Genomic DNA, 126806 nt, shown 5'->3' with positions numbered 1-126806 from the left:
AACTCTGGATAGTCATATTTTGGGGGGTTTAATAAATTTGTCCATATTTCTAGAAATGAGAGCTGCTCCATCCAAAGTGGGATGGATGCCGTCTCTCCTAACAAGACCAGGTTTCCTCCAGAAGGTTTGCCAATTATCTATGAAGCCCACATCGTTTCTGGGACACCACTCAGACAGCCAGCAATTTAAGGAGAACATGCGGCTAAACATGTCACTCCTGGTCTGATTGGGGAGGGGACCAGAGAAAACTACAGAGTCCGACATTGTTTTGGCAAAGTTGATTAAAAATTAAAATTATTAATACTAGCTTTTCAACCAGCACAATTTTAATTGGAAACAGATTTATTTAGACTTTAAGACACCAGGATGTGCAAGCTCAGGTAATTTACTGTTATTCATTCATGTTTTGTTTGTTTGTTTTGGCAATGGTTTTTATGACTTGCGTGCAGCTTCGATTGAATAACAGAACATATGATATCTGGTACAAATGATCAAGGTTTGCCTTTGCACTCAGGAAGCCGCTGTGGGATCAGTCGACTCTTCTTCAAACCAAGTTAACTGATTCAAAGAAATGGCAGAAAACACAAGAAACACCAGTGGAACTGTGAGCACTGCATACAAGATTTCTGAGGATATGGCGTAAAATAAATGTGCTCATGCAATTTTTATCTTTTCTTTTAGATGACTCCTCAACAATATGACTATCCCAATAAAAGCGCAACAGACCGTGAAAAAAAGAAATTCAGAGAGGAAGAAAGAGCGCGCAGACCTGAACAGCTGTTTGTAAATCAAAGAAAATCGAGAGATGATAAATACCAGTTTTATACTAAAGATCCAGAAAAATGGAGAAACTGGATAAAAGAGGAGTTTGGTGATGAAACTGAAAAAATAATCACTTACAAATATGACACAGACAAAAGCACCATAATGTTACACAGCAATGGAGAATGTGTGATACATGTTTCAAATGAGAAAAGGGGTGAATTTCTCACATGGTTCGGAGAAAAAGTCAAAATTAACGTAAAGCAAGAAGATCAAAAAACAGAAGACCTAAATGAAAAAATGAAAGAGTTGACATTAAAAAAGTAACAACGAAAATACTACAACCTTGCTCATTGGTTGTCATGTGATTGTTGGGGTTTTCTCTGTGTTATTGCAAGGTCTTCACCTTACAATATAAATTGTCCTGAAGCAACTGTTGTTGTGATTTGCCTCTAAAAAGCACCACCCTTCCACAGCTCACATATAATGAAATATTATGTCATCAAACCTTATCTGTAGAGTGTAAATCAGAACTGCTGTTTGTTGTCAAGCATGCTTGCAGTTTTGTGTGTGTGTGTGTGTGGGGGGGGGGGGGGGGTTTCTTTGAATTGACAAGATAATATGTGTAAACATTTGATTTACTGTGCTTGGAAATTTTTACTTTTTGTTTGCTTCACTGCACCTGTTCAAAATAAATTTGGAAATTAAAACGTTTAAAAAAAAACATTTCCTTCTTTTCCTTATTTTCAGTCATACTTGTTATAAGTAATCTGCGAGGGTTAAAAGTGCAGGTTTCAGAGTGTTTTAGATACTCCAGATGGATTTTTCTGTCTGGATACAGAGAAGCTCCAACATCCTTCTCTCGAAATTTTTTGTATATGAGGGATACATGTTGACTTAATGGAAAAGGAGCTTCCATATAATGAAATTTCAAAACAACCAATAAAATTAAATTATAATGACAGCAGTTTAGAGGCTGGACTAAGAGCAGTGGCTTTTTGACTGGTTGTCTTCTGTCAATGGAAAATTGTACTTAGTAGTCAGTATAAGCTTTTAATGATATAAGTTTACATGTGATAGAATACTGCATGATGACCTTTTTATGACTTAGACTGTTGTCCACTACAAGACTTGTTTCTGTTTTATAAATTCTTTCCCACAGCGATAATAGCTGAACAAGCAGTTTCACTCCTACCAGGAAGAGGAGAGCTGGACACTTTTATCTGCGCTCCCTAACAAGAAGAGGGGCCGCGTCCTTCAGAATCACACACACACATACACCTGCATACACACATACATACGCACTAACATTCCTCTGTCTATGAATAGACGTATTCACTGTTGTATTATTTTTGTATCTGAATAAAGACAAGTGCAAGAACAGAGCGTGCACATCACAGGGCCCCCACTCTTGTGTGAGCGCTCTGTGACCGCCCTTGCAAGTAAAAACTACAGTGTGTTTCTACCTTTCAGACTCTCAGCTGAAGAAATGTCTTTTAGAATAAATTTCTTGACATCTTCTAATTTCTTAAACCAAACAAAGACACAATACTATTCAAATAATATATTTTTTTAATTTTAGGATACGGTGTTCTGGGAATCCATCCTACCCGTTGTTTCTGCGCATGCGCACGACACAAAATTAAGTGACAAATCATCCTACCTTTGTTAATAAGAGCTAGAAACATACTCTGATGGGTAAAATTAAGTGCCAAACCGTCCTGGCTTTATGAATATGAGCTACAAGCGTACTCTGATGGGTAAAGTTAAGTGGCAAACCGTCATACCTACTTACATTTGTGCTGGAATTACTCTGTGACAGCAGAAATGTGCATACTTATGGTAGGACGTTTTGCCAAAGTAGGATGGTTTGTTGGGGAGAAGCTTTATATAAGATGAAACAACAGGAAAGGCTGAAAGTTACAACTAAACTGTTTTCTGTAAAAGCTTAGAGTTTAGTAAAGTTTTTATTTATTCTCAGCATGAACTGAAACAACCTGAAACATTTTCTGACACAAAAAACAGTTAAAGTTCAATTTATTTTGTACCAATAACAAGTGAAACTTACAATGAATTCTATTGGGTGGTGACGTCAAAGAATCATGAGCGGGACTCTAGAGCCTGAATTTGCCTGTGCAAGAAAAAAACACCACATAAGCATGTATCAGTTGCATAAAATTTCATATAAACAATGATTTTGTTTTATGCTTTACTTTTAGATGTCTGGTCATTGTTTTGACTACCCAAAAGCAACAACAGATGTGGAAAGGAAATGACTCAAACTGAAGCTATGAATGAAAATCCAAACGTTTTTGTTTTGGAGACAGCTGCAGAGCTGCTATAGAAAAGTTCACCCCAAATCCAAACCTACACAAATGGCCAACAAACTCAAACTTGGCAGCAACTTCATAAGGCCAACAAATAAAGTAAATCTCATCATCAAATTTAATACAAAAAGCAAACTAAATCATAATAGAGTTTTTTTGAGCTGGACATTTTATTAGATGAGAGCAATGACTTTGTAATTTTTTAATTTCGTTTGTAACTTATACTGACTGTGTGTGTCAAACTGTAATAACAAACAACAGCCCGGAGACTCTGGAGAAACTCTGAAACTGCTTTACTGGCATCACCATGTACCCCTGTGTGGGTAACACATTCCTGCCTTTTTCTGTCACTTTTTGAGATATTTAAAAGATCTGAAAAGAAGACGGACATTGTACTCTGGGTGTACAGAAGACATTTGGAAGGATTTGCATCTGAGCTGCCACGCCTTAGGAGAGCAGCGGAGACAATTATCTTAACTTACTGTTGTTCAAGGATTAAAGGGTAAAACAAAACTTGTCTCCAGACGTTTTCATTCATGCATTCATTCATCATGTGATATAAACCTAATCAATGTTATAAATAAGACTAGATAGAATAGAATAGAATAGAATAGAATAGAATAGAATAGAAAGTACTTAAACATGATCTGATAGAAAAAGGAAGTGCAGTAGAGCACTGTTCAGGCATGTTGTGTAATACAGGAAAGCACTGAATGTTCCAATAGGACGGAAAGTGTGAGTGTCTGTGTGTGTTGTGTTTGTGTGTGTCAAACTGTCCTAACAAAAACAGCCCAAAAACTGAAGAGACTCCAGAGTCTCTGGAAAAACTATACAAGAGACTGATTGACCCCTGTGTGGGTCTGTCACTTTTTGAGATATTTAAAAGATCTGAAAAGAAGACGGACATTGTACACTCAGAGCACAGAAGACATTTGGAAGGATTTACATCTGTGCTGCCACAGCGGAGACAATTGTCTTTACTTATTATAAAAGCTTTTGATTACTTCATCGAAGGTAAATTTATATCACCACATCACATCTATAAGTGCTGAATTTATTAAATAGTTTATCAGCATAAAAATAATAATTGTTTTATGTTTTTTAGATGACAGCTCGTCGTTTCGACTAACCTAAAGGAATGGACGATGAGGAAAAGAAAATATTCAAACGTGAAACTCTGATGGGAAAAACGCAGAGATTCTCTATGAAGACACATATCAAACTGGTATAAGATGTAACCTCATTTTCTTCACCCACTCTGGAACACACTACAGGGCTGCAATAGAAGAAGCATTGAAGGATATTCAAATGGACAACAAACTCAAACTTGAACTCTCTGTGTCCATATTTCCCAGTGGAAAGATTTAGATTCAAGGTACAGAAGAAAACCTTGATGCATTTGAGAAAATGTTTAACAAAATGAAACAACATGTAGACACAAGAAAAGAAGAACAGATGATGAAAACATTACAGCAAATGAAAGTTGAAGAATCTGATTCTGAAACAGAAGAACGAGACAAACAGAAACAGTCTAAATGAAATGTGATACAACAAGAAAAAAACAGGAAACAGCAGAAACAATATGGACATTTGAACTATTAGTAAGTGAATATTAAAGTTTTTGCTCCTTGTGTTTAAAAATTATTAGATATTTAAGTCTGACTTGCAATATTTTTATAATCTTTATTCTCTTTTAAATCCTGCCGTTTGTTAGATATATTATTATATATGTATTGTTTTACAATGATGTCAAGGAAAAGTAAGTGTATTGCATAACATATTATTAATATGAAAATGTCTTTCAGTCTGTAGATTTGAAGAATTTTAGTTTTGTAGTCACTGAGCAGGTGGGAGTTTAACTCAGTTTTCCCCATAGATGAATGAGATTTAGTCTTGTCACAAAATGAGCATTCGGGTACATGTCCTACAGATCGGTTAGGTTAAGATAAAATATTATTTTATATTATATTGATTTTGCTTTGCCTTTGCTAATTTATAGAAATAAAATACAGTGCATACAAAAGTCTAACCATTGGACATTCCCTTTGTTTAACAGGAGTGTTTGAAGGAGTGGCTCTACCGTTACTCAGGAAACAAAAGAGCAATTTTAGACTTACAGGAACTCAGAGTCTGAACCGACTACTGCGGGAGCTGTGTAAGGAAAATACACCTTTTCACCTAGAAGTTGAGTACATCTTGATTTAGAACAGAACAAGAAACATTGAAGGTACATGTATATCACCACATCACATCTACAGTTTATCAGTGGAACATGAAATTATGTAAAAATAATAATTGCTTTATGTTTTATAGATGCCTGTTCGTCGTTTTCATAGTGAACCTCTGGAAAACCCAGAGGTTCTCTATGAAGACAGAAAACAAAATGGTGTAAGATGTAACCTCATTTTCTTCACCAACTCTGGAGCACACTACAAGGCTGCAATAGAAGAAGCTTACCCTCAATCCAACGCTATTCGAATGGAAAAAAACAAGAAATTCAAACTTGAGCTCTTTGATGGAGGCACTGTGTCTATATTTGACAGTGGAATCATTGTGATTCAAGGTACAGAAGAAATCCTTGATGCATTTGAGAACAGGTTTGACACAATTAAACAAAACGTAAACAGCAGAAGATAAGAACAGGTGTGGAAAACATTGGAGCAATTGAAAGTCAAAGAACCTGATTCTGAAACAGAAGATTAGGACAAACAGAAACAGTCTAAATAAAATGTGATACAAATAAGAAAAAGCAGGAAACAGCAGAAACAATACGGACATTAATAAGTGAATATTAAAGTTTTTGTTTCTTGTGTTTAAAAATTAGTAGATATTTTAGCCTGATTTTCAATACCTGTATAATCTTTATTCTCTTCTAAATTCTGCTGTTCATTTGATGTATCATTGTTTTTTATATCATATTTCATATTACAAATATGAATCTCTTTCAGTCTGTAGGTTTGAAGAATTATAGTTTTGTACCCACTGAGGTCCGTCTCATATCTGAAGGTCAGTTTTCCACAGAGATGAATGAGATTTAATCTTCAGCCACTCAAATTAAGATAATGTCACAGCATCAGCGTTCAGGTACATGTCCTGCAGATCAGTTAGGTTAAGATAAAACATGGGATATTATTTTAAATTTTATTGATTTTGCTTTGCCTTTGCTAAGTTATATAAATAAAATATCATGCATACAAAAATCGAACCTGTGGCCATTCCCTTTGTTTAAAACTTTTAAATAAGTATTACATCTGTTAATGGCTCTTACCAGTTCTTCTAGCTACTTACTGGTTGAGCCAAATGACACTGCTCAAACATGAATCTAAAGGCCTATATACAGTGGCTTGCAAAAGCATTCGGCCCCCTTGAACCTTTCCACATTTTGTCACATTACAACCACAAACATGAATCAATTTTATTGGAATTCCACGTGAAAGACCAACACAAAGTGGTGTACACGTGAGAAGTGGAACAAAAATCATACATGATTCCAAACATTTTTTTACAAATAAATAACTGAAAAGTGGGGTGTGTGTAATTATTCAGCCCCCTGAGTCAATACTTTGTAGAACCACCTTTTGCTGCAATTGCAGCTGCCAGTCTTTTAGGGTATGTCTCTACCAGCTTTGCACATCTAGAGACTGAAATCCTTGCCCGTTCTTCTTTGCAAAACAGCTCCACAACTGCCCTGTGATGGCCTCAGAAGTTAACTACAGAAGTTAGACAAAGCAGATTTCAGGTTTCTAAGTTTCAGTAATAAGTTGCAGGTTCCTTACTGGCCTGACTGGTTTTTCCTCTTCATCAGTTTAGTGTTGTTGCTCTACCACATGACAAACAGTAAAATCTCACATGCAAATGTACACGTTCACAAAAACTAAAAAGAAATACCTTCATTGGGCACACCCATGAACCACTCACAAACACTACATGCCATAATGGCACTGATCCATACTTTGAAGAAATGAGTGACAGCTGGAAGAAATAAGATCTTGGGTGTGTGAAGGCAGTTAGAGCTCTGCATTCTACTTGAACAATAACACAGTGTGGAAGGAAGACATATGGAAGTTACCTGTTAAGTAGTTAGAGTGGACTGCATGAACAGATGTGTAGAATGACTCTTAATGTGTTGTCAGGGTGGGGCTCCTGCTCTGGAATAATTGAGGCATGTACATCTTTTAGAGATAAAATTTTGTTTACATTAAAACTTTCACATTTTGCACATGTGGCCTATAGCGCAAGGATGTGATATTTGAAAATTCCATTAACTCTGCAAAATATATAATTACACAGTTTTTATTACAAATTCTACTACTCATGGTAATAGCATTTAATGACTATTAACCATTATACATGAAAATTCTTAATAAATGACACTAGAATAAGCACTAAACTGATTAAGAACTTAAATTTCACCCTAATTTTCCCGTCTGTCCTTCTCACGTCTCCAGTGGTTGTACATGTTGTCCAGGTTGATGGCCTCGTCTGCTTGCAGCTTTGACTTCATGCACATCAGCTGGTCCAAATGGTCCACTTCAAGACAATTTCTGGATGCTGTTTTGGTACGATTCATTAAACTAAAGCCTCTTCCACAATCTGCACTGGATGCTTGAAATGTAGCACAAATATCCACAAGCTGTGGGATGTGTTTTAGCTCCTCATATTTTACTGTTGCAGCAAATATATCTGAGAATGTACTGATTGACTCGTGTTTAAGTTTTGCCTCATTATGTACTTGAATTCAGCATATTCACTGTTAATGACCTCCACAGAATGTGAGTGATGGAAAATGGCCTCATACTTCTTTGCCAGCATGGCAATGTCTGCTGTTCCATACTCAAGCTGACGTCTGAGCTTAATGCCTCAATGTCAAATGCAGACCACTCCTTTAGTTTATCCTCTGGAAAACGAGCATCCAAGTGATCACACAGTTTACGAATAAAACGTGTAATCTCACCGGTATTTCTGCCATCAGCTTATCGCCTTATTGACACGGTCACTCCACATTAGGGATGCACCGATACCACTTTTTTGGAAACGAGTACGAGTACTTGCATTTCAGTACTCGCCGATACCGATACCGAGTACTTAATAAAAACATGATTTAAATTTACAGGTAACAGCTTTAGTCCTATAATTTAACAAAAATTTAAACAGTGACAGTGCAACTCAAGTATTTTTTTCAGTTTATTGTAAACTCTGCCGCTTTGGACAACACAAGGGGCATTAATAAACATCTTTGCTATTTAGTGCACAATATTTGAATAAACTAACAAAATCCACTGACATAGAACTGTGGCAGTCAGTGCAACTGAGGTAGTTATTAACATCAAGTCTAAGATGACTCACTTAATGGAGAGAAAAAGTGAATGGCAGGGTGTTTTTTTTTTTTAAGAAAAGTAGCTTTTCTGCATTATCAGCAGTCAGACTGTTTCTGTTTTCATCTATAATGTGTGACACTGAGCTAAAAAGCCTTTCACTTTCCACACTGCTACATGGGGCTGAGAGGTATTTTGTTGACACCCCAGTACTTCAGAGGACTGTCTTCACGAGGCTGAAGACAGAAGAAGGCTGAAGACATTTCAAACGTTAACATTTATCAGATGTCCATATCACAGCAAGCTGCTGCTTTTAAAATTCCAACATGTGTCTTTTGTTTTCACTGGAAGTGGTTGGCATTTTTTTAGTTGACAAAAAGAAAATCAACATTGTTTTAATTTCCAGCAAAATATAATCTTTTCAGTGAGTTTTTGTTTGGTGGGTAACAGCAGAGCTGTAAAGGTACAACTACCAACAGAGACCAGGTTCACAGATTGCATGTAATAGTTCTTTAAGATTTTGTAATTCCAGGAGTCATAACAGGTTAGAATAAGTTGAAGTAACTGTACAGGAAATAGTTTATATAGTGTTCAAATTAGATATTTACACATCGTATAAACTAGTCCTTTCTAGTCAAAGTCATCATGTACAAAGCAAATGAGTTTAGACTTCATCCCATCATAGACTAATAAAGCAGAATGAATATCAAATCAATGTTTAACACATACTGTTATAAAACAAAGGTTATTAAATTCATTGTAGGTCATAGAGCCTTTTTGGATTTGGTTACACAGTCTAAGTAAGATGAACTCTCCTGTGTTTACATTCCTGACACAGACACTCTCTACTTTTAAGATTAGGCTTCAAACTTTCCTTTTGAGTAAAGCTTATAGGTTGTGCTCAGTCAGTTATACTGTAATGGGCTCAGGGAACTTCCCATGATGCACTCAGCATTTCTTCTCCATTCCTTTTCCCTCTTGATGATCAGCCACTACTGCAAGTCACTGACATTTGTCTTCTGTCTCATACAGGTTGTTGTCTTGTCAGGCTTTTTGTCCTTTGCTCTCTCTCTTTCCTCTTTTTTTCTCTCTCCTCCCACCAATCACAGCAGATAGTCTGTTTTGCTAAAGGACTCTTCCTGTTAGTTTTCCTCCCACTATCACCAAGTCCTGTTCATGAAAGATCATCTGATCCTTGGGGCTCAGGAAAAAAAGGAAAAGGAGCCACAGGGAAGACAGACAGACAGAGGCTTAGCCTCGGTTTTCAATAATAAACATGATGCACGGCTGCTATCCTCTCCAACCTATTCCAGTTTTGAAGTTCAGCTATTGGAACTGACGGGCTCTCGGACCACTTTGTGTGTCGTGGTCTATCGTCCGCCTAAATATCATAAGATGTTTATCTCTGAATTTGCTGATTTTTTGGGATCCGTTCTTTTTAAATATGATTCTGTTATTGTTTCTGGAGATTTTAACATTCATGTCTGCTGTATGAATGACCAATTGGCTAAAGACTTTCTTGTGCTGACTGATTCTTTTAATCTTATTCAGTGGGTGAATGAGCCTACCCATGTTCAAGGCCACACCCTTGATTTGGTTTTTTCATTCAATGTGGACATTTGCATTAAGGAAATCAGGAATACTGGTCTCTCTGATCATTCCCCGGTCATCTTCGATGTAGACCTGGGTGATACTGGACAATACCTAAACTCTCCTCTTTATCATACGCGCACTATTAATGCCAATACTGTGGTCAACTTTACTACGTCTTTTGTTAACTCCCCATTTAGTATGCTGGATTGTTCTTCCCCACACACACTTGAGAACTCTACTAATACTCTTTTTACCACCTGTTCCTCGATTCTTAACATTGTTGCACCCATCAAAATGAAACGCCCTAGAACTTTCTCACAATGCTGGTTAAATGATTCTGTTCGTGCCCTACGACGTATATGTCGGCGTGATGAGAGGAAGTGGAGGAGTGATAGACTTCAGTCTTCTTATGATATTTTACGTATTAGCCGCTCGAAGTTCCAAACTGCTGCCAGAACGGCTAAAGCGGCTTTTCTCTCTAAAATTATTACCACTAATGGTGATAATCCACAAATTCTATTTAAAATTTTTAACTCTGTGGTGAACCCCCGTCCCTCTATGCCACTGCTGTCTTCCCCGGGTCTTTGTGGAAAATTCTCAAACTATTTTTTAGATAAAGTTTTATCCCTTAGATCTACTCTTCCTCTGGTGACTGATTGTATGTCTACTCCTGATTGTTCGGCCACTTTTTATCAATTTGAACCCGTTTCTCTCTCCACTCTGAAGCGTCTAATTGATAAACTGAACAATACTAACTGTGTACATGATGCTCTCCCATCCCGTATTGTTAAGGATTGTTTCAGTGTAATTGAACCCTGTTTATTGTCCATATTGAACTTCTCCTTGCTTTCTGGCTATGTACCTTCAGCTCTCAAGCATGCCATAATCCAACCTGTTCTAAAAAAAAGGAACCTTGAGCTTAGTGATTTTGCCAATTTTAGGCCAATTTCTAAGCTTCCCTTTCTGGCTAAAATACTTGAGAAGGTGGTTCTGCTCCAACTGCAGACCTACCTTGATGAGAATAATATAAATGATAAATTTCAATCGGCCTTCAAACAACATCACAGCACAGAATCAGCATTGCTTCGTGTTTTCAATGATCTCCTACTAATGGCTGACAATGGACGCCCCTCAGTCTTAGTGCTTTTGGATCTATCATCGGCATTTGACATGGTTGACCATAATATCTTATTAGCGAGACTTGAGCACACTGTAGGCATCAAGGGCGCTGCCCTGGATTGGTTTAAATCCTATCTCTCCAATCGGCTCTCTACGGTACATCTGGCTACATCCTCTTCCTCGGCTGTACCTGTTTGCTGTGGTGTCCCCCAGGGATCTGTGCTGGGCCCTACCCTTTTCTCATTATACTTGCTTCCTTTAGGTGCCATCTTTGAGAAATACCATATTGCTTATCACTATTATGCAGATGATATCCAGCTCTATTTTGAGCTAAACGACGATCTTGCTCTGTCTCTGAATAGCCTCCGAGAATGCATGTCTGAGGCCAAGAAGTCGTTGTTGTCGAATTCTCTTATCCTTAATGAGAAGAAAACCGAGATTATGATTTTTGGTAGTAATGCCCTTCGTGCCAAACTCCGGGATGCCTTTGGTTTTCTTAGTTGTCCTCTCTCTCTGATACTGTCAGGATGTACATAACAACTGGACCCCAGAGGGTTAAACTTTTTTTAAAGTAACGCAATAGTTACTTTTCAAGTAATTAATTACTTTTAGAATCCTGTAACTCAGTTACTAACTCAGTTACTTTTTTGAAGAAGTAACTAGTAACTATAATTAATTACTTTTTCAAACTAACTTGCCCAACACTGGTCATGGTCCAGGTGAAGTCCAGTGTTTTTTCCATGCCCACCCTGTGTTCATCTCATATCAGTCCTGGGGCAGAGCCCTCATCATGCCACCTGCTCAGTTCACCTATTCTTGATCCCCAAGCAATCAGGAGACATATTTTAGGTAAGCATCATCTTCTCTCCTTTGTCATTTCATCAGCTAACCTCACGTTGATAACAGTTCTCCTTGTTTCATGCTCATTAAAATCTCGTGTTTACTTGATCTACTCTGTGCTTCTAGTTGCTCCTGGACTCTGGTCTCCACGGCAATGTCCCCGTTTATCACGCACACTTCACTGCTCATGGTTGCATCATTCATCACTTCAACCTACTCACTCACCACTCTAGGAGCTCAGCTGGGCGTTCACCTCCCCCAGAGCAGTTTACACTCCACACACCAAGACCAGTCTAGCGTCCCCTGCATCATCTCTAACCTCCTTCCTCCCACAGTTTTGTCTAGATCACCTTTACGCCAGGAATCCCGCCTTTGTGTTGCCATTAATTCCTGTGTTTAAGCAAATAAATTTAGTTGAAATCTCATCACTTTCCCCTGTGCTTGAATCGGCTTTTGGGTCGTAGTTCTTACATTAGCCTCCAGGCTCCCGTGACACTGAGTGTTCAGAAACATCATCACACATATTATCTAATGGTTTTTCTTTATTTTCACGACTATTTACATTGTTTATTCTCACTGAAAGCATCAAAATACGAGTGAACACACTGAATTATGTAGTAAACATAAAAAGTGTGAAATAATTCAAAACATGTTTTATATTTTAGATTGTTCGAAATTGCCACCCTTGTTTTGCACACTCGTGGAATTCTCTCGATGAATTTAATGAGGTATTCACCTGAAATGGTTTTCCAACAGTCTTGATGGAGTTCCCAGAGATGCAGAGCACTTGTTGGTCCTTTTGCCTTCACCTTGTTTTCCCATCTCATCCCAAACCATCTAGACTGGGTTTAGGTTAGGTGATTGTGGAGGCCAGGCTATCTGGCGCAGCACTCCATCACTTTCCTTCTTGGTCAAATAGCCCTTGCACAGCCTGCAGGTGTGTTTGGGGTCATTGTCCTGTTGAAAAATAAATGATGGTCCAACTAAATGCAAACTGGATGGCATGTTGCTGCAAGATGCTGTGGTAGCCATGCTTGTTCAGTGTGTCTTCCAACACACCATAACACCTCCTCCTCCATGCTTCACAGTGTGAACTAGGCATGTAGAGACCATTTGTTCATCATTTCTGCATTGCACAAAGACACAGCAGGTGGAACCAAAGACCTCAAATTTGGACTTATCAGACCAAAGATTTCCACTGATCTAATGTCCATTCATTGTGTTTCTTGGTCTCACCTGCTTTTTACTTGTCCTTAGTAATGGTTTCTTAGCAGTTATTTGACCATAAAAGGCAATTCCCACAGTTCAAAGTTTTTGAAATTTTCCAGACTAACTGACCTTCAGTTTTTAAAGTAATAATGGACTCTGGTTCTTGTCATATGAATTTTAAGTTATCAGCTGTGTACCAACCTGACTTCTACACAACACAACTAATGGTCCCAATCCCATTAAGAAGGCAAGAAATTCCACAACTGAACCCTGACAAGGCACATCTGTGAAGTGAAAACCATTTCAGGAGACTACACGAAGCACACTGAGAGAAGGCCAAATGGCGACTTTGAGGGATCTCAAAGTGGGTTTGCTACATAATTCCATACATCGTGCTTCATATATTTGATGGCTTCAGTATGAATCCACAATGTAGAAAGTAGTAATAAATAAAAAGACATTAGATGAGAAGGTCCAAACTTTTGACTGGTAGTGTAGTCAAAAGTTACCATTCATTTAATTATTATTAACCCAACAGGGTGGCTGTGGAGCAAGTTGTCATGTAACTGAGAGGTTGGTGGTTCAATCCCTGGCCAAGATACTGAAGGCTTAGTTCCTCCCAACAGATCCGATGGAATGTCTATGAATTATTAAAAACGATTTTAAAAAAATCGACTGTTCGTGAATAAGGCTTGTACTATAAAGCACCATGAGCGTTCAAACATAGAAAGTGCTATATAAGTATTAGTCTACTTACCAACTCTTTAAAAACAATTCCAAAGAAAAAATAATTTAATAGGAAATTTTTAAATAACTTTCCTCAAGCCTGTTTTTTTCCCAGTAATACTGCTGATACCTCCTTCAGGTCTTATTAACAACTTTTATAAAGTTGCAGGAAAAACACCAGATGTTACAGGATGAGCTCACCAGAAAATAAACACTGATAACACATTTCTGTATCTGAACATTTTTATGATTTCCAAAAAAAAAAAAAAAAAAAAAAAATGAGTACAGTAAAAATAAAAATTTCCTCCAAAAATGCTGCAGTACTGAAACTGGACGGTTAAACTGAAGAATACTCAGGCAGGGATTGGCCGATCACAGTGACACCTCGGCCCATCCCTGCTCTTCTCTCTTGGCCAGTGGAAGAGTCGGGAAGAAGCTGCATTTACGATGAAACAACAGGAAAGGGAGGAAAATAAAGGGGAACGGGAACATGAAAACACAACTATGAAGAACACTGAATCTCTGTTGTGAATTCTAAAACTTGGCAAAACCATCACTAACTTTTTACACCTTAAGAGTGACAAGACATACTCAAGGGTAATAAAATTACTTTTTTCTCTTATTCACATGAAGTTAAATCTAAATCTGTTTGAGTTAACATTAGATTGAAGTGGCCGTGTCCCTTTTAGAGCAGACCTCCTCCTAAAAATAAGGCATCTGTAGTGCTATCAACTGAAACAACTGCAACAGGAGGGTCACACATGCATTCAGCGATCACAAACACAGAGCTAAGAACATGGCTGCCATACAGCTGAATTATAAACACTTGTATGACGGCTGGGGGATTCTCTGTCTGTAACCTCAGGCAAAAAACAAGAACAGGACAATATTTAAAAAGAGTTGCAGAGATATAATGGCAGCACAAAGATCATGAAATAACTGTGTGAAAGGAGCCAAGGAGCAGCGGTAAACAGTGATATGTTCTGAAGGCTGTTTTAGAGGTGGAGAAAGGCAGGAGAGGGGATTCAACAGCAGAAGGGTGGAGGAAGGGAGACTAGTGTGGACCATTGGTCAGCCATTTATGTGAAGGTGAGCCCAGCCTCGTTGTACACCTTGAAGACCTTCTCGATGGCGTTCACATAGGCAGCCGTCCGCAGGTCCAGACCGAGGTTGTACTTGCTCGCTGTTCGCATGATTTGCTACAAAAGAAGATGATGACACAGGTTTTACATGCTACACCACCAAGTTCAACATTTCAATGGATGCAGTTTCCTGGTTTAACCTGGTCAGTCAGACATTTAACGTTTAAATAGTGAAAAGTAAAAGGACGTCTTTCAGGACAATATAAAAACTTTAACTATCCTCTTCTTTTCTCAGTCCCTTCCCATCTCCTCCATCAAGAGACTGCATCTCTTGTTTAGGGGTCTAAATGGGTCCACATCAGGGTTGAAACCGGGTTAGATTTATCTCAAAGGTTAACATTTATCAGATGTCCACATCATAGCAAGCTGCTGTTCTGTTTTTATGTTTTGTTTGCTTTTTCAAAAACAGCCAATACCTTTTGATTAGCCTTGTCTCATGCTTTCTTTCTTTATGGTAGATTTTTGTTCTGTTTTCACTGTTTTTTTTTCACTGTTTTCACTGAGATTTGAATTTGAATGCTAATCAATAAAATCAAAATCAAATCAATCAAATCAAATCAGGAACTGGCTGGCATATATTTGGTTGAGAAAAACTAAATCTACTGTGTTTACACATCCAGCAAAGGAGTGTTCAAAGTCTTTTCAGTGAGTTTATACTAGATGGGTAACAGCAGTTCCAACAGTTTAGCCTTGACAGTAACAGTTGAAAAAGTTGAACTAATAACAGAGACCAGGTCGATAGACTGCATGTAATAGTTCCTTAAGATTCTGTCACTGCAGGAGTCAGAACAGGCTAGAGTAAGTTGAAGGAAATATAGAAAAGAGTTTATACAGTGTTCAAACTAGTACCTTCATAGAAAGGACTACAAAGAAAATGAGTTTAGACTTTATCCCATCAAAGTCTAATAAAACAGAACGAATATCAAATCAACGTTTAGCACATACTGTTATAAAATTTTGTTCCTGGAGGATCATCTGAACGTCAGCACTTTCCTTCCTAATATTGTTACCTCACAGTATAAAGTTCTCTGAGATGACTGTAAAATAAATAAAAGTGTCATCTCACTGGTTATGAAACATGGACTGGAGCACCATAACCACATTTACACCTGCCTCTCCATCACTTTGTTTAGTGCATGCTTTCCGTCTCACATACCCACAGCCCATTTAAAAAAAATAAGGAGAAAACTCAGAGCCACAACGAGAACAAAACATCCACACAGACAGAAAGCTCCTCGTTTGAACCCCCAACATTTCTTCTGTGAATCGACACACAAACTGCTGCACCACCACCCCATCCTGGAGCTCCATTTCAGAAAGCAGGAAATGTGAGAGCTGTGGTTTAAGCACTGATGTCCAATTGACCATAAAACAAGCAAACCATAATTATGTTGTGTGTGTTGTTAAACAGGACTTAATGACACCTAACAGGATGCGCCTGCTTACAAGTGGAAGCATTGTGCCTGATATTTTGTCTACCTGAACCAGTTTTTCAAGGTGCAATTACAGTGATAAGAAGAAATAAAAAATGTTTGAGAACCACACCTCTGACCTTTCCTGCATGATCACTTACCCGAGCAGATCTCTCCATAGTGTAGGCCAATCCAGAGTGAACAATGTCCTTCTCTGAGGCACCCTGTAAAGGACGATTATGTGTTAACCCCACATCAGGCTGAGCGGGACACAATAGTAAAATAGTTCTTGGATTATTAATCAGTTGACAAAGAATAAACATTAGCTGGCCTGATCGCATTTATTGATTAGAATCAGTTTCATATGGAAGGAAATTCATCACACTGGTACGTGTGGTACTTTTACAACATTTAAACAAGAAATGCATGTGTATGACAGCAGCTGTTACTTACAGCAACTCTGGCCTGGAAGTCAGCAGTAGGTACGATGGGAATGGGTCCTCCCTGCTTGCCAAACTTCCTCTCTAAACTTTCCTGAACAGACACTAAAGGAGAAAACAGTAAAACAAAAATACAAATTAATCACAAATACTACAAATAGCAGTGATAACATGTCTGATTCATTGAGCGTATCATATAATTGGCTGTATGAGAGTGCCAATCAGAAAGTACATGAAGAAAGCAAAAGAGCGACACCAGAAGATAGGTGACCACAGAGTCAGTTGATTTTAAAAAAGGTAAGAAATTTAAGCATTTCTTCTCTAAATTCTTGCTGGCTACACGGTTTCACTCATTTTCTGTTTCTTTTGTTCTTTTTTTTTTTGTTGCCCAACAGCAGCAAAAGATACTGCTTGTTTTAAAGAAGCTTATCTATGAGAGCCGTCAGAACGTTGTTACTCAGAATGTTGTAAGTTGTTACTGTTGGGGGAAAGCAGCCTACCCTGGAACCACAAGAAATCAAATCGAGGACAAACTACATCTTAACCACGATGTAAAGGTGTTGTGTTTGTATTTCCTAGCGGAAAGATTTTGATTCAAGATTTTAAAAAAAATTTATTTTTTTTTAAAAAGGGTACACAGGATGATTGTAAAGCATTTGAAGAAATTTTTCAGTCTATAAAACCTATTTACTACTCCAGAGAGGAATAAAAACTATAGAGATCTAATTCTGATCTGAATAAAATGTTTTGGGTCACACGTACGCACACACACAAAGAACTTGTACGAGTGATTTATTGCGTTTGTTTGTGTTTTATCATTATTTTTCATACCGATTTGCAGCATGTCTCTAACGAATAAAAGCTGTCAGACAATATAAATACAATCTGCGTCCAGACAAAAGCATGAACTGCAGGTTTGTACTCACTGAGGAGGTGGTAGTTTGAGTCCCTCTCATATTTGAAGGTTAGTCTTCCATAGCTGACATGGTTGAGATTCTTGAGCCACTCGAAATAAGATACCGTCACACCGCCAGCATTCAAGTACATGTCCTGCAAGTAGAAACAGTCTTCACTTCTCTGTATGGATAAGTGCACAGATGAAAAGGTCCTCTGTGTGGAAAATATGACTTTTAAAAATCTGATTATATATGTTAAAGGAGAAATTATTTAACAAGCACATATCGAAATTGTATTTTAAAGCAAGAACTAGAAACAACACTTAGTAATACATTCCATCATATTTCTAGTTAGAATTTATATTTACAAATGCATGTTTTCAGTCCCAGTCTATTTGAACATGAGGAAAATATTTTAATTTACAAAGAGTTTAACCCTCAGCAAATGAATGTGTTTTATCGAAACGTACGAGTGTGCTTTGATTAACCGTATTTGATGGATAGTAGTTTGTTTCTTGTGATCTGAGCTCAGAAGGATGGGACTTCGTGTCTTATTAACCAAGTCCTAACCAATTCAAATCTTAGACAAAAACATAATTACAAGAATATGTTTAAATAATAAAATAATATGCTATACTAATCTAGATCTAGCTTTTTGTATAAATTTGAAGATTTCATTTGCTGTGCTTTGCCCCTTTTTTCTGGAAAAATTTTTTTGAGGATGTAAACTGCTGAATGAGCAGAGCAGATTGTTTTTCCTGTTTATTTTTGCTTTTAGACTGTTTATTTCGTGTTACTGTTAAAAAAATAAATAAATGAAATGAAAAGATCAGCATGAAAATAAAATGAAATCGATGCTTTTATTCTGTGAACAAAACCTTGTTTAACCTGTCATGCTTAAATCTGTTCTACAGTTCAGCTTAATTAAGTCTGAATGTGTATGAATGTGCAATGTGTGCACATGTATTGTCATTCAGGGAATCAAAACACACAAAAAATAATTCACTTTAAACAAACCATAAAACTAGCTTGTATTTCCCTGTGTGTTTGGTGGTGTGTGTGCTTACAGGAATAACCATGACGTTGTTTTCCAGGAAGATTTTATCAGCACCTGGGGTGGTGGGACCATTGGCACCCTCAGCAATGATCTGACAAAAATAAACAAATATACTTAACCACTACCTGAACTGCTCAACCTTAATAATTTTAATCAAACTGACAGTTTAAAATCACAGCAGCTTTTGTAATCAGACAAAGAGTTTACCTTGGCCTTGATCTTCGGAGCATTGTTACGTGTGAGCTGCTTTTCTCCAGCTGCAGGAATCAGGATGTGGCAGTCCGCTTCCAAAATGTTCCCCTCATAGGGTTTGGCTCCTGGGAAACCCACGATGGTGCCATGTTGCTGTAGAGATGGATGTTTCAGTGGAGAATGAATAAGTACAATTTAAAAAATAAAATTAATTAATTAATTAATTAAGAAACGACAGAAATGAGGGGAAGACAGCAGTGCTGATACCAGTTTATAATCCTCCAGCTGTTTGGGGTCGATACCATCTGGGTTGTAGATGGCTCCATCAATCTCTCCAATGCCCACACACTTGGCCCCAAACCTGTGCAGGTACCTCATTGAGTGGAGACCCACATTACCAAAGCCCTGTGAAAGTCACAGCACATAGTTACAAATAATTATTCCCCTTCCCAATCAACAAACAAAATGATGTTCATTTTTATAAGCTACATACTCTGCTGCCACCATGTGGCCAGATGAGGTTAAGAAGAAAAAAAAAATCATCAAATCATTATTTCATTTGACTATAAATGGGTGACAGCAGTACAGTATATATGAGATTTGAAATTTCTCTATGCATTCATCTGCACACACTACAAAACAGAACAAACATGTGAATATATATTACTAAAACCAGATGCAGCAAGGAAAAGAAAGATAATTAAACACTAATAACCAAGATTCTGTATATCCAACTCCAGAAATTGGGATGTAGAAAGAAGATGACATTGTGTATATAAGTTATAGATAAACCCCAAAGCAAGAGTCTCATAGTTTTAAAGCAACAATAAAGTTAATATCGCTAATATCGTTGCTGATATCGCCTTTTGGCCACTAACAGAGCTGTTGGATAAAGACAAGAACAGAGACAACTTTACAAATGATTTAAAAAAGAAAAAAAGAAGAAAAAAAAAAGAAAGAAAAAGCGAGTAAATATATACCCCTGCTTTCATCTTAATACCACATTAAAGATCTGCTCTGTCCTTTCTCACTAATAAATCTCTAAGAAAAATGTAATCTCAGCGCAGCACAGAGTAATCCCCAAACACAGACACGGATTAGCTTTTTGAACATCCACATCATGAATCAGCTGTCGTCACAGCTTCTTCACCTCCTCACCCTATCATCCCTCACTTTAAACCCACTCAGCAGTAATCATCAGCCTTCAAAATCTTTGTTTCTTTACAGTCACTGAATCTGAACTATCTGCCACTTTACAAATCTCAGTGAAGCCAGGACATTAAACTTCAAACATAATCTCAAGCAAATACAAGAAGATCCTTTAAAAAAATAAAATAAAAAATCTGAAATCTGCAAGTCTTGCAGCTAACTTCACGGAGATGGTTAACTAAATGAAATGGATGTAAACACACAGAGCTATTGATCGAGAGTATCAGACTGCACTGCTGTCATGAAGAGGGGAAATTACAGAAAGTATTCCAAGAAAACAGCAGACACCACTGCCGAGGGCTTTCCTGCTTAGTTTGCGTCAGTGACACGTGAGGAGCTGCCATGTGACTACTGGAAATGAAACTGCTAAGCAAAATGCTGCTCTTTGACTTTTTATCTCTGCAGGCACACTTCTGCTTTCACATGGTTACAGTTAAAATCAGCACAGCTTTAAAGAAAAGACAAGTTCCTTTTAATCAACACTGCAAATGATTCCAATACTGCATTTCATTGATGAGTTTTCATGCCTGATTCTAAAACATATTAGTTTAAACTCAAACTGTTTTTCACAAAACCAGCTGGAACTTGAGCAGCAGAGCAGCCCAGTTTCTTTAACTGGTTACTCTCGATGAATCATCCTTTTCCATAAACAAAGAAGGGAAAACTTGAGCTCGCTGCTGCCTGTGCGGTATGAGGAGATCAGGCAAAAACAGATGGCATGGCTCTGATTGAGGCACAGCTTTAAAACCCCTCATCACGACTTCAAATGAAAACTTAAGTCCTGTGACTATCAGGGAGAAAACAGCCGCACAAGAGTCTGCATCACTGAAGTCATTCTTCTTTGTTTCTCTTATCAAAGTGTACATGCGTCTGTGTACCTGGATAACAAAGGTCTTGTCCTGGAAGCCAGGAGTGAGGCCCAGCATGCTCATGTAAGAAGCCTCATTAATGAAGTTCTCAATGCCATGGAAAACTCCACGACCAGTGGCTGAGATACGCCCGTGGATTCCTCCTTGACTGATAGGTTTTCCTGTCACACATGCATGTGCGTTGATGTCCTGTAAGGAGAAAAAAAAGAAAAAAGAAATCAGACCACAGCTTAAAACACTACTATATACACAGCATCTTTGCACACAGATTATTGAAACCTCAGTTGGGCAGTGTTGGACGAGAAACCGACAAACACAAAAACTTCCAGCATTATAACGAATAATGTAAACCAAAGAAACCAAGATTTTTTTAATGAATCAGGTATCTGGTATGTGCCACATACAACCTTATTTAATCAGTAGGTAGGCTAGACCATTACAAGAATTTGCAATAATTTCTGCTTAACCAAAAACACCTTGTAGTATTTAAAAAAAAAAAAAACTAACAATATTTTAAATGTTTATGATTCAAAACACTTGCCTAGATTCAACTATATAATTCCACAAATTTAGACAAACTCTTTAAAGCTGGCACCACCAAAAATGAGCAACCATGCATGAGTAATTTTTTCACTGCAAAGTTCAGACAAAGCCATCCAGTAGGCCAAATATTTTGCCAAGCCAGAGCCAGTCTCCAGTGACCATGTCATAAAATGTCATGTGTGGCCCAGGTACCATGACACGTACTACACGTACTACCCAAGCTCCTCTTCCCTCAGATACCCAGAGTAGGAATTTGTGACCTACTCCATGGGGGTATCTGGAGCAGAGGTCACATGACTGTGTGAGGCGACCAGAGAGAAGAGTGGAACAGGACCAACACAGTTTTTAAATCATTGATATTCACACATGAATGAGCCAGAAGTGGTGACTGCTGGATATTGACCTTAACTGGAACATAGCACCCATCTCATGAATGTGAGCCAAAAAAAATGACTACAACACAACCAGCAGGCCAATTTGATAACGCTGGCATTACAACCTTTGTAGGGAATCTCCCAGTGTGAACTGGATCTATTTGTTTATAAACTAAACACTGATTACATTTAATTATCAGCATTCATTCTTGCACATCCTTTCTTAATTTATGAACATGCATAGCGTGCATCTGTATTATGTACCTGGCTATATTGTTTCATGTTTTTTGCACTTCTCTCAGATCCTGATCTCAATGACACAAACTGTTTTAAGAGTTTAATAATAACAAGAACAACAACAACAATAATTTAAAGTAGAAATATGTCTGTTACATGGTTTAAATCCTTAAGGTCTCAGTGTTTCTGGAACACCACTGTGTTCATCAATGTTGCTTGTCTCTTACCAACCAAGTATTAATAGGAAAAAATAAATGTCAAGAATAGACTGAGATATTACTTTTGTGTTTGCTTTTTGGATGTCTGAGGTTGTCCTTGAAAGGCATGGATACAAGAGTGTGCACCTAGGAGTGTTCCTGTGGTCAAAATGGCCTGCCATGTTGTGGTTAGTTGTAGATGCTTGCTGTGTGCCACAGTTGTGAGCTTTTTGTTTATTTGTTTGTTTGTCGATTTAAAAATGAAAATAAATCTTATTTAAAAAAAAAAAAAATAGACTGAGATGTGTACTATTAAGCAAGATTAATGGGATAGCAAGAAATGTCGGTTTTCTGTGTCATAAAAGTGTTTTGTTTGGTTTTTTTTAACTTGGCAAATCCCTATGGTGACTCATGTGCAGCACATAACCTGGTCTGCAGCAGGCTGTGCTCAAACTTTCGACTGAAAGCACCATGTTTTTTTTCGAATTCTTTTATTTAAAACAATTTTTCCAGTGCAATAATTGTTGGAGGAATACATTGTATATGTGCGAGTTGTATCTCACTGCTGCCAAGTCTCTCTTCCACAGCTGAAATATTTTAGCTATTCTTGACACAGATTAGAAAAATCGATCAGGCCATCACCAAGAATGCCTTCTCAATTATCAAAGTTCGTTCTACTTACTTGTAATAAGTGGCATTCATGAAAAGGCATATAATGCGTGAAATGCTCCTTTTCATGTGAGCATGCACAAAAGTGAGAAGCCCAGCTTATGTCATTAACTAATAACAGCAGTTATTAACTTGTCTGTCATCTGTGGGGGGATTTTCGATCCAGCTAATGCGCAGAGAGCCTGACTGTGTTGAACCTCCTTGGCAGTACAGCCCTCAGGATTATGCAATCAACACTGTTAATAATTTGAAAGGGATTATATTTTTTAACTTTGAAACAATAAGGTGTTGTAAGCAGAGAGAGGGTAAAAGATATGAGTAATATTATGGTCTTTTCTTGCTGCTAATAAGTAAAATATCAGTCAACAGAGTTCTCTGACAATTATAGTTTTTAGATCAAACCAGTTGTAAACAACACATGATTGCATGTGAAACAATAAACATGGGTAAACATTTTCCATGTTTAATCAAATAAGCCTTGTTTGACAGACTGAGATAGCACAATGATTAGCTGATAACACGAACAGAGGCCTCAGTCTGAAAAGACCCTTTTAAGACATGAGGAATGCTTCTGTGGTCAGCTGGAAAGGGCGAGGCAGGAAACCACTGTTCATGGTTTATGTATGACTCACTCCTTGTTTTTTTAACTTAGCCCATTTTAAAATTTGTGCCAAAACTGCAGCCAAGTCAGACAGACTGGCTATGCCGTCTACAAAATAATATATCCATTAAGTCTGAGAACTTACAGTATGTGCAATAGTGTTCGCATACGTGTCGGCAATCCAGGACATTTCCCTCTCGCCTGTGCTCATGTCAGGAGCAGGGACATCGATGCCAGGTCCTGTTGAGCAAAGATGGGAAGGAAAGGAAAGGGAGAGAGAGAGAGGGGAAGAGAGTTTAAAAAAGAAAAAAGAAAAAGAGTATAATATCACAAACTCTGAGCACCAGGCTTCACGTCCTTGTGTGACATAACCATGTGCCTCAAAGGGCCTCAAGATGTGAAAACAGCAGCAAGCATGCAGACAGAAAGTAACTGAATCTGTCCACTGACAGATAGACAGACAAGTGCTGCAGGCAGATGGTGGGTACCTTTTTACCTCCCGCTCCACAAGCAGCAACTATTGTTGACTACAGACAGCGTCATATCCCTCAGTAGTAAAGTAAACACATTATGAACATTTTAAATGCATCCAGGTAAGGGTGAATAAACAGGTGGTATAAGGGCCCATTAACCCATGGAACCAGTGAACAAGTTTTCTGTGACTTTGCTCAACATACTAAACACATCTATGCCAGCTTCCTGGAGAAAGTAAATGAAATTACCATTTTATTCTCTGTGAGGTTGAGTTAAAAAATAAATTATTCTGCCAAATGACCAAGTAGTGACAAATATGCATACTTGTTCCCTTGTTTTGATCTTTTTTTTAAAAAAATAATAATAATCTTAGGTTCTTTAATGTGATCTTAAAAGGCTGATTTTGTCAAAAAGTTGTCCATCAGCTAAACTGGAACGACCTGTGCCAAACAAGAACAATTATGTACCCTCAAGCAACTAACCCAGTATTCTTTCCCCATATACTGCAATTAAGCAGAACATTTTATGTCAATTTGTACTTCCAAACTAAATTAGTTACTTTGCAGATTCTGATTAATAATACATAACCAAAGTTATGATTTACTATTAAAGTATACCTGGCAATATACCCAGCAGTATGTGAAGTTTATGAGCCCAAAAATTAGCCTCAACTTTGCCACCTACTGCCAAGCTTAGTATTTAAAGTATAAATCTAGAAGAAAAAAAAAATCAATAAGACGGATTTCGAAATATATTAGTTTTACTTTTGTGACTTTTGATACTTTAGCACCCAAGTTTCAATTTTTAAAATGCCAACTTTTACTCTGTAGGTTATCCCTATGTACTTTAACTTAAGAAAAATATCAGTGCACCTGCATCTTGTCCTGACTATATACTGTAAATATGCATTAGCTAATTTTTTTATGATTTTTTGGCTTCTCCACCTTTATAAATATCAGAACCAAGTTTCCTTAACCATTATTAGTTGTCTGCCCTTTTACTTGACACAGACACACTCTGAAGGACCCCAACCTGAATAAACACCATTAGAAGACTGGAAATGTTTACCTTCATGAGTGCAAGTATTTACCTCTCACTTCTAAAGCCCATTAAACAGTTAAAACAACCAACCACACACTAGAAACTCACCAATGAAGCCCTTCTTGGCCAGCTCAATCGTGAATCTCCTGGTAATCTTCTCCAGCTCATTGTCCTGCAACAAAGTGTGGTTACATTACTTCCAGAAAACTAAACAGTTGATATAAACAAATTCCTATCAGATGTTAAGAAAGATGCGCAAGGCATCTGTGAGGCTTTGTCAGGGTTTTCTCTTCAGTTGACTATAAGCTTAGATGAACAGTTGATGACCTTTAAATAAATGACAGTGCCCTATAATTAAGCAATCAAAGACAACAACAAAAAAAGAAAAAAGAAAAAGGCTTGTCTCCTTTACCACCTCAAGTTTATTGAGTGATTGATCTCTTATATTGTTGTTGTTACGAGGGTTTTATTAATTATGTGAGAATAGGCTTGCAATCAGAAGGCTTACAGAGTAATTCTTAGTATTGATCTTGACTCCAGCTTTGGCTCCCCCAAATGGCACATCTGGAAGATAATAATACAGCTTTATAACCACAAGAAAATGCATACATTACTTTACAAATACACATGAAGACATACAAGATAGAAGCAGGAAAAAAAGAAAACTATTTTTTGGCATTTCCACATAAGTACCAACCTCCTGTACAGTATTAATATGTGTACAGAGTTCAGGGATGACCTTCTGTAGACTTTGTGGAAGGCCAAGACTTTAATGCTTACCAACAACAGCACATTTGTAGGTCATCAGAGAGGCCAGGGCTTTCACTTCGTCCACAGACACATCTGTACTGTAGCGGATACCTGAGGGAAACACACACAGAGGGAACAATTTGTAACAGGGCCTGTAAAGAAAAGCTGAAAATAAAGATCTCAATGGTTTTCCATGCAGAAAATGTAACCTTCCCCCATATTTTCCATGTTTTTATTAGCTCATTAATCAGTTCAAGTGTGTTATATATTGATAGAAGATTGTATATTCAGTCTGTAACCTGGATAAGTCCTTGACTTCAGTCAAACAATCACCTTTCCTTACAAAGGTTTTTCACTGAACTGCCCTTCAAGTATCTGTCTCCCAGCCATAATAATAAATTCTCTGAATTCTCTAAATACTAATGGAAGGCACTTCAGCATTTCCTTGATTATTTTCTTTAGCAGAGGATACATTGGACCTTTTTTTCCCCAAAGAAAGGGAGATCATGCCATCTTCACAGTAAAGCACCAAAAAAAAAACCAAACAAACAAAACAAACAAAAAGTCCCAACACATAATTAATACATTAGTTAAGATTGAATTTGCCATTGCATGGCATGACTTGCTGTTTTGAAGCTTCAGTGGTAGGCTATTAAAGGCAGGGATGAAATTACTTTGCTGCAATAAAATATATTTCTTATCAAGCTGTTGCCATATGTGAAGACTGTAAAACAGCTAACAAGTAAGATTATGAGCTACATTAAAATGACAAGTGAATTTAGGGGTTACCATTTTCCATTAGTTATATTGCCAGCTTTTATAACCATCTTTAATTAAGAGACTTCACAAAATTAGAAGTGGACTGGATCACATCTCAAGCATGAAGTGATAATGAGTGGACATGGACAGTATGGGCAACTAATCTCAACGCGATACCCATTTTATTTCACTTTATAGGGCATCCATTCCCCGTCTAAAACCACAGCCTCGGTGGGCATGAAGTCATATTGCTCACTGGTATTTTATTTTACTTTTTTTTTTTTTTAACATGACCTCCATGAAACAACACGATAACAACAAGTTGGTGAAGGTATTTATAATGCACTTTTTATATTCCATTATCAGAACATTGCACTTTCACCACAGCAGCATCAGACCAATAACATCCACTGTCATATCATGAAGCAGCCAGAGTATTCTTGGTCTTAAAGTGTCTCCCCTGTCTGTAGAGGTTAGCAACAGCAAAAGAAAATGAATAACAGAAGGACTGTGAAAAACCAGACTAATAATGACTACAGAAGACCACATGAATGGGGTCAAAGATCGCCAAGTGTGTACGGCAGTCAGGGCAACATTAAAGGGTGGGTGGAGACCAAATGAACCAATCGTAGCCCCCCATTGTGACCCCAGCCCTTCAGCTGGAGTCATACCTTCCTGTTTTCTGGCGTTTACTAGCATCACCGCAGCAACATGTGCAGCATTACATGAGATCATATAGCATGTCACGCTACCCCCATCTCATTGGCACAGTGTGTGTGCGCACACGAGTTAGATGGCAATACCAAAAATAGTGCAGGGTCCAGGGTTAGCTTACACACACAAACCCAAGGACGAAGCGCACAAAGAGGAGACAGCAGCATGTTTTGTGTGTGCATATCTAGCTATGCTTGTTCAACTGAATACTGAAAACTACAGCACAAGTAAAAGCCCCTCCTACTATGGAATCATCTTACACAGAGGCCCTCCAGCACAGACAAACACCACCAAAGCAGTTTTAGCCAGAGTCAAAAGGGAACTCACTAGCATTTTAAGATTTCTCTTAACCAGGTTTGTTCATTTTTGCTTAACAGATGTTCTAAAATGTCAGGAAAATGCATACATTTCTGCCAAAGGCATCATATTCTCATTTTCTTTAGAGTGCATTTGTTACATACATAACAAATCCCACCAAATAATCATTAGGAAGCAGGAAACATCCTCGACTTCACTGGATTACGGAATTTTATCCGTACATACTAGTATTTTCATTACTGCAGTTAGAGCTTCTGCTTTCTTTTCTGTTCTGGCAATACTGCATTAAACTATAGTGAATGGAAAAAGGAGGTACTAAAAACATTTAAAAACAAAGCTCTGTGTTTCAGAGCATTGCCCCTGCTCTTATTTTCCATTCATCCAAAGATCAGCTGAATTCCCACAGCCAGCAAAGGACAATTGTATGTTTACTGATCAAATTAAAAAAAGGAAAAAAGGAGGGGAAAAAAAGCCTGACTACCAAACCATCCCCCATCCAACCATCTTTTCCCCACCCAACCAACAGAGACCCACAGCAACAAGTACCAAAACAGACTGTAAACACATTCCTCTAAAATGGGTGGGCAGATTTTTGAGTTTTCTCTCAAAGTTAAACTTCCTTCAGCACTCAAACTAATGGCTCTCTCTTGTCCAAACAAAAGTGCCAATTATCTAACATTAGATTTTTTTTAAATGTTATTTTTAGACTGCAAAATTCTTTGCCATAAATATATTTAAATAGTACTATAACCTGTACATTGGAATTCTTTTTTTAAAACCAGGTTGTTTTCTGTCTCAAACTGGGGAGAAACTGCACGTGTTTACATCATTAGTTCCCATACAGTGGAGATAAAGAGTTGGCGTTTCTTGATTTAATAAATGCATTTCCATGTTACTTTATTTGTTGACTGTAACTACTATTGAAAACTACTATTCATGGTGTTAAAAGCTCGGCTAATTATTTTTCAATTTTTCCTCAAGAAATATTAACAGACTTGAAATGATAAGGGACACACTTATTAACTTTCAGTCCTTCAAAAATCAGAACACTGAATAGACCCATTTAAAGGAATTTGGACAGCTGTAAGCAGATATTTTTATCAAGGTGTAATTCACAAGTCTTTTAGTGTTTGAAGTGTAAATTTGTCAGAGAAAGCCTCTGATTAGGAACGGAGGACTGTGACACCGTTTTGTGTTGTTAAATGTGCATTTTAATGAAACTGGTTCTACTTAATGTCTACAAGTTTTTATGCAGTATCAGATGTCCTCTGTATCTCCATTTTTTTCACAGTGTTGCACAGTTCACATGTGACATGAAATAACCTACAAATGTATTACACTTCTGCACAAAAAAGGAGAACAATGGTAATCACTATGCAGACTATACAAAATCTCAGTAGCCTTCTTCAGTTTTGCATGCACATTCACACAGACAACACTTCTTGCATTCACATATCCAGTTAAAGGCAGTGTGGTCCAGCCTGGCAGCTGTCAATCTATGTGGCTCTCAAAAGGGGGAAGATGAGCACAACATGCACACTCAGACAGCCTTTGCACTTTGTAGTTTGATCTGAATACAGCAAAAGCTTCATACACTACATCAATGATTAAGCCATTGAAAGATAACAACTTCAAACCATATTCAGACCATTATCCATGGGACTGTCATGAAGGACCAATGCTTCAAGCTATTTCAAATCTGTAACAACTGCATATGACGGCTAAACCAATATAAGATCATAAACTGGGCCTGATAAGAAATACGTTTAAATGATGTACTTTATTCTACTCATTTCATTTTTACTGGCTCAAAATGATAATTTCTGGACATTAGAAATTTAAATATGTATTTTATACTGAAGTTAATTAAACCCCACTTAAAAAACAGACAGGTGGGTTTCCCTTGTTAAAAACCCAGAACCAACCCAGTGGTAGGCCTTTAATAGCGTACCACTAAAAAGTGGGGAGACGCCCAGGCCCCTTTTTTGATATGCTGGGTGTAGAAATCACTCTTCTTCTCTTGAAAGTGAAACTAGGTGGTTGTTGCTTTGTGGTCATCAAAGTGCCAAATATGCATTTTAAAAACTCAGCAGCAATGCCACTTCCCAAACTCAGTTACTCCAAATTCCACAACTTTTGCTGTGAGCAACTTCATGTATCAACTGTTCTTTTTCTGTATACATCTGCCAACCAAAAGAAAAATGCAGCTAACCAAGTTACAGCTCAGCTGTAGGGGGCTGTTGCCATTAAACGTTTATAAGCTGTCACTACCATGTACCTCTTGTCAGTGGTACATGGAGACTTTCTTATATGCCTGAAAGGTGTAGTTGAATAGAAATAAATTGTTCCTACATAAAACTGCTCACAATAAGATCTGTATATTTTATTTTGATTAGTCATGTCATTATATTTGGGAAGAGATATTGCTGTTTTCATTTATTTTTTCTTTTAAATGGGACAGTTTGGTCGACAGGCAAATGCCATTTATTTCCACTCTTCGATTTTATGATACCTACAAAACTGGGTAACACACCAAATAAAGAAAAACCAAAAAAAATAAATAAATACATCTGATTTTGTGTCAGTTACACATTTTTATTACTACTATTGCGACTACACAAAACGTAATGAATAAGATTTAAATTTACTATATTACTAAATATCAAAGGGTGTAACTGTGTAATTTGAGTAGTTAAACAAGTAGTCGCAAGTAGCAAATAGTTAAACAGATTGGTTTCTTGTGTAGTGCAAACTACAATCAGCTAATTTGTAGGTGTTAATTATCTGGTTGGTTCTGTGGCTGCAAAAGTGCCTTACTGCAACAGTATATAATGAGAGATTAACGATATCTCACATGGATGAATAAAGTTTGTCTTACACAAAATTAAATACAAGTTGGCCTTGTCCACAAAAGACTAGAGATAGATCAATAGATGAATAAATATACTTTACACACATTCACGTGTACACCTTTGTGGTGAACTGTGCCCTGTTACTGTTACTGTAACCATAAGCTATTAGTCCAGCATGATCATGGCTTTAGATTTTCAGGAATAATGCTACTGTGAAGGGCAGTTCATGCAAGACTGTTCTGATTTGTCTTTGGATCGGGGAGATACTCGTGATGCTGGACAAGCTTATTGATTTTGAACGTCCCTATATTGCTTCTGAGTGCTGGTTACTGCCTGGACAGGCAGTAGTGCTATAAATTCATAAATGGGTTATATTACCGTTAAGTGGTTTGTCGGGTGGGTGGTGGTGGGTGAAACATATTTCATGTGGGTGCCACACTGACTCATCTAGGCAGATAGTTTACCAACCTTTTTTTTTAACTAATTCTTTTGTACAGGGCTCAGTGGCAACATGCAATGACCATGTCTTGAACAGAAATAGGTCTCCCCTACGATGGGGCTGTGTTCACTAGACTAAGCAGCTGCTGTGGAAAGGTTTCACAGTGTCATTACCAGGCTAGTGTCTCTCCACACCACTGAAACTTGCCCTTTGTCTGGTCAGCAAATGAAATGCATGTCTTCTTTCTTCAGAGAATTCCTCTTCTCTATAACACCCTCCCCCATCTGTCACACTGACAAATAGGATGCCTAGAAACACAGCCACCCCCTCCTAAATTTTAATGCCTCATCTTTTCTTATGTACATTGAAACCTTCTGTTCACAGTTTACCCAGGGTGAGTCGCAGCAGTAGCCGATTGAGGCTTCTGGTTTTGAACCTTGAACTATATACTCAAGAGCAAATGCAATAGCATACCATGTTTTTGCAGTAGTTTTAGGTGGATCTTAATGTAGACTTTGTCCTGTTTTCCTGTGTTTTGTGCTGCACATGGGGAGATGTCAGCATAAAATTATGTATGACACCTGATGCCAGTAGGTCTGTTTTCTCCATAACATTTAGAGTGAGACTGTGCTTTAACTCTTGATCAAACCACAGGCTGACAAACTTAGTATGCATGCATAACTACCTTAAAAATTGAAGTTTTTTAAGACTGGACAAAGTATGGGTAACTGCTAGTTTGCAAGCTAACCAACTAGAGCAGATACAGGTGAGGAGGAAGGTCACTGTTGTTGTGACACATAATAAACAAACATAGGAAACATGATGCTAATTTAGCAGTAAAACGTCTAAGGTTCAATTACTGGAGTAATTCGTGTTTTTAGTTTATTTTATGCTTTTTCAAAGCAAGCTAGCATTGCTGCTAAATAGTGGTAAAAAGCTGGCTAAAGCTAGCTGTCAAACGGGTTGGTGGAGGTGGTTTGGCTCAGTTCTTACCCCCTTTGCACGGTGTCCTGTGCTGGCTGTGTTGGGCGCGGTAGCCCTCCACCACCTCCCACTCTCCGTTATCCCTCTTGATGGGGAAAGACACGCTCAGGACGTGATTACAGGGCTTGATGATGCGCAGGATGCCCCGCACACGGTTCCGCTTCTGCTCTGGGCTCTCCCTAGTCTTCAGATCCTCCACCAGCTTGTCCTCTACGATAGCGGCCCCGCGGTCGAAGAAGCCCTCGACCATCCTGAAGAAGTTAGGGTCGTCGGGCTGGTTTGCTGCGTCGGCATAGCGACGGACCCTCATCAGGGAAGAGGACGCCGGGAGAGCGGAATCCACGCACCCCGAGGCCAGGGCACTACCCGCAGAGCGGCTCAGCAGCTCCCCGAAATACCGATACATGACTGAAACTAGCTAACCGTGTGAACAAACTAAAGAAAAGGAAACTAAACAACAACAAGGACAATGGGGGTGACGACAGGAAAAGGGGTTAGAATGAGAGACACAAAAGCTCTTCACCGTGTCCCGTCCTCTGGCCGAGTGGGAAATGGCATGTCGTGTCAGTTTGCTTTAAAAGGCAGCGCGAGCCGACCACACCAACTGAGGCTCTCCCAGACGCACGCGGAAGAGGAGGGCCTACATGGGTACGCGCAATTGCCAAACCGTTAAGAGTGCGCGCTCCCGGGTTTGAACCGTTGTTTTATATTTCCAGTGAAAAGAAAAGGTCCGGGCACAAATAACCGGCACGAGCCTCCTCTTTCTCTCTTGAGTAATCAGGCATATAGATCGGTGCAAAATTATATCTAATATAAAACATAAACTGGTTTTCATCAGGATAATGCCATATTCAGTGCTGTCAGAAACTATTCTGCCGCTGCTTAATTTCTTTCTTGAAGTTAAAGACAGTGTTTATGATTCAGCAATAAGAAAGAGAGTGGGGAGAGTTAGCATCCATGGGAGAATTCCAATGAGAAAGCCACCATTGACCAAAATAAACACAATCTGTCAAATGCCAGACGAGGGATTCTTGGCATTCTGATGATCCCCAGAACGATAGGGAAAATGTTCTGTCGAATGTCGAGAAAAAAGTTAAACTTTTTTGGAAGGTTTCAAGGGCAGCATTTCATGAAAGAACATATAGGCTGTCAACCATGGTGGTGGTAGTGTAATGGGGTGGGGCTGCTTTGCTGCTTTATGAGCTGGAAAACTTGCTGTTAATGGAACCATGAATTCTGCCCTTTCCTAGAAGGAGAACGGCCAGTCTGAAGCTCAAGTGCATTTGGGTTGTAACTGGTTATCTCAAACACTTTATTGCAGTTCTTGCTGCTGAGGTTGGCACAACCAGTTATTAGGTGTACAGGGTAATTAGTTTTTCCACATAGAGCCAGCTAGGTTTGGGTGGCTTTTTTGCTTCACAAATGAAATCATCCTATAAAAACAGCGTTTGTATTTACACTGTTTATCTTTGTCTTTTTTTTAATGATGTAAAACATGTAAGTGTGACAAATATGCAAAAACCTGAGAAATCAGGAAGACCTACCAACACCTACACACTTTTGCTCCTCTTCTCTTCCTCTTTTTTAAAATTTCCATCTATCTAAGGATCTCAACATTTCCTCCTCCTTTTCCTAGTTCAATAACACTGTATTCTTCTCAGTTATCATCAAACCTTCTTGTGTGACATTTCAAGTGCTCTAGAGCCTCCAAGCAGCTGTTTAGTTTGCTTATGCCTCAGGTCGGTGCTGGATAAACCATAGAAAGAAAACCAAATGTTGTATAAAACTACAGCAGCTGAGCGTGTGTTTTAAGGAGCGGCACTGACTCTTCCATCCTGGTTTCTTCTGATTGGTAAAAGGCATCTACTTCTGCCTGGGAATCTCAGCAGCCTTATGTATTACTCAGGGGATGTATTTAACATGGTAAGAGACCACAAAGAGTGAGCAGTAAGACTGGAAATCAGTTCTAAAGTGATGTCTTGATACCGATTATTATGTGTATATTATTATGTTATTAAATGAATTGGAGTATTATTATAGAATGACTAGTACAGATATTTTAAAATGTTTACATGTATTTAATTATGTTTTTGTTTTTTTTGCTATCACAGTTCTCCCAGATTTTTCTGCTGCGGCTGATTTAGAAGAGATACAACTAAACTGCACCAGTCTGCAACTGTTTATCTTACACAAAGATCAGTGCTGGGGTTATAGTATTTGTGTAACGGCAACAAATCTTTTCCAAAAATCACTGATAACAGCAAGTTTGTCCACAGCCTGTCCTGCATGCATTTCAACATATTTCTGAACCTGGTTATAGGACTTTCAGCCATGGTTACCTTCAAAATGTTACAATGTAGTGATTATAAGTGCAAAATTACAATTGAATCAAATCTTATATATTGAAAAAAAAACCCAAAACAATTTGTAACAAACCCTGAAAGGTTGTAGAAGACGTAGACTGACAGCACTGTTAGAATCAAAAAATATTACAACAGTATATGAATATGTCATAAATGACCCCACCACTCCACTTTAAGGTTAAGAAGAACGCAGAATTAAATATTTCTGTCAGGAACGATTCAGATACGAAGACTGCAGAGATTTAAAGATCTGAAATGCCATATTGCAACTCCATTAGTTTCTGTAATAAATTCATGTTAGGCTGGAGGAAGCTGTAATATTTGAAGCCCATTTAGGTAACAAGTAAACAAGTTTATTTCTTGTTTATGGTTCAAATTATGAATGAGTCTTTGTTGTTTGTTTGTTTTTCTTCCCTTCTAAGTAAAACCTCAAGACATTAATCTTGACAGCAAGCTTGCAGCTACACGACGAGCACCAGCCTGGTCATTCATTAGCTTTTGTTCAGGGGCCACAGTGATATAGTTTTGTACTTTGTGGTTTGATCAAAGGATCTCTCTGCCTCGTCTGCTGTCATCAGCAGTTCCCTGATCTGCTGGGCGAGCGACACGCAGCCATGAGAGAAGCGAGAGGGTGAGTCAGACGCGAGATATTCAAAAGGCCCATTGTGCCTGAATCAGTCATTAACCTCAGTCACAGGCATCAATAATTAATGAGGGAAGTGATCTGGTCATTTCCAGTTTGTGACAGTTAGCACAAATAATTATTGTCAGATTCAGTTGAATAATGTGAAAAAGAAACTAAAGCCAATTTATCACTTCTGTTTGTTTTCATATTTAGCATGCTTTCATTTCAGAGTAAGAAATAATACAAAACAGAGTGAAAGTCTAGCTCACTAGGTTTAACAGGTGGCCAGTATGTCATAATGCCATATTGCCTTTGCAATATGGCATTATGACATAGCCTTTGTTTAAATCAAAAACATAAACATGTTTAAATAGCCTGGTTAAAATTTCCCCCCTTTTTCTCTCTCACCAGCTTTCCTGTCTTCTCACCGCTGTTGTCTCACAACAAAGGCTGTAAGCCCAAGAAATATATAAAGAAAGAACATAAAGCAAAGCTAAGGTTTATAGATATGGCCTAATTCGTGCCACCAGACATTAAATGCGATGCATCCACACCTTGCCCTCCCTTGACAAAGCTATAATAGGACTCCTGGTTCATGTTGTCCTCTTGCTCGACTGGAAGTCAGCATAAGCCCATGTTTAGTGGCACTAAATTGCTGGAGGACCACCAGAAATTTAGTTATTAATCTTGACCAAAGAGGTAGAGCAACATTGCAAACTGAGACATTCAGGTGAGATTCACCAGCGTGCTGAGAATAAAAGCTTAAAATTTGCAGTTTTGACAGCAAATGATTGGTTTTTGACAGTTTCAACACTGGATTTCAAGAGCTGATACAGGAAAAAAACTAAACTAAAACCTAATAATATAGCACCTGTAGACCTAGCAGTTTTGTTGATACGCCGTCGTCCCTACAAATGTCATTCTACAAGCAAAACGCCCACCTTTTATTTGTGATCTGTCTATGCATGAATGCTGTTCCTGCAAGTTTATCTGTGCAGCTGTTTGTGGTTAAAGTCATAATTTTGGGAACTCGTGGTTTGCACATGTGTGAATGACATTAGGTCGCAAATTCATCACGAATCCCTCCGGGATCCCCAGGTACATGTTTGTCTCCTCCGAGGACTTGAATTTTCCTCTTAATCCCATCCCCCACATAAAATGCTCCAATCTTCTCCATTTTCCACTATTTATTCATATTTTACCATGTGCTTAGTCCTTAAATGTGTAAGTTAATGTAATGCACTGAGATTTATACTGCTTATCTAATCTTATGACCACTCAGAGCGCTTTAGACGTGTCAAATTTTAACCATTCAGCACTCTGTTACATACTTACATCCATGGCCAAGTTAGAATCACAAGCATGTCTCTGGTCTGTGAGAGGATGTATTCAAAAGCATTCAGAGGAAACCCATGCAGGCAAAGGGACAACATGCAAACTCCACTCTAAACAGATACATGTAATAATTTTCCAAAATTACTCTTCTGTTCTTTTCTAATACAAATTTTGAGTGGGTTGAAAATTTATGGACCTATGAACAAAAGGAGTACAAAGGATCTGTTGTATTTTTAAATAGTACTTAATTTGTGTGTGTCTGTGGAGGTGAGGCTGTCCTGGTGTCCTGGTGTCCTCCACAGAGTTTGACGTCACTACCAGGTTGCTCAAGTTGTCTCTTGAGTCAGCAGAAGGGCAGGGGGGTATCACAGGAACAACCTGCTGATCTTCCGATCAGCGAAGCTTTTTCTGGTATTTTATGCATAAAACATAAAAAACAGTCAGACCCAATGGAGTGCGATTTAGAGATATATCTGCTGTAAATCTCTGTCTCACTTCACAGCAGTAGCCATTATATCAACATAAATTTATAAAAATGCTAATGCTCCACACTTTTACTCGTTAAACATGACACTCGATTCACTCCCATTGATAAAGCACAACCAAGATAGCGTGACGACCTTTCCTAACATGCTGACATAATTACACGCATACACACAAACATATGTGTGTGTAAATGATCCGCTACTCTACAAAGAACCAGTGCTGAGCTTGTCTGAACGACCTGTGCTTACACATGTGGACTCTGCACATAAGATAAGATTAGATTCACTTTCTGCGTGCATGTGCAAATGTATTCAATCCCATTCAGGTACAGAAAAAAATGAAAAAAGAAGATAAAGATTTTCCACATCATCAAATTTAAAGATACAAAATGCAAATCAGCAAGTCACATGATAGTAAATTCAAACCAAGCATCTGATTGGGAAGAAATGGGATTTAAGTGAGTTAGAACACGACATGATTGTTGGGTGTCAAACAGGTTGGTTTGAGTAATTCATCAGCATCTTTATTTATAAAGCACTTTAAAACCACCACAGATGATGCAAAGTGCTGTACCTTGGAACTAAATAATAAAAATACATAATGTGAATCTGGCTCAGGCCATTTGCTGTCTTCCCTTTACCCTCTAAAACAGGATAAAAAAAAATCCAGGCACATTCTCACCATCATACGGGGCACGTCTCAAATTAGCTTATTTATCGCCTCTAGCACCTTGTAACATTTTGAGCATACTTGCTCTTCTTCAGACAGTAAAACACATCTTAAATCACCTGTGACAGGTCACATGACTGTGACCAACATGAACAATAAGAAACACATCTTAGATCTTACACAAACAGATGATAACTGAAGTAATACATGTTGCCGCATCATAAGCCTGAAAAATCAGACATATAAATTCTCAGGCAATATCTGTTGATTAGACAGATTGCAAACCTACTCACCATTTAACCACAGTGTGACATATACATAGTTCTTCTCTCCCAACTTTCCTGTCCATGCACAACTGTCATGTAACACAGTAACAAATCTTTGAAAAAATGACAAGCTGTTATTTTGTTTGTTTGTTTTGTAACAAGAGCTTTTACTCCACATACTGAATGAAGTAGCAAATTCCAACTTGCAGACAGTTTCTTCCATTAAGCACACAGTTGTCATCACCGCATAAGACTGCGTTGTGAGATTTAAGATACAAGTTTCTTCATTTTCTAACCAACTAAGCAAAACATATAAATGCAAAATGTAAGGAAGTCGTGGTTATTTCTTTGGCAGTGAATCCTGTTCTTTGGCTGACACGTAAAACCGAAATCAGTCCGAGAACTTTGAACAGACCACCAGAGGTCACTTTCATTCATATCTGTTTTCACGCACTTTTCCATCTAGATATGTTTTTATAATTCCACAATAAAATAATTACTAACAGTTACATGAAACTGTAGGTCTTCATTTCATTAGGATATTAGTGCAAAGTTCTTTCTCATCACTATAGCAATGCTTTCCAGTTTATCTTTAAGATCCTTCCCTCTGCCTGTTTTCCTCCCTCCAGTGACACAGATTGATTTATCGTGGCTTGTTCAAAGGGTATTCGCTGTAATGTCATTGGCTGAGGGCCTGACAACACCCACCCAACCATAGGGGTGTGTCGGGGGAGGAGAAGAGGGTAGGAAAAGGTAATGGGGGCTTGACGTAAACAGGGCTAGACCCAGAGGACTCATGTGTTGCTCTCCCAGGAAGCACATATGAGTTTAAACCTGGTCTTCCTGCCTTCCTGCGTGAGAACGTTGTGAAACTAGAATGTAAAATGGGATCTGACGAAACTGGACTCTGCCTCCTCCACCTCTTATCTCCACTCTGTGTGGCTGAACACTTGGTGAAACCGCAGTGAACAGGGCTCTGAAGCAATGTGCAAGGCAGCAACGGTCATCTGGGTCACCTTGACAACCAATATGGTTACAGTACACCTAATAAATCTGATGAACTATAGCATGTTGAAAAAGATTACAAAATATTATTTCCCCATGTTTTCTTTGATTATGGTGTTATGTCATGATGTTGTGATTGCTGCGTATGTTATGATATCCTTCATTAAAGAATCAATATTTATAAATATGGACTTATATTGGTTATTAATGTTACTGATCTTCAATTCCCTTTAATTTGTTTTTAAGTTGGCCTATTTCACTTTTCATTGGTTTCTGTATACATGCTTTTAAAAAAGGTGGATGGCCAAAACCTAATTAATAATAACAATAATAATAGTAAGATTTACAATTAACGTCTGTGAGTCTAAGGCTCAGGATTCAGACAACTCTGAGGGCTCTTGGATTTTTATGATGTCACTGAGAGCAGATATTCTTAATATGGTCATTTCAAGCACTGTAAGCACAGGGGGGTCCGCCCACCTGCTATTCAGACCTGTTTGTTCTCAGTCAGAAGAGAACAAAAACAACTTGTTTCAGGAAGTTGATAACCTGAGGGTCTTTACACATAATAGCATATGAAGAAACACTTTTTGCATTGCAAACAGGTAGTTATGTTCCATGCAAAATGTACTCAATGGATTCAAAGATTTTCTGGAGTGGGATTAATTTGTGATTTATTAGTCTAATAAGCTAAAGAAAACGTCAGATATCTTTCGTATTACTGTATATTTGAAAGGTCTTTGTAAAGACATGTATAGTAGCCCTGGGAGGTCGAACGCAATGCAACTTAATCACTTGGAAAAATGCACAACAGAAGTGATTTAAGGGAAACAATAATGTGGCAGAAAAGCTGCGGAAGTGTCAAAAACTAAAACGTGAAGGATTTCGCTGTGACATGCTTAAAAGACCTCTCAGGGCCACTGTAGTTATGATAAGAAATGTACAATTTAGCAAAATAATCCTCTCAGATTCTCTTCAAGAATCCAGAAAAGCTCTACCTCTGGTGACTCTTTCATTACTTGGTGTTCATCTGAACAACAGACTGGACTGGACTCATAACTCAGACGCCCTCTACAGGAAAGGGCAGAGCAGGCTGTACCTGCTGTGGAGACTCAGGTCGTTTGGGGTGGAGGGCCCACTCCTGAAGACCTTCTATGACTCTGTGGTGGCTTCTGCTATCTTTTATGGTGTGGTCTGCTGGGGCGGCAGCATCTCTGCTGGGGACAGGAAGAGACTGAACAGGGTGATCCGAAGGGCCAGCTCTGATCTAGGATGCCCTCTGGACCCAGTGGAGGTGGTGAGTGACAGGAGAACGGCGGCTAAGCTGTCATCCCTGTTGGACAACATCTCCCACCCCATGCAGCAGACTGTGACAGCACTGAGCAGCTCCTTCAGTGGGAGACTGCGGCACCCACGGTGTGGGACGGAGAGATTTCGCAGGTCTTTCCTCCCCACTGCTGTCAGACTCCACAACAAAGACTTTAACTGAACAAACACACACATCCACACATGTGCAATAACACTAAGTGCAATAATCTTTTCTGGCATCGTTGTATTTTTACTCAGTTGTATATAGCATTCGTATTCTATTTTTATCTTATTGTATATTTTTATTCTATTTTATTCTACTGTATATAGTATATTATTTTATTCTATTCTGTACAGTTGTGTACTGTATTTATTCTTATTGTATTCTAATTTTTGCGTCATAACTTTTGCACTGTCCACTTCCTGCTGTGACAAAACAAATTTCCCACGTGTGGGACTAATAAAGGTTATCTTATCTTATTAAATCTATCCATAAGTTTCGGATAGTAAAAAGGTAAATACACATTAAAAGTAATATGAATGTTTTTTTATTGTGCTTTTTATGAGCACGTAAATAAAAACTATTGTTGTTGGATGCTTTCCAGAATCACAAGTCACATGAGATGGTTTTGATCCATGCAGAACATTAAGCTGTAGCCAAAACTAAAAAGACTGATGAAAGTTTCAACTAACACTGCGACTGGGTTTGCTTCAGTGACTAGCATTCAACACTAGATGGTGCAAACATTGTTCCCACATTCTGGTGTCACTGCATCAGTGTGAGGATGAGAATGCAAATCATTGCAGGCCTTCTACTTTGAAACTGCAATGAGCTTCCTGAGCCAAGAAAATGTGAAAGAAAATGTACAAATAACATTAAAACATAAATTTGGTTTCATATGTTTGGATAGTGGGACAATGAGATAAGATTAGTTAAAACATTAAATATTTGCTTGATTAATAATTTTACCTTCACATCTGCTGTGATATTGTGTTTCTGTTTATTCTGTTTCTGTTATTCTGTCATACCACTTAGTGACAAAGCTCTAAAAAAATGACAAGCTGTTATTTTGTTTGTTTGTTTTGTAACAAGAGCTTTTACTCCACATACTGAATGAATTAGCAAATTCCAACTCGCAGACAGCGTTTGACTTTTACATTTCCTTGTTTTTACTTTCCCAGATTTAACAAGAACTACCTTTGCAAAGAAACCTTCCATTAAAAAAAAAAATCTAATGACCAGAGTTATCAGTTGGAGCCAGTATTTTCCAGTGCTAATTACCCAAAGCTAAATGGGCAGAACTTGAACAAAACTACAGGAAAAAGTTGTAAAATCTAAATTTATTCTGGTCATGTCAACAAACGTGCTTAATCAGAACCATTTTCGTGTATGTGCCACCTTTTTCCCTTTAGGCTATCAGCACTGGAGGCACTTGATTCTTTTAGCATCATAGATGAATATGCTGGGAGACTCCATCTTCTTCCAACACTGAGACAGCCAATGTCCTTTGCTGAGTTTTCCCCAAATAAGAGCATCATTTTTGAGATAGTCTCGATTATGTCAGTTTTTGCTTTCAAGTTCCCCCAAGTTATGAAATAAATTGTAAGTTTAATGAAAAATAAGTCTGGAAAGTTCTGTTTCCAATGTTATGACAAAGTCAACGGCCGTTAAGCCTCACAAAAGGTGAAAGCAACTGACATTTGTTTACAGATGACTAAGATCCTTGGTGAAAAAACAGCCCATGTTTGTCATTCAATTTAAGCACAACTTAGCAGAGAGACTCCGATTGTACACCTATGATATCATCTTCTTGTTAATCTAATGTTATACGCAGTTATGGGGGTTCTTTTTCATCTCTCACATTTTTTTCTTTTCTGTTTTTGGTTTGAGGTTGCACTTGGTGGAAAAAGTATTTTAAGCTCAGGGTACATCGCTAAAAAATGTTGAGAAACAATGGTTTGATGCGTAACAAAGCATTATAACTTCAAAGGGTTCAACATATGCTGAAATAAAGTCAGTGAAACACTAGTTTTATATATAACTATGGTGGCTAAAACGACTTTCAGCACAGTTATGTTTTACCAGAGAAGTCTAGACACCGTGAATAACCACATCAGTGCTTCCTGGATCACAGTTACAGCAGAGATGCAAAGGAGGAGCTGAAGAGCATGCTCATTCAGCAGGTGCTATGTTGGTATAACAACATATGTTTGTGAACAGCGGACACAGAGAAATAATTTGGGGTTTTCATAATTTTCTTATTAACAAAACTATATTCATCATGTGTTCTTTGTAATTTTTCGGACTGTTTTCATTTACAGTGAATGTTTTGATTCACTTTGATTCAATAGTAGTAAAACTAACTGAACTGAAACTCGAAACAGCCTGGTGTGTGTGTATGTGTGTGTGTGTGTGTGTGTGTGTGTGTGTGTGTGTGTGTGTGTGTTGCGTGCATTTAGAGGCCAAGAGGTTAAAAGTTGACAGAGTTCCCATGAGAACTTTCCTATCGTGTGTTTCTATTCAGGAAGCTGTGGCTTTGACTTGCGTCTACTCACATCTCCACATCAGCACAATGCGTATCTCTCTCTATATAGCCTGTATGTGTGTGTATGTGCATGTCTGTGTGTCTGTGTGCGCGCTGCATTATGGCTGGCAGTCAGATGTCACCCCACGTGTCAGGTGGCTCAGAAGGAAACCCCAAAGGAAGTAAGGTCAGGCCCAGGGAGGTCAAGAAAAAGTCAAACTGCCTGCTTTCATCAACATATTTGAACTCTCAGAACACCCCGTCAACTGACTATCAACCACAGTCTACACCTAGGCTTTCAGTTTTTTGTTTTAGAGAATGAGAAGCTGTCATACTGCAGTAATTCTGCAAAAGTGTAAGACAGAAACTGTGAAGGGAAAAACTCCAAATACAACAACATATCTACCTGAACTAACAAAACATCCTTTTACAAGTTTGTGGATGTAATTAACAAACAACAGTCTAAATCCAAACACTCTTCATCAAATAATGCATACAATAATCTGCATCAAGACACAGAGTCAGCCACTCTGATTTTAAAAGTCAAAAATTTTATGAAATTTGATTAATAGAAATAATTGATGAGGGCTCCCAGAAGGACGGAGGGTTTCGCAGACATCTCTTCAGATCTCGATTTCAATTCAAATATCTGTGGATAGTCTGGTCCAGGGAGAGCTGCAGAGATGGCTGCTCCACACCACTGTGACACACACATGCACACAATATTAAACATCTGTAAATAACAGCACTCTGAGTTGTATTAAAACAGCAACGACAAAAAAACATTCTACCTTCAGAGTTTTCACTTTTATCTGAGTTTTTGCAAAGGAGATATTTTATATTTTATGAATTTCTTTAAAAGAAAGTTCCCAAGTGCTTTGGGAGACAAGATGGAGAAAAAAAACAGCTTATCTCAAAGAAAGATTGTCTCAAAGAATGGATCTCCTAACAGAAAAAGCCAGATCACCATTGACTCTCAACCGATGATTGTGGGTTGCCCAGCAGCTTTAAACCAGGCAAATATGTCAGATGCCAGCTGGCCTTAAAATTCAACAACAACATCAGTTCTAAAATTAACAGTTAACCAGTGAAGTGAAGCCGGAACGGGAGTGATGTGTTGTTTTTTTGATTTTAGTAAGAAGTTTCAGTTCTAATCAGCAATAGTTTGCGTTTTACTTATCCAACCCAGAAATGTGCGATTTTCTCTAGATTTCTTTTGAATAAAACTGAGCTGATAAGTTTCCTAAGCTACTTTAACGAGACTGAAAAACTGAACTGAAAAGTTATTCAGTGTGACCTGGTTGTTAAAGCTGATGCCAAAGATTTTACAGTACTGGCCCAACTTTACAGACACGGAGTTCAGGTGCGTCCATGTGAGCGTGTCAGATTCACTGGGGCCAGTAACAATTACTTCAGTTTTAATTATCCATATTTTGTTCCAAGAACTTCTGTATCATCCAGCATTTAATATATTGGTTGCAGTCACTCAATGATTTGATTTTAAGAGAATGTCACTGAGGTTAAAATAGACGCGCATCTGTGTGTCATCTGCATAAAAAGGAAAACTCACACCATTGCTGTGGATGACATGCCTCAGGGGTAACATGTATAAAGAAAACAGGAGGTCCAGGCCCAGACTACTGAGGAACCCTACAGGTCATCATACTACATTTCTCTATTAAGACATAATCAACAAATTAATTTTCAATAACTTATCATCCTTAGTTACAGCCTCAAAGATAATAATATGTTGCTTTAAGTTATTCGATTCATATTCTCCCCTTCACAAATAATAGATGCTATGGCGTACAAATCTACCTGCAAACACCTTTTTTAATCCCTTTCCCATTAGCACGTTTCCATTTGGGACATCAGTGCTCCAGGTTGTGCAAACACCCTGGATGTTATAAAGACCTGTGGTAGGCATTTTTGTGGACTGGTTGAAATTGGTTGACCATTAATCACTGAAAGGATCGTTTATTGTCAGAGTCGCATGTTGGAAGTTAATGCATCACTGTAGTCTGGGTAAACCACCAGAAATGATTCTTAAAATTGATTTGGGTTAAGAGATAGGGCCTGGTCCTGGGTCAGGAGGTGACAATGGAGCTACCAATCTGGTTAGAAATAAAGCCAATAACATGTTTACTGTGATGGCCACCTGAGGACGTAGGTAACGCTGAGGATGCAGAGCGGCTGGGGGATGCCAGGTCTGGACCTGGAGGGTCGGACGCTGGGGATGACAGCACTGTGACTCTCCACCCAGACGTAACCTCCACCTTTCACCAGCATCCTGTACTGACCGCTGACTGACTGGTTCTTCAGACACACTGCGGGGAATTACGTTAAGTTAGTTAGTTAAGTATTTATAGGAGTGTAGTGTGTGCGCGTGCACGTCTGTGTCTGTGTGTCAGTGCTTACGGTTTAGATGATTTTTGTTCAAACAGCTTGTGTCCAGTGCGTGACAGAGATCATAGATGGAGCGGCCCAGCAGCTCCTCAGGTCTGTAGCCCAAAAGAGAAGTCACTCTGCACACACAGAAACACACACGAGGCAAAATGATTTTATTTTGCAAGTCAGCAACACTGAGGATTAAAATCATGTTAATAAACCAGTCACTGTTGCCTTTACAAACAACTGCACAGTTTTCATACAGTCACACATTATGCTGTGCACTCATTCTCAGCTGGCAAGGGTTTGCATTATAACCACAGAGTTGTTTATATAAACATAGGTCAGGCCCTGAAATGTGTTACACTGAAGGTTATTAACTACCAATCTGCTATAACTATGACATATCAGGATTTTCTAACCAGAATCATAATGAAACTTGTTTTAATGATTTCTACTTTAATGTTTGAACTGTATAGTGTAGCCGATTTTTTGGTTGAGCTTTCTTGGCTGAGGGTTCAGATAGAACACTTAATGCAGCACAGTTTTTAAACAAAATTGGCGCTGAATTGGCTTCGAAAATTGTCCCTTTTTGAAAAAATATAATTTCATAATATCCAGCACTGCATAATAAGATTACCAGACATGTTCCTGTTTTTCAACTTAACATCCTGCATTCATTTTAAATGTATTAAAGTAATATATATGGTGGTTAAAAATGCTTCTGCATGGGGGTTTTTTTGTTGGGGTTTTTTTCCCGTTGTTACTTATTTCCGCTTATTCACAAGCACTAATTAATCTAAGCTACTAGTTGAAGAGTAATTACAAAAAGACAATCCTTTTAATAAACAACAAATTCCACCTTTGGTTGAATGCATGTACACACCTCTGGTCACAATAGGTAAACCTCATGTCCATGCTGTGCTGGCTGGTGAAGGTGTATCTGCTGAGCAGGGTGTGTGAGAGAGGCAGAGGCCGACAGGTCAGGAGCAGACAGGAAACTGCAGACGGGTCCACGCACACCTTTGCTCGGCCCTGACAGTGCAGAACCTGAACTCACAGAGTTGGAAATGGGAGGTGTGATAAAAAATCATCATGATGTAGACCAGGGGGCCATTTTTAAAAAAGATATTTTTAAGCGATACTGTTTCTCACGAACCTTCCAAGTAGCCGACTTGAGGTTGGCGGTTCTTCCTCTGTGAGTCAGAGCACTTTTTATCCTCATGACAAAGTCCCTCTTCTCACCGTACCAAACTTCCTCTAAAAATAAGTAATTAATTTAGCCACATGGACAAAGCTGTATGATTATATACTCACTGGACACTTTGTTAGGTACAATATGCTAAACCACCTTTATGGCTTCAGAACTTCTTTAGTTGCCGGTTTATCAGCTACGCATCAATGATGGGAATCTCCCATTCCATTGAAGAGATGTGGTGACTGTCGAGACTATTTGAGTACAGTGAACTCATTTTCATGTTCAGGAAACCAGCTTGAGATGATTTGAGCTTTGAGACAAGAACCTGTCATCAGTACATGCTCAATGGAAATAGTCAGATAGGCTCTGGTGTTTAAAGTGCGTCATTTGGTTCAGTGGGTCATAAAGGGCCAAAAGTGTGACGAGAAAAGATCCCCCGCACTATTATACGTCCACCACCAGACTGAAATGTTGATTCAAGGCAGGATAGATCCATCCTTTAATGTTGTTTACACAAAATCATGACCATACCATGTGAATGTTGCAGCAGAAACTGACACTCATCAGAGCAGGTGATGTTTTTATAATCTTCCTTGTCCCATTTTGGTGAGTCCGGCAGAAGTGGCACCCAGTGTGGTCTTCTGCTGCTGTAAACCAGTTGCTTCAAATTAACATGTTGTGGATTTAGAGATGCTCTTCTGCGTGTCTTGGATGCTACGAGTGGGTATTTGAGTTGCTGTTTTAATGCTCAGTTTGAACTTCCGTGGGTCGCCTTGACAACATCTACATGCCTAAATGCACAGAGTTGCTGCCGTGTGATTGGCTGATTAGATATTTGCTTTGAAATGGTGTCCAACATATATGAAAAACGTATATCCTTGATGTTCAAATACCCACCTGCTGTTAGACGCAGATTACTTCTGATTTCTTCATGGTCACAGGGATGAGTATATTCAAAAATGTTGTGTCCCATCAACTCAGTCTTTGAGAAAACATAGAAGAGTATTTCAGTCCTGAATCCTACTGGTTATTTAAAAGAATAGTAAGAATATATGTGGGTTTATTTACCTGAGTCAGGCCCATGTACTTGCTGACATTGTCAGACAGAAAGATCATGTCTCCCTCAGTGGACAAGACCATGACAAATCCCTCCAAGATCCCCAGGTACATGTTTGTCTCCTGCGAGGCTTCGAATTCCTCTGTGTCTTTCTCCTCTTCGTCCTGTGCTCCGTCACAGCCGCTCTGTTCATCTCCACCTTCCACCGCTTGCTGATATGTTATCATGTGCCTACTCCCGGCATTTATCCCATCATTTTCTAAGACAAACAGAGTGTTTTTTATATGACAAAGCTTTCTAGTCTACATTTTCAGTGGATAACAAAAGATGCGTTTCCTTTTTCATTTTGTGTGTTTGCTTCAGCTGTTAGTACTTGTGTTATCTTAGACTTCCTCTTTCTAAAACCAATCTGAATCTAAAACCCACAAGCCCGTTGAATTTTTTTTCTTCACTTTTTTTTTGCATCTCCACATTTTAACAATGTATTAATCTGAAAACCTTTTAAGTAAGCAGAAAAAACTACACGAGCCTGTTATCCTAACTTGTCTTTATTAGTCCAGTTCCTTTTTATGAATAGTGTAACCCTTGTTAATTTTTTGTATATACAATTGACAGATGTTTTCTAAATGCAGCACGTGCGGCAAAGCATCAAATTTTATAGGTGTCTAATTTTAAAGAGATGGCCAAGGTGTCTGCTCACAACACGGCTGTGCAGAACTGACAGATTGTGGTTTTTAGCTTTCTTGAGAACTGATGATCTAAACGGCACGACTGAGTGAAATTAACTCACACAGGAAACAAAAGAAAAAACAATTTGACAAAAACAAAAACAAAAGCAAAAACAAAAACGGGTGTGCTTCTCTGCTCTGTGAGAACCAGCTTGAGTTTTAGATTTTCAGAGTGACTAAATCATTTTGGTTTTTCACACATATTTAAATATCTGCCGTGCTAAGACTTGGTGTTGGGGTTAAGTTATGGTAGTGGTTTGTGGACACTGAGCCACTGGAAGTGGGGCACTGAAAACCACATAATAATAATAATATTAAAATATTAAATCAAGTTGAATTAACCCAATATTCTGGGATGAAGGGATGAAAACATGAATTTGCACATGGCCTTACATAACCCTTTCATACTGCTCATATTTCATGTCCAAGTGTGGAGCCAAGATTTGACTCAGAACTACAACTCTGTACAAATAGTCTCTGTGATGGTAATAAATAGAGGATTAATCTATTTATTAGATGTAAGAGAAAAAGAGAAAAAACACTGTAATCACCAAACCTCATGTCCTAAGACAGCCATAATGATTTAAATGTATTTTACTGAACGTGAACTGTTGAGCTTTATTATATAACCATTACAGCTGTTAACCATTTCCTCACTCTTACATCATTAAAACTGCCATTTATAATTATCAGTGTTAATTAGAGATTAATTGTTAGTTGAAACACACAAAATGCTTAAAAAAAGGATTAGTCTGCACATTAAAAGCATCAGTAGGAAATCTTGCATGTGGGACTCACACGTGTGTTTTCCACACTCACTGAACTGGCAGCTTGGTTAGCTTCATAATCTCAGTTAGTTTCAACTCGAATCAGACTGATTTCAGACTTTAATTCTAACTTGTTTATTTTTAGATTATTTTGCTCCGTTGTGGGTGCTCACGTGATGTCCTTGCATTTGTGTTGTGCTTTTTTAGTTCTTCTGACCACACAAAGCACTTTTAGCTACAACTCACACTTTAACCACACATTAATACACCGCTTTATTCCATCTACTTCAAGCACTTTATTCTGCCTCACATCCACAACCAGTTTCGACTCACCAGTTAACCTAACATGGATGTCTTTGAACCGTGGGAGGAGACGAGGAGACGGGCCAAAAGGAAACTGAAGGAAACCCCTGAAGGCCCAGAGAGCACACGTACACTCCACACAGAAAATTTAAACCAGGAACTGTGAGGCAACTGTACTAACCACTCCACCGCCATGCCGAAAAATTTCAGATCTTGTGTTTGTGTCAACAGATCCTGTGACCCCTGTACGACTGCTCTTCCTTATGTGCTCCATATATGATCACTCTTATGCTGTTTTACTCTTACTCTGTTAGCAGATTTCTTTGGGTCAGGTGGTAGAGCTATGAGCTCCCCCTAATACTTCCATCAGAGTATGAATATGAGTGTGTGAATGTGTGGTTAACGGCAACTGGGTTTCGATAAAAGGCTTGTGTATGAATGTGTGAATGAGGCTTGGAGGAAGAAAACACTTTAAATGCTAAAACTGAGTAGAGAAACACCATATACAATTGTGTTGAGGTCCACCTTGAACTGTCACTACTGTCCCATATGAAATACACATAGACATGGCATGCACAGTTGCAGGATTCCCTGAAATTGATGTAAAATCCATTTGTAAAATATTTTTAGCACCTGTTAGTCATGTTAGTCATTTTCTGTGTGTTTCAGGTCACTTTAGAAACATTTAAAGCATTTGTGCTGCTATTAAATGTCAAAACAGGTCAAATTTAACCCAAACACAAGCTGAATTTAAAGCGGATGGATTGACTGTTGTGAGACAGGCGCAGAGCAAACACAAAGACTCCTGGGATTCTTGGCAGGATAATGGATTGATAAATAAATAGGCCAGACACACCTCAGCAAGAATTAAATAGTTTAAACAGCCCAATTGCATGTATTTATTTATGGATATCACCTTAATGGAAATCTGTTTGTATTATGAAACGCATTATTTTTGAACAGCACTGTTAACACTTCAGTTTTAGCTATTTTTGTGCTTGTTCTCTACACTTTGTGAGCTATTTGGGGAGGGGGGGGGGGTGTTTTGTATGAATTTCCCAGATTTCAGGAGAAATAAAGGAAACAAAGCATTTACATCATTTGAAGGTTTTCTCTATATTTCACTATATTTTCTCTAAAGCCTGCAAACTAATATCAGTGCCGAGTACATAAATGGTGCCATAAATATGTAAATGCGTATATTTACTGACTTCAAGTGGTGTTTTTCTCCTTGTGATTCAGTTTGCTCTGAGTGTATCTCACACACAGAGGCCAGTGTTAAATGTCTTCACATGTGCGCTGTTACCTTTGAGCAGAGTGTGCATGCGTATGTAGCTGAGGGTCAGGCGAATGACGGAGGGCTTGTCCAGGTGAGCTCTGACGGAGGGCTGCAGCGGCAGGAGGCGAGACAAATCCCCAAACACGTCAGACTCCACTCGCCGTCTCCTTCGAGCAGCCTCACGGCTGATTGCTCTTCAGAAAGCAGAAGTCAGGAAATGCAAAGAAGGCTGAACTAAATTTCTCTCAATCAAACTTACATCAGATTTTACTACCTAAAATTAAGTTAGGTAAGTTTATAAACACCATTTTACTGCAAGTATGCTCTATGCTGCACACAACATAGATACATATAAACTAGAGAAAACTCACTCATTTAGTCACTAAAGTAAAAGTGAGATGATACTGGATGAAGTGCATTTTCTCAAAGACTATTTAAAATGTACTCTCTTTGATATCGGAAGATAATATTGTTCATTTTCTGCATTTTGCCTGCTAATGTTGTGACTCTGCAGACTTGGATTCTGTGTTCAAACTGATGTAAGGAAAAATAAATAAATAAATAAAGTGACATTGTTCCTCAGCTTTACAGGAACTGTAAAAACAGTCATGTTTCAGCTTCATCACACTGTGAACTTTTGACATAATCTGTGTGAGTTTAGAGAATTTCTCAATATGTGACACTTCTTCAATCTCCATGCTTATTCCTACTTCACCTTCAGTGTTTTTACTGCTAACATTGCCTCATTTCTACTGAAAGATTTGATTCCAGAGCTTTACCTTGAAGTATTTGAATTCTATCTTTTGCAGTTTTTAGTGTCTTTGTTTTTTAATAGTTCCCCCACCACTGATGAAGAGATGTGGAAGGTCAACAGTGCACCGTGGTTAAGATCGGAGGCATCCAGAGTGGCCACAGCACTCTCTTTGACCTCACTTCTTTACCTCAGTTAGCTGGCAACTCACTTAAACTTGATCTATTAAGATTTATTGCTGCCAAATGAATGCCCCTATGAACAAAGCAACACGCTGCTTTACCTTCTCTTCTCCTTGTCAGCTGTCATCGTGCCTCGCAGATGTCTCGCATGGTGAATGACGGCTCAGGAAAGCAGGCGCGATGGCAGCAGGAGTTCACGGCACAACAGCGAATCTCTGCACTGCAATTTGCACCATCACAGGTAGACTAGTTCATCAGACAGGCAATTAGACCCACAGTGCTGCACAGATGACTTGAATGGATTCCAAACAGTCTCATCTCCCCTTGGCATGCAAATTACCTAGAGGGCTCCAAAAGTGATGATAGGTCAGCCTTGATGAGAAGCATCTCCCTCCCCTCTTCTTTCCTCCTCCCTCCACTCCACTCCACCCTCCCTCCCTCCCCTCTTCTTCTTCTCTTACATAAACTTTTGAGCATCCCACAGATTTGCCTCTGAACAGCAGCAGGTTAGAATCGATTAAAGCAAAGAAGGGGAAAAGAACAATAAGAAAAAGACACAATGTAGTCTGGGATTGATGTAGACAGCTCAGTGTTTTATTGGAATCAGACCAGACAGGACTAGCCCGGCTGTTGCACTACATTTTGGCACAGAGTAAGATAGTGTGACCAGGTGCACAAAGCTTCACTACACATCAACTCTACTGCACAGAGAGCAACCAGCTCATCTTCAGATCACTGTACAGTACGCAACAGTCCTTCTGTGTTTAGTGTGTGTGTGTCTGCACAATAGAAAGTGAGAAGAAGGGGGAGGTGGAAAAGGAGCTAGTCTGTATTGGTGCTTATTGTGTATGTGTGTGTGTGTGTGTGTGTGTGTGTGTGTGTGTGTGTGTGTGAAGTGAGAGGTAATTCAGCTGCTGGCTCTCAACACGTCTTATCAACCCGGCTGTAACAGACCTATAATAGTATAGTTATAGTATTATGCACAAAGGATTTCTCCAGATACACTTTACAATAATAATAATAATAATTCGATTTAGAATAAAAAAGAGAGAAAGAGCGAGCGAGAGAGAGCAATAAGAAAGAAAAAGCCATTCTTGAAAACATAAAGAGCAAAAGTCAGAAAAAATAAAGCGTGTGGTTTTGGCTGAAAGAGCTGCTGGATGTGGAAAAGGGGAATTGGTGCTTTGAAATAGAGTGCAAGGAAAGGGAAAACACTGACGGTTGCTATGGAAATGCTAAAAAACAGACAGAAAAGGGGAAAAAAGAAATTCACACATTCGCACGCATGAAAATATACATTCACAATAATAATAATAATAATAACAATAATATTAATAAAAAGGCCCACATTCACACAAAAAGGGCAGACCAAATCTCTGAACCTAACAGACGGATGAAATAGCTGGAAATGGGGCTTTTCACTGCTACACAGGCCGCCTCTAACACTCTGCTCGACATAATTAGTTCGATAGCCTGTAACTCGTAAGCTCGACATTCACTTTGTACACAAAGGACAGAGAATGAGTGAATACTTCAGTCATACCATAATCCAACAAAAACAATTTAAAAAACACATTTTGAGGAAGAAAAAAACCACATACACACACACACACACGCGCACATGAACAAACAAACCATAAAATATATAGATAGTCAGGGTATTGCACAAAAGGGGATTTGGCCCTAACTGGTCCACAATAAGGACAGTAATAACACAGGTAGGGTGCTTGTCCATGCGCCACGACGCTCCTTTAATAGCAGACAACACCAGCACGATACAGCCACTCAACACAGGCTATATACAAGCCTCTGCACCCAGCACCCACAGTCCACATGTGTACAGGTGCCGGGGAGAGAAGCAGTGTAGGTGTGTGTATGTGTGTTTGGTTTTGTCTGAGCGTGTGCAGTGACCTTGTACTGTAGGAGTGCGCGAGGGCACGTAAAACTTGGGATTGTAGTGTTTGTACGCACGTGAGCGTGTCGATGTGTGCGTGCGTTTGTTTGTGAGAGCGTGTGCATATTCATATTTAAATTCATATTCATATTCATAATGAACCCAGGCAACAACAACAACACAATGCAAGTAAATTATATCTCAAAAGTAACAACAGCCAATAGCTTCAAAGTAAAGGACTGACCGTGTGTGTGTGTTTGTGTGCGTGTGTGATTTGTAAAGGGATTTTATGGATCTATGGAGTGTCAGCATGTGTGAGTGCGTGCATACCGAGTTTAGTGTGGCTGGATCTGTGTGTATTTGTGTATGTGTTAGGTATGCGTCTCCTCGGGGGCGCAGTAGGAGAAGTCCTTGAACTCCTCCTGGTTGATCTGTCGGATAATGGCCTCGTCCGTGGGCGTCAACACGGGGTCCTCCTTGGTGAAATCCTGGTCGAAGTTATTCACATCTCGTTTGGTCTTCTGCAGACGCATGCACACGAAAACACACACACAAAGGCACGGACGGAGGGAAGGATGTCAGAGAACGTTCAAAATTACATGACAGCGACACCTTCTGACCACTGTGACTTACTGTTCCTTGAAAGGTGCTCTCTTAGGGGGTCTTTAATTAACACGCCACAAACCTTTTAAATCTAGCATTAGCAAAATTGGGATTTCAAGCCTTTTAAGCTACTTTTAGAGACTAAATGGCACAGTCTTTCTTTCACAAACAAAATGAATAAACACATATTAAAATTAAAGTAATTCAGTACACCGAAAGACTTTTTAAAAACACATATTTACTTGTTTTTGAATGATTGACAGAGACAGAGTGCGCTTAAAGCCTGCCCATTCTGGAGGGGGAAGCAGGTCATGACTCTCAGTTGACCTCGTAGTATGTGAACTTCCCTTTTTCGATTCTGCCAGCAAACAACTGAATGGGTGACTGTGTCCAAACCTTTGACTGGTACTGTGAGAATTACTCAACATAACGAATTGAGATACTTTTTCAATCTCCGTGCTTATGCCTACTTTAACTTCAGGCTTTCTAGGCTTTAAAATTCCTGAAAGCTAACCTGAAGACTTTTGACAGCATAGTAATAAAGGTGTTGATGTTGAATTTTATATTTGAGACAAAAAGAGACGTACAGTATTAAAAAACAATCCCAGATGAAAGTCTACGATGCAACTTGACACCAGCAGAGATGGTGGTGAAAATATAACAGCCACCGCAGGGCTTTAAAACCTTATTTGACTGGTCCCACTTACCCTAATGTTTCAAATACTTTGCTAACATTAGCTTTTTAACAACTAACTGCAAATGGGGTGATAAAATAAACCTCAAAGTACAGGTACAAAGAACAAAGTACAAAGAACAGGTCCCCCAACTCGGCAGTAGAGGCAGGAATTACCAGAGAGGATGGCAGTGCATGAAATATGCCCTCATGTTTACAGTATTCATAGAATATTTTATTTTCACATGACACTCCTTACAAATCCATCTCCTTTGTCCCTTTCTTGTTAAAAAAGGCAACATCTCTGATTTAAACACACAGCACTTCTCTCAGGCCTCCATCTTTGTTTTACCAACTTCCAAATGAAACCCAAAACTCAACAGCACCACCTGGTGGACTAAGAAAAAGAAGCATTTTTTTTTTTTGGCTGTGTGCTGCTCTCTTTAGTTTAGCCATTGCCAGGTAATGTTAGCGAATATTACCTGAACATTGCAGCTTATGTTTCGTTCTGCTACAGTTGAGATTTTGGCTGAATGATAAATTAGTATTTTTTGAGTATTTTGCTAGTTTGCTGGTGTAGTTCCTGCTCAGTATATGTCATGTATATAGTCTTTCAGCATTCCAAGTAAATTTAAAACTAAAGAATAATAATTCGGATACCTATCCACAAGTTCACAAAACTACTGAGCCTTGAAAAATGTTTAGTATCAAATACACGATGCATTACTGAAGGTTTATGTGTGAAATAGCTGCATGTAAAACTGTGGCCTGTGTGAGTTCGTGCAGAGTGTGTGTCTCTTACAATCCGGGGTTTAAAGGGTGGTTTGACTTTTCTCTGCTCCAACAGTACCCAGTCGATCTCTCTGAAGAAGGCGTGGGTCTTGATGGCCTCCTCGCCACCCTGGCTCACGACGCAGCCCAGACGCTTGGCCGGGTTCTTTGTCATGAACTGCACAAATAAAACATTTGTATTTTTGGACTTATTCTTCCAGAAAAGCAGGACCTTGAAAACTATTAGCTGTGGTTTAATCCATAACAAAATACACTTCACATCTTTGTTTGCACAAGTAAAGACAAAGGATTCGGGATTGAGGAGATAAGGGGGGGAGCATTTTGGTGCTAATAATAGAGCCGAGGCATAAACGGCTCTTTGTTTTTAGCATCCACAGAGTCACTGGCAGAGTGATCAAACAGGTCAGCAGAGTGCCGGTGTTATTTACCGCGTTGCTTTTGTTCTGCTGTCTGTTCGGCATTATAAGAGCACTTTGTGATTCACTGCAGTTTTATGACTGCATTTAACCTTTTTTTAATTCTCCTCAGTGTCCGAGGAAAGTGCAGCATGACACCTTTGCATCAAGTGCACTTTGAGTTTGATTTGCTCGTGTGACGCTCTGAGGATAGAAATCTGAATGAAAGTTAAAACGGTGAGCACAAGACTGAATTCTTCTCTTGCAGGAACAGTTTTTGTTAATTGAGATGCTGTTGTGTTAAAGCTTGGCCAAGTCTGGGCTGGAATTGAGCCTTTTAGACATTGAAGTTTGTTTTTTGTTTAACTTAACTTCAACTTATCTGCATCGTTACACTCGTTACAGTGCTCATATAGCCGTTCTACATTTCTCTTCATAGCACGTTTAATAAATGTTGGTTGTCCATGTTAAAATACACAAGTACTTTATTAGTACATTCACTCCCAACCACTCATAGGAGGTGGCTGCTGCTCCCTGAGCCTGGTTCTGATGGAGAGTTTTTCCTTTCCACTGTTGCCAAGTGCTAGCTCATAGTGGGGTTATCTGATTGTTGGATTTTTTCTGTATTACTGTAGGGCCTTTACCTGACAGTATAAAGCACATTAATAAGGAGACTGTTATGATTTGGCACTATGTGAATAAAACTGAACTGATTTTAATTGATTTTGATCAAAATCTCCTAAATACAGTTAAAATAAACTAAGCTTTCCTTGTAGAATCAAAAGAAATTGGTGATGAGAGCTTCCCAAGAGCTTACCAGTCCTACAAAAATGTCAGATAATGTTGGGAGAGACGACACGTACCGCTCGGAGAATAGAAACAGCCTCTTTGCTGAGCCACACGGGGTAGAGGACATCGTCGTGGAGAATCGACTCAAACAAGTCGTCTTCATTATCGGCTTCGAACGGAGGCTGTCCGGCCATCATCTCATACATCAGCACCCCAAGGGCCCACCAGTCCACAGAGGCTCCGTACTCCAGCTCCTGCAGGATCTGAATTCAACCAAATGACACAGCTCAAGATGATTACGAGGAAATACATTTCTGCTTGCGTGACATCCTGCAAACAGATCCATTGAGGTGAAGAGCCTCAATAGGATGTACTTTATTCCACTTTAAGTGGTGTAGAAAAGCCAAAACAATGGATAGACCTAACTAATGTCATCAGCAGCAAGAGTGAAAGGGAAACTGAACTACTTAAAGATCATCTCCATACATGTTTAAGAGAGATAAAAAGTCTCTGCATTGAATAATAATTTATCTTTCATATGCTTTTTGACTTCTTAAAAGCATATCTACTTAAAAATTATGCAAATAAAAGTCCCTTGAAATGCTTTAACTGCTGCACACAAGTTTTCTTCAACTTCAGTGTCCACCTTCAGCTGATGTGCACAAACACAGACTTGTGTAATACCCATGATAAGTGATTGCACTCAGATGCGTCATGAACACTTGGCACTTCGGCCGGTGACATTTTTAGGCAATTTATCCAAAAAGTGTTTGATTGATTCCTTAACAAAGACTAAACATTATATTTGTAACCAAGGGGACTGAGAGTCCCCCAGAAGTTAATGACCCCACAGCAAGCACGGTGGTGGAGCCAATAAATGCTTGTGATGACAGCGAAGTCAAGTATGACCCTGAAATGAATGAAGATTGTTCCCTTTCGCACTGAGCAACAGAGCCGGATGTTGATTGTTGTTAATATGATTGTTAGTCCTGACTAAAAGGGAGCTAAAGTTGGATAGACAGCATAAGATATGCACAACTTCTGGGTCTAAAATGTGGCCCAAAACTCTGCTGTGACCTAAACCTGTATTTTTTTTAATGGCCAGCAGGGGGCAGTGCAGCAGGCTGCAAAAAATGCTTACAGCTGCATAGAAATCGGCTCCCTTATTTTTGAATTCAGAAAACACTTTCTAATGAACTTATGGGCTCAACTTCAAATTCCAGTTCACACACGGTTAAAAAATGAAGCCATTTGGTAAATTATAGTCATTATTAGGACCAGACAAGTGGTTTGTGGGGTCCTCGGCTACAGTCTGTCCGTCACTCGTCACGAGGTTTTAAAACAGCAAGACAGCAAAAATGAAAAGCACTCAGCTCATGGGACTTCCATCTTTGATACATCAGTACAATACTGATAAGTCTGAATCTGTGATTTTAACTTAGCTCAGATTAATGTTATCAGGACAGATGTTCAAATATCCAGGTGAAATATAATGTTGTTAATAGCTAATAGCTACTTAACAATACAAGGGTAAGAATATCGACCATTATACCCTATCAACATAAAGAAGTGCAGGCCCTTGAGTTAATCTCACCTCAGGGGCAATGTAGTCCGGGGTGCCACAGAAGGTGGTGGTAGTGACTCCGTTAATGATGCCCTCTTTGCACATACCAAAGTCTGCCAGCTTACAGTGACCCTCAGCATCCAAGAGGATGTTATCCAGCTTCAGATCCCTGTAACAGAAAGACACAGATACGCTATTAGCACCATCTACTTTCTAGGAAAGTTTGGTTCACTGGGGGAGGTGCATGCAATGTAAACAGATAATAAGCACTGATGTTTTCTATGGCTTTTCGTACCAAAATAAAAAGCAAAATATAAATATATATTTTCTCTTTGACAGTTAAGAGTGACCTTGATAGAAAAACCAAACGAGGACAGCAGGGTGTTTACCTATAGATGACTCCGTTACGGTGCAGAAACATAAGGGCTGAGGTGACTTCGGCAGCGTAGAACCGAGAGCGAGGCTCATCGAACTTCCTGGATCGTTGAATCTGGAACATCAGATCTCCTCCATTCACATATTCCATTACAAAGAACAAACGGTCCTGCAGACAGAGGGAGGGACGGAGTGGTATTAGACAGGAGAAATGCAGTCAGCTGTTGAATCTGTACGTTTTGCTTCACACGTCAGCCTACCCGTGTCTGGAAACAGCAGTACAGCTGGGTGAGGTAGGGGTGTCGACGGGCGAGGGCCAGGATGCGCTTCTCGGTCATGGTGCAGTCCACGTCGTCGTCCTGCAGGATGACATCCTTCTTCAGAACTTTAACGGCGTAAACGTCTTCTGTCCCCTTCAGCTCCGCCAGCATCACCTGGATAAGAGATGCGCAGTATGAAACGGCAAAAATTTGTTTATTCCGCGATCTCAGCGTTAACACCTTTTTCTTTTTACGGGGTCATTCGTTATCTGTGGGTGTTTCGAATTGTAGGCATCTTGCATTACAACTGAGTACAACCCATAGTTGCACGGTGATGAAGTGAAGCATTTGTACCACATGTGATTTATGATACATCAGCTGAATTATAATTCAGAATGAATGCAAACATAGATCAGGAGGCATCTGCTTCCACGTATAAGCTATGACTTACATTAATTATTTATTATATACACTGTCTTATATAGGCAGTGTTTGTTTTGTGAGCACTTTACAAGCACTTTGGTTGCTGTATTGAAATGAGCTCTCGAAGTAAACTTAATCAGACTATCTGCCGACTCAACGTTGAGAGTGACGTGTAAAATCCAGGCTGATTTTGTTTACACCGACAAGCCAAAACCCAAAGCCATCACTTCTTGATATGCTGTCTGTCCTTCAAGTGCTCTGATCCAGTGAGGCATGGACTTCTAAAGGTGCCCTGGAGTTTTCTGGCACCAAAACAAAGATCCTGTGATTCCTGTAAGCTTCGGGCAGGCCTTGTTTGTCCATGCTTGGACCAACTTTATCCATCTGCAGCCTGCAAGACTGCAGGACGCACACAAGTAATGCAGTAATGCCTACTACAGGACGCTTCAAACGCTTGTTACTTAAGGTGAGGATTAGGCGTCCTGGTGCGCTGGCACAACTCGCACGCTTTGGTTCCAAGTTACGTCCCGCACGTGCTTTTCATACTAGGTTCAACCACAGTTAGTAGCCTAGGTAGATGAAGAGCAGATGCCCATTTCCTTAATCCTTAATTAGCCTTCTGCTTCTATTATTCACAACTGTTTTATTTTTTTATACCTCTTTGCTTCTTTTTCACACCTTTTCTCATTGTCTCTGTTTTAAAGAGTCTTTCATATTTTTTTAATGTTTCTCTGTTTTGAATATCTTGTGATTTTCTCCCTTGTTTTTAATACACTACCTCACCAAAAAAACAAAAAGGTCACCATGTGGATTTACTAAGCAAATAGGTAAGAGTCTTCTACTAGATAATTACTGCAGTGAGTAATAGGCTTCAGGTCTGCAACAGTGAGTAACTTCTTCTTTCTCCAAATCGGAAGACATCTCCTCTGGTCCTGGAAAAGATGCTTCTTCGTTTCAGAAGGGTCAAGTTACTGCATCAAGCAAAGAACACAATAAAGAAGACTGCTGAAACCTCTAAAATTAGGTTAAGAAGTGCCAAAGGCATTACTGACAACCCGGAAGGATAGTGGTGAAACATCATCTTTGAGGAAGAAATGTAATCAGGAAGTAATCTTGAATAACTGCGATTGGACACCCCTTTAACATTTGCTGAACTCGAGCGCTAAAAGGAAAGGGAAATAAGAGCATTTCAACAAAGTGAGGAGAGCTTAATGGATCGGTGCCAAACGGCTGTGCCCGCCTAACAAAACCGCTTATCAATAAAGCAAATCAGAAAAAAGGCTTCGGTTTGCTGGGAAGCAAAGAGATTGTAAAAAGTGGAAAAAGGTGACATGGTCAGAGGAATCTGGATGTTTAATCTGTTTTCCAGAGCGATCAGTATATCTGAGTAAGAGGAGAGGTGGACGAAGCGATGAAGCCTGTGGGAGCAGTGTTATGACCTGGGTTTGTGTCAGCCGGTCAGGTTGAGCAATGTTATGCACCTGAAAACATCGGGTCAGCTGACTACCTGATTAGACTGAATCATTTTTCATCAACTGATCTTTTTCTCCTCGACGGCGCAGCCGCGTTCCAAGATTGCAACGACAGGAATCGTTAGGCTGAAACTGTGAAAGAGTCCGGAAAATCTACATGTTGGAGCAGACTTCATACAGCGGCCCCGACTCTCACATCTCCAAGAGAGGGAGCTCTGGGCTGAACAACTGATGCATATCTGAATGAAAATAAATGAAGTGACATTGCACAAGCTTTTCAAAACGATGCAACAATGCAACAAAGTTAAAGGTGGTCCAATGAAATGTAAGAGTCCTCCCACTGCGCCAGACAATGGGAAACTGGCTTGGCTCGTTACTCAGACTGGGTCGTCTGGCTTTGTCAATTTTGCTCAGATTCATCCTGTTCAATCACAGACTGCAATAGGTGTAAGATCATCAATATGAGTCACTCCAGTGAGTGGTCATAATGTTTTAGCTCGTCGGTGTATTATAAAATGCAAGAGGGGGTTTACAGTGATAAAATTATGAATGGAACAATATTATATGATCTGTTTTTGGTCTCTAGCAGCTGGTGATTGAAACAAATGGCTCTTTATCTGCTCAGAGCCCCAATATATTTACCAGCTATTCTCTAACCTACCATCTGGTGTTGGGCAGGTAATCTGCAGTAACTATACAAAGGTTTTACAGTGACCTGCTGCTGGACATTGTATCAACATGGTACCAATTAATCCTGCAACCCATAAATAGAAAACAATAAGCAGAAAAATCTAAACTGCATACAAAACATTACATTTAAATTATAAATAAAAGCAGGTGCCTGAATCTAATGCAATGCACATGAGCGTCAGTCTATTCTGCTCCCCTGATATTATTCACTTCCCCTGATAATTCAGGTGTTATGAATAATGGGAACCCCGTGAACTGGTTGTTGATTTAAAAATAAAAACAGTTTAATTATAAACATAATGAGGAACAAACAAATAAACATCCCCCTCGCACGCCTCCTCCGAGCTCTCCCACCTTGCCGAAGCTGCCTTTGCCGAGAACCTTGATGAAGTTGAAATCCTTCAGGCTCCTCCTCTGGCTCTCTCCGTTCTGCCTGGCTGCCGAGGAGGACGAGGAAGAGGAGGTGGTGGAGGAGGAAGAGGAGGAAGAGTGCTGAGGTCCCTGCTGGTTGAGCGACAGCGCGTCCTGCAGGCGATCCAACTCTGCCAAGTCTGTGGGTGTCATCGGAAAAGCAGATCAGACATCAGCAAAAACAGGCTGGCTGACTTTTCTCTTTTTTCCTGTCAGCATTCAACTCAATTATACGGAAATAAGAGCTGTTTAGAAGCATTACACATTTGTTACTGATTGCTTTTCAATAAACTTTGAAAAAAACAAAACAAAACATGATCACATCCTCTGTTAAAACCTGGAATGATTCACTCCCCGGACCAGGGCGATTAAATAACAGCAGCGAGCGGCGCCGTTGTCATCGGCGTTTGGCTCGACGAGAACAAAAAAAAAAAATGGGACGACTTCCACAAAGAGAAAGTTAACTTTTTTATTTCTCAGCTTGCAAAGTGTGATAATGCGATGACTAACTGTGACAACCAAATGGTGGTGGGCGGTGGAGGGATAATTCAATTTTAGCTTGTTTTTAGAAAAAAGAAGAGAGAAAGAAAAAAACAATAACATTTAACTTATTTTTTAAAAACAGCAACAATATTATCGCTGAAATCGAATGACTACCCCTCACTGGTAGAATTACACATTAAACCGCCCCCCGCCGTACCCATCTCGAAGCGGGCTTTTAGACGTCTTTTTGTTGATGTTGCGTATGTGGTTTTTTTGGTGTGTGTGTGTGTGTCGTGTTACCCTGTTGTGAGGGGGAGGTGGGGACAGCTGGCTGGCTGAAGCTGTTCTCCTCAGTCTGAGAGTGCTCAGGAGGAGACTGGGGAGGGTCCTGCCCTGGAGTCAACTGAAGAAAGAGAGAAACACAGAGAGAGTCAACATGGCCGTGCCTTTGGGCTGTCCTCTAAAAATCTGTTTCCTGAATCACGAGTCACGGAGGTGAATCCAAGTTTCTCAGTTGAAAATCGGAGCTTTAAAGCTGCTTTTTACACGTCCAACGCAGGCCTGAACTTTTAAAGGCATTACTAAACACGGGAGCACGTGAGAATACAAATGCGCAACGCAGTCGCTCCCACACAAAGTCTGTGTGATGTCTGATTGACCCAGTGTAAGAATAAAGCAGGTAATAGCTCGGTGAATTCACAGCGAGCGAGTGGGCGTCATGTGTCCTGCCTCCTGTGTGCGCTCCCTAACCCAAACCACGCAGAGTATTTACAGGAGTGAGAACCCATCTGAAACCGACTCCTGCCGTTGTGTGCCGCGTGTGAGTGAGGACATCTTTGAACAACGTCCCGAACTGATACTCCAGAGTCTGAAAACAGCTTGTGCTTTTCATCCAACAGTAACAGAAATACATTCAGTTTGAAATGCGTAGTTGGACAAATAGATGGACACCCTTTGAGACGCCTTAGGAGTAAAATGCAAAGATGTGCACCACACAATGATGAAAAACAGACGGTTAGCTTAGCTGAGCTTCCCACAAACACTAGAAAAAAAGAAGGAACCAGTAAGCTCCTTAATTAATGAAGCTCCTTAATTAGCACATTATACGTGTGACTCCACAGGTTAACCTGCCGGCCTCAGGGAAGGTGCTACAGCCTGGGAAAAGTCCCAAATGCATTTTCTGTGCACATCTGAGGTGCTGGAGTTTATTTCCTCGGGTAGAACTCGAGCTCACCACCTGTACATACATGACAACGGTATTTCTCTCTATAAGGACTAAAACAAGTCTTTTCCCATATTATCTTCCTATTTCTCTTGCATTAACAAGGTGAGTTTTATGGAAACTGGACAAGTGGAGGACAACTTATGTGGTAGGCCTAAAGAAAATGCAGCAGATGAGCAGTATTTAGAAGTCACGTCCTTAAGAGAAAATCTAGTAAAGACCTGACACGGGCGGCTTGTTACCTTCCTCCTGCGCTGCGCAGTGTTGGAGATCTTGTCAGGTGTGACTCCCAGGTCAGACAGGACCTTGGCGATTCCTCGGGCGTCCACGCCGCAGTTAGGAGCTACATTGGTCTCGCACCGCCTGTGCACATTCATCTTACACACTGTAAAAAAAAGAAAGAAAGAAAATGTGAAATTTAAACACATAAACCATGTCTCCTGCTACTACAACCTAAGTGCTCATTAAAGGCATTTTACTTTAAAAATCCAGAAATGAGTCTGCAAACTAAAAATGTATATTCTTTAAAATACATTTAGTATAAAACATGAGTTAAGACCAAGGAAGCCATTTTTGCATGACAAAAAACAAGTGCAAGTGGTGGACTTTACTTGGGGATACTTCTGAAAATTAGATTAAAAAGAAATTCTATGTGAGTATGTAGAGTCTATAGCAAAAGCCTAACACTATTTTTACCAGAAATGTAATTAATCATGGGGGAAAAGCAATCATTTTTCATTTGTTATCATGTTTTAACAGATGTAATGAAAACGCTGTTCCTCGTGGCATCCCTGTTTACATCATGTGGCTTCAACATGCAAATATGAGCACCTGGGCTGCCATGATGTTTCCCCGTGGGCTCTCATGTGAATTCCCCACTGCTCATAAACTCACCTTTGCACTGCAGGCCCTGCCTCATGAGGCCCCACAGCAGGGAGCCGCAGTGGTCACAGAAAGTGGGGACCTTGTAGTTGTGGATACTGAACTTATGGGGCATATTAACACTGAACCGCTGTGAGCCCACCTGCAGAGGGAGACACACACAGAAGAACACACAGACACACACACGGGGGCATTAACGAGAGGTCAGGGTGGCATTATCAGAGGAGCGTTCTGACACACATTGCTTTAAGCAACAGATTTGTTCATCAGTGGCCTGAATGTTGAGCGTCTCTGTCCATATTCAGTATTTCTTTCATGATTCCTACTCTCTGAAACTGTGAGGATCAGCATTTAAAATAACAATACAATCAAGTTTAATTGAAAAAGAGGTAAAATAATGCTAATAAAGTCAAATCAAAGTGAGTTTTGGCGTATGTGTATTCTCACTGTAGCAAAAGTATTAAAAGATCATTTGTATTTCTATTGTTGGGGTTAAATTATGGAACAATGCTAACATAACCATTTAAACCTGTTTAATTTTCCTGGAAACAACAGCACAGGCAGTGCACAAAGTTCAACCAACTAGTATTAGCCACAGTGCACACCGCTTTCTATGCATAAGGGCCACAAGACTACTTGGTATATCTTTATATGTGCTCTTCTCACTGTCTAAGTTATGATTTCTGAATAAAAAACAATTAATAAACTTCAGTTGAGCCTTTAGTTAGCAAATAATGAACTGAGGTCCACTAAAAATCCTCTCATTCCTGCAAAGTCTCCGTGCAGCTGAGTGTTTGCAGACGTGTGTACCTCCTCAGGTGTGTCTTCCTGCTTCTTCATGCCGGCACACTTGGTGATGATCAGCTCATGGCAGCGTTTGTGGACAACACACGTGCACACTAAAAGGCATTCACACACAACCTTGGTCAAATAAACATATTTTCATTTTGAACAACAGATGTGTGAGAGGCAGAGGGACATCAGCTTCATCTCAAAGTGTGCTAATCTGATTTTTCCAGCTGCAAACAAACAGCAAGCTATAAGAAAGCCTTATCTGTTCTTATCATATCTCAGATCATATTTACACAAAATTAAGTATGAACTGGGAGGCAAGTGTAGTTCAACAAAGCACTGCAATGCAGCCGCACACTTCTTCATGCCACTGCCGACCAATCCTGAAAGATCTGGTTGACCCGCTCTGAATATCAATATGAAAAGGCTAACTAACTAAAATCACAAATAATTACAGTCTACAACAGAATGTTGGTGAGTGAGCATTACCACTGACAGCCACACATCCTCTGCACGGCTCTTCATTAATGAGAAAGACCTAATTAGGCCTACAAATCTAACACGAAAAAGACTTCGAAGAGTAGCTGAATAATGATTATTTAACAATATATTCCTTAACTTGTGTATATCTATCTATCCATATCTGTGCAGGTACTATTAGCCTGCTGACTGAGCTGCTTCCTAACTTAGCCGTAAGGGATTTTAATCGTGGGAGTTACATTTTCTCGGTTAAATGAATGAATGAAGGTTAAATGAATAAAAAGCACAAACGAAAGAATTTTCATAGGCAGCACAACTCACTAGGAGACATTAACAATGGATAATTCAGCAAAAAACAGAATTAGTTTCCATTTTTCTTTGTTAATATCCATTACTTTCATATTCACAAGCAACGATTAGTCTACACAGACTGTGCAGTATAAGCAACACGTCAACAGGAGCACATGAGCAGCTTCCATTCCCTTCCTCTATCTTTACAGGATGCACTCAGGTGTACTGTTGTAGTGTCACAAAACAAAACAAAAACAACCCACATGAAACATAAAAAATATGCTTCGGTTCGAGTGAAATTCGAGCCCATATGCATCAATGAAAACTGCATAGCTCAACCACCTGCTGCGCAGAGAATCATTTTGACACCTAAACACCATTCTGTTATCAAAACATCTTTATTATGGTTGCATATTTAAACCAGGGGAAAGAAGAAATGCACCGCGTTTAACCACAGACAGCTGTGTTGATAGAGGCATGCTGTTTAAACTACAGGTGAGACAATAAAATATGATCCAGGAAGTCCAGTTGGCGTACCAGATGAATGGATTTAAGGCTTATTTATCAAAGGCCAAATTACTTCAGCACAGGCCTCGGTAGGGTTGCAGATGGACGGGCTGAACTGTTGAACTCATTCTTCATTCTTCATTAATGACTCAGTTAAGTAATGTTTTGACTGTTAGTTGCTCCCATCTGACCAAATTCTCATTGGTTGAACGACCGACAGTATAAGTAATACGAATATGGTGAATATCATTCGAGTTTTAAAATAAAACTGGGTTAAAATGATGCGAAATGCTGAAAATATACACAAGTATTTAATGTTTAATGTATAAGCCTGGCAGGAAGAGTACTCACAGACTCTGAGGATTTTTAAAACTCTTTAAAGTTGCCACAAATGTGAGGTTAACAGCAGATAAACTGCATTCGCATTAAAGCAAAGGTAAGAGAGGCACAACTTTTGCTGGCTGCACAGTTTCAACCACTCCACCTTCACCTTTTCCACCGCTAAGCTGCATAACATCTTCCACCCGCACCTCCACAGGCTGCATTATGAAGTGAAGTAATGAAGTACCCTAAAGAGTCTGTTAAATAACACTACGAGTTCAAGCTGAATTTTTAGGATATTTGCAAGCACAGAGAAGAAAAAAAAAGCCTGTGCATGTAATTTTTAATATTATAATATTATGCTTCATTTTGTTTTCTGCTCGTGTAATGCTGTAAATGCGTGGCTCTGGGGTGATGGCGTGGGACCAAATCACAGTTGTCACTCAGCAACATGTAATCCCTCTTGTGTTCTCATGCTTGAATAATAAATGATACGCAATGTTACTTCAGAAATTGGAGTCTGCCGGAGAAAAGTACTCACCCTGACACTGGTATCCCTGCTTCCCCAGCACGCCCCTATCAGATCACACACAGAGGAGTCAACATTTCAGCGGCATCACAGCAAGCAAAAGGGGTCAGATACATGCGATAGATGTTTCACCCACCAGATGAAATCTCTGCAGTGTGAGCAGTAGGTCGGCTGTCTAAGATAGGTGGCCATGAACTTGTGTCCATTGACTTGATGGACGCGCCTACGGACGGCGCCCTGTCGCCGGCGAGGGCCGATCCTCTCGCGAAACACGCGCTCCTCATTCTCGTTGGTTCCTGAAGCTGCAGAGGAAAGGAAAAACAGTCAAGGTTATGATGGTTAGCAAACAGCGATGCGCTGCAGAGCACTGATTTGGACTGTCGCCTCACAGCCTGTGTGGGTTCTCTCACCTACTTCCTCCCACAGTCCTAAGACATGCATGTTAGGTTAACTGGTGATTTTGAAATGGCCATAGGTGTGGATGGAAGCTAGATAAGGCTCTTAAGTGCTGAGAATAAAATGTCGTGTGAAAATGTGGGAAAAGGCAAACAGTTCTTGTGATGTCATGGCGTGATCATTATGATCAGACTAGAAACTTACTATACAAAGACCAGTCCTTTCCATATAACTAGTTTAAAACAATTATAGAAAATGTCTTTAGCTCTTTAGTTTAAGTCTTTTTCAATTTTGTCAACAGAGCAGGCACTAGAGGGATTTTGTGTGCTATGTTTACTTATGTCCACATGACTTAATCAGCCAATTTCCAGTGTTTTCCACCATGACCAGTGACCAGCCGGTCAGCCTTCCATATGACTGATTGTGAGTTGGCCAATTTCGTGCATGTGGAACACACACACACCGGCACAGGTAAGTAAACGGTGTGAAAATGTGTACAACAGCAAACCTAGTGAGACACTTAATCGTTTTAAAGAAGCTAACAAAGGTGGCTAAAGCTAACCAGCGCTCAGAGTGAGCTACCAGCCGTGAGCCTCGGTATGAGCAACTAATCAAAGCAGGAAAATTAAGGGGATGAGGAAAAAAGAGGAACTTATAAATTTATATTGTTATCTGGTTCATTTATAAACATACTGGAAAATTATAATAGTACCTGAATTTTGTTTTGTTATATAAATCTGCTGCAGCTGATTTTGTTTGTGAAAAAAAATATGAAACTAAAAGAAAACATAATGCTACAATAACTCTAGTCACAAGTACATGAGCAACATGTAATCTTAATGATGCAACAGTCTGATGTTAAAGAGCTGGATCAGCGACAACGTGCCAATCTATTCAGTGTTTTCCTGTGTATACCGTCCACAGGTCAGCAGCAGGTAGCAGCAGAGCTCGTAGGAAGTTAACAGCAAAGGGTTGGCAGTTTGGAGCGTTTTCCACGCTCGCTATGTCAACAGCTTGTCTTTGTTTGTTTATAAACCATTTAACTTAACTGCAAACTGTGAGTCAAGTGAGTCGACATGACTGAGAAGCGCTGACGCGACATTGTTTTTGTTTCTCTTTCTCGCTCGTTCACTTTCGCCGGTTATGTTCGGTCAGAGACACATTACACAAAGCAGAAACTACAAGCAGGCTGGTCCAGTGTAACACCTGCTGGGAACCTTTCAGTGCATTTATGATAACCTAACATCCCGGCATGTTCAAATTATTATTTAACTTTGGTTGTCTCTTGTCAGGTCCACGTGCGACGTGTGCAGGAGCAGGAAAAACAGCAAGCAGGAGCTTAATGACTCCTACACTGAGCTGAAAAGAGACTAGTGTGAGTAAATTAGATGAATGCAATTTTTTTTATTGTTTAATGTGTTTGTTTTGGGCCTGTTGTTATATGCATATGTATTTATTTGTTAGGAAAACAAAGTAGCCTGACGTTGTGTTACAGATCAAGAATTATTCCCAGTATTTTCCTCACAGATATGAACACAGTTTATTGATTCAGCGCTGGTATCAGGTCATCGCCAGCAGACTGCTGTAGTGAAGGTATCGGTATCATACTCGAAGTAGAAAAAGTTGGCCTCACAGTTAAATGTGCAAAAAACTGTCTTGAGTTTTATGGTTTTCTGAGTCAGTCTTGGCTCAGAGTATTCACACACATCACTGAGCTGCTTCGATTGTACAAATAAGGATCATTTGCATCATGTTGCCGAGGACGTTTAATCATTCAGCGGCCTCTCATCTTCCTCTGTCACCCCCCCACCCCTTCTTTCTCACACAACACCCCACACCTACCAGCGGCCTATGCATACGTACGTGTGCGGGCTATTTATACTTTCATGTGTGGGCACTAAAACGAAGGATAGCATATTAAAATACTCCTCCTCAGCCAGCGCCATCCAATCAGTTGTTCACTTCCTCTCTGCATCTCCCCTGGAAGATAAATGCTTTCCGAGGGCAACCTTAAGACAAGAGAACCACCTCCACTCTCCCTCCCACACGCGCTCCTTCTCTCCGCGCTCCTGTCCTAGTTTGCCTTTCTTTTCACTCGCCCAGCATCTCTCTCCAGGGTGCGTTATAGATGTGGTTACCGCTGAGCCTCTCCAGAGTTCGATTACAGACAGGCTGTCTAGGGACTCTGTGTGTGTGTGTGTGTGTGTAAGTGTGAGTTTTTGTGTGTAACTGTGTGTGTGTGAGATGCTGGTGTTGGTCAGGGTGGCAGCTAAACAGGCCATTACTGGGATCACTTTGTTTTACATAATACATCATCCATCTGTCTAGGACACACAAAGTCACACACAAAGTCACACACACACACACACACACACACACACACACACACACACACAAGCATGTTAACAAGAAGAGTTGAGGAGGCATAACAACAGGTAAGAGTTATCACCGTAGAGACAAGCGTACTCTGGACAAGCCGGGTGGTCACCCAATAAATGTACACGTCACCACACACACATACACAAATGCACAGACACACACATGCACAGGCAAGCAGGCGATTCGCTTTTGAAGAAGGATCCGAAAGCATGAAATCGTATCTAAATATAAATTTAAATTAAATTAAGAACAAAACAAAAAAATTAAGCTGCATTTCCGGAAAAGAAGAAATAGCCGTGGAGACGGTCCCTCTAATGCCGAAGCCGTTTATCGATATGTTTGTGGAAGTAAAGCTGAGCTGCTCAGAGAAAATGAAGTGAAAGCACTGAAAAAAAAAATGAAAGCGACACTTTGAACATCTTAAATAAATTTGCAGATTAGTGGGCGATGCACCACATCGCTTTCTTTTGTGGTATTTAACAAATGTCAGCATTTTCATTAAAATACTGAGGAATTTTAAACCCATTCCCCTGCAATTACTGCTTAATTGCTGGCATCGTGGAAAGACACACCAGAAACCTCAATGTGCATGCTTTCACCCCCCAAAAAAACATTGATGTCAGGTGTGTCAGCTTCTTTTTAAATCCTAGACTGTAGACTCATGTGTGTAAACCTTTTTCTGTTATTGTATTAATTTAGTGTTATTACTACTATATTACTGTTACTCATATAGTAATTGATATTAATGATATGCTGATCTGTCTATCCACCTCTTGTGAATAAGGAAGCAGTTAAAGGAAGCTTCTTTTTCCCTCATAGTATCGAGCTTGAAACTCTAGCATCGCGCCACCGTACTCGTTATACCTCCCAACATGCAGCAGGTCTTCAGTGACCTGGTTAGGGTAAGGTTGCACACACGATGGGTCACATACTAGTCGGTGTTACCTTTGAAACCACCTCTCTGCACCTCTTCAGTTACAAGAATTACATTTGCCAAAGAAGGGAAATTTCCATCTGAATCTTTGGTTAACCATAACCTGGTCATCACCGGCTCGCTGGATGTGAAGTGCCTGAATTAGCAATTGGACAGAAACCAGATCAAATTCAACAAATTTAACTGCAAAGTTCAAATTTGCTTATATTCTATTAACACAAATGGAAAGTGCAACACGGCATCGTAGACCTTTAAATGTCTGGTATTTCTCCTCTTAATGTAATGAATTTAAAATATTTCACATTGATATATATGCTTATATATTTTAGTATATCTAATCTTCCCTTGACTACCAAAATGCAGCTAAACGTTTACACTAAAAAGTACTCAAAACAGAAAGAGAAAGGAAAGCCTGTGACTCTGAAGTTTTCTAGGAAAACAGGAAGGACTTCGGGTTTGGAGTTTGGTTTGTTTTACATTTCAAAGGAGGGAACTGGCAAGGATGCACACAGAGAAAAGGTTTTCTATCCAAAATACCTGGAACTTCTTCTCTCAGAAATCCTTTTCATAGTGCTGTTTGTCTGATTTCTGCTCTCTGCTTATAAAACATCTGCTCTTCCACCAAAGGAAAACCATCAGGACTGTGATTAAAAAGATATGTAACAAGTTTTTATTTATTTAAAATGTGATCTATTTTACACAATACTGAAATACATTTGTGTTTAACAAATGGGCCAGAATATCAGGAAAATACATAAAAATCTGTTAACCAATGTTGAGTCTTAAATATTTATGGAACAACAGGACTTCTGTGTGTGAGGTCGCCGCCCACATCCTGCCACAGCCTTGCCACTCTGGTGAAGGCTCACGAAGATGCAGATGCCTCCTCTAAGTTCCTCCTATTATCAACATATCACTGAGTTAGCACTGAATTTGTTTGCCCTCAAATCTACTATATATCAATATCAGAAGTTAATAAGCATGTTTGTGTATGTTTTTGTGTGTTAAAGCCCTGACTTCAGTTTAGGAGACGAAGCCTGAGGTGAGGAAATAGTGCAGGGGGAGGCATAATGAGAAAGAGATCATTAAATTATACATGTAAAAATGCTAACTAATAGAATTTGAAAAAGCTATTTCTGATCTTTACATTAACGGTAAGTTATAAGGCCTCTCTAGTCACATAGATAAAGTGCAATTAGGCGGAACAGCGATGTCCACCTTGGCCACTGTATTCAAGATGGTGGGCAACATGGTGGCCTCCACATCTATTTTTAATGGATTAACACTTAAGTTTAATTAAAATGCATCAGTGTTGTATCAGGCTGTTTTAGTTGATTCATTATGGGAACGTCCATGAATAATAAGCTCATGTGCTCTTTCCCATCCAGTACACACAGCATCGATGCTTACTGGTCTTAAAAGTACTTGCGACTGCCTTTGTTACCCCTCAGGTTTCTAGTCGGCACACCTATGGTACCAATTTGAAAATCCAACATCACCTCATTCAAGAGTTATCACCTTCATAAGATTTTCAAAAAACTTGACCTCTGATCTCTGACCTTGAGGTTAAGGTCACCAGCATTCAAACCCGTCCGAGGTTTTTAGTAGACACATACCCCCATCAGCCTTTTTTTTTTGACTGAACTAAACTAAATCTTACTGCAGAGAACAGACAGAAATTCAAAATAACACTAGATTTTATTGAAAAACCTAAAGTAGAAAAAGTCTTTATAGAGTTGAGGAAAATTATTTGTATTATTTCTTCATTGCACTGAAAATGTTCTGTTAACTATCTGATTAATTTGGATAAACAAAGGCTGCACTGAAAAACAATAAGCCTTTCTTGGAAAAAGTTTAGCCTGAAATTCTCCTGTTGTAGATGCAAGTACGCAATTACCACGAAGGTTATGACTTAAGCTTTAAAGGAAATCGGCTTTATTTGACAAAATGGCGCTGGGGTGGGGTGGTGGAGGGACTCAAAAAGGAAGACAATCTGCTGAAGAACAAGAAAGCAGCGATCGAGAAATACCGATGGAGAGTCTACAGATGGACAGATTAGGTCAGATTATTGTTATTTGCTTCCTGAGAACAACAGATGCAGGAGGATGGAGAGGAGAGACGAGAATTAAAGAGGAAGAAAAAAAAAGGAGAGGAACACATCCTTCCAGCCTCCGAAGCTGCAGAGAACAGATTGCAGCAAGGGGAAAAAAATAAATCTGCTAAAAATACCACCTCATCCTCTATTTCTCACCCTCCATCTCTCCATCCCTCCTATCAGGACGCACACACACACACACACCATTTGTTTTTATCAGCATACATTAGCTCGAGCACTCAAGCCAGCTGAACTCAGGAAGTTCAGGAGTGGGAGGAGAGTGGGTCGTGAGGTCACAGCCGAGTGTCCAATCGTCGATGAGGAGGGCTTGACATGGACGCCTGAGACTGTGCATGTGTGTGAGTGTGCGCGTGTGTTTGTATGTAATCTGTGGCTCAATCTCACCTACTATTTTAAGAATCCACTCCCTCTATCTCCACTCTCTACTGCTCTCTGCGTTACACCGCTGCACCCTCCCCTGCTCAGGCTATCCCACCACCCTCACACAAGCGCGCTCGCAGACGGATATATACATGCACAATTTCACCGGAGGGCACAGAGCTGCTTCTATTTATAACCAGGTGCGAGGATACACAGGTGCAGGTGAAAATCACTCTTATCAGGCAGCATGTGAGTGAGAGAATGTGTGCGGAGAGACCGACTCGATAAAGATCTTCTAGATGTTTCCGTGTTTAATCGACGTAAACAAACAGAGGAGACGGGAAAACGGAGAAGGAGAGAGAAGGGTCTGTGAGCTCTTAAGCTTTCTAGGAAAACAGGAAGGGCTTTGGATTCAGTTTTTTTCTTACATTTCAAAGCAAGGAACTGGCAAGGATGCACACAGAGAAAAGACGATTTTTTTCTTTACAAAATACCTGGAACGTCTCTCAGAAACTCTTTTCACACAGCTGTTTGTCTGATTTCCACTCAAGGTTTTTCCTGCTAATAGAAAATCATCAGAACTTTCATTAAAAACCACAAAAATTAGCAAGTTATAATTTAAAATGTGAGTTATTTTATTGAACATTGAGCCCTGCCACTCCGGTGAAGGCCGATAAAGATTATATTTAATTCTCTGTGCAGATTTTCTTAGAAAACACGTAGCAGCATCGGTTCACCGAAGACTTTATATAAATGGTGTGCAAAATCCCAATGAGAAGCCTGAAGACAGTGATTTCGAAGTTGCACTCCTGGTGTTTTGCACCAACTCATTCTTTCCGTTTGTATCCGGGGGAAAAGGTGCACAAATATGCAAATTCCTCCCAGGTGACTTGAAATGACTGGAGGTGGCGACTGAGTATTATTACCCTTCTTTCTTCCTCAAGACAATGACTTACTCTAATGTTTTAGGTCTCCATGGCGATGACGTTAATGCTAGGGCTGCCACGATTAGTCGACTAGTCACGATTACGTAGACTATCAGAATCGTCGACGACTGATTTAATAGTCGATGCGTCGTTTGAAGCTTTGTAAGATCACAAAAGACGCAGGAATAAGTAGTAGGATTTAAGAGTGTAATAACGGACTGAAACAGAAGATGGCAGCACTGCATGTACAAGGATGCCAGCAGCCGTTAAACCCCGAAGAAGGAGAAGTAGCTCTGTCCCAGAATTCATAGCGCAGCCCAGCTCAGTTTCCAACAATGGCGGAAGCTAGTTAGTTTTACTATTATTATTCTTTCTGGGTCACAAAATAAACGTTTAACATATTTTCAGGCGAGAATGTAGCTGTGTAAACCTCAAATATCTGCTCAGTTTATCAAGACACCACATATTTTCAAAAGCGCTCCAACGTTTTCAGAGACGTCTGTTACCCACTAGCTCGATAGCTAGCCAGGGGCAAGGCTCACTAGGGCCCGTGAGACTCCCAGCAAATCGTTTTCAAACCCACCGCTGTCTTTCGCTACTCAGGTTAAACATATATAAGTCACTTAGATAACTTCAAAATGTTATTGTTTGGCTTTTTGTAGTATTTTATTTGTTCCTGAGTAAATCGGTTTGGCTGAGATTAAAGTTATAGTTTTTACACAGCTGAATAAACGTCAAGCAGACAGCTGATTATCAGAAGTGTGAGATGCTCGAGAATATACTCCGGTGTCCTGTTATATTTTAGATAGCAAGGAGTTTATTGAACTTCACCGAAACAATCTGCAAATTTCATTAAAATTTAATAAACTATCATCTTGTCTTTATTTTTAGTTAGCACATATCTTAAACACTTAAAGCTGTAAGCTAATGATAGTTATGTAAGAGCAGATGCTGCTGGTGCAATAAGCTGTACGCTGTACGTCCAATGGATGCACGATCTGATTAGTCGACTAATCGCAAAAATAATCGGTGACTAGTCAACTATCAAAATAATCGTTTGTGGCAGCCCTAGTTAATACATTTGGTTGTTTTCGTATTTAATGTCAAGTACACTAGTGTATTTGTTTCCAGTGTGCATTATATGTGTGCTGAGTGGCAAATCTGTCCATGATACTGTCTATTTCCTGATTTCGTCAATTAGCTAAAAAGCATTTCTAAATTTTATTTATTTATATATTTTCATTGTCTTCAACTTTCTTCTGCTGCGTGGTTAAAAATGGTGTTCCTCCTGATATAACGTAACACTGAGTCCTAGAACCAAGAAATTCTGGCTTTTTTGTAACCGCTGCAAATCCCTTGAGATCCCCGGCTAAATATAGATCCCTTTAAGCCGGAGCAGCTTGATTATAATTTATAAATATTCAGTATTCACACTTAAGTCCTAATATTTTGCTAAAATAACATAAAATGTCATGATAAAACCCAATTTCAGCCCAAAGATTGTTAAGTAATGGTATAGACTATTAAATGCCAGAGTCAGTCAGTGAGATTCTGGGCTACCCGAGAGCTATCTAAATATCTACATGCTGCATTTTGAATTATTAATAAAACTGTGTCTCTTTTCATTTGATTAACATTTTACATTCTAAAATTATGTTTACATTTGATGATGTTAATGACTAGATGAGTTAGAAAACACTCAGAAAACTGAGCACAATGTAATGGGAGAGAATAATCTTTGTGATGTTGCATGTATATACAACAGCTATTAAAAACATGAATCAGTCCTTTGGTAATCAAACTGTATTTTATGCTTCAAGGCTAGAAAAGAAGAACAACGCTATACTAACTTGCTTGCATCATATGATAGCATGTTAGGTGTAATGATACAAGGCAGTGCCATAAAAACAGAAGAAACTGCTCAAATCCAAGTCTGAGGTTTCAGTATTGCTTAATCTGAAACTCCCGTGACCAAGTTTGGTTTGTAGGGTTGTCAACCAGCCATCATCATATCTCTGAACCTCTGAGTTACCTCACGGCCGGCCCTCTGTCCCTTCTATAAGCAGTCTAAGACCATGGCGTGTCGTTTTCTCATTCAGCATTTGAGTCGCTCGGTACTTTAAGTGCTGATGTAGCAAAGATAAGATTACAGGTGCAATTCCAGCTTGTAAGTACAATTTCAGCCCAGTTATGTACCATTTCTTTTGGACATCTAATCAACGGAAAATCGCTCAGTGTGCTGACGTGCTTATTTACACGGTCGCCAGTCACAGAGCAACATTATCATTTATTTTGAGTTGTGTGTCTTCGCACCTGGCAGATGTGAGTGCAACATTCACTCAAAACCCCTAAGGGAAATATCTTTCTGTTTACCTGCTAAAATATCCACGATGTTTACCAGCTACTCACACGGGTAGAGGGTTTTTAGAGCTTTTTACGCACACACACACAAAAAAAAGAAACACCCGCCCGCTGCAGCTGAAAACAATGCTGTTAAAACAGCAAGCTGAGTGCTAGAAAGCTAAACAATGAGCTGATGATGAAATAAAATTGATGACTGATTTATTATTAATATGTTGCATTAATCTTTTATGATTCAGTACTTACTGATAGACCTTTTCACATATAAAATGCATTATGTGGGCGGAATTCGGGACGGCTGAACATTACACGTGTCACATTATTGCAAATTATCGGCTGCTTTCCATGCAGAAAAATATAATGAGCCCAGCCAATAACACAATTAACATTAAGGATAGATGCTTTTTATGCACACCAAAACTAAACTGGCAAGAAGCTTCAGTAATCAATAGATTCATGCAGACCTTATTCAGATGTTCCTGTTAGGGTCGTCACAGCGCATCGCCTGTTTCCATCTCTTCCTGTGCTCTGCACATTCGTCTGTCACACCATCTATCTGCATGTCCTCTCGCTCCATCCACAAACCTCATCTTTGGCCATTTTTCCTTCTGCCTGGTAGCTCCATGTTCTACACTCTTCTCCCATTTTAACAAGTATCTCTCCACCGCACAACCCAGTTCAATCTCACCTCTCTTACTTTGTCCCTGAAGTATCTGACTCCCTCTGAATCCTGTCGACTAACATCGCTACCACCTTGTAAACACTCTTTTCTTCACCTCCACACCAGTTAGCATGCTCGTGTCAAAAATTGGTCAACCGTCGGTATGCATGCAGTTCTCTCAACTCTAAGGAACATTTTAGTGGCAGCGAGCTACGGTTTTTAATCATACACCGAACCGCTTTACTGTTTTGGATCACTAGTATCACTCCCTTTGTTTCCACTGAGAAAACAAAGCTGTTTTTCACACACAGCTAAAAGCCTCTCTATGCTACCTGCTCGGGATCTAAGACCCAACATTTAGCAATACTTATAAACACCTGAACATATCAGTCATATCAGAGAGAAAAAAACAGAGCTAAATGCAGAATAAAAGAAAATATTCGATGCTATTTTAATGCTAAGGGTAAGGAAAATACTTACTGGCATGTTTGCCCTATTACACAATCATTCAGCCATGTGAGGTCTAAGTCATCGCAGGTAGTCCTACCCTTATCTTTTGGAGAAGGGCAAAACAGACAGTGAACACTGAATAGTTCTTGAGCATCAGTTACAATTAATATTTCCTGGGTTCCCTGACTGCCACTCTTAAACAAAAATATCCTGATTGCCTAAGGTTAGCGTAAAGGTGTTTACATACCAGACATTTCATGTATAATATTTACCAATTTTTCAGATGTGAATGAGAAGATCTGACCATTCAGATGACTGCATTTGGAAGCACTGTCATCAAAGTGCTTGCTCATAAGGGGGTCATTTGATTGCTGGGGTTTGCTCTGTATCATTGTGTTGTTGTCTTTACCTTATAATATAAAGCACCTTGAGGCAACTGTTGTTGTGATTTAGTGCTATATAAATAAAAGTGAGTGCCGCTGTTTTACAATGCACTCGGTGTGTAAGGGCTTTTAGGGTTGGCACTAATGATAAGCACTATACTATACAAAACTACATTTGTATTAAAAGACGGTTATAAATTCTTCCTTTTCATGTTTGTTACTGCCAGCTTTGCACATGTGTGCGTGCATGCGTGCATATTTTTGTGCATTTCTCTCTCCCTCTTTGTATAATGGTGCTTCGTGGTGATCTTACCTTCAGTGGAGGATCCGGACAGATCAATGACCACGTACACCTTCCCTTCCGGCTCCAAGTCAATCTGTGTAGAGGAAGAAAGAAAGAAACGGAGAGTAAATCAGCAAGAAATAACACGACTGAACAGTGAGTGCGGCACGGGGGCAGTCCTCCAGCACAAACAAACACACCAGTGCACATGCAAGAGGTCATTATCTTGACTAGATTACACTCCGCCCCGACACTCCATATTATTATGGTTACACTCTTTTAGCCCCCATGTACTCCTGGTATTAAATGCAATTATGCATAAAGATTATATGTAAGCAATTATCTGCATTTTCAGATATATTGTAAACAACATATAATAAATGCAAAGGCACCACTATCTTTATTCGTCCTTCAGCTAGGTAAGTAGGTAAGTAGAGCAGCAAATTTCACACAGAAGGTGATACAGCTGTACTGGCTCAACCTTTTTTGCCTTTGGCGAGGTGAGTTTGTCTCCATCACTTTGCAGCGTTTGTGTAGAACAAAAATAAATAAATAAATAAATAAATTCAAGGACGGCATCCAGACAGCATTCACTTTTTCACTTTATAACGTGGCTGCTTTAACAACCACATTCAAGCAGGATGTAAAAGTACAGAACGCATGTTAATAGCTGGTGTAAAATGAAATAGAGCTTAGCATAATACAAAGCTTCAGCATTTCTGCTGAGGTCTTTGGGGGTGATTAGAGAATCCTTCCATCCTTCCATTTTATTCCATTTATCCAATTCAGGGGTTTTTGACATTAATCTGAAGTCAAACATGACATAAGTTTGACTTAGGTAGTGCATTTCTTATGATGCTTGTGATACTATGCATGTACTCGCTAACTCAACCAGAAAACTAAACATTCCCATCGTTGCTGAATTGTACTAAAACTAATTAATCATCTTTTACACACCTTCTTACAATTATAATTCTTTTGAGTAATTTTGAGTAACAACAAAAAAAAAGTAAAATCAAAGGTTTATTTATTCAAATAATTAATCATTAAGGAGAATGCACTTGGTAAAAATTAAATGTATACCAATCAAATCAATTTAATTTGACCCTAATCTGTTAAATTTAATGTTTTACCATGTGCTCATATAACAAAAATGCATGGTACTTTGGGCATAAATCTTTTTTTATCGTATTGTGTTGCACAGACATGAGTCGTTTATTTGATTTATTTATTTGATACACCCTGTTTGTGATCATGTACAATGTTTGACATCGACCATTAAATTAGGCTCAATTTTAAGTATTTTCTTATTTTTACGTTTGTTTGAATATTCTCTATAGCTCCCGTTCAACTACATATCAAATATCAGTCGACTCAGATCTCCAAAATCTGGTAAGCTTGCGTGAACCTTTCACGCTATTCCCAGTCGTGGTGCGCCCATTCATACCCAGGTGCGGCTGGATGGTAGATGAATTGGGCACACTTAGGCGCTTTACACATCAAGTATGAAAGGAATTCAGCCATCGATGAAGATGTAACCTCAACACCGCTCGTCTGTCATTCCCCTTTCCAAACACCTGTCTCATGAGAAATGTGTGTATGCGAGCAGATTTCAGCACTCACATCTGCTTCCCGAGCATGACAGATGAGGTTTGAAGACAGGCGAGACAGAAAACAGGAGCTGCAGCGGCATGAAAGGATTCTCCATTGGAAAGTTTTCTGTGTATACAAGTGTCACATGCATGTGTTCTCTAGTACAAAAATATTAATAAGAGCGTCGGCCAGTGAGAAGATGGGAGTAAAGTATTCGGTCTGGGTAAATCTAATTGAGAGGTTTGGTTGTTTTTAAGTGATTGAAACTGGATATCTTTGGTCTTTGGTCATGACTGTGTCTTCAGGAAGTGTAACGGATATGTTTTGCTATTCTCTGAGACTATCTAAAAGACAGGACAGCCATTTCCTGCCTTCTCTTCATGCCCCTCACCACGTTCCCCAGTGTGATCGGTATTCTCACACCGTCATCATTATCATCACCTTTACCACCACCTTCACTTCAACACAGTCTACAGTATCACAGCTTGATTACTGCTGACATTTGATTGTGTTTTCTTGTCAATTTTAACTCAACTGCACTGATAAACTGCACACAATCAAGATACGTACCTGCAAAATGTACTCAAGTCACATTTTTCACTGCTGTGTTTTTATAAAAGAGACTGAGATTGAGTTTTTGGACCTTTTGGAGCATTACTTAACAAATTACTGTGTCATACAGACAATCGAAGAACTTTCTGCATTAGTTTTCATGACTGAAATTCTAGTATGTTAGTACTAATTAGTAGATATGAGTGTTTCTGTGTTGCCTATGTGCTATGTGTGTATGCAGCTTGCTATCGTTACCTTTCAAGCTCAAGGCTTAAAAACACGAGGTCCTATATCTGGACGAGTGGTTGACTGGGTCCTCAGTCAACTTTGCTGATCTAAAAAATACCTCAGAAAAACCAAACTCAAAACTTTAGGAAAATAAAGGCATCAAAATAGAAAAAAAATGGGTTAAAGGCAACTCACTAGTAACGCAAATAAAGGAACAGACATTGTATGGAATACAGTCAGATTTCGTATAAACTTCAGCTTATCAATGGTTAAAAAATGAGCAGGTTGTCATCTGTGTTTGCAGCATACTGTTTGCAATGACTTGCTGTAACAGTTAGGCTAAACCAAATAGCAAGTGTCCCTTCCTGCTAAATAACACTGCTCATCCAGTGTGTGCAGCACAAGATCATTTACATACGGCGATTATTAAGCTCTAATATTAACTTCCTGCATTTTAACGTAAGGGAAATTGCTGTTATTATAGAGAGCAGCAATCAAAATGTTTATGGCTGCATAATGCAATTTAAATAAATATAGTAGAGAATTTCTTGATAGTAAAAAGCTCAGCCCAGTAAAACCTTCCTCAGCACAGAGTCCAATGAGCACCTTGGCAAAACATTCTCTTGTGTGAGTTTATGGCGAACAAATTTGCAGCACTGGCATCTTGGACAAGTCACATCGCATCCAAGTCTCATCCAAACCTTTTATTTTTAGATCACCAGCAAGCCCAATTCTGAAGGTATCTACACATTATAAATGTGGTAAGATATTAGTGTCTATTCTTATACTCAAAGATATTTAGAGTTTCCAAAACAGCGACTAGTTGATAGAGGACGTCTGGAATGAAGGCAGTATGAGATGTATGTACAGTACAGTTATAATCCATTCATCCTCTATATAAAATGAATAAATTAAAGTCAGTGTAATTAAATGAATTAATCAAAACCGCAGCTGATTAAATCACCACATCAATCATTATTTTTATTAAAAACAAAAAAAATTACATGTTATAATGAGTTAAGCCAGCCATCAAAAAGGGAGGCAGTTTCAAACTTTTAAATATTAATGGGTAAGGGCGATCTGCATACGCACAGAGACTTATTCAACACCAGCCGCCCACAACACACATGCAGTCACAGAGATGGGAGAAAGTGCAACAGAGCGAGCTGGAGAGGCAGACGACCCAGGAAGAGAGAGTGAGGAAGAGAGAGTGAGGAAGAGAGGTTTAAATCCTTAGTTAAGCTCTGGGACAGCAGCAGATCCTCTTATGCAACAGTCAGACTTGCACACAGGAGGCAGCAGCGCACATGCACACACACGCACACACGGACTCCATGCATTGCTGAACATGAGACACAAAGAACACAAACAAATAGGGGGTCCATACCTCCACACATCACAAATCCTATCCCACAGCAATCAGGCACAGTGCGTGGAGAAACACACACAGAGCTACATGGACAGAAACTAACAGTCCTGCTGCCTCCAGTTGGACTAATATGACATAAACAAACAAACATGACACATTTTTTTAACCTACATATTTCCTGTCCCCTTAAAAATATCACAAAAATGCTGCTTGCTTAGATTTTTATGGTTCACAGAGTTAAAAGATACCAATGCAAATAAATTCATTAATGTGTTACATTTTCTTTTGATTCACTCTCAAGCTCATATTTTCTTCATCTGTATGACTTTCATCAAAGACCTGTCAGCTTTTCTGTCATTTTATGGTACTACTGATGTCAAGTAAAGATGGAACAATACATAAAAAGGCCAGCTTGCGTGCATTTTAGTTGTTCTTACAGCAAGAAATGTGAAAAATGCCACACATTTGGTGTCATATCAGGGGATCTGCTGCATTTCTTTGACATATATTTTATTTTTAATTGAAAATCCCAATGTAAAGGAAACTGTCCCAAGCTAAAAACGCTAAAAGACTCGAAAGATGTACTACATATGAGAGTGCAAGTATTATCCTTTTGTTTTGTGTGTCTAACACATAGCAACTGCGGGGGATTTGTGACCTATAAACGCCATTGGATTCTTCATGTCTACCCTTGAAAATGATGTGCTAATCCCCAAACGTAACCTCTTGCATAACAGCGCATCTCAGCGGGGATTTCAGCCAAAAGATGGACGCAGAGTGATTTGGAACAGAGTGGAGCAAATGGACAGCACCATCACTGATTTAGCGCTCGGATGGCACGCCATCCTGCAAAACGGCACTCTTTCCACATCGCCAGTTACTGGCCACTTGAGCCATGCTGTGCCTTCGAGCTCGTTTTTCATATCCAAAATCAATTAAAATACAAAAAATACATCTGCTGCACAGATATGAGTTTTGGAGGATGAATTAGACCATATATGCACTCACATGTATCTTTAAAAATGAAAAAAGAAGAGTTTATTGCAGTTATAAAGCAATAAATAAAAGCCATGACAGATACAGTATTCTATGCACAATGGTTAATTAGGCATCCAGAATTATACCAGCTTTGTTATATACGACCATTTTTACCATAAATCCAAACCTCAGAGTTTGGCCAAATCACCACATTACTTGTAGATTGTAGAGTCATCTAAACGCTTCCCACAGATCGTCATGACATTGATTGTTACGGTAAAGTTAAACATCCATGTAATCTGAAGGAATTAGAAATATTTATAGGTCAATGGAGTTAAACATAATAGTGGATTCTTACATGAAGCATGGCCAAAGTTTCAAACAAAGAAGTTTCAGGCTGCAGGGTGCTCTAAACACTCTGATTAAAACGGGTTTTTTCTACTCCTGGATCTGCATGACCTAAATGAATATCTCTAATATGGTCGTTTAAGGTCAGGATAACACTTCATCGCAACCCTTGCAAGCCTGGGGACAGCCACACAGAGCAAAGTAGGCTGACAATTAAGCTGAACCAAGGCTGAGTGAAGCTGCTCCCTCATTCACAATGGGTCACCACAGCAGGTAGCACCGCATGTTTGATTTGGCAGTTTTACACCAGATGACCTCCCCCAAAGGTATTCGTGTCTCCTCCTTCCTCACTTCATAGTTGAATGTGTAAATCAGTACATTATGGGGCCACTGAACCAAGGCCCATTATAAGATTTTTAAAAATGCATTATTTTGGTCCTCGAGTCATGCAAAGCTACCATCAAAGGGTCCACCAATTAATAAATAGCTCGCTGTTTGTAGTAGATGAATGTGACTTGTAGTCTAAAAAGCACTTTGGGCATTACCCTTAGAACGATCACCTAACATTCAATTTCTAAAGCAGGTTTTTCCCACAGCGACCACTGTAGCAAGGAATATGCACTTGAATTGTGAGAATGATTTTCCACACTGTACCTTTAACAACACAATATTTCCTGGTTCAAAATACTGTACAGTGATAAGTCCAATCCCCAACCCCCCTTCGCTGTCGTTTTTACACTTTGCAAAACCATCGAGACGGCCAGACTGGAGCTTATGATGGGCCAGTTCTGGCTTAAGCAGGGTTTATGCTTTCCATGTTCGTATGCCTGCTTTTTTTGGGACCACACGGACTTGTCTGCATAGAATTTACATTACCAATGTACCAACCACACATGCACCCAGGCAGCGAATTTCAAACGGACTTGAAAGAAGTATAACAGGAATGACTACTCGGCTGTCGGGTTTCTAGCTGTCCACATCCGTGATGAGTATAATTGAGGCTTTATGAGGCTTCTGGCTTTTAACACATCTGTTACTGACCTTTTTTACACTCATATTAAAAACAGTCTCAGTCAAATCAGGTGACTTAGTAGGGATCCACCGATTCCCATCCTCAAAAAGTGGATCAGGTGAAAACAGGACAATTCAATTCAGTTTATCTCGTTCTGCTGGGGAGTGAGCGTAGGTAGCATGGAGAAAGCTAAAAGTATGAGTTGCAACAGTCTGGATGCATTTCATGCTTTCTCTGCCAACAGTTTCTTTGTTTGCAAAACTTTTTGAGGTAATCACAAACCACAAGTGAGTCAACACAACTCAACATCGTTCTTGAACGTAGCCAATATTTTGGTATCACGTGACCGCCCAAAAAAGTTGCATTCCCATATCCCAGTAAGACAAACCAGTGATTCAGTATCTGCATATGAACAATGCACACACCACAAACTGCCTAATAATACTCATCATGGATGCTGTGAATGCTGGCTTTGCTTCAAACTGAAGGAGAATAGATCAGTACGGCTTTTGCTGCTTTTACTGCTTTAGCAAGCAAACACACCTGTCTCAATAAAACATGAGAGTTAACCACTTCTTGTTTTCTATGATTATAACCTCACCTCTATTTGAATTGTCATGGTAAATGGACTGGTTCTTATATAGTGCTTTTCTACTCTTCTGAGCACTCAAAGCGCTTTACACAACTTGTGCATTCACCCATTCACACAAGCACATTGTTCTAGGTGCTGTCTAAGTAACATTCACACACATTCATACTCCAATGGATGCATCGGAGAGCAATTTGGGATGCAGACTAGGGGAAGCCAGGAATCAAACCACCAACCTTCCAATCAGTAGATGACCTGCTCTACTGCCTGAGCTACAGCCACCCCAAATGTGTCATGCCGAAACGCCCAGCAGTCCATTCATGACTAAACAAACGTAACACGAGTCTGCTATTCTGAACCATGAAAGATCCCTCGAGCTATTCACGAAGCCACAAGAGCATTGTACTGCATCAATAGGCTTATCAGTGAGTTTAATCATGCAGTATCTCAGAAATAATTTGGTCAGGTTTGGGTTGTTATACCAACCTGAGCTCTGACAACATCAGGAGGAAAAATAATAACTTGCTCTTTTTTGACTTGGTATTACCTCATTAATTTTGTTGCTAGAAAAAAAATTAAATAAATAAAATACAAATTTAAAGCTGCAACATGTTGTAGGCTTACTCACTACCATCAGGTTGAATAATTCAGAATCTACTGAAAACTGAGCCTTTAATGTAAAAGTGAGGCCAGAAAAATGGGAACATTTTGACACCAAGTGTGCCTTTGTGTGCTACAAGCATTCTTTCACACATCCAAATTCTGTAATGTAGTTGTAACAGAATTGTACTAGTATTATTGAGGTTTCTCACATGGCATCACACACTCTTTGCTTGAGAGTTGTCTGCCGCTGTTGTCTAGGATGTGACGCCACCATGTGCTAGGGAAACAACAGGTTGGCAATGGTAGCTAGCATATTTCCACAGTTGCATTTAGTTTTTTCTTTTATGATCCTGTGCAAATAATTGCTAACTGCTAGCCGAGGCGTAAGACAACTTGAAATAATGTGACTCCAACCGAAAAGCTAAGGCTCTCCTTCTAAGTAAAAAGTTTTGCCAACATGTTTTATAAGGTGCAACTACAGAGAGTAGCTAGCTTGTTTCCAGACAAGTCCTTCTCTTCCATTCAACATGCTAGCAACCAAAACAATCATAAGAAGGCTTTGGCTAACTGACTGGGGAATACACATGTTTTCCCCTAGCAACATGTGATTGCCAGAGGGTCACTGACATGTGTGAACGGGGCTTTACTTATTTGAGCCTACACTGTCAACATAGCTGTCACAAGTCCAAAATGGCAGACAAGCAAAGGTCACATGACTGAAAAACCTCATTAGTTCAGAAAGCTGAGTAATGTTATGTTTGTAAACATCTCATTAACTACAGAGGCTTGCATTACCCTTCTAAAGGCTACCTAGAGGCTAGCATGTTAAAAAAAATCCTCTAATAAAGCAAAATCTAATATTTTTTTGCCACTAAAATGTTGTTTTTGCCAGTTATGCTGGTTGTTTTCAGAATATAACGCCCTGCTCTGTTTCTGATGATGTTTTTATATCAACAGTGACTCAAATGACGAGTGTCATGGGTGAAGAATCATCCCAGATTGTGTCTTTCCTTCCTTATTGTCTCTTTTTTTAATCATATTGTCTTCATAATAGATGATAAACAAAGCTGGAAAAGTTGGCTGATTATGTAGCGATGAATCAGATCACATTAAGGCTATAATGAGATAAGAGGTGACAGTATCCTATCCTAGGCAATAGGCCATATGTTTCTTTAATGTAGCTTAATTTCTACTTTTTTACTTGTTAATTACAGGTAATACCAATCATCTGTATCTTTATTTTTATTTTTTTAAGGACATACCTTGATTATTTGAGTTTAATTGACAAGTTAGGCCAAAACTGACATTTGTATTAGGTTATTTATGAATAAGCTTGTCTCTTCACAAACTTTATTATATTATGGCTCAAGTAATTATCACCGGCTATTTTCCTGGTTACATCATTAACTGTTCAGCCGATTAAGCGTCAAAGCGTGGAGAGAACAATCTGTTTATTAATTTTCTCCAACTGATTAATCGACTGACCACTTAAGCACTAATAACTTTACATTACTGTGACAGGAGATTGCATCCACGTCACCAGCCCTGTTAAATGAATTGTAATGTGACTTGGATTTAACCTCCTGCGTGCACAACCACACACCAACACCGAGGTTCCCCGCCTCACCAACAAAAGATGGGAGGAGGGAGAGCCGGAGAATCTAGTTCGCCTCATTAATCTTGTTAGTCCAATTAGGACACTGATACAGCCAGAGAGATAGATAGCTTCACAAGCCCTCTCTCTCTCTCACACACACACACACACACACACACACACACACACACACACACACACACACACACACACACACATACAGGAAGCAGAGTGTGGTTGAGCTCTCAAGGCGTCTGGGGATTTTAAAATGGACTTCAGAGAGACGTTAGCGTTAAACACACGTACAGTCTTAACTCTCTCGCATCGGTTCCATCTCCTCGCTCTCCAAACACAAAAATACACTGCTACAATAAAAGACACACACCATATGCAGCAGCACCGACAAGCACTCAACCAGGCAGACAGGGCACTCAAAGCTTGCATTATATCAATACTGTGGAGCTAACCCCCTCCCACTCTCCATCCAGCTAGCTCACTATCTCTGTCCAGCCAGACGGCTCTCTGTGTCTCTCTCAGGAGCATTTAGTCTCAGTGACAGCCTCCCACATCCATCTGTCAAATAACAAATTTCGGCTTTGAGAGAGCTCGACCGCATTCACACGATAACATGTGTGTGTCTGTGCGTGTCTGTGTGTTTGGCCCTCTTTCTAACAGCAACTCAACTCACACAGGAGGCCCCCGCTGAGTGAGACAGCATGAGAGTCATGCATCTTTAATGTAACATCACAGACGGCTAATAATGTAAGAAGAGCCGAGCTGTGGCGGCGGCGGAGCGAAGGTAAAGCTGGAGGACGGGAGAGATTCTCATTCTGCGTTCAGACTGCAACAAAACCCGCCCCTCACCACAACCCAACGCTCCAACAATCCCGTAGCGTCAGGCAGGAGGCCAATTAGATTTACAACAGTTGATGTTCCCCATCAAATCATCCAGCCCGTTCAGTCATCTTAAGAGATCACAACCACTCCAGATATGTGCGTGATATCCAGACAGTCTGATGAGCAGTCCCCGTAGATCAGACAGCCGTCACCGTTGGATGAAAACACACTTCATAAAAATTCAAGCCGCACGAGGTGGCTGCACGATTGGGGAGAAATATCCAATTAAATATAAGACATCGCTCTTTTTGAAGGTCCTCCTCTTTTAAACCAGCTCCTGAAAAGGCAGCTTTCATGTAAACACTACATTTGTTCTTTAAACCTTTGTTTAGACTCTCACATATGATAAACGAGGTGTCATCAATTGAGGTGTAAGATTTTTTGATAACACCTTCATGCTCTTAAGCAATAGTTATGATAGGAAAATTGGCAAACTAACAGCTTCACAACATGTCCATAATTTATTTATTTATTTATTTTTTTAAATTTACTTCCTGGCACAGCTAAACGAGAACCTTGATGCCAATTTATATATTTGTCTAATAAAGGAGGATAAGGAGCTGGCGAAATTTTGCTCCATACAAACCAAAATAAAATCCACCGAGTGGAATTTCTAGCACTCAGTAATTCAAATGTTATAGTTAGAATATTAAATTTAAAAACTGAGTAAAAAAATAATAACTTGCTGCCGTACAAGAGTCGTCTGTGTGTGAGTACTCAAAAGTATAAAACTGCCAGACCTTTTTTTTTAAAATTGATTACACAACCGTGTGAGTAGTTTCATTTGTGACCTTACTCTCCACTGTTAATCAGATAATTCCCAAAAAGTGGAAGTACTGGGCCTCTGGGGAACGACACACACATATAATCACTGTGTTACCTTACTTAACTTAAGTCTATACTTTTTCCTGTTATTTTTCAGGACATTTTTTATTAAATACCAATGAGTTCATAAACTCTGTGCTAACTACTTTTATTATAATAACTGAAAAAAAAAGCCTGCTTATTATTGATAAGATTAGAATTCTTAAATGGAGAAAAATAGCAATATAACTTTTGGTTATTTGTGTAACTACAGTTCTCAGAGGTCCACCCATGGCGAGACATTGAAACGCAACTCCGCCTAGTGTCTCCAGAGTGTAGTGGTTTATAAATTCACCTTACATGTAAAAGATGTAAGAAGGCTCCCAGTTTGGGACCAGAAGGAAACACAAATGAATGTGCTGCTTGTGTAAGGAAGGGGTTTACTACCAAAGCAATAGTTTCAGAGACATTTAACAACCAAAACTGTGGTTAAAGTCATACATAACATAGAAAAACTGGCTAAAACAGGCAGAGAAATACAGGTGCACTCCTGGTTTCACACAGAAAGAGGAGACAAGGAGTGTGCATTTCACCTTCCCATTTCTTCCCTTTCACTGGAAACATAAATTAAACACCCTCAGCAAACATACACCCTACACATACACACTAAAGGTTGTCCTGATTTGGCTTTAGTGGGCAGTGCACCATATTTCTCTTTGTGTGTGAGCGTATATCTTAAATCCAGACTGTCCTACTTAACCAGCAGGTCACCGAGGGGTGGGGCCCATGATGTCATTGTCCACAAACAGCGATTGTGAGGGAATGGGAGTCTGGGGGTCAGGAGTAAAGAAAGGCATAATGACAATGTGGCTGTGGCTGTGACGATAATCGTGTCTTGAAAGAGACAAAGTGGAAAGGCGGGGAACAAGGTGACGGTGTCATGATGCTGCCTCTGTGACTATAGGATTATGTTAGTGCTCAAGGATATTTTTAACTTTGGATGTTTTTTGTTTTTTTTAAGGCAACAAAATATATCAAGTCAAAAAGGTGGATCTCAGTTGTTTTCATCTTATAACTTTCTGCAAACTGCATCTTTTTTGGGAGGTAGCAGCAGATGGCGCAAAAGAGGCTAGCAAGACTTGTTAGTGTTTTCTATTTTTAACCCTCCGGCAGTTCATTCCCTCAAAGTGGCACCGGTTCTTAACCTTTTTACGACTCTGACATCCACTAAAGGACAAAAATATTTTTTGGCCCTCCTCCCCATCTAAGGAAATGTCAAATTTAGATGTGCCAAATACCATACTCGGTAATTACAAGCTGTCTTTAACATACTTGTTGGTTACCCTAACGTTGGTTGCAGAAATGGGAGACAATATTGACACCAACCTTCCCGGTGTAACGCTGAACTTTGGAAAACTAAAACTTTCATGTTTGTCCTTGATTTCGTTCAGAGAGAATTGCATCCCCCAGTTCGCAGCAACGTGGTTACCAGTGAGCACAGAAAATCAAATTCTGCAACTTTAAACGACAGTGAAGAAAACGGAGGCGATGCCCAGGACTAAACGTCAAGGCGAGTGACTGAAGCAACTACCAATGACAGTGAAATACTGATGACTGACATATTACAAGGTGCTAAATTAATTACCAAAAGGTTACCTAGGCAACCCAGGCCTGAAACTCTAACTGGAGCAAACAACCATTAGCAACAAAGCAGGGCTACCTATGTGGACGCCCCTTCAGGGTAACAGACTTCATGGCTCTGTTCTGCTTTGCTACCTACTGCAGCTACAGCTCATCTAGACTTTTTATGGCTATCTAATGTTGAAAGCAGGCACATGGGGCAAATTCACGCACACACTGAAAAAGATTTACTACAAACTAACAACCCATTAGTCAACCAACTTAATTAGCATTTTCCTGTCTTCTCTTGATGCAGCTCCTCCCCCGCTTATCTGCTAGTTCCTGCGGGAGACTGCCTTACTGTACCCCGCGCCTTGTCTTCAATGGATTTACTGAGTCACTGCACTTTTGTGGGGGGTTTTTTAGCTTTGTGATATTTTGTGCAACTGAATACCACATATATCCGTGACATTTGCACGCCGACTAACACATTTGCAATACAACCTCACTTTGGCACAACTGGATTTAAAATCTGTGGAAAGAACTATGTATACAGCCAAAAATCTTTTGTTCTTCCGTGGCTACACAGTCACCATTTGTGTCTACGTTTTTTGAGAGTAAGTCAAATTCCTTCTGTGGATTAACACGCTTGATTCTGATAGCATACACAACATAAGTTGTAGCCAAAGCTTGACTTATGTTGCTGCAAAAAAGTGGCAAATTATGAAATTATGATGTTTTGTCCACATTTGTGCAATCGATACATTTTTGATTTACAAACTGGGTGTAATTCTGTAAGTAAGTAAGTAAAATTTTATTTATATAGCACCTCTCAAGATAAAAATCACAAAGTGCTTCACAGAAGCTAAAACCTAAAAATAAAAATCAACCAAAAGCAAGTTTAAAAAGATGAGTTTTTAGCTGTTTTTTAAAAGCGACCACGGAGTCCACAGATCTCAGGCTCAAAGGGAGAGAGTTCCACAATCTGGGGGCCACAGTTACAAAAGCTTTGTCGCCTTTTGTTTTCAGCCTCGTGTGTTGGACAACCAGCAAGCTCTGGTGACATGACCTCAGGGACCTGCTGGGAATGTATGGATGTAAAAGTTCACTTATATATGTTGGTGTTTGTCTATGCAGAGCCCTGAAAGTCAAGGTCAAAACCTTAAAGTGGATTCTGAATTTAACGGGGAGCCAGTGCAGCTGAATCAGCAGGGGTGTGACATGGGAGTACTTGGAGGACTTGGTCAGAAGCTTTGCAGCAGCGTTCTGTACAACTTGCAGATGCTCCAAAGATGCTCCAAGTAAACAAAGAATTCCAATAATCCAGACGAGATGAAACAAATGCATGAATGACAACTTCCAATTCGGAGCGCGATACAATGGGACTCAGCTTAGCAATGTTTCTCAAGTGATAAAAACAGGAGCGAACCAGAGATTTTACATGAGCATCCAAAGTCAGAGCTGAGTCAATAGTAACACCAAGCTTCCTGATAGACGGTTTGGCAAATGTAGCAAGTGGACCCAAGTTTTCCATAACACTAGGTACAAAATTTTTAGGAGCACAAACAAGGACTTCAGTCTTCTCCTCATTTAGTTGAAGAAAGTTTCCAGCCATCCAACCTCTAATGGAGTCTATGCACTTATGCAAAATCTGTAGCTTGGAAACATCATGGGGCTTAAAGGAGATATATAACTGAATATCATCTGCATAGCAGTGATACAAAATGTCCTTAAAAGTGCTGAATAAGTGTTGAAGAGGAAGTAAATACAGCAAGAACAATAAAGGCCCCAAAACTGAACCTTGTGGCACACCATAGGCAAAAAAAGTAGAAGAGGAACTGTACTTAGAGGTAGCCACAGAAAAGGATCGTTCATGCAAATAGGATTCCCTGTCACAGCCAAGATATATATTCTTCTCCCTGACCTGCGACATTAACATTTTGATCAGATCGCCTTAGAGTCAATTGTGAAGAAATTTCCTGACAGGCGCTCTTGAGATTGAGATGAAAAAACAACTGCAAAGCCGTCGCTGCTGACATAAAATGGTTATAAATTCAATATTTACACTAATATAACAAATTCTGAAACTCTACACCGTCTGAATTTGTCACTTGTTTAAGATTTCTTAGAAATATGCAATGCAATAAATTCTGGCAGGCATAAACGGAGCCTATAAAACATGTTGTACTAAAATATTTGGCTTCGTAGTTGTAAAACAAAAAAGAATTTAAACTGGTTAAACCATCTTTTAAACGGATGTTGGTCGGTCTCCAATTGTAGCCCTTCAGTCTTTAATCCCAGCTGCCGTGTTGGAGCATGTGAGTGTATCTGTGCTGAAGCCAAGTGTCAAACAGTGGCTGGCTGACATCTGACGTGGCCCGTGTCCCAGCGAGGAAACATTACACTGTGTGGTCATCACGTCTCAGAAGCTTCCAGCAGCCTCGCAGCTTCGCCCTCCAGCCTGACATGTTTACATGTACACAGAGCTTACTTCCACGCCTCATCTCCTGTCCTCTCTCAGTCATCACCACTGTTTTCCCCCTCCTCAGACTCGTCTTGCTACCTTTGCACCAACTCTGTTTTCTCTGTCAACTGAGAACTTTTTTTAAAAAACACTACCAGGAGCTATTTTTTTTTAATTGCTAAGGAAGCGATAAGCTGGTGGTAATAATCCGGTCGTTAAGTTATGACGTGACGAATCCTACTTCCGGGCCTAAAGTAGTCTGTGTTATTATGGCTTTTGTGTTGTTTGATGTTTAATGTTATGTATTTTCTTGTATTTAATCTCAAAAAGCTCCTTCATGCTTCATGCCCTGGAGGACGGGGCTGTGGCCCCCCCACACCCTCTAGCAGATCATTACATGAAGGAACCTTTTAAAAAACAAAAAACAAGCGCGTCCATGCTCACAGGTGTACACACGGGTGATCACACCCACAAACTACACCCTTTTTGGCTCCTACCTCAAAGCACACTGTGTTCTGTTGCTCTTATGTGCTGCACAATAATGTTTAATATTTAGTATTTACTGTCATATTCCCATATATCATTGTGATGTTGTTTATTCTATTTGTTCTCTTCTGCTTGTTTTCTTTTTTCTTTCTCAGCAGGTGACCCAGGTGATTGATATATGCATTTTTTTTCTTTTTTTCTTCTTTTTTTTTTTTTCTGCTCATTCTGTTGGTTTTTGGTTTTTGCCCTTCTCCCCCATCCCTCTTCTCAGCTGTTTCTCTTTCCCTCTTTCTTTCTCCCCTTCTTTCCCCCAGTCAAGTCTGTCCCATATTCAGTAAGTGAAAATAAAATAAACAATAAAAGGTGAATCAAATGGACCATTACGGCAAGGCTGGGATGGTCAATTTGGTAAAGTAAATCCGTTGGGCATCTTTCTTTGCCTTTAGACAACAATTCTGATGGCAAAAGAGCCAAACGGGACAGGCAAAAAAAAGAAAAAAAAAAAAAGAAGAAAAAAAAAAAAAAAAAAGCTCCTAAAACAGTCAGTGATCACTGACCTCCCTCGGCTTTAATTACCGCTAATCATTTATTTAAGCTCAGTTTTTAAAACCTTACGATGTAACTACAGCCCAGCCCATGCAGCAGTATATGAATGACTAACCTCGTATTGTGGATGGATTATCTCAGTTGTTCTCCTGGCTGAAGTTTGGTCCTTTTACAGCATCCTGCCATGCGATTACATTTGTTCCTGACCACCGAGAACACTCACATTAACTTTTATCGAGTGGAAAAAAAAGTTAGCTTGTTTATATTATGCTAACACAGCTGTGTCGCTAACGGTCACGTAGCACATCATTATATACCAGCTAGCCAAACTTCAGTGACCCTACAAACGTCACTGCTGTTTAGTTTTCTGTCTTCATTTATGTTGGAAGTGATAACAGAGCTGTACATTTTAATTTGTTTCCAAAACCCCGCAGTCAGGACATGCTATATTGTATTTAGATAGAAGCTAGCGAGCTAACTTCCTGCTAACTTCTAACTCTGTTAAATAAATTCCGTTTTCATGGATGCCTGGATGTTAAACTCAATTGTTACACCTGGTAGAGCAGAACGCTGATCATTTTATTAAAGATGAAAGACTTTAGACAGTTTTTCAACTCTCAGTAATGCCATAGTGATCGTTTGATATATGGACCTGCAGCGGAGTTTAGGCCCAGACACGGCTAGTGACGTCAGACTTAACGACCAGATAGCCAGCCTGACTTGAATATTACAGCCTGCAACTGTGCACACTCACTCCTTGTTGTTATTAGAATTAAATACAATAATATAAAACCACAATTAATAATCCACAACTATTGAATAAATATAATAAAAAATAATACCAGATAATCTTATGAAGAATTTAAAGCATCATTACAAAAAAAACAATCACTAAATGGATCTTGTAGGATCTGAAATGTTACCTCTTGAGATTGTTTCAGAAAAAAACATAATTAAAGTAAAAATGAGCAATTTTTAGTTTGACTATTCCAAAAAAAAAGCACTGACTGCATTGTTATGAAAGTCCAGTCACAGACTGAGCACCACCAATAGATAAATCAAATGTTGCTGACCAGACCTTTGAGAATATATGGACGCCCTCCATCATCCTTCATGTCGAGAATTTGAATATATAACAAACTGAGGATGTTTCCCTCCGCTCTTCTTTTCTTTTTTTGTTTTGTGAAGCTGCAAAACAGAAGCCTCGCCCTTCTGTGTGTGTGTGTTTTCCTTTCCTTTTTCTGGCAAAAAAGCTTGAATATACTTAAGACGTACAAGATGTTCTGATTTATGGCTGTATTGTGTTAAAATTTAATAAAAACGCTGCTGCAAAAAAAAAATAAAAAAAAATAATGCACAACAATCATAAGGGCAAAACGTCACGGTAAAAAATAATCTGTCAAACATAAACAGCTTGTAACATTAATAAAGTGAAAGGCATGCTGGGTAACAGGCTGTTAACAGCTGGGAGACAGTGAGGAGAGGTGGAGGTTTAGAAGAACAGAGCCAAAGTAACTTTCAACCAATAGCAGAGCTGTTTCTGCAGTCTGGACGCCTTTCAGGCTTCAAGAAAATGAGGCTCTTTTTTCACCATTTCTAAGTGTGAGCAGGGCCAGAACAGCAGGAAACAAGGTGATGGTAACGTGTTACTCGAAAGTACCTGGAGTTTTTACCTGGAGATAGAATCGCTTTGGTGGAGAAATTTTGGAAGAATGAGTGCAAGTGGAAACCATTCTGAAACCTTACAACGTAACCTGAGCTGTAAGCTATTGTGCACCTCCCTGTGAATGTAAGTAACTTACTAAATGTAAGTATTTGTTCTCTGCACATTGCTTTGCAATAACGGTCAATCGCTAACGGTAATTCAAGCTTCTGGTTGCCTAGGTAATCTCTAATTACCTAAGCAACTGTTGGCGTGTCCACCACCCCGCTGGACACGAATCTACAATATCCTTCACTGTCATTGGTATTTGTTTAATTCAATTGAGAAACATATCAGCAGTGGTTATTTTGCCCATCATCGCTTGGTCTCTGCTCACATCACTGTGAATTATTTCCTGTGCGTACACCCCTTGACTCTAAACCTCTGCCACAAATATGTAAGCGCCTCAGAGTAAATTATTTTACAGAATAAGATTTCCATGGTATCATTTTTTTGTAGACATTATTTCTTTGTTCTTTGTTCACAGGGGCAGCACAGGGGCACCACAGGGGACTGTCCTCTCCCCCTTCCTCTTCACCCTCTACACCACAGACTTCAGCCACTGCACAGAGACCTGCCATCTTCAGAAGTTTTCTGATGACTCTGCGGTGGTTGGATGCATCAGCAGGGATGATGAGACAGAGTACCGGGCTGTGGTCGACTCCTTTGTCACGTGGTGTGAGCAGAATCATCTGCAGCTCAACGTGGCAAAGACCAAGGAACTGATCGTGGACTTCAGGAAGACCAGGAAACACTTGACCCCTGTTTCAATTCAGGGGGTCAGTGTTGACATTGTGGAGGACTATAAATACCTTGGAGTACACATTGACAATAAACTGGACTGGGCTAAAAACACCACAGCACTTTACAGGAAGGGCCAGAGTCGTCTCTATTTTTTGAGGCGACTGAGGTCCTTCAACATCTGCCAGAAAATGCTGAGGATTTTCTATGAGTCTGTTGTGGCCAGTGCGATCCTCTATGCTGTTGCATGCTGGGGGAGCAGGCTGAGGGTCGCAGATGCCAACAGACTTAATAAACTAATCCGTAAGGCCAGCAATGTTGTGGGGATGGAGCTGGACTCCCTCAAGGTGGTGTCGGAGAGGCGGATGCTGTCCAAGATAAAGACAATGTTGGATAACACCTCCCACCCACTCCATGACATGTTGGTCAGTCACAGGAGCTCGTTCAGTGAGAGACTGAGATTACCGAAAAGCACCACTGAACGACACAGGAAATCATTCCTGCCTGTGGCCATCTCCCTGTACAACGCATCCACTTAACACACTGTTTGCTGCTACAACTACACATGTTTCTTTTCCAACTATTTATTTATGAGTGACTTATGTATGTATGTATGTATATATATGTATATATTGTACTATTCTTAGTTAGTGTATTGTCTGTCTTGTCTTAATGTTGGTTTAAAATGGAGCACTGTAACAAAAAATAATTTCCCCCAGGGATCAATAAAGTATTCTGATTCTGATTCTGATTATTTCTTTTTTCTTCTGTTAAAAAAAAGCAACCCACCCTAAATCTATATATGAGCTTACAGTCAATACTGTAATAATTGCTAATAATGGAGAAAGCAACAGAATTTCCTCTGCAGTGTATGTGAAGTAAAACCACCAAACTGCAGGGCTGAAAAAACTGCAGATCCTCTAATGGCCACTTGGGGCGAGTCAATCCCACTGACAGATTTTGAATTTTCAAACATATTCCAGTGAAGCATTTCAGTCACGAAATAATAAACACAGCTGCTATATTGAACAGAAAACAATACATAAATGGCGGTGTAACTAACCTGTGTGTCCTAAACGGTACATTACGCCGTTGACGATCTAAACAGCAACTCTATTTTGTGACGAATGATTAATTACTGTTTTGTTACTGAGTAAAACTTGTCCAAACCTGCCTGAGGCTTGATTTACAGAGCCCAGTGGTTGATGCTGTAATGTCGTGTCTCACCGACTACCTGAATACATCATCGGCATAATTATGCTGGTGAGTAAAGTGGAATTTCCCTTGAAGAGTGGGCACGCAGCACAAGGGAACCCTTTAAGTCTCTCTACCTTTGAAGGCCTTGAGTTTGAATCACTCTTCCTTCTAAAAGAACTAAAACACTGCTTTTCTTGCTTTTTTCTCTGCCCTTTCTTACCCCCTGACCCCCCCCCCCCCCCCCCCCCCCCCACCAAAAGAAAAAAGCTCCTACCTACCCATCTCTCTCTCTCTATCTCTGATGTGTCTGTGGGTGAGTGACTGTCACCAAGGGGACGGGGCTGTCACTGTCACCATGGGGATGGGCTCCGTAGAGCATCTCAATTACTGAGTGGGACAATTAATAAGCATCAAAGTCCTGGTTAATATTTCACCAGCAGCACAAAGCAGGAACCAGCGCTTGGGTCCCGGGGAGATGGAGAGGTGGTGGAAGACAAAAGAGAACAGGAAGCAGAGGGGATGCGGATAACAGCGCACATACGACAGAGATGGAGCGATGACGAGATGGGATGAGAGAGGCAGCAGAAGGGCGGAGGAAGTGAGAAAGATGGAGCTGAGGTACACATGCCTCAGTGTTCTTCTGAACAGCAGGAAGTATGCCATTTGGCTGTACTCTGTGCTGGGTCTCACTGTGTATTACTGTACACTTCGGTTTTTGTCACTGATCTGCTCTAAGTACTGCAAACTCTGCCGAGGTTTCAATAATTCGTACACACTAAAGTGGTCTATTTTGCTTATTTTCTTGAAAGCGACCAAATAATGTCAATATATGTGCAAATAATTCCTATGATGCAAAATCTCAGGCTTCAGACTGCTGAACCCTGGGCTGTGAGCACAGAAGCTCCACCCACCCACATTGGGAGGGGCAGCCAATCACAAGAAAGACGGGTTAAATGGAGAGCAGAGGAAGCTAAAACGTTTGATTCAGACAGAGAATGGATGGATGAAAGGTCCAATGTAAGAGAAAAAGAATATATTTTAATTAATGATTTAGGTGATCTTCTTCATAATCCATTTGCCCTCTCTTCCCCCTATTAGATTGCCAATTACTGATATTATTGCTGCTTAGAAGGGCAGTGGTTAATATACAATGATAGGGGTAGCGTGATCCAGGATCCATTATGCAAACTGTATTAAGTCACAGATTTTGTGGAGCTCTATACTGTTTTTTTTCCTTCAGACCTGGCGTTCTACTGACTTGTTCAATGGCCCTCTTTGCACACAGCAGACTTAATGATCATAGTCCAAGAACAAAAACATGGCACTGCAACTGAGCACAAAAGATTTCTTTTAGCTAGGCTTAACTGAATATTAAATTATTTTTGTGTCTTATGGAAAATCTTTTGCAAACTCAAAAAACACAATGTCTACAGAATGGATGAGCTACTGGATGAATATAGTGGCTATGAGAGACTGGACTGGCTGAGTTCACAACTGCTAATTTAATGTTGTGCCTTGAGAATTCAACTTGGTAAATAATTACCTGCAAAGCACAAATGTAATCTAATCTAAGACTAGTATTTGGCTCAAATCACTGCTTGTTCCCCTAATTTCTGTCTCCTTTTTTTTTTTTTCAAAAAAGGAGGAGGTTGCCGACCCCTGGCCTAGGCTGACAAGCAATGTCAATTCAGAAATCATATTTGACACTGGATAACATATATCTGTACCTGCTTTTCATTTGGAGGCTGCAAGCGGTAACATCCTTCATCTCCCTGCTTTGTTTAAGTCCTTCAGTTCACTGATGTAACCTGGTTTAAAACCAAAATAATCCCAGATGGGTGATTCTGCATTTGCTGAAAATGGGACGGGGAGTGGGGGGATCTATCTGTTTACTTAGTTTAGTCTTAAGCCCTTTTTCCATTAGTACCTACTTGGATCAACTCAGCACGGTTCGCCACGGTTTTCAGCGTTTTCCATTAGGTCATAGTAGCTGGTACCAGATACTTTTTTAGTACCCGCTCAACTGGGGTTCCAAGCGATCCCAGCAGGCACTAAAGTGTGACATCATCAGACTGCATGCCACTGACTGGCTGGTCAGTAGCATCACTCGATGAGTCAAGAAAGCCTCTCGTTCATGAAAATTAAAACAGCCATTTTTGAAACCCAGCAACTAAGGAAATGGTTAAAACAACGCCATGGTCCCCCAGTCAGACGAAAAGTCACAGACCGAGCAGCAGGTTTCACTTGACGTCCACCTTTTTTGTAGAGTTCGTGTGCCATATTAATAACATTGTGGGACGCTCGGACATGTTTCTGTCACGACAACCACGCACATTCGCTAGTACCAGATTGTAGTGGAAAACCAGTCAATCCAAATCAAGTCATGGCGATCCGTGGCGAATGGCAAAGGGGCTTTAGTTATCTATCTCCAACTACAACATATAGCTAATGTTCATTCAAAAGTCAATATTAATATTTAGCCAATGAACCAAAGTAAAAGACTGACTGTTTAAATTGATGACGGCTAAATTTGGCTAAACTTTTCGGTCAATGACAGGGATTAATGTTTGGTCGGTGTGCATCCTGAGGGAGGAATGAATGCACGGTACGGTAATCCGTTAGAAAGAATCTTCTTTAGGATTCTAGGTTTTTAGGATTCATCCTCTGGGGATAAACTTTTCCAAATTCTGACCAGAACTTTGAAGTTACATAATTAGTTGACCAAAAGACAATCTGTCATCATTTTTGATTGTCATTAACTGTTGAAGCTATTTAAAAAGCCAGAATACCTAAAGAGCATTTCATTCCACCTTAATAAGATGCAAGCAGAGAGATTTATACAGAGGGTTTGCATCCACCACCGAGCAGAAAAGGTTGAAAAGATCTGATTCCAGAAGTCATTCTTGTGTTAACAGTATTCTCTGTTTATCCCTAATAATGTATTTTTTGTGAAACATACAGCGAGTAGTGATAAATCAGTGTGTGAGAGGCAGGCTGGCCTATTTTATTTTTATTTTTTGTATAAATGAGTTTAAAAAAAAACTGAAGAGAAAACCCTGTCTGATCTGAGTCAGACAACCTATTAACGAGTATACTATATTTCCCACCGCTACCTCCTTGTTGAGACTGAACATCACATCCTTCCTTCCTCGCTTAAGACAGAGGCGCACGAGAAGGTAAGAGCATCAGGAGGAAGCAGATAAAAGAGGAGTTTAAGGTGCACGAGCGAGGCAGGAAGAGGAAGATGATGGGTAAACGAAGGGTGGGCGGGAGAGTGGGGGTGTTCTTAAAGCTGAAAGATGAGCTCGCTGCTGAAGAGGGGAGGATGAGAAAGACTCGGGAGGCAGAAATGGTGAGTAATGGAATAATGGGGGGGGGGGGGGGGGTGAGAGGGACTGTGTCGCTCTGAGGCAGATGTACTGACGAGCCGGCTGGCTGATCGATGGGATGTGGTCAATCAGCACATTGATCCATATGCTCTGACCTCACTTTGGATGGCTGAGGGGCAAAGTGGGTGCCTGTGTGTGTGCTGGTTTATATACAAGTGCGTGTGCTGACATAGCATAAGGTTATGTAACTGCACATCAATTAACCCCCACCCCCCGTTAAGGAAACCTAGTTTGGCAAGCATGAAATCATATACACACATCGACACTCATTAACAGAGCTCACACTGACATTTTTTGCAGCATTGCATCATGAAAATAAGCTTCCTAAGACTTTAGATTTGCGATTAATTCACCACAATGAGCATTTTGTTGCCCCTCTTTTTTTTTTTTAAGATTACATCACGGTCATATGTTAATCCAGCTGAGAGCAGGGCCTCTATTAAATACTCTTACTTCAAAGAGGAAAATGACATTTCACAAAATAAACTGTAATAATATTGTAATAAGTGGGTGCTGTGATTTCATATCCTCTTCCAAAGGCCTGACAGTGGATTTTCATTGTGTGTGTGTGTGTGTGTCTTGCCTGAAACAGTTGCCTGAAAGGTAGAAAATTATCAGAGTATTTCACAATGTGCTTTGGAGAACAGTCTGCCGTTATCCTCTCCCCCTCCCAACTCTGTCCTGAAATCACCTTCATTAGCCTTTCGTCTAACATAAGGCAAGTTGACACAAAATGAGGGGAAGCAGTGGAACGAGATCACATGTTATAACTGGAGACAAAACTTGCAGACCTAAAACAAACAGCTCTTTATTCCCTTACATACAAATCTATGTGTAGCAATCCAACATCACAGTCTTAACGTTAAATGATGGGAAACCATAGTATAGTTTTCTCCTCTGCATAGCTGAGTACATCTCTGAAAGGACAGTAAAACTAATAAATAAGTAAAAAAACAAACTTATCTTGAGCTGCAATGCTGCGTTTTCGGAGGGGGGTTAAAGAAAACAACAGCTCCTGTTTCTGCGAGTGCAAAGAGACAGGAGGAATGCGATGAACTGTGAAAGGGCGACTGCAAGTCGAACCTGAGATGCCCAAACCAGATGCAATGCAAGTCCGAACAGCTCCTGTGTCACAGATAACGAGGGTAAAGCTGCATGATAATAGAATGGAAAACAAGTCGCCCCTACATGGTCTCATTTCACATTAGAAAAAGACGACTCCATGACTTTGGTTGGAGGTTGATATTGGCATTTATAGAAAGTATAAGAGTAACGAAGACAGAAGAAACACCCTTCAACCATGTTATGAGTGTTGATGTTGCATAGTTCAGCCACTAGAGGGCACTCTGCAAATTCCCCGTTGGAAACACTTTCTTGTAAGGCCACGAACACAACAAACAGCTAATCTGAGCAGAGTGCAAATAACTTAAAAATGACCACACGTAACAAGTGTTAGGGAAATCCGTTTCTCATGAAAGAAAAACCATATCGGCCGATATGCTGGAATATTGGATTCTTAAATGACCAAATATCGGTATCGGCTTTTATAATGTGGTATCAGTCAGACTCCAGCTGTTATATCCATACACACCTGCAGTGTGACAACGACAGACTGCAGCACAGCTAAGGAATATGAATAACAGAAGTGGAGGCTCTGACGAAGAGCTCAGTGCAAATGTTTGACACTGGAAGAGAGCATTTAATAATAAACATAAGGTAAACATCTTCTTCTTCCTTCTTGATCCTATCCCTAGCATCTTCCTCCGCATGTTCTCCTTCACAACATCCACGAATCTTCTCTATGGTCTTCCTCTTTTCCTCCTGCCTGGCAGCTCCATATTTAACATCCTTTGTTCAGTATATCCACTATCCCTCCTCTGCACATGTCCAAACCATCTCCGCCTTGCCTCACTAACGTTGTCATAAATATGAAGGCCCACTTCATTGTAAAAGGCTCTGAACTGAAACCAGAGGTTTCACTGGATAGGGATGGTGTCAGTCTTGATACTGAATGAAACTAGAGTTAAACATATATTTGTTACCGATTAAAGTGGACATATTGTGTAGCTGTTAAGTGTAGTTATATTTCTGTGAAGGAAAAAATCAGTGCTGCAGACTTTTAAGTCGAGCATTACACTGGACCTTGGTGCAGGCCCTTGGTTTATCTACCTTCTGAAACAACCTTTTTCCCCTTTAAATCAACTAGCCTCTCACTGGCTACAATTCACAAACAGACGGTTTGAACATCAGGTTACAACAAGAGAGGAAACTTCAGTGTGAAATGGAGCCTTTAGGAGATAGATGCTGGTATTGTAACATGAAACTGGTGGTTTAGAAAAGTCTTGTTCTGAAGCAATCACACTCTTATCATTTTTCATGTTTTTTAAACTGACTATACGGAAAGAGGGGCAGATTTGATTGTGAAACCAGCTAACAACTTGTCAAACGTTAGCCGACTGATCAAAATCTTCCAAAATGGACTCTAGTAGGTCCGTAACCATGAGTATCACCCCCTGGTGGATATTACAAAGAATCTTGGTTGAAGGTACTGTCATGTTAGTTTCACTTTTCAGACCTGGAAGCCACCACCATCTTTTATACTGTCTGTAATAGGAACCTGAAGCTGGAGGGGAGGGCGGACCTCTTGTGAGCAGAAAACAAGCATAATAAGGTCCTAAAGTCCTCGCCATCATATTGTAGTCTTTTTCAGTTTCACCCACTGGTGTGGCAAAGGCTCACGTTTGAATTTTGGGAATAGAAGACCAACAGTATTGATTCCTTACGCAATAATAACCGACAGGTGAAACCTGGGAATACTTTTTCCTAGCTGTTCACTGTGAACAGGAACATGAAACAAGCAGTCAAGCAATGGCATGCATACCACAGCCTAATAGACCACATAAAATACACTATGCAGATACAGTGTTTAGGATTTCCTTCCACCTGCACATGCAAAACTGTGGCTTTCACCTACAGACACGCACACCTACACACACGCATACACAGCTACAGATCAAACGCATACCCAGTCTTCGTAGTGCCTGGTTCCGTTCTGCAGCAGGTCCTCCAGCTGGATGGTGCAGTTGGCCACAAAGTCATCATACCCGATGGGTGCATCGTGGAACACTGACAGCTCCAGGCTCCTTCCCTCACGCACCTCGGTGCAGAACTCCTGGTGCCAAACGGGACTGTTGGTCTTGGTTCTGGTGGCGGTCTGGCCTAGTCGGGTCTGATCCAGATTCAGAGCCAGGTAGGGGTCCAGCAGGAAGGAGCCGCTCTTCCCCACTGCGTGACGCAGCGCCCATGGAGTGGGCTTTAGGTCCACCGCCTCACAAACCCGCACCTTCAACAGACCACTGAACACAGGCATGGCTGCTGGGAAGTGTGTGTGCGTAAAAGGATGAGTGTGTGTGTGTGTGTGTGTGTGTGTGTGTGTGTGTGTGTGTGTGTGTGTGTGTGTGTGTGTGTGTGTGTGTGTGTGTGTTTAGGCTAGTCTGCCTGTTCCTGCTCCTGTACACAGAGTGTTTCCTTCCAATGAGCGGGGTCACTGCACAGTCCTGCTACATCCCATAATGCCGCTGGCTCCTTGGACTCTCAGTCTAGTACAGCCATATCAGAACAGCTCGTTATCCACACACGCGCGCAGAGACGCCAACAGGGCAGCTGACTGATCCCCAGCAGACTGAAAAACGCAGAAATAACGCGGACTCACACCCTTCAGGGGTCTCCTGGTGGACGCTCTCCCACCGAGGCGGCTGCCTTGTTTGTTTACGATCGGTCTCGTGAGCCACACAAAATTCCTGTTACCGCGGAAACAGAACGGGGTATGAATGTCTCTGATCAGAAACGCAGGTTGACTGGCTCACGTTCACGTGAAGTCCCGGAGCTTCCCCGCGGTCCTCGTGTGTCTCTCCCGGGTCAGGGTGGAAGAGAGCGCGACCAGCCGCGCCTAGCCATCCGGGATTGGTTCTCCTCTTCCAGCCCGTCTCGGCTCACTCGCTCCTCTCCTGGATAATCTCCTTCCTAAGACCTCACGGCACCGCGATATTTGCGCGTAACCCTCGGAAAGCAGTGCCTTTTATTGCCCCCCCACCCCCCCAAATGACGGTTTTTTGGGGGGTTCACGAGCACCCCAAACACATCCCAGTGCTCCGCTCCCGTTTCGCTTTTTTTTTTCTCCTTTCGCTCTCTGCGCGCTCCCCTCGCTTCCCGTCCCCTCGCTCCTGAATCTGTGAGTGAGCGCGAGCTGCAGGAAATGCGCAAAACGCGTCACCCGCGTTGCCGGGCTTCTGCGCCGGATGAGAGAAAAGAAAGACAGAGAGAATCTGTGTGCGCGTGCGTGCGTGCATACATACATGTGTGCGTGTGTGTGTGTGCTCAGCTGGAAGAGGTGTTTTTAAAAGAGGGGCGATGGAATTCACCCGCAGGCGTGGAGTAATGTGTATGTGTGAACGCGCGTGTCATGGCCAGACAGCCCACAGAGCCCATCAGTCCTCATGCATGACCACAGACAGCCTCACGCACAGTTAGAGAGTCTGAAGAGACAGGGCTGATATTGTTGAGTAAATCTGGTGGCAGCACTTTATAATACAGCCCGCGTTTTACCACACCCTGAATATAGGATGTGATTTTCAGGTTCCTAAAATACTACAGATTCCCAATGATACTTAAAAAATGAGTCATAGTCAACAGTTGTTTGTTGTTTTTAAGATTAAATCATTTTAACACTAAACATTTTTAAGTAATAAAGCTTTATTAAAGAGTATCCCAACTGCCTTTTACACAATTTTTATTTCATTGTTTGCAAGCTTTGATGGTTTCACAGGGAAAATTGAAAAGTTATGACACTGTCCGCATCGATTTTCTGTCAGACTTTCTGCCCTTGTCATCTGCTCTGTGCAGATTGACATGTCTTCCTAAAAAGACAGACAGACAGACAGACAGAGAAAAAACAGACTAGGCCTATTTTAAGCAACGTGGAGCAGAGAGCCGCTTGGACACTTGTGGTACGTCTGGTAGAATTACAAGCATTGTCTTGAGCAGGTGCAGTCGGCTCCAGTGGTGATGAAAAGCCGGAACCATGTCTGTTGTATTCCTGGGGTTAGGCTTTATTATAAAGGGTTTCAACCCTGCTTTGTATTTAATTAGGGTTCCAGGATGCCTTTTACAGTAATCTAAGCATCCCTTCTTACATTGTAGATACTAACAGAGCTACAGTCTGTATTATAAAGTGTTCCAGGCTTCATTATATTATGGAGTATCCCAAAGAGCACTTCTTATTTTGTAATTACACATTAATAGGTGTCTAGGCTGTATTTTAGAGTAGTCTAATATGCTTCAAGATACAATACATACTAATAGAGCTTCAGGCTGCATTACTTCCCTATATCCTGAAGCTCCTAAATCCCTTCTTCTTTTGTAATCAGACATTACTACTAGGGTTGAAGGCTGTATAATAGATTATCCTAAAGACCCTGTCTTATTTTTGTAATTACATGTTACTATTAGGGGTCCAGGCTGCCTTTTAGACTAGGCTAACCTTCTCTTCTTACATTGTAATTACACCACAATAATAGGGCTCCAGGCTATATTGTAGAGTAATCCAATGAGCCCTTCTTATTATTTTATAATCAACCATTACTTTTATAGGGGTTTAGGTTCAATTTTAGAGTACCCTATCCCCTTCTTACCTTAAAGCAAACAGTTACCAGTTCTTCGAAAAAATAATTATATTCTGGGTTTTTTCTCTTGTCCCTTAAAAACTGCAAATTGCTACTCTTTTTTTCCACTGTACTTATGGAATTTAACTAGCCTAAATTCAGCATATTTACATAATAAATGTTCTGAAATGTCATCATCAAATCATCACCAAATAACTTCATTTAACTAGATTTAGAGATTAATTCAAATTTTAACAGACTATAAAAAGGGTTGGTGGGTTTTATCCACATATACAGGGAGGAGGTAGAGCCTCCTTAAAAATTCATATTCTTTCATTACATTTCATGTGATAATAAAAAAACATTACATTTAATTATATTTTTTTAATAAATTGCCCATTTTCTATAAAAATTATCATATTCACCCAAAATGTCTATAGTTTCTTTCCCCAAATAGAAACTTAGAATAGTTCCAAAATATTACATGAAAATGCTCCAGAACCTCTGTTTTCACATTTCTTCTCACATGAAAGAGCCCTGAAAGTAAGAAACCATCTACACTTTTTCAAATTGCTGGAATAGTATTTTAGTATCTTATAAAGTACTACAGTAATACTGGCTACTCCTATAAGAGTATAATAGATGTTTGACTTTTTAAATCAGCAGTGAGTGATGCAATTTCAGAAATGTCCCAAGACATGCCAGTACTCAAAACAATCAAATTTAGATATATATTCATTACTTATGCTGTTCTAAACTTTATTTAAAACTACACCACAAGCATAGCGCTGTTTTTGTCATAAATCTTCTGGACTCTATGTTAGTGAAGCCCTGACCTCCTGTGCACTCGCTCAAGCAACATACACATCCTGGAACTTATAACTGCAAAGTATCTGCTAAAACTCCAGCTTTTCCCTGCTGTCTGCCTCCACTAGTCCTTAAACAGAGCGAAACCATAATCAAACGTCATCATTTCTTCTCCTCCGAACGTGCTGCTTGTTTATTCCTTTGTTGGTTTGGAATTGAAATATAACTCTTACAATTACAGCTGCTGAAAACATAACAAACACATCTTCACAAAGAGCCTCTTGGCCATGTCTTTTTTCATATTTTTTCCCTATGGAGGAATCTGAGCATCTTAACCATGGAGCCAGTGGTAGAAGAGGTACCCAGGTCTTATCACAAGCAAAAGTCTTCTTTTGGATACTCACTTAGGCCACAGTGGCCTCTATCGTGTCCTATGCCTAGTATCCTTGTTTGTCACACCAACCCTCTGTGTGTCCTCCTACTTCCATTACTGTGGCCTGTCTGGCAGCTCCATTTTCTATACCCTTTACCCAATATATCCACCATCCCTCCTCTTCACATGTCCAAACTCTCTCAAGCTTACCTCTATACTTTGTCTCTAAAGGTGTCCCCCTGACATACTCATTTCTAATTCTGTCCAGTGAAAACAGTAGCATCTTCCACTCCGCTACATCCAGCTGGTTCTCCTGTCTGAAATAATGTATTATTTATTTATTTAGATATCAAATTATGATCTAGTAAATTAAATAGAATGATGAGTAAAATGTCATCATATCATCAGAGACTGTTTATTAACGCCTATGCCAGGGGTGCCCAATCCCGGTCCTCGAGAGCTACCGTCCTGCAGCTTTTAGATGCATCCCTACTCCAACACAGCTGAATCAAATGGTTTGATCTCTTCAGCATGCCATCATGTTTGGCAAAGGCCTGATAACAAGCCATTCATTTGATTCAGGTGTGTGGGAACAAGGATGCATCTAAAAGCTGCAGGACGGTAGCTCTCGAGGACTGGGATTGGGCACCCCTGGCCTATGCAGTTTATGATCAGGCCTGTCCAACTGCGCCACCTGCTGGTGCAAGAAAAGTATCACCGGAAGGATGACGCTATCAGTCGTGATGTCACTGAACGCTGTGTTCAAGTGCAGCTCGGAGATCGTTGCCATTTTGCAATGGTCAGGAGGAAAAAGGTCGTCCAGTCGTCTGTGCTGGAAAACCATTGCATGTTAAAACAAAATGCTATTCTGATCTTCTCGCGCTTCACAGGATAGTGTGACTCACGCCGAACCAAGATAAATGCCAAGAAATATGAGTCAGTTGTCTCAGAAATACTACCCAAGTGGTGGAGCCAGACTAATGTTGGAGATGATGGTTTAAAAATATATAGACATGTGGCACATTAGAATTAAAAGTCTCTCTCTCTCTGTTTCTTTCTTCTTCTTCTTCTTTTTTAACTTAAAATGTACAATACATTAAAAACCCCAATAAAGGCAGTAGTGGTGCAGTAAAGTCCGGTTATATTACTGTAGAGTGGGTGAATCACTATTGAAGTATTGTATCAACTACTGCATAGTTTCAGCTTTAACAGATTGGACTTACATAAACGGGTATAAACCAATGACTGTAGAAAACAGTCGTTGGTTTTCTACAGAAATTGAATTTAATGTTACCACTAGGTGGAGCCGGTGTGCATTTACTTTGTTAAATAGCGTTTCCAGAAAGTGAGAGTATTTAAATAATATCTATCCATATATGTAGGCGTAGTTTGCATGTATACAGGTGTATAAAAATATTTGGCATACAAAAAAGGTCACTGTGTGGACCGGAATCGAGGCCATTTTGCGGGAAAGTCAGGTTAAACATACTGATCGCAAAAGTAGGCAAAAATAAACGAATACTTACGGAAAATCCAACACGATTATTAAACGTATTCTGCACGGTTTTAATACTCAACTGGTTGAAAAAAGGGATAGTTTGAGTTTATTTAAGCAAAGTTTTTATTTGCAATTCTATATGTATGTTTTTCCCTTATTTGGGGTTTTGGATCAATCAGAAAACAACAAAGCTTTGATAAGCTTTATATGCTTTGATAAATCCCTTTAGGTCACCCCTTAAGAACACATTTTAGGCTGAAGCCACATGCGAGTCATTTGCAATCAATACTAGTAAATACTAGTATTTACTGTAATCATAAATTGTGTTTTTTTGTGTGTGTGTTAACTGTTTACATGACAGGTTTTTGGTTACGGATCATTACAAAAGTATTCATAACAGTGATATAATAAATAACTTTATTTCTATAAAATACCAAAAAACATTTATTCAGCATTAAAATGAACATCAAGTAGACAGAACATGGCTACACAGTAAATTTTAAATAACGAAAAGATGGCAAGTTGACAAAAAACGGTTATTAAAATACAAACAGACAGGGAGCAGGCAGAATTCAGTGGTGCTGACTGATTGTCTACAGTAAACATTTAGGAGTCCACCTTGAGCCTCTAAAGGAACAACTAGACTGATTTTTTATGACACATAATTTGAGAAAATGAGTGAGAATGAAAGTGATTCGCTCACTGGCAGTTTTCAGTCTTCTCTTTGGGGGGTCCCTGGGTTTAAAGTCCAACAGGAGTGCATTGCTTGATGCGTGTTTAATTATGCTCATGACAAACTGGGTCAGCAGATGTGCACTCACCCTCCAATAACGCAGTTTAAATAAAATCGGTGGTTACAATTCAAAATTTGTACCTGAAGACCACCAAAAACCAAAAAGAAAGAAAAACACCCAGAAAAAGTTAACGTAAGCTTCGCCTGTGGAATAATATTGCGTTTTATACGCCGAATTTATTGCAGCGCAAATCCTGACCAGCGTTTGTCCACACACATTCTCCTCACAGTTGACCAACGGCAGAGCCTAAATGTTTATTTCACTTTTAAAAGTGTCAGACGTCCAAGTCGGAGTCACTGTCCGTTACTGAGAGCAGAGTTTCTCCATCCGCGCGCTCTGTGCTCCCGTCTGGACTACAGCCTCCTCTGCTTAGTGCACGCGCTCTGTCGGAACACATGTGGTGGTGCTGCAACCTATTACTGAAGAGGGGGAAAAAGTAAATTTTATCAACTTAGGTAAAGTAGAACACAAAACTTATAACTAAAACTGAAATTAAATTCAGCCTATGAACTAAATTAATGCCATCTCCGTCCCTGTCAAACTGGAGTCTATTTGTGCCCATTCATGCATGCCTTGCTTTGCCTTCATCAGCACGGTGCTTGACCCGCACACTGACCCTGAAGTAAATTGTAGTGACAGAAAGGTGAAGAAAGACCGACTGTGCAACTGGAAAACGAAAACCTACAAGCTGCAGGGCGTGCGCTTTTACGCATGAATGGCCTTTTTGCGCACCCTTAGTACTTCCCAACTGAATAGTAAGTATGAACAGTAGTCTCATCACACTGTTGTTTTGATTTGATACATAAATAAAACTGAATGAAACTGAACTGAAATGTGATATAGATACGGTAACTTGATACGAAAAAAATCTCCAAATGCACTCGTGCATTTATTTAAAAACAAAAACAAAAGACAGACAAACAAACCTCAGTGCACCTTCCAAGGGCACAGCCTAGTCAAATCTACTGACCTGTTTTTGGCTGCTGCCGCCCTGTCTCTCTGTCTGCGGTTTTTGAACCAGTTCCCTACTTGGGTCGGTGTCAGTCCGGTGGCGTGTGCCAGCTCCCGCTTCTTGCCCGGATTAGGGTACGGATCCTGCAGGTACCACTCTCTCAGCAGGCCCCTGGTGCGCTCTTTAAAGCAATGTGTCTTCTGCTCTCCGTCCCAGATGGTCCTGGGTAACGGGAACTTCTTCCTCACGCGGTACTTGTCCACGGGTCCGAGTGGCCGCCCGCGTAGCTTTTCTGCTTCCCGGTAGTGCGCTTCGAGCCATATCGCCTGCAATTTACCGTGCGAGGCGCGCGTGAAGCGGTGAGTCTCCAGGATGTGATAAAGCTCTCGGAAACTTCCCGTGTGGAAGGCTACTACAGCGCGAGCCCGCTGCACAGATTCGTGTTCAGAAATAGAGTCGCGGCCGTCCGAGGTCACCGGGAGCGACCAGAGGAAGCGGGCCAGCCGCTCGATGTCTCCTGTCTCCTCCAGGGTCTCGCACACGCTGGCGATCTGTGCAGCAGAGAAACACAGTCCCGGGAGGGCAACGGGAGCGCAAGCCACGGAAGAGTCATCCGGGGACTGAGAGCGAGCCAGGACAGGGGACCCGTCCGCAAAGTGCGGCAGGAGGAGGCGGGAGGCTGAGAAAAAGTCGAGGGGAGACCTGAAAACCATCTGGCTCGCAGACTGAAGCCAAAAAGGAGGCGGAAAGCGTTCCGTGAACCATCTGACAGAAATCTGCTTAAATCTGATTTTTAAACTCACCTGGGAGTCAGGGAGGGACACTGACTCTGACTTCTCATTGGACACCCGGGAGCTGATGCGGGGTTGTCATGGCGCCCCTGTCAATCAAACACAGCTGGGTGATCTCTGGCACTAGCTGTACAGATGAATTCACTTCGGTTGCATTTCTAATGTGGACAGTTGATTCTGTTTTCCCCCTGTAGATGGAGGCTGCAGTGCAAAAACAAAAACAGCATCAATTTTTTAATCTGTCAGTGTCAACAGAAGAAGAAGAATAGTCCTGTCACTGTACATGTACAACAAAATTATGGGTACTCCACACCAACTGTGCAAGCGTAAAATAAATAAACAAATAAATATAAATAGCATTCTACAGTTTTCAGTGCTTTTGAATTTCTTTGTACTGTTGCAGTGTGAAGGCTTTGTGTGTGCAAGCTGTGTGCCAACATAGTAAATATAACAGTTTATAAAGAAAGAGGGAAACGCATAGCTCTGATGGCAGAAGGCAGAAGAACTAAAAGCAAAGTCCTGGTGGTGAGTATATAGTGCACTGTAATTCTAAATTTCCATGGTGATTATGTTGAAAACTGCAATCAACACCTATCACCTCAGTCTCATAACCTCTCTCTTCCTTGCAGTAAGCTGCTTGCATCATTAATAGCAGTAATGCGTAGCGTCCTGTTGTGATTGGGAACAACATCAGAACCTGAAAGCGTATGTTTCTCTAAGTGGTCTCCCTCCACTCTAATCACTTTTCTAATCATTTTCCAATATCCATGAGTTTAGAGATAAGCTGCTCCATCTCCATTCTCTTACCTTGGATTAGCATCGGGTCTATGCAGCCTGCTAACATTAGTGTAATGGAGCAGTTTATTCAATCAACATTAACACATTTTAGCTGCCCTGGGCCATATGCTTTGAAGTGTGGCAACTTTTGCCCCTCTGTGTATGTTTGTGCTTGTATTCTTTAAGGTATGAGCACATAAAACTGTTTAAACTGTCATACTGTGTTGATTTTCCTCCTTTTTTAGGACAATAAACAAAATTGCTGCAGTGGAGAACATTATATTTTAGCATGCAATGCAAGGCTAGAGTTAAGTTTGGGGTTGATCACGATGGTCAGAGTCCAGTAAACGAGTGTAAATAAGTGGAACGTCCTCTTGTATGTGCAAGCTAAAGTACTTGATCGAAACAACAAAAACTATCTTTTATATCTTTGCTGGACACCTTCTTGCACTGTTCTGTCGCATAGAAACACCCTCTAAATACCCCCATGCAGATGTGTGGGCTGTAAAAAAAAATGGTGTCACTCGGCTTAAAAGGGTTAATGCCAATTACCCAAACAGACAGATGTCCCTGCACTGTGATGTGAGGGGTTGTGTGCCAGTTTTTCCACCCTGAGTGACACATATGGTTCTGGTTAATCCCTAAATCAAATCAAGTAAGCCTAAAATAATAAATAATCCCAAATATTTTATACATATTAAAGAATCTAATGCAAAACAACAAGGAAACAATAGAGGAAGGGCTGTGAAAAATATACATATGTTCAAATTTAAATTAATCCAACAAATAAACTGTATGCAAGACATTTCGACATAATGGGTTTTGATACTGATTTTACTGAGATCACCAGGGTGGTCATTCAAGCCTCGAAGTTCTCTAACAGCAGACGTTAAAGAGGACATGAAACACTAAACAGGTAATCACCAATTTAAGAAAGAAGTGCTTAAAGTTTACATTTTGAGAACATGTACGGAGCCATCTTCTGTCAGCACGGACCGTGACGTCATGTGGTTGGTTGTAGATAATAGACTTACATTAGTTTATGCTAGCTAACCAGGGACAGAACTGATTACACTGAGGAAAATAATAACAGAAAAACTAAAAATCAGTTTAAAAGAATCATTTTTGTGCTGCAGTGAGTTTTATGTTGAGAAACCAATTGACTGTTCACAAAGTAGAGATTAATAGCAATATTTTGTAGAAATGTTACATGAATAGAACATAAGAATAAAATACAATAAGTACAACATAAACGAATTACAATAGCTCAACAGGGTAAGAAGTACACAAAAGAAAGGGCCTTGATTAAAAAGAAGCATAAAAAATAAAGTTAAAATCCAATTAAAATAATGAAAGATGTGCTTCATGTTTCATTCACTTTCAGCTAGTTGCACAATGAACGATCAATATGTTTTGTGATCACTTTTTTGTAAGCATGTATTCAGTGAAACCATGTAGCACTGCAAAGATTATGCAAACAAAGAACCCACGGGAATCAGAAGAAGAGGAGAAAAAAACAGAAGAGAGAACTAGACAAGGAGAAAGTTCAGTAAGCTTTTAAGATCTTAGACTGCTTGGGCCTCCATTTTTCTTTTGCCCTGTAGATACCTGCTCTGGACAGCTGAGGGTAAGCAGCGTCAACAAAAGTAATGGTCCACAGTGGTGGACATAAAATCCTGGTTGGAAAAAAACACAAAGCCAATGTGGTAGTGCATTAAACCTACTTCTATCTGAAGGCCACCAGATGATGATAGGTGTGGTTGCAAAAAGATATCTGGTCCTATAGAAGTCTTTGGGAATAGGCTTTCTTTCTTGACCTTTCCTGCTGAGTTCAAGGACTAAGTCGCTCATGTTGGGTCATTTTGGAAAAAAAAAAGTTTCATAAATGAGGAATAGCCATGCTATGTCCTGCTCACTCATTGGCGAAGTACTTTTCAAGTCATTAGCCAATGAGCAAGTGGTTTTACTATCAGAACCACCCCTCCTTGTCACATTGGTATATCTTGAGGCTTTGCTACAGGACTTCACAAGCCGAGTGACAGCACGCTATCTTAGTCTTTTATATCGTCTTTGGTGGCATCCAACGTCTTATCAGCCTTCAAGGCAGGTAAAGGTGCATATTTCTGGGCTTTATGCAGCTGCAGGTATAGAAGGGAAATGTGTAACATCACAGACAGATTGTCTCTAACCATTCTCCAGCACATTCCTGCAAAATGTAGTAAAAGGTTTTACCAGAGGGGCATCAAACATAAGGTTCGGGGACCAGAATTGGTCTAGCAAAGACTTCAATCCAGCCTACTGGACATCTTCTGGAAACTGTAAAGGAGGGGAAACGTTTTGGACTTTTAAATGCATTTTCATGTATTTTACAGCTTGTCCTACTGACAAGACCTCTCCCACAGCCAATACTGCACCAAAGTAATGCAATAACAGATAAAGAATTAAATGACGGAAAAGTTGTTGTTTTTTCACTACAATTGATTTTTTTTCCCACAAAATGCCCACAGTAAAATAAATAAAACAACATTTTCTGTGAATTAACAAAAATGTCATCTTATAATTACAGGACTGATTGGGCAATGGGCTGCTAAAAGTTTTTGCGTAATTTTGAACAATAGTATTTTACAATTAAAGCCCAAAGAATTGTGCTGACAGATTTATTTCATTAACTACAGCAACATTTCTTTATCATGTGAAGAAAACTGAGACGTACTGCTGAAATTCCACTTCTTTTTGCTTATACTGATATTCCAGAGATTCAATGTGCAGTTAAACAACTTTACACAGACCACGATCATTCAAATATAGCTGAATACGAGCTCCAGTTACATAAAACTCCACATGATTTTTCGGCCAACATCCACTTAGGTTAGACACAGAAGGGCTAAAACAAAAAATTGCATTTAATCCAAACAGTGTTAGGGAATGTAACTCCATGCAATTTAAATGGAACAAGATTCTCCTCTAAAGCATCATTACTTTTATTCAAACATGCAGGTGCTCCAGTCAGATTTCCCCACCTGTATTTCACGACACCTTGAGGTGAAGATTCCCAAAATTAACGAGTAAAGTAAACATAAGTTATCGAACTGGCAGAAGAAGCAGAAATGGCAGACAGGAAGGGATTGCTAATTAGGGATTTAATAAAATAAACTTAGGCATTATTAAATTAAAATAATAATTATATATACACACACACTCGCAGTCATTTCAAAGCACTGAATAAATACATAATTCCCGTTTAATTCCTGGCCCTCTTTCTATTCTTCAGTTACACACATATATTGCAGAGGATGTCTTGCAATCATCTGTGACTATTTTTGTGGTGATAACATCAGCTTGTCAATTATTGCCTAATTTCTAAATGCACTTAATGCACAGTTTAAGACACAATGAAAGTGGTGTAAAAGTTTTGGCCAAGAAAGCTGTCAGTTCTGTTTACTCGTCTTCACAGACACGCACTCATCATGTGGACTCACTCATTCTGCTCGACTCGAGCTCGAGTCTGTGGATGCTTCTGTTTGCAGACCGTTTTATCTGTGTTGTAACAGCAGAACAATGGACTCACACAACCGGCTTTGAGCGACAGTCACGACCAGAGCTCCTCCAAGTTGAAAAAACGTTCTTCTGTGGAAGCAGGAAGGACATGCCAAACATACTTGAGGAAAGATACTCAAAGTGTATGTGTGCATGCATGATGAGGAAGGAAGTGTGTTATAACGGAGACAATCATATTAATTCAGCTGCACCTCCACCAAGCTGCAGGGTAATTATCAGGGGTGGGGGGAGGAGGAGGGAAAGCAGAGGTGGCTAAAACCGGGTGGATGACACTTCCAGGGTGGCTGGAGAAACACTATGAGGAGACAAAGTGAATCTCCTTTGCATCTCCTTATCCCCTCATAAACAAAAGCCGTGCTCCTAATTAACCTCTCCACTGACCTCTTAAGCCCCAAAACTCTAACCCCCTCACCCGTGGCCATACAGGCCCCAAACTCCCACCAAAACCTCCTCCTCATTAAGCCACTAATCACTTCCCGAGTCTTTGTCGTGCTTTTGTGCCATTACAGGTTTCCAGGAGAATCTGGAGCACAATTGTACATAGAAAACGAGGGTAAATTGTTGCACAGCAAGACTGTGCAACAATTTACAAACTGTTATAAACTTATAAACTGTTGATTAAGTGATCAGAAAAAGAAATAGCAATAATTATAGTGATGATTCTTTAATTTAAAAGAATACTTTAACATTTTGGGTAAGTGCATTTTCAAACTGTGGCTTTTTCAGTGAGAGTAAATCGATAACATTTGAGTTCTAGTTCAGTTCCTGGCTGAACAAACAGTATTGTGTTTGTTATATTTCCCCAAAAGGAAAAATAAATTCAACAAGCTGCGCTAGAAGGAGAAAGCTAAGTTAACAGTTCTCTGTCTGTACTGTGCATTAAAACGCTGCTTAGATGGTTCACCTTCCTAAGTTGGATGTCTGATGTTATAATTGCTATGTGCATTAAAACAATGTATAGAGTCTGTAGTGCATAATAAAAAAAAAGCTGCTTTACCAGACTTGCTATCAGTTTTACTGCTAATAACTCATTACACTTTTTTAGGTCACGTTACATGAAGAGAAATTAACAGAGCCTGTAACAAATGAAACATTAGCAAAAACTTAATATGCAATATGATTTTTCACCATTACTCTTTATCATCTTGACCACCCATCTCCCATGCTACAGTTAGCAAACTGCTTGCTAAGTTTCGTGAAACTGGTTCAGTGTTGGATTTGCCAAAATGTGGACGCAAGAAAACTGTCACTAATGAAGAAACATCAGTGGCTGTCCTAGCTTCATTCAGCAAGAGCCCACAGCGTAGCACTCGCCGCATGTCACTGGAGAGTGGCATTAGTCGAACATCCCTTCGGCGGATATTAGCTACTCACAAATGGCACCCTTACAAACTCCAGCTACTGCAGCATCTCAACGAGGATGACCCAGATCGGCGCACAGAATTTGCAGAATGGGCAAAACAAAAATTGGAACAGGACCCTCAGTTCACGCAGAAGATTTTGTTCAGTGATGAGACAAACTTTTATGTGAATGGTGAAGTTAACAAACAAAACCACCGCTATTGGTCTGACACTAACCCACATTGGATGGATCCCTCCAAGACTGTTGGAACAACAAAAGTGATGGTTTGGTGTGGTGTATGGGGTACAATAGTGGGTCCATTCTTCATCAATGGAAACCTCAAGGCCACTGGATATTTGAAATTGCTACATGATGATGTGTTTCCCTCTTTATGCACTGAAGCTGGCACGTTCCCTGAGTTTTTCCAGCAAGATGGTGCACCATCACATTATGGGTGCCAGGTCCGAGCATTCCTAGATGAACAGTTTCCTGGAAAGTGGATTGGTCGTCGTGGGCCGGTTGAATGGCCCCCAAGGTCTCCCGATCTGACCCCCTTAGACTTTTATCTTTGGGGTCATCTGAAGGCAATTGTCTATGGTGTGAAGATACGAGATGTGCAGCACCTGAAACTACGGATACTGGATGCCTGTGCTGACATTTCTCCTGTGGTGTTGCTATCAGTGTGTGAAGAGTGGGAGAAGAGGGTTGCATTGACAATCCAACACAATGGGCAGCACATTGAACACATTTTATAGGTTGTCAGAAACTTGTATAACTCATGAAACAATAAAGTTACGTTGAAACCAAGCACACCATTGTTTTTCTTGTGACATTACCAATAAGTTTGATGTGTCACATGGCCCTCTTCCTATTGAAAAAACAAAAGTTGTATCCAAGATGGCTGACTTCTAAATGGCCACCATGGTCACCACCCATTTTGAGGAGTTTGCCCCCTCACATATACTAATGTGCCACAAACAGGACTTTAATATCACCAACCACTCCCATTTTATTACGGTGTATCCATATAAATGGCCCACCCTGTATTTTACAATTCCAACATCACACATAGCACCAAGAGCTTCAAACAGCATAAAACCTTCACATATTGTTTTTTTTATTTGTGTAACAATAATCATTTTTGTTTGTTAGCATTTCTTGTCTATATGTATTAAAGAGCTTGTCTGTTCTTTTGTAGTAATACCAGAGCATTATATTAAAGACCCTAGTAATTAATCATTTCCATACACTTTTCTTTTTTATCTTTCTTCTAATCAGCTAAATGTTAAAAAAATAATAATAATAATAAAAAAAAAAAAACCTAACAGGTTGGTGGGATTCCCCATCATCATCACACAAATATGAGTGTAGGGGAAGGAAAGCTTCCTGCACATTTGGGCATATTGTGTTACACATTGTTGTGTGTGGTCGCCATTTGACCGCAAATTAACTTCTGTCACACAAAGCTGAGGAGGAAAGGTACTTAAGTAACTGTACCTGAGCTACTAATCCCATCACCTGATTGGATGGTAACCCAATCCCAGTGTTGTAATTGGTGAGGCATTAGTCCAACTACACTAAAGTCCATAAATATTTAGACAGAGACAAATTTATTCCAATTTTGGTTCTGTACATTACCAAAATGAAGTGCAGATTTTCAACTTTAATTCAATGGGCTGAAGAAAAAGATTGCATATAAATGTGAGGAACTAAAACATTTTTAAACACAATCCCTTTATTTCAGGGGCTCAAAAGTAATTAGACAAATTAAATAAATCAAAATAAAATGTCTAATAATTGGTTGAAAACTTTTTGCTGACAATGACAGCCTGAAGTCTTGAACTCATGGACATAATCACATGCTGGGTTTCTGCCAGGTCTTTACTACAGCAGCTTTCAGTTGCTGCTTGTTTGTGGGCCTTTCTGTCTGAAGTTTAGTCTTCAACAAGTGAAATGCATCCTCAACTGCGTTAAGATCAGGTGACTGACTTGGCCATTCAAGAATTTTCCACTTCTTTACTTTAATGGACTCCTGGGTTTCCTTGGCTGTATGTTTTGGGCCTTTGTCCATCTGTATTACAGGGAGTGCAGAATTATTAGGCAAGTTGTATTTTTGAGGAATAATTTTATTATTGAACAACAACCATGTTCTCAATGAACCCAAAAAACTCATTAATATCAAAGCTGAATGTTTGTGGAAGTAGTTTTTAGTTTGTTTTTAGTTTTAGTTATTTTAGGGGGATATCTGTGTGTGCAGGTGACTATTACTGTGCATAATTATTGGGCAACTTAACAAAAAACAAATATATACCCATTACAATTATTTATTTTTACCAGTGAAACCAATATAACATCTCCACATTCACAAATATACATCTCTGACATTCAAAAACAAAACAAAAACAAATCAGCGACCAATATAGCCACCTTTCTTTGCAAGGACACTCAAGCCTGCCTTCCATGGATTCTGTCAGTGTTTTGATCTGTTCACCATCAACATTGCGTGCAGCAGCAACCACAGCCTCCCAGACACTGTTCAGAGAGGTGTACCCTTTTCCCTCCTTGTAAATCTCACATTTGATGATGGACCACAGGTTCTCAATGGGGTTCAGATCATGTGAACAAGGTGGCCATGTCATTCGTTTTTCTTCTTTTATACCCTTTCTTGCCAGCCACGCTGTGGAGTACTTGGACGCGTGTGATGGAGCATTGTCCTGCATGAAAATCATGTTTTTCTTGAAGGATGCAGACTTCTTCCTGTACCACTGCTTGAAGAAGGTGTCTTCCAGAAACTGGCAGTAGGACTGGGAGTTGAGCTTGACTCCATCCTCAACCCGAAAAGGCCCCACAAGCTCATCTTTGATGATACCAGCCCAAACCAGTACTCCACCTCCACCTTGCTGGCGTCTGAGTCGGACTGGAGCTCTCTGCCCTTTACCAATCCAGCCACGGGCCCATCCATCTGGCCCATCAAGACTCACTCTCATGTCATCAGTCCATAAAACCTTAGAAAAATCAGTCTTGAGATATTTCTTGGCCCAGTCTTGACGTTTCAGCTTGTGTGTCTTGTTCAGTGGTGGTCGTCTTTCAGCCTTTCTTACCTTGGCCATGTCTCTGAGTATTGCACACCTTGTGCTTTTGGGCACTCCAGTGATGTTGCAGCTCTGAAATATGGCCAAACTGGTGGCAAGTGGCATCTTGGCAGCTGCACGCTTGACTTTTCTCAGTTCATGGGCAGTTATTTGGCGCCTTGGTTTTTCCACACGCTTCTTGCGACCCTGTTGACTATTTTGAATGAAACGCTTGATTGTTCGATGATCACGCTTCAGAAGCTTTGCAATTTTGAGACTGCTGCATCCCTCTTAATTGGTAGTAGGCTTTCGAGCCTATACAGCATGGAGTAAGACAACATGCATGAAGAGGATGATGTGGACAAAATACTCATTTGCCTAATAATTCTGCACTCCCTGTATAAATACCAATCAGTTTGACTGCATGTAGCTGGATTTGAGCAGACAGCATGTCTCTGAAGACCTCGGAATTCTGTCCTGCTTCTGTCCTGTCTGTCCATCATCAATAAACACTAGTGTCCCAGTGCCACTGGCAGCCATGCACACCCAAGCCATCACACTGCCCCTGCTGTGTTTTACAGATGATGATGTGATGTGCTACACTTTGGAGCCGTTCCCCACCTTCTCTGTACTTTTTTCTTGCCATCATTCTGACAGAGGTTGATCTTGGTTTCATCTGCCCAAAAGAATGTTTTTCCAGAACTGTACTGGCTTTTTTAGATGTTTTTTTTTTCTTTTTTAGCAAAGTCCAAACTAGCTTTTCTATGAGTGGCTTGCACCTTGCAGTGGACCCTCTGTATTTACTTTCATGAAGTCTTTTCTTCATTGTAGATTCGATATTGATGCGCCTCACTCCTGGAGAGTATTGTTCACTTGGTTGGCTGTTGTGAAGGCATTTTTCCTCACCATGGAAATTATTCTGCGATCATCACCAGTCTTTTTGTGTTGCTGACTTCATCGGTACTTTCTTTCTTTCTTTCTCAGGATGTACCAAACTGTAGGTTTCCCCAGTCCTAATATTGTCGCAGTTTCTCAGATGCGTTTTTCTTTTTGCAGGTTAAGGTTGGCTTGTATCACCTGCATGGAGAGCTCCTTTGACTGCATGTTGTCCGTTCACAGCAAAATCTTCTAAATGCAAGCAACACACCTCAAATCAACTCCAGGCCTTTTATCTGCTTAGTTGATAATGACATGACAAAGGAATTGCCCACACCTGCCCATGAAATTGTCCAATTACTTTTGTAATGTAATTAATTTTTAAGGAGCTGAAACTCTTAAACCCTTCATCCAATTTGAATGCAGATACCCTCAAATGAAAGCTGATATTCTACACATTATGTCCATGTAGATTTTTTATGTATATACAGGCAAGCAAAACAAAACTTGTGTCAGTGTCCAAAAATATATCTAAATGCCGAAACAAGTGAGGACATTTGTGTGTCACACAAACACACACAGATGCTCGCAAATACGCACTGAAATGTGACAGATCGTGTGACAGACTTTAAAACACAAACACCTCACTTATAGATGAATAAACAAAATAATCAGATAATTTAACTAACAATGCTTGCTAGGATGCTTTAGGACAGCTGGTCCAGATGTAAAGCCAATAATTACATCATTATCCTGTGTTATGTTAGTGTCATCTCACCACTGGCAGTGCTTTCAATTAATAGCTTGAACGAGATAAACACAGCAGCGACCTGACAAACAAACACTAGCGGCCAAAAATACAAACAGCTGGCTGGAACCTGAACAAACAGCTGGCTCCTAGGCTTCTCAAGGCAGAGACACACGGTACACGTGCAGATGTAGTGAAACACACGGATAGCCACACAGAGCTAATGCATTAACACCCTCCAGCTAGACATATTCATGCAAAGTCGGCAGGAGAGGGAAATGAAACCATATATCAAAGGAAACGAAATGAGGAGAATGAGTTACATTAAGATTTTTCCTTCATCTGTAGATTTTTTTTTTCCTGCAGAAAGTTTTTGTGTAACTCAGAGAAAGTTAATCTGCCTGCAGCACTTTTAGTAAATCTGGCACAGAAAGGGAAGGAGTATATCACTCAATGCTTTATACATTTAAAGATGACTTATTGACAGGCTTAGATGCCAACCTGTGATCACGCAGGCCTAAGATTATTTATTGATCAGTCTTCGAATGAATGAATGTAATTATTGTGTCTTGAATAAAACAACAATGCTAACCCACAAGCAATTAAACTGTTTGAGCAACTGAAATGTCTGAGTGGGATCATTTATGATCCAATTATACTGTATTTTATGCATAGTAATGCTTTAATAGCCTATCATTGTACCTGCAGTTGTGCTCAATAGTTTACATAAACTAAGCATGAGCATGAATATAATTTCTCTTAAGGACTTCTTTGAACTGCTTTTTTTCAGGGTGAAATTATTGTACAACATGTATCTTTAATAACTTTAGCAAACAAGAATTAGATGCAGAAGTTTTAAATCCACAGAAGGTTGACATACATATTTCACAAGATGATAAAGCTCCATAAACAACTAGCATAAAACAGGCCTGAATCTTTGACAGTAATGCACGGCTTTTCGCCTTTTGATTGCGGCTGACCTGAGGTATGTGTCTCCGAATCTGGCAATAAAGAGGAAAATGCAGTCGGACTATTAGCCGGGTGGTAGGAATAAATGTTGTAGGAGTTAGAGGAAGCTAAAGCCTGATGAAACAGAATGAGTGAAAGGTGGAGGGGAGGGGTTACTCAGAAATATGGAGGTAAAGGGAGGGAGGCAACAGTCTGGTGTGGTTGGGGGTAATCTGGTCTAATCTGCTGGATGTTAACCTATCTGAGCAGCAAGAGCCAGATTATCCCTCTAACAATGGCCACGCGTTCATCTGCTAAATTACTTCACTCAAAATCATATGCTGAGACACACAAACACACACACAAAGGTTCAGGGAGCTGTGTGTAAATGATGTTTCACAGTGTGTGCAAATTGGTCTTATTTGGGCTCTCATTGGGTACTAAATCACCAGGCCACCATTACTCTCGCTCAAGGTTACCGCATCAAGCAAAAAACCCTTTACAATGAATAGACAAGAGTGGGTGGAAGGAGAACTCAAGTGAAAGCACCAGGAGTGGGTGAAAAGGGAAAAAAATAAGTAAAAGAAATGGAGACCTAAGAGTGCAGAGTTCGAAGAAATACCACTAGCATCTCCCTCTCTGCTAAGAAAACAATTCATCTGTTGGTTTTTCATCTGGCACAAGTTGTTCTGAGTGTCAGGGTCAACCAGGTCAGGTGATCTTGAACTGAAAAGCGCACAACAACCACTAGCATCACTGCAGAGGAAGACATAAACACGGTGCTTGGATAGCTGCAGAAATATATGATATAAATACTGTGACACAAGGCAGTTGCTTACATATACACCCTGTATATTGAGTTTCTAAAGCAGCTTCGACTTTATAACAGCTACAGGTCAAAGGTCGCGCATCCAGAAGCTCTGATGTTTTCACAGAAGTATCAGCTTATTAATAGAACAGATAGAAAATAGAAAATAAGAACATGGCAGAATGAAAGAATAGAGCCTATGACCAAAATCAGGAAGCTAATACGTTTAGACTTCATATGAAAGATGGGTGTATCTTTAGCATCTGAAAAGTGAAGCCAAGCAGGCTGTGACTCCTTTGGGTGCAGAAATATGAAGGCTATATGAAAGTCTACAAACATCACATTCATTTTGTAAATTATAGATTCCATTAGAGTAAAATAGAAAAGCTGAAGATAGCTCGGGCCCCGCCAGGTAGGGGGTGGTCCCAGAGGAAGAAGCAGAGTCATCCAGGCCAGTGGAAGGCGGATGGCCACGGCGGGGGGCCTGGGCCAGCACCACCTGATCATCCAGAGGAACATTTGCTGGTTTAAGTCTGTCAATGGAAACAACCTCCTGCCAACCCCCAAAGTCCAAAAGGAAATGCTTTCGGCCCGGTTGAATAACCCTAAATGGGCCGTCATACAGTGGACGCAGGGGAGGCCTATGAGCGTCATGCCTGATGAAAACAAACTGCGACGAGTCCAACGACCTCGGAACAAAGGTGTCGGGCAGACAATGGTGCACTGGGCCAGGAACAGAAAACGACTCTTGGGGGACGGAGAGAAAGCACAGAGGGACCGAAGCACGGGGGCGGGCTCCTGGGCAAGTTCAACCGGGGAAACCCCAAGGTCTTCGTTAACGGTGCAGCACAACCCCAGTAAAACCCACGGAAGGCAGTCAACCCAGTTACCATCCATAAGAGAATTACGGAGCGTGGCCTTAACCGACCAGTGGAAACGCTCGCACATCCCGTTGGCCTGCGGGTGGTACGCAGTGGTTCGATGGACCTTGACCACCAGGCCATCAGCCACGGCAGACCAAAGCCCCGAAACAAACTGGGGGCTCCTGTCTGAGGTGATGTCGGAGGGGGGACCAAAACACGAAACCCACATTGACAAAAATGCCCTGGCCACCGCTGCTGCTGTAGTGGACACCAGAGGCACTGCTTCGGACCAGCGGGTTGTGTGGTCCACTACAGTCAAAACGTACGTGAAACCTTGTGACTGCGGCAGAGGACCAACCAGAACCACATGGATATGATCAAAACGCCTCCCTGGAACGTGGAAGGATTCGAGGGGCGCCTGCGTGTGCCTATGGATCTTAGCGCGTTGGCATGGGATGCACGCCACTGCCCAGTCTTTCACTGATTTACGAAGGCCCGGCCAAACGAACCTAGAGCTGACCAGCTTGACCGAGGCCCGGACGCCTGGATGAGAGAGGGCGTGTACTCAGTCAAAAATGCGACGACGCCACAAAAGGGGAACTACAGGACGTGGACGGCCGGTGGAAACATCACAAAGCAGGCTAGGCCCGCCGTTCCACTCTGGTCTGTCCTCCAGTACAAGGCCCGTTTGCACAGACCGAAGGGCAAGGATGTCCGGGGCGGCACGCTGGTCAGCGGCCATAGCGTCAGAGTCTGTGCCAACATAAGTGCACGGGACAGACAGTCAACCATCAGTCAACCTTCTGTAAACTCAGAAATGTCTGCCAACTGGTGCTGCTGGTGCGCGCGTGCATGATTTAACATATTTTACAGAAAAAGAGACAAATGATATTATCAGTATTCTAAGACTAATTTCTCCATTTCACAATTTAACTGTACTTTTTTTAGGCATTGGCCACGTTATGTAGTGGGTGTTATGTAGAAAGCACAAAAAACACCTCAAATAGAACCACAAATGATTATCTTATATACTGTAGTTATCTTGTCCAGTGGAAAAACAGTATTTTTACAGACAAAAATAAATCTTTTTATTGGTACCATCGACTTGTTCTGCTCTGAATGACCTTCTACTTTTGATAATTTAAGTATAATTTTGAATGCTATGGCTATTTTTAGATTATTAGGACCGCTGCCTAAACATAAAGAAAACTGTTCTCAGTAAAGTTCTCATTGGTAAAAATTACTATGTGTGAACCAATGAAGTGGAATAAATTTGTCATCTGTAGTGTCACCCTACTGGCATAGACCCCCCCCCCCAAAAAAACAAACAAAAACAAAACAAAACAGAGAGCAGAGAGAAAAAAAGAGAGAGAATTTGTATTTCTGAGAAAACAAATTAAAGTGAAAGAGATTAACATTGAACCGAACAGGGCTCCACAAACACAATGTTAACAGGTCAGTGTCTGTCTATTGTTTTGTCCTATCAGGCTTAAAGTGGATTCACCGGGTGAATCAGTGAGAGAGCGCGTGCTGTACCCCACATCACCAAATTAAATTTACCCCTTTTACCCCTCCCAAAACACACATACGCACCGACTTCATAATGTATTTGGATCACTAATTCACAAACGCACACATGTTCTGCAATCCCATAATCCCACTCCAGATTGGGAACACCTTTAAGATACAATGTGATTATGATTAGGGATTATGATCAAATTATGACAGAGTGACAGATTAGACAGGGTAGCGTGCGTGTGTCGGGGAGGTGTGGTGCTGTCAAGGCGGACATTTTTGATAAAGCGTGTGCTATTACGCGTCTTATGTTCTATCACA

At 40.1% G+C, this 126806-nt stretch overlaps 4 protein-coding genes across 4 annotated transcripts; all 4 read right to left on the bottom strand.

Moving 5' to 3' along the window:
- Positions 1-14025: 14025 nt before the first annotated feature.
- Positions 14026-32674, bottom strand: glud1b (glutamate dehydrogenase 1b). Its single transcript, XM_085284946.1, has 13 exons — positions 32070-32674; positions 26025-26105; positions 25753-25808; positions 25353-25416; positions 23875-23969; positions 21118-21297; positions 19298-19435; positions 19046-19183; positions 18849-18929; positions 17812-17935; positions 16899-16990; positions 16607-16669; positions 14026-15090 (listed from the first exon to the last, which is right to left on the bottom strand). The coding sequence occupies exons 1-13, from the start codon at positions 32464-32466 to the stop codon at positions 14971-14973; spliced, it is 1629 nt and encodes a 542-aa protein (XP_085141072.1). The 5' UTR covers positions 32467-32674; the 3' UTR covers positions 14026-14970.
- Positions 32675-40237: 7563 nt separating this feature from the next.
- Positions 40238-51613, bottom strand: LOC146568719 (endothelial PAS domain-containing protein 1-like). Its single transcript, XM_085284945.1, has 9 exons — positions 51397-51613; positions 50390-50556; positions 47297-47544; positions 47126-47210; positions 46190-46290; positions 45917-46080; positions 45061-45167; positions 44801-44969; positions 40238-43342 (listed from the first exon to the last, which is right to left on the bottom strand). The coding sequence occupies exons 1-9, from the start codon at positions 51420-51422 to the stop codon at positions 43279-43281; spliced, it is 1131 nt and encodes a 376-aa protein (XP_085141071.1). The 5' UTR covers positions 51423-51613; the 3' UTR covers positions 40238-43278.
- A 254-nt stretch (positions 51614-51867) lies between these two features.
- On the bottom strand, positions 51868-105406 carry LOC146568718 (protein kinase C epsilon type-like). Its single transcript, XM_085284944.1, has 15 exons — positions 104130-105406; positions 78423-78486; positions 67280-67445; positions 67156-67190; positions 65034-65122; positions 64236-64365; positions 63584-63726; positions 62420-62522; positions 61580-61776; positions 58641-58814; positions 58395-58549; positions 58036-58174; positions 56516-56704; positions 55268-55414; positions 51868-53710 (listed from the first exon to the last, which is right to left on the bottom strand). The coding sequence occupies exons 1-15, from the start codon at positions 104472-104474 to the stop codon at positions 53561-53563; spliced, it is 2226 nt and encodes a 741-aa protein (XP_085141070.1). The 5' UTR covers positions 104475-105406; the 3' UTR covers positions 51868-53560.
- A 4452-nt stretch (positions 105407-109858) lies between these two features.
- LOC146568717 (homeobox protein SIX3-like) lies at positions 109859-112571 on the bottom strand. The gene is made up of 2 exons (XM_085284943.1): positions 111207-112571; positions 109859-110655 (listed from the first exon to the last, which is right to left on the bottom strand). Exons 1-2 carry the CDS (start codon positions 111899-111901, stop codon positions 110511-110513), a joined length of 840 nt encoding a protein of 279 aa, XP_085141069.1. The 5' UTR covers positions 111902-112571; the 3' UTR covers positions 109859-110510.
- Positions 112572-126806: the final 14235 nt, after the last annotated feature.

Source organism: Mchenga conophoros, linkage group LG8, assembly GCF_057382185.1.
Source record: "Mchenga conophoros isolate Kocher_MC1m ecotype Shallow Benthic linkage group LG8, M_conophoros_male_GT1.1, whole genome shotgun sequence".
NCBI classification, from domain to species: Eukaryota; Metazoa; Chordata; class Actinopteri; order Cichliformes; family Cichlidae; genus Mchenga; species Mchenga conophoros.
Note: the sequence above shows the minus strand (reverse complement) of the source record. Positions and strands in the feature narration are given on the sequence as shown.

Excerpts from the sequence above, each read along its gene's own strand:
- LOC146568717 (XM_085284943.1), bottom strand. The coding sequence starts at position 111,901 with ATGGTTTTCAGGTCTCCCCTCGACTTTTTCTCAGCCTCCCGCCTCCTC. Across the intron at positions 110,656-111,206 it reads GCGGCAGCAGCCAAAAACAG|TAATAGGTTGCAGCACCACC; the intron begins GTCAGTAGATTT and ends CCCCCTCTTCAG.
- LOC146568719 (XM_085284945.1), bottom strand. The coding sequence starts at position 51,422 with ATGACAGCTGACAAGGAGAAGAGAAG. Across the intron at positions 47,211-47,296 it reads AGTACATGGGCCTGACTCAG|ACTGAGTTGATGGGACACAA; the intron begins GTAAATAAACCC and ends GTTTTCTCAAAG. Across the intron at positions 46,081-46,189 it reads TCAAGTCGGCTACTTGGAAG|GTTCTGCACTGTCAGGGCCG; the intron begins GTTCGTGAGAAA and ends CTGTGAGTTCAG.
- LOC146568718 (XM_085284944.1), bottom strand. The coding sequence starts at position 104,474 with ATGCCTGTGTTCAGTGGTCTGTTGAAGGTGCGGGTTTGTGAGGCGGTG. Across the intron at positions 78,487-104,129 it reads CCAGGCACTACGAAGACTGG|ATTGACTTGGAGCCGGAAGG; the intron begins GTATGCGTTTGA and ends TCCTCTACACAG. Across the intron at positions 56,705-58,035 it reads CGGACTACATTGCCCCTGAG|ATCCTGCAGGAGCTGGAGTA; the intron begins GTGAGATTAACT and ends GGTTGAATTCAG.
- glud1b (XM_085284946.1), bottom strand. The coding sequence starts at position 32,466 with ATGTATCGGTATTTCGGGGAGCTGCTGAGCCGCTCTGCGGGTAGTGCC. Across the intron at positions 19,436-21,117 it reads ACAAGACCTTTGTTATCCAG|GGCTTTGGTAATGTGGGTCT; the intron begins GTACACAGACGC and ends TGACTTTCACAG. Across the intron at positions 19,184-19,297 it reads AGCTGGAGGATTATAAACTG|CAACATGGCACCATCGTGGG; the intron begins GTATCAGCACTG and ends CCATCTCTACAG.